General features: G+C 39.9%; 5 protein-coding genes across 6 annotated transcripts; 2 read left to right on the top strand and 3 right to left on the bottom strand.

Moving 5' to 3' along the window:
• Positions 1–22,666: 22,666 nt before the first annotated feature.
• col27a1b (collagen, type XXVII, alpha 1b) lies at positions 22,667–102,125 on the top strand (the record flags this gene model as incomplete). Its single annotated transcript, XM_079252064.1, has 61 exons — positions 22,667–22,719; positions 24,456–24,520; positions 29,254–30,512; positions 34,219–34,272; positions 40,279–40,332; positions 44,607–44,660; positions 44,757–44,810; positions 53,519–53,563; positions 57,435–57,488; positions 59,536–59,580; positions 60,405–60,458; positions 61,159–61,203; positions 62,801–62,854; positions 63,698–63,742; positions 65,129–65,182; positions 65,351–65,395; positions 66,232–66,285; positions 66,676–66,729; positions 68,105–68,158; positions 68,267–68,320; positions 68,395–68,448; positions 68,538–68,582; positions 69,631–69,684; positions 69,893–69,937; positions 70,057–70,110; positions 70,385–70,438; positions 70,615–70,668; positions 70,991–71,044; positions 74,987–75,040; positions 75,430–75,474; positions 76,059–76,103; positions 76,305–76,358; positions 76,925–76,978; positions 77,069–77,122; positions 77,515–77,568; positions 78,233–78,286; positions 83,290–83,397; positions 83,495–83,548; positions 83,807–83,914; positions 83,993–84,046; positions 85,427–85,480; positions 86,481–86,537; positions 86,629–86,682; positions 86,777–86,830; positions 86,920–86,973; positions 87,059–87,112; positions 87,197–87,304; positions 87,392–87,499; positions 89,270–89,377; positions 89,468–89,521; positions 93,130–93,192; positions 93,358–93,411; positions 93,511–93,546; positions 94,047–94,064; positions 94,173–94,208; positions 96,064–96,090; positions 96,169–96,231; positions 96,357–96,525; positions 96,610–96,719; positions 98,434–98,652; positions 100,959–102,125. 61 exons carry the CDS (start codon positions 22,667–22,669, stop codon positions 101,103–101,105), a joined length of 5,049 nt encoding a protein of 1,682 aa, XP_079108190.1. The 3' UTR covers positions 101,106–102,125.
• A 183-nt stretch (positions 102,126–102,308) lies between these two features.
• LOC306764421 (3-oxoacyl-[acyl-carrier-protein] reductase FabG) lies at positions 102,309–107,170 on the bottom strand. The gene is made up of 8 exons (XM_079251591.1): positions 107,085–107,170; positions 106,759–106,929; positions 106,250–106,428; positions 103,934–104,027; positions 103,758–103,827; positions 102,953–102,989; positions 102,712–102,775; positions 102,309–102,571 (listed from the first exon to the last, which is right to left on the bottom strand). Exons 1-8 carry the CDS (start codon positions 107,106–107,108, stop codon positions 102,413–102,415), a joined length of 798 nt encoding a protein of 265 aa, XP_079107717.1. The 5' UTR covers positions 107,109–107,170; the 3' UTR covers positions 102,309–102,412.
• A 587-nt stretch (positions 107,171–107,757) lies between these two features.
• Positions 107,758–109,427, bottom strand: ppil3 (peptidylprolyl isomerase (cyclophilin)-like 3). The gene is made up of 6 exons (XM_079250902.1): positions 109,410–109,427; positions 109,078–109,152; positions 108,870–108,963; positions 108,722–108,789; positions 108,524–108,642; positions 107,758–108,344 (listed from the first exon to the last, which is right to left on the bottom strand). Exons 1-6 carry the CDS (start codon positions 109,410–109,412, stop codon positions 108,218–108,220), a joined length of 486 nt encoding a protein of 161 aa, XP_079107028.1. The 5' UTR covers positions 109,413–109,427; the 3' UTR covers positions 107,758–108,217.
• Positions 109,428–113,938: 4,511 nt separating this feature from the next.
• Positions 113,939–116,447, bottom strand: lrrc8ab (leucine rich repeat containing 8 VRAC subunit Ab; the record flags this gene model as incomplete). Its single annotated transcript, XM_079251347.1, has 2 exons — positions 113,939–114,214; positions 114,336–116,447. The coding sequence occupies 2 exons, from the start codon at positions 116,445–116,447 to the stop codon at positions 113,939–113,941; spliced, it is 2,388 nt and encodes a 795-aa protein (XP_079107473.1).
• Positions 116,448–120,207: 3,760 nt separating this feature from the next.
• On the top strand, positions 120,208–130,569 carry hscb (HscB mitochondrial iron-sulfur cluster cochaperone). 2 transcript variants are annotated; one of them, XM_079252114.1, is made up of 7 exons: positions 120,208–120,373; positions 120,626–120,666; positions 120,770–120,866; positions 124,816–124,905; positions 125,054–125,198; positions 130,117–130,164; positions 130,327–130,569. In XM_079252114.1, the coding sequence occupies exons 1-7, from the start codon at positions 120,311–120,313 to the stop codon at positions 130,419–130,421; spliced, it is 579 nt and encodes a 192-aa protein (XP_079108240.1). In that variant the 5' UTR covers positions 120,208–120,310; the 3' UTR covers positions 130,422–130,569. The 2 variants fall into 2 exon arrangements, with proteins under 2 accessions (XP_079108240.1, XP_079108239.1); XM_079252113.1 differs by having other exon boundaries at positions 120,208–120,666.
• The last annotated feature ends 13,610 nt before the right edge of the window (positions 130,570–144,179 follow it).

Below are 144,179 nucleotides of genomic sequence, written 5' to 3'. Positions count from 1 at the left end.
AAGTCATTTGTTTCTCTTTCATCACTGTTTTCTAAGTTCATTTAGTTGCACTGTTATCTATATATAATTATATTCTTTTCTTTTCTTTTCTTTTCATTTATTCTGCTTATGTTATGTGAAGTGTTTTTCCAACTAGTATATTTTTAATGATGATTTTGCTATATGAAGCTTTTGCAAGAAAAATAAAAACAAAAATAAAAATAGACAAGTCACCAAACAAGTAAGAGAGCCTCTGATTGGATATTTGCTACATGGATGATGATCTTCTAGCTGGCAACAAGTCATTTAAGTCGAGCAGAAGGGTGAAATTACTGGCATTAATCAGAAAAACATCTAAGGATATTGCAGAAAACACTAAAATCTGGTCCAGAAGTGTAAAAAACAGGAAGCTTTGATAGTGGGGAACCATCATCTTCCAGGAATAAATATTGGCGGAAAAAAAATCCTGAATGTTTGTGATCGATGAGTGCTTAAATGTTTGATGAAATCAGACTGAAGAAAAACAACAGTAGAACTCAGGGCCATGTTTAATAGTGAAGGTAAAAGGATTTCTACACACACACAGTTTTCCACAATGTGGTGAGGCTGTAAGAAATCCACCTCTCAGTGACGCTAGCCGGAGATAAAGGAGCATAGCAATGTTAGGGTGCATAAAGACTCGACTCTGGAGTAATGAAAGAGTCCAGATTCACACAGTTCAGGGTCGGAGAAAAGGCAGATGAGGTGATGCAGCCATCATGCCTGCTGTACAAGCCTGTGTGGGAAGTCTATGATCTGGGGTTGCTGCTTTTGGTTCAGGTCTAGGTTCACCAACATTATGTGTCCTAAGAATGTGGTCAGCTGATACCCAAATACACAGAACAAGCAGGTTATGGATTGTTTTCTTTCCTGATGGCACAGCATTATTCCAAGAAGACTGGAGACTCAGGGATTCATTGGGCTCAATGTGTAAAAGATGTTTAGGGAGCATCAGACATTATTTTTACACCTGGATTGACCACTGCAGAGTCCAGACCTGGACTCTATTGCAAACTTTTAAGGATGTGCTGGAGAAGACTCTGCATCCTGGCCAGACTCTCCCATCATACATACAAGATCTTCACACTATTAAACTCATCTTCAATTAATTTTCCATCTGTGTTTTCTACCTTTAAGGAGGATTTGTCTGCAGGTCTCCTTACTCTTCGCTTCTTGCATCCCTGCAGCACCTGGCGTTTTAAGTCTTTTTCAGCCATCTGACTGCAACAATTCTTCTTCTGTCATGTATATAATGTAATTTAGATAATTTTCCTGCCAAATAAGCCTTTTGGCCTTTTGACATTTTGAACCAGCAACCAACTGAACTTTTTTATTTATTTATTTTTATGATGAATTTTTATTTGTTCATTTCATGTTCAGTATAACTTTACATTGTTATACATGAACAAATAGGCACAGATAGAAGATTAAATCTTATATAATATGCCCCATAAAGCACCTTTCAAATAATAATAAGTTGAGTTGACTTAACTAAATTAAATTAACCCCCACCCTAACCATGTCACCACACACGACTTCGGCAAAAAATAAGAGAAAAAAACATTTGTCTTGTGTATCTGTAGATAGATTCAATAAACCTACAATTGTGTATACAGTCTCATAATTCTATCCTTGTAAGTTTTTTGAATACGAAAACACTTGCGCAACATTGTAGGTCTTTGTTTAAGGAGTTCCATAACTTAGCTCCATAAACAGACACACACCTCTGCCTCTGTGTCGTTCGAGCAAACAAAGTCTGAAAATCATCTCTCCGTCCGTGAGAAAATTTCTGTGAACTGAAAGTGAAAAGTTTTTGAACAGCATCAGGTAAAATTCTCTGTTTATGTTTCCACATGACAAGTGCACATTTTAAATCAACCAGCTCCTTAAATTGAAGTTGTCTGGTTGTCAGAAACAAATCATTTGTGTGCTCTTTATACCCCTTTTTGTTGATTATCCTCATGGCTCTTTTTTGCAACGAAACCAAGGGTTTAGTGGTAGTACAGTATGTGTTACCCAAGCGGCAACCTCCGGCAGTTAAAAGTGAAGCCTATGCTGAAGTGCATAAAACTGCAGTCCCCCCTTCATCCACTAGGGGCTGCAAAACAGAGCAAATCCCCATAGACTCCCATGTTAAAAAGACCAACTTCACAGCAGAAATAAACATGTTTACAGCCTGGTTTAAAAATCAATTTTCGGTTTATAGGTCAGGTTTACCTTCATGACAACTGTGGGGGGAGTGAATTTTTTTCAAACTCGCCCGTTTTAAAGTAATTTAATCTCGAAGTTCCCCATATTTAGGGGCGTGTCCTTTTGATTGACAGGTACCGATCTCCGGCTTCAAGTCAGAAGAACGTAGAACAACTACGGTTTTTAGCTGGTTAACAACGTGACTTAGCTTTAGCCCGCTTACTTCCGTTAGCTGGTTAGCTCCTGTTATCTCCCGTTATCTCGGGGTTAGTTTGGTTAGCTTTCAGCTACAGAAAGCTTGGAGTTCGGTTGATGTCAATCATCCGCCATGACGCTCACGGCTCCCCTCGCAGCTCCACCTCTTTGCCCATATTTGTATTTTCCGGGCGAGACGACGTGCATGACACTGCCAACACGGTGACGGTAAGAACCGCCCACCGAGCTTCAATTCAGCTCTTCAGAAACCTATGGGTGACGTCACAGAGGCTCCGTCCATCTCTTTACATACAGTCTATGGTATTACCCCACACCTCCGGAACTTACTCGTTTGTGAAAAAAAGATGAAGTTGCTTGTATGTTAGAAAACCATAAGCTGTAAATCACAGCAAGAAAAACTAAACTTTATCACATGAAACTTTATAATATCTGCCTCCTTTTTCCCTCCAGAGCAGTTCCAGTTTGTGTCTCAGAGACACAGAGGTTACCCCTTCAGTGCTACTTTCTATGTTAACGGCATCATGGCAACCAGGCTCAGTTCCTGCTGCGAGTACCGCTACGTTCCCGGTTTTCAGCAGGGGAAGAAGAGTTTCTTCCGCATGACTTGGCTGGCTGGAGGGATGCCTTGTTACAGGTCAGATTCAATCTTCCTGATGACAGACAGCCTCAGAGAATTGGAAATTAGTACAGGTTACAACAGAGTGGCGAAATGACACAAAAGAACAGGATGCAGGATGAGGGAATGATGCTGCTGGTGTTGGTACAGGAGGGGAAACATGACTCATCATAAAAGCACATTTTTCAATTTTTTCAGATGCACGAGCCTCCGAAACCAATACGGCTCCTGCCAGCAGTTGAACAACGGCACACAGGAGAACTTAATTCCCCCTCTCGAGCAGAGCACTGGCAATGGTACAAAGCCTGGAAATGAGTGTCTCAATTTTCCATTACTTCCTAAAGCTTATTCAACAACATTTTCTGACATCGAGCCCAGTGTTTGGTTTCCACTGGTTTGAAGACACAATGTCCCACACAGCAATTTTTTTTTGTCCTTTTATTTTGTCTGTAATGGTTTCAATACAGGCACCCCCGAGTCATGTCCATCATCTCCTCTTTTCATCCCTGCCAAACCGTTGAAGAAATTGGTAAGAGGGACGAGAAGACAAACAAAGGAAGGTGGTGGAGGATCCACCGACAGCGACGTCGTTGCTGCGGCTAAAGAAACCTCCAAGAAGAAAAGGCGCAAGGGTCAAACTAATCAGAAAGAGACCAAAGGCAAGACAGCTGGAAATAAGAGAGAGCAAAAGAGGCGAGATGGCATGGGCACAGAGAGGCCAGCAGAGACAGAAAAATCTGAAGACCAGACAAGGCACGAGCAAAAACAGCTGAAAACAAGCGACAATACAGAACAGCCACTGTTGAACAAGACCCAGAAAGCTTTCGGTGAGTGCTGTTTGATTCATTTCTGTTGGTTTCATTCCTGTAAGAGATGATGGAAAAATGGAGGAACAGATGATCCTCAAGCCTTCAGCATGTGGTGTTTCCATTTAAATAGCTTTTGTGGGGGAAGAAAAAAAAATGGGAAAGAACAAGAGTGTTTCTTGTTTAAGATTCATTGCAGGATGAGAAAGCACTGACTAAGCTGAACAGAGAGAAGCAGACAGACCTGGGATCAGATGGGAAAAACAGAGGTGGGGAACGACCAAAGGACTTCTATGAAGAATGTGTGGAAATGAGCGCTGCGTTGAACCAGGGCCCAAACAAACACTGGTTCAAGGCAAACAGTGAGTAAAAAAAGAACGAGCCGTCCCACTGGTGTGCTGTGACTGATTTACAGACTTTAGCAGAAAACACTGAATTTGCAAAGAAAGCTTATTGAAACACGCACACAAGAAGATGAATGACGAGTGGGAGAGATATGTAGATCATGTTGACACAGATACACAAATTCCTGTACACACACACGGCTCTGACAAATGCACAAACTCAGCTGTACACTCTCAACGTTTACACAAGGTATCACCAGCAGACAGTTTTATTGCAACCTGAGTTGTTTAATTTTCTCGATATATTTCAAGTCCTGGAGAGGTGCAGACTCCAGAAGAGGCTGTCATCCTGCCCCAAAGCTCAGGTCTCAGATGTGGAGCTCAGTGCAGAAAGCGACACCAGTCTGCAGCCTGATGGAGAGCCTGAGGACAAGGAGGACGCGACCTGCCAGAGTCCTGGCAAAGAGGAGCCTGTTAAAGAGCAAGACCTGCAGGCGCAGGTGTGTGTCCAACACAAATTTACCGTGGTGAATCTGTGTTTCTGCTAGAAGCACTTTAGGCATTAAATCACTGACTAAGGCTCTTGCAACAGCCACATCCCTGGATTATGTAGGTGTGTATTACTGTGTGTTACGGATAGAAATGCAAGTGCCAAATGATCTAATAAGGTAACAACCCTGAAGTAATTTCCACTTTAAAGTAGCCTAAGACACCACATGAAGAAGTCATTCCGCTTCATTTTACTCCAAAGTTTGGCACGTATCTCTCACTGCTTGACAGGATCACCTTATTCCATGTCATCAAATCCAAGCAGTGTTTACACAGAGGAAAACTCAAACACATGCTTCATTTAGATGCCAGTTGTTTCCTCTCCTCTAATAACTTTTTCATATTTTTCCTCTGAAACAGGAACCGATTCAGGAGCACACAATCTGCCACTTTGGCGCTAGAAACATTTCAGTTTTTGTACGTCAGCGTAAATTTAATCTAGTGTTTCATTTTACACAAATTCTCAAAGCTGATAAAGAGAGTTCAACTGAACAAATCAGACAAAAGCACATAGATTTTGTTTAAACAAAGCATTATTCTGATAATTCTTCTCATAATTTCTTAGCTAATCATTTCATAATTTCTTATTTCACAATTTCTTATTTCTTATTCTTTCGAATAATTTCTTCTAATGATTTTGGTTATTTACAAAATAACCCGCGTGATCTATAAATGTGTGGCAGGTGAATTACTAAACAGATGCTGTTGTGTTTCCAAATTCCCACTTGAACTTTTTTCACATCTTTTCATTCAGGTGAAAGGCAGACGGTTTCTATGGATATTTATTATTCTTTAACAGCTTTTGCCATGTATTTTTCTGTAAAATTTGCTGGTATAATTCCAGAACTGATTCATCTTTAATGGCAATCGATCTTGGCTGAGATGCAGACAAACAGGCTCAGACCATAATAGTCCCACATACCAGCCTGTTCCAAGGCCAAGACTTGGATGTTGGGTTGGAATTCAGTATTTTCCTTTCTCCATACACAAATTATCTTATCTAAGCCAAGACTCCACCAAAAAGAATTTTTTTTTTTACGCTGCACTCCCCTTTCTCATCATGCTCTCTGCTGTTTTCTCCTGTTGAGATTGTGTCCAGTTTACTTTTTCAGCTTTGTCTTCTGAGTGATGATGAGACAAATCCAAACCCTTTCCAATTGTCTTTGCACCACAAACTTGATTTCTGTGGTCTTAAAGTTCTCCTTTGTTTGAACCTTAATTCACTCCCACAAACTCAAGCTGTGAAGCCCAAACCTGATTGATTTCTTACCAACTAAACACATCTGCTCTAATTTTACATTCAAAGTGACTTCTCATTTTAAATCCCCAAATAATTTTAGCTCATATTCTAAATAATATTTATTCTAATATTCTATAATATTGTAAATAAATCAAAAAATGTTAATCAATTATGCATTTAAGTGATGCAATAGGACTTATGGACTGGCGACCTGTCCACGGTGTACCCTGCATTTCTAGCAGTGATTGCAGGGATAGGCTCCAGCTTCCCCCTCATTGCTCTTATAGTTATGGGTAGTCTAGCCATCCATTACTTATGTAGCAATGAGGATGTTACCTGATGCACTGAGAAGTACCTAGCTCTATTACGCTAATATATTAATGTATAAATATATGCCAGTATTGCTGTCTCTAACTTATTTCTCCTTTTTTCCGCAGGTCTTCCTGAATAAGTGCAGTTGTACATGTTGATCTGTCTTTCCTGTCCTCTTCACCCCAACCAGTCGAGGCAGATGGCTGCCCTCCCTGAGCCGGGTTCTGCCGGAGATTTTCTTCTTGTTAAAGGGGAGTTTTTTCCTTCCCACTGTCGCCGCGTGCATGCTCAGGATGGGGGATTGGATCGAAGTTATGACTCGATGCAATCAGTTGGTTTCTATTATAGGATATGTATGAATTGGCTTGAAATGATGTGTATGTTGATTTGTATATGTAAAGTGCCCTGTGACAACACTGTTGTGAAGTGGCGCTATACAAATAAAGTTGAATTGAATTGAATTGAATTGAATTGAATTGGACTCAGCAGTATAGCAAATGCATGGATGGCTTAATTCTGCAGACCACAGACAAATCCCAAAGGCTTCACTATAACTCGAAAGGGTTTAAAACTTGTTTATGTGAGTTTGAAAGATGCAGATCAGTTGATTTATCTCCCGTTTTAATACGGATGTCACAATATAAAGTTCCCTCAGAGGCATGTTAGAGACGATGATCTGAATATAAAAAGAAAAATTGCTGAAAGATACAAATATTAAACGTCCTTCTAGTTAGAATTTATTTTAGTTTACACTGGATAAATGTGTATGTCATTATAACTTTAATAAATTTGATTTTTGTACACCTTTGATCATTTATATAACTCAGAAAAGAGTGTTGATATTTCTAAAGTATTTGCCATTTTCTTGAGTGATTAAAACTTCAACAGTTCTTCACAGATTTATTGTTATTTCAGCATTTGGAAGTTTAATATGCAAACAATGGTTACAAATGACTGCTGCGTTTTATCTGAGCCAGGCAGGCATGTGGCTCGGCCGCACCGATCATCATGAAAAAGCTTCCAATAGTGCCTGAAAAATTCCTCAAGATCTCGCAAAGCGGCACAGGAGACGTGGCCGACAGCCAGAACGTACGACTCTCTCTCTGGACTCTCATCTCGTCTCTGACTGTCAGCACCTGTTTCACTCAAATCTCTCTTTCCAAACCATCGATACAGTTTTGGAGCCGTGCTGCTCCCGGGCAAAGTAAATACTTAATGTTCGCAATGTGTTTCTGTATAGAAGTAGAGAGAATTTGTATGTGTCGCAGAAGGTGATTTCATGAAAGTTTTGCTGTCTGCTGATCGAAGCTCTTTCTCTTACTGTCATTTCTTTGCAGTTTTGCACCATTGTGCTGTTTACTCTTTCCCAAAAGTCATTCATAGGTAAATACACTGCATGGCCTGGACATCCAGCGAGGATTTTTCTCCGTTACACAACCTCTGGCTTTTTGAAAATCTACAGACCTCAATTCAATTCAACTTTATTTATATAGCGCCACTTCACAACAGTGTTGTCACAGGGCACTTTACATACACAAATCAACATACACATCATTTCGAGCCAATTCATACATATCCTATAATGGAAACCAACTGATTGCATCAAGTCATGACTTTGATCCAATCCCCCATCCTGAGCTGCACGCAGCGACAGTGGGAAGGAAAAAACTCCCCTTTAACAGGAAGAAAACCTCTGGCAGAACCCGGCTCAGGGAGGGCAGCCATCTGCCTCGACTGGTTGGGGTGGAGACGACAGGAAAGACAGATCAACATTTACAACTGCACTTATTCAGGAAGACCTGCGAGGAAAAAAAAAATCAAGTGGATAAATGGTTGACATCTTGGTGATTGATTTTTTTCAGCTTTTGGAACTGAAACTGTGACATCTTACACAAAAACAAAACACATAAAAATAAATAAAACGACTTTCTTTTGGTTTGTGAATGCAGCTCGATGCCATGATGACGGTGCTGAGCACATCGGATGAAGTGGAGCAGCTGGTTCTGAGGAACACTGATCTGACGGACGATCTTCTGCTGAGCCTGGCGGGGGTCCTGAAGAGCAGCCCTTCTGAAGTCACGATGCTAAATCTCAATCTCAATCTCATCGGCCCCTATGGTGCCCACATCCTGCTCGACGTTCTGAGAGTGAAACCAAAGGTCAGAAGTTTGCAGTAAGTCCCAGCCATCGAGTCAACACCATGAGGAAGAATAAGGAAAGGATGCCAGAAATGCACATGTCACACAGACTCAGGAGCAGCAGCTATTTAAAAGCATTCAATTCAATATGACTCTAGAAATGAAAATAATGGAACTAAAAGGACAGTAAAGTGCCAAGGACAAACTACACCGTATAAAACCTGAGTCTTCTGCTCTTGAATTACACAATCCATCTCTTTTATGTGAACAAAGGAATGCCTCCAGTGCTTCACCTCTCTGAGTTATTTCCTTGTTCTCCACAAAACACTGTCATTGTGTAAGAGCTCGCCGCCGTGCCTTTGTGTGGCTCTGCTCTGACAGATTTAGAAAGTTAAAGTATGTGTTCCCACTTGAAATCAAACATATAGACAGAATTGTGTCTGAAAACATTTATTTCAGGAGAAATGAGCGTTTTGTTCTGTCTACGAATCTGACACCACTCACATGGCTGCAAGCTTCATATAAAGCAACAGCCTACAGATGTGTAGTTTAACGGCTCTGAACAGATGCCAAGGAAAGCAGAGGAGACCCAAGGAAGCTACCAGCCGTGGCCTATAACCAGCCTTTAAAATGGTGCATTATTGTTTTTACGCTTTAGTTTTATAAGGATTAAACACATTTCATGGTAACTATCGAGCTCGCGGACTGATTTTTATTCAAGACAAAGCCAGATCAGCTGTTTCTGTGTTTGCTAAGCTAACCAGCTGCTGTTTTTATTTTATTTTTTTTAATATTCAGTTAAAATTAGGAGTGGAATTGCTTTTCTTCTATATATCTCTGATAAATTCCTTAGATTTGCTAAATGTACTTTCAAGACGTTCAGAGGGTAAGACTGGACATGTGTCTGCATAAATTTTCAGCTATACTTTTACAGGCATCAGTTGAAAAACCTGCAGAAAATCCATATAAATATAAGAATAACCTGTTTAGGGGTTAAATCCATGTGGTTACCACTTTTTTTTTTTTTTTTGTCTCCTTCCTCACAGCTTATTTGGAAACAAACTGCGTGACCATGGAGTGTTAACCCTACTGACGGGAATAGCTGAGCTGCAGGAGCAAACGGCGAGAGCTGCAGCCGCCATCCACCAGGCGCTGCTTTTTCCAGAGCAGAACGTACAGCTGCCGCTCCCTGACGGTTGGAGCACTTTCAGCGTTTTCACCCTTTTGGAGCTGGATATTGGCGGGAACGGTTTAAGCAGCAACGGGGTAAAGGTGCTAGCATCGTACATTAGATCCCACTCGTATCTACAATACTTGGGGCTGGCACAAACCAGCAGTGCAGACCTGGCGGCGTGGAAGGAACTTTTCGAAAGCCTAAAAGGAAACAACTCGTTGACTCAGATCAACTTAGATGAGAACAACTTGGGCGACCCCGGGGTTAGGCTTCTGGCCGACATGTTGAAAGAGAACACGAGTCTGCGGCAGGTGGATCTGGACAGAAATGGCATCAGTGATGTGGGAGGCAATGACATCATGGGGGCTCTGCTGTGCAGGATCCAGATTCCTCTGAGGCATCTGAGCCTTCAGGAGAACAACATCAGCGCCGGATTGATGAGCAGAATACAGGAGGAAGTCAAACACAAAAAAATGAATCCTGCGTGAGGGAAGAAAACACCCGCAAACCACGAGAGGCGATGTTACTTTAAAAAAAAGCACCAACATGAACAAACATGAGATTTCTTTGTGTTCATTCCAGGGTCAGAGAGGAAAAGCTTGACTCATTTTGGTTTGTTTGACCATCAAACACACACACACACAAAGGTTTCCTCCATCCTGCAAGTGGGTGGCCCCTGCTACCAAATGCTGCATCTTAGTTTAGTCCAGGCAGGTAGTGTAGGAGGCATGTTTGCTTTCAGGCTGCTCTGAGGTCTGCAGGCATTTTCAAAGACGTATCAATGAACTGAACCTTTCTTCTGTGCGGCGAGGTTGCATCTTCACCCTCTTCTACCCACCAGCTTCACACCTCATGACTCCACACCTACTTTGCTAAAATTGACTCCGGCACATGGCTCACTGATCCACTCTGATATTTTGTTGAATTTTATTTATTTATTTTTTTTACCTCCTGACAAAAAAAAAACCTAGTGATTCATTCCACCTACAGTATTTCCGAGTGGATGACTTACCCATGGCTCCCTTCCCCCCCTCGCCTCCCGCACCTCCTCATCATCAACAGCTTACCTTTCTCCACTTCTACAAATCAAAAGAGTGTCGTGGATGGCCGAGCCGTGCCGTGTCAACTCCCCTCATTTTCTTGTTCTAGTCTCTTCGTGTGCCAGACAGTGCTTCTATTCACAGCCCAAGTATGAAGGGAGGGGAGCAAATCTGCAGCAAATTCATCAGAATTTCAAGGCCGTCATCTCATTGTTCTATCAACACTGACATTCTGAGAATAACTGTACCTGTGATCAAAGCTTGTCAAAGTGGTAATTACCTCCTCCTTTCAGGGAATACCGGTAGTTATTCTGCTGAAACCAGGCCGTCCATATTTCATCAGCAGTATTTGGAAATTCCTTTCTGTTGAACCCTGATAAAGATGCTCCCCGACCTCCCCCCCCCCCCCCCCCCCCCCGCCTCCATGAGGATGACGGATAAGTGAGACTGGCGTTTCTGAAGATTACATCTGCAGAAGTCATCCAGCTTCTCCGTATCAGGCTGAATAAGTGTCTGTTTGCGGTGCTGCACATTTAAAATACCTGATAAGAAAAATAAAGACATACGTTTTGCACATAAGACAGGTTTTTATTTATTTACGCTGCAAAGAGTCCAAGTTTCCCGGCATTTTGACTGTTGATATTTGTCAATCATCCAATGCAACACCTTTCAAACACTAAACAGTGCACCACCATGCCTGACTGAGCACAAAACAGCAAACAGGAGCCACACTGTAATACACAGACTCCTGCATAAAGGACCTGGTGGGTCTCTGTTACAGGTGAAACCCACATCACTGACCCCATTGTCTGTCCGCTAACATATTTGGCAAGAAGCAAATCCTGCAGTGCAGCAAGCTTCTTTCAGCTGCTTTTCAAAGAACAAGGCCTTCAACCACAGAGACTCAATCTGTTAGGAATTTACAGGTTTGCTTGAGAAATAGTTTCCCCTCTCATGTCTTAGATTACTATAGTAATACAAGGCTTCTGTACTTTAGTAATGCCCACTTGTCCTGGACTGCTCAAGTTAAGCTCATCATTCATCATCATTTACCCGATAAGAGAATGCCTTAATCTATGAAAACCCTTAAAGTGCTCTTACATGCAGCGAAAAGAGTCGTTAAAGCGGATCCGCTAGTACAGGACTTCACTTTCAGGTACCTGATACTGTGCACAGAGCAAACTGGACAATGGAAAGTCTTGGGAATTGAGTTTCTTGGCTCTGACCAAAGGCATAAACAAAACAAATAAAGTGAACAATGGTTCAGTGTTCAGACTTCCTTAAAGCTCCCTGGGCAAAGTGATGCGATTTACTCCCACTGACACCAGATAAAGGGTTTGTGTCTGTGTGCTGAGCCACCAAATTTTGATGTCTTTGTAATTTCACCCTCAGGATAAAGCACATGCACATCTCTAAGCATGCTTGCTGTAGTGTTGGAAACCAGGTCTTTATTTTCTTTTAGATAATCTCTGTAAATATAAAATGGACCGGCACAAAATATTGGTTCAGACATTCATAGTGTAGCCAGGGCCAGATTAAAGGTGCACAGGGCCCTGGGCCCAGAGTGTTCCAGAGGCCCCCTTCCCCACCGCAACATTGTGAAAATTGTGAATGATACACTGGGAAATGACATTTCTAACATCTCTCAGCCAATGGTACCACTAGCAACACACTGGACACTTTGGTGTAACTATCTGGCTTTTATATACATTTTGTTTCATGTCCAAACTGCTGGTGTTTTCTCTATGTAGGCCCCAAGTGGGCATGGGCCCCTGGGCCTGTGCCCATATGGCCCATTGGATAATCCGGCCTTGAGTATAGCTTACCTGGAGCACTGTAGCCTAAGGAAACAACTATTTGTAATTCCTTAATTAAAAGTTACAGTGCTCTGACCACTGGCTTCTGCAGGTAATAGCCGTGCAGAATGGCTGCATGCAAAGCTGAGTTGCCGTACAGCTACAATCTGACCATCTGGACCATTATACTTGTCCCAGTATATATGCATGGGAGAGGAACTGAGTTACAGGCCAAATTAAGTCTGAAACTGTAATGCTGTGGAATGAATACGAAGATGCATATTCTGCTTCCTTCTGTGAGCTCATTGTGTACATATAACTCAACTCACTGCACAAAAGCCTTTAGGCTATTTGAAGCTGATTTTATCATTTAATACTGCAATAATAAAATTAAGATTTCATTTCTGCAAAGCATGCATATATTTTCTATCATTTTTTACATTTCGGGACACAGGCCTTGGCAAATATTGTTGTTTGTCAACTGATTTATGAACCTCTACTGCAAAACTAATGAGATATGTGTCAGGCTAAAGTGACCTTATGTGTAAGACAGCTAAATGTCAGCATGCTAACAATCATGCTAGCCCGGATACGAGCATGTTCTCTCTCTAACAAAAGCTTGTGAAAAATAGGCATAAGTTGAGTCACAGATGCTTGACTTCAGACACTATGGTATACAGCAAACAAATATAGAAAGACATTACAGCAAAGCCCACTTACTGACATCTACAAGTGGCTTGCTGTTCACCCGGATCTTTTCATATCACTCCTCTTCTACTGTACACGCATTTGCTGTGTTGGCTTGTTTTCTTTGTAGCCTTTAAAGTTGAATACATTTCTGCTTTAATTTTGTTTCTAAGCAGAAAGCCTCTTCAGTGCAGCTCTCACACTGCATGAGTTTCAACACTGCCAAATTGAGGAGCAACACATGCTGAGGCAGACTGGATCCACTGTGTCATGATAATTTAAATCACAATATGACTTGAAGGAAAGGATGGGCAGGGGTGTGTGTTTTTATATACAGTGGACGTGTTTTCAGACCCTATTTAGAAAGCCAGGTGGTGCTTCTTTGTTTATGGAGGAAGCCCGGAGGTGGTAGACCTGTCAGAACACCAAACTCTCTGTTCCAATTAATCGGATCTGTACCAGCCACAGACACACACTAGTTTATCTACTCATTCCAAACATGTTAATTCAGAATTTTCTTTCTTTCCCTTTTTTTTTCCCTCCCAATTTGCTCTGGAGAGATGAAGCCAGCCCAGAAGCATTGCCGGGCTTTGTAGCACGCTAATTAGGCAGGCTCTGTTTGTCGATTCATGACAATGCAGAGTCCAAGTTCCAGAGCTCAGAGAAAGCTGTCCTCCAAACTTTTGCAGTAAACAGTGAGTGCAGAGCAGGAAGTTGATGTTGGCTCTTACTGGATGCATGCAGGGAAGTTGAAGATGAATGCAGAGGCCTGGACTAGGATGAGAGTAAATGACTTTTTGGTATATTGTGTGATTTCTTTGTGCGTTTAACAGTATGAGAAGACAGAAGAGCATGTTATGCACTATTGTCAAAAAGTGGCCTGAGGTGGAAAGTGTGTTTTTATTTATATTACAGGCTACATTATGGTGTAAAGAGAAAAGATGATGAAAGTCATATGATTTATGAATTTGCTTAATTACATGACAAGTAGTAGTTCTTCAGTCCTTACCCTCCTCATTCAGTGCACTCTGAATTGGCACATTCTCTGTGTTGTGTGACGAAGAATTATGATGATGGTGAATGAAAAGTTTTACAGTCTGCTCCTTGAACAATGGCTCCTGTCGCTGTTTGACATTTGGCAGAAAGAGCAGCTTTTCAATATGGATTATTCATCGGCGGTTTGATCCCCCCTCTCAAATGTCACCACAACAATACCTCCGACTTGGCAGCAGCGCCTGACTCTCCGCAGCTCCATGGGGGGAAGAATTGGCAATAATTACCACATCTAAGCGGCCTTTCAGACAGATTAAGACGTTTTGTTCGAGCACATTGTTTTTCTGGGTTTTTCTGTTTTACTGAGACGTAAAATCTTGGTTTACCATGTCCCCTTCATCTTTGTGTTCAATAATGACATCTTCTAAACAAGTTGAAAAGATCTTAATGCAGGAAGTGTGCAGACAAAGTTCTGATATAAGTCCATACACGGCCCCTCGAAAAACGTCAGCTGCTATAACTTAGCATGCAGCTTCAACCTAAAACATGTTGGCAACGGAAAGGTCCACTGATCTGTCTTTCATTTAAAAGTCATGCAACCTTGCTCTCAGTAAAACAGAATTACCCCTTCATGTTTCTGCTGAAAATCTGTCTGTCTTTGAGTCATAAAGAGAAACTCTGAGACCTTTTCTGTTTCCTCTTTTAAACCAATATTGTTCATTTTTTTGGTTACTAAGGGTTGCATGAAGAACTATGACGATAAAGGCAAGTTCAAAATGCCCCACATGTCGGCCAAAACTGCCTCTTTACACATTTAGCAAACATGCTATTTAGGGCAACAGCATGTTTTGCACCCCACTTGAAATATGAGGCTGACGCTGACTCTCATTTTGGTTGTTTTCGATTGCAAAATGTTCCCCTGTTTCAATAAGTGGGTCTTAGTTTAATAAGTCTGCAACATGTTGGGCTTATCTGAGCTTTGCACAGTAATCTGCCAACTGCTGTGGCAACAATCAAGGTGAAAGGAGGGAAGTTACACTAGAACTAAGAAGATGTAATCCAAAAAGCAAGTAGAGAGCTAAAGATGTTAAACTTGTGTGTGTGTGTGTGTGTGTGTGTGTGTGTGTGTGTGTGTGTGTGTGTGTGTGTGTGTGTGTGTGTGTAGCTAGATTTGGCTGACTAGTAGTCGTATCTGGCCATCTCGTTTCTCTCTTTTACAACAAAACATTTAAAAGCCACTCTTTCCCATGTTATAATATGGTTATTTTCAGTTTTATATACCAAACCCTGGCAACATATTCTCCTTTCTCACATGCACTTAGACTGTAGAAAAAGAAAAAATCAATCACAAATTCAATACAGGATTCTCCTACAAGTCTGTTCACGCTCTTGCCCCTCAGTCCATCCACTGACCTTCTTCACCTCTCCACATCTTCCTGAAATTCTCTCCTCCTCTCCCACTGGGCAGCTGTCCATTCCTTCCTCCAGGTTTCACCCTGGGGGACAGAGCGCTCTGTGTCCAGACTCCTATGCTGCAAACCTCTCACCCTTTATGACATCTGCAACCCTGATAACCTGCAGGACAAGTCATTACTCATAGCTCACCTTATCACACCGCCAGCTGATCTAAACTCATACCTGGGCTTGTTGTTCTCATTTGTTTAGAGACTTTGTGTATTTTGAAAGACACTTTTGGAAATTAAAATGACCATTTTACAAGTAATTGTTTATTTGGACTGTAAACATCAAGCAAACCAACAGTCTAGATATAAAAAATGTATAAACAAATAACTGATAACAACCTAAGATGGAGCTTATTAGCTTTGCAGTTTTATCCCAAGTGGGGAACACAATAAAAAGAAACAAAGAGTTTTTTTTTTCTTTTTAAATCACTTAACTTCTCTATAAATTTCCTGTTGTAATGTATGGAATGGGTAAACATAGCAGCAGAGCATGATCTTATTGGATCCAGCTGTGCTGCATTCAGCATGGCCTCAGTTCCCTGAGACATGAGATTGAGATCAGACAAGAGTTTCCATCTCTAAAGCATAACATGAAATTATATGCGTACAGTCTGATTAGCTCACTTTTTATAGTTTTTATCAAATCACAGCAGACTCATTCAAAGTGCTAATGACCCAATTAGCACTTGATTTTTTTTTTCTTGAACTATGGAAAATACTCATCATTCCTTTTTTGGCCTTTGCACAACCAAACGTTCCTTGTATATCTAATATATTAAGTAAAATGGATTCATATGGATATGGTATAGAGATGATGATTACATTAACACTGTCTGTCTGCAGGAAAATCCACCAATTTCCTGCAGACACTGAACTTTTAACAATGTCAGATTATACAGCTGACTTTTATTACCCACCCTTGGTCTGGCGTAAAAACAGTCGCAGCACTTTTCCACACCTGACAGTGGTTATAGTCGAGATCCAGGATGGCAGTCACATGTGAAGAACGGAAAAATATCATAAAAAACCATAAAATTGTTATAGAAAACCTCTGAATCTCTTTATTTAAAAAGAAAGATAAAGGGAAAAGAAATCATAGTTTTTCTTTTCTTTTTTGTTAAACATTAGTTTGATCCCTGTTTCCATGAAACAAGCCAGAAATGGAGGGAAGTCTTTGCTTGGATTGGTATGATACTCTTGTTGAACTGCTGTCAGGTAGGAAATTAGTGATCGGATTGCAGCATTCTTGCTCTCAGGCGCAATGTCTCAAAGGTAAACACTCAAATGGCTCGAAGACTTTTTCATGTAACGGACCACCAGCATGTGTCAGACCACAAACCACTCTCTCCCAAGGAGACATATCTGTAAAAACATAACAATTACATAACTTTTCATGGCTTCTGACTAACTTTTAAAGGGATAAAACAGATTATATTTTCAGTTCAGCTTTATTTCTGACAGCCATTTCAAGGCACTTTTATTCACAGTCCATTTCATTGTAGCTCATTTATGATCCACTAAAAAAGTCCAATTTATAACGGTGTTATTGTAAGCTGAGTCATGAAACAATTAAGGAAACCAATGCACTTCATCATTTCTTCTATTTGATCTAATCTCTGTTGTGAGCGTGTATGAGTAAAAAAGCAAAAGCTCCCTTTTAAACAGGAGATAAAACCCTATAGCTAAACCAGCCTCAGAAAGTGCATCCATCTATTTTGACCAGTTGGGAGTAGAGAGGAAAAAAAGAGGCATCAACGAAGCACTGTAACACCAAACCAGTGATATTTGGTGAGAAAGGAAAAGAGAAACACACATAAACAAAAATAATAATGTCATAAATTTATACATGGAGTAAAAAAAGGTTAAGTGAGAGAAAAGGAGGGAAGTGTCCAGTGTATCATGGGACATCTATCCCGCAGCAGTCTCAGCCTAACTATTAGGAAAAATATTGGCTTAATCTTAAGGGTAAGGACACTGCTTCCAGATGCTAAATTGGGAGCAGTTTATTCGTTTAAAGGCCAAAATCAAGACTTAAATCATATTACCAATTACTGTAGGTTTGCTTCTGCACCTGAAGTTTGACAAGGGTATCACATTCCCTTCACCCTGCTGCAGCGAGCTGTAAGTTTCATATGACTAGGTACACCCTTTTAGTACAAATTACTATCAATTCATTGCAACATGTGGTTTAAATCTTTTTTAATTTATGTTGTCTAAACTCTAGAGTGTCCATCTGCTTCAGGAAATTGTTCAACAATAAAAACTTAAGTATTTAATGGAAACATTCAGTGATTCAGCATTGATAGGACAGGGTTTTAGATGTCAATAAAGTTTTAACTCTGGAAAGCATCCAGATGTTCCTAATTCTAACTTTTCCCCATTTCCACTGCATTTACCAGTTAATGAACACAATATCAGAATACTTTATCATTCGGAAGCAACCTGGTAATACTCAGTGCTTTCAGGGACACATTTTCAGCCCACATGGATTGTCAGTCAGACTCATTTGTCTAAGCTTTGTGGGAAGCTTAAACCTCTGTGCAAATATGTGAAAATCTGTCTGAAACAAATCTCTTAAGTTCCCTGAGAGGAAAAAAGTCTCTTTAATGAAAAGTACTGCTAGTTTTGAACTAAATGTTCTGGCAGTAACTCAAATTATGTTTTCACTATTTTCTTTTTGGTGAATAAATTTGATAGCAGTATTTATTTATTTATTTATTTCAAGCTATGACATCTCAAAATTAAGATGAGCGGACTGTCTTTGGTAATGTGAAGCAATTGCAAGCTGTAAACTTTGTTAGCTTAGCCAAGCAAACATGCGTATGAGGTGAGACTGTTTGGGAATGTGAAGCTATGATTAGCATTTAGCTTAGTTAGCTTAGCCAAGCAAACACACGTATGAGGAGAGATTGTTTGGGAATGTGAAGCTATGATTAGCATTTAGCTTAGTTAGCTTAGCCAAGCAAACACACGTATGAGGAGAGATTGTTTGGGAATGTGAAGCTATGATTAGCATTTAGCTTAGTTAGCTTAGCCAAGCAAACACAAGTATGAGGAGAGACTGTTTGGGAATGTGAAGCTATGATTAGCATTTAGCTTAGTTAGCTCAGCCAAGCAAACACACGTATGAGGAGAGACTGTTTGGGAATGCGAAGCTATGATTAGCATTTAGCTTAGTTAGCTTAGCCAAGCAAACACAAGTATGAAGAGAGACTGTTTGGGAATGTGAAGCTATAATTAGCATTTAGCTTAGTTAGCTTAGCCAAGCTAACAAAGACTAGTGGACAGGCTGTTGTAAAACTATCACTGGCAATTAGTTTAGTAAGCTGAGCCAGGCATGAGAAAACTTAACTGGCTCTGTGTGAAGATTACAAAAGGAAGCTCAGAAGCTTAATAACATGCTTCCCCTTGTTAATTTAATAAAATTGAATTGGAAAAAGAAGTGAGTATACTTAGATGCCATGTTGTACTTTCCGGCTCTTTCTTTCATCCTCACAAACCTTGAATTTAAACTTGAGGATTGCGTTTAATCCATCAAACTGTAGTATCAGCCTACAAACCATGTCTCAGTCAATTACACTGGCTTGTTAGTTAGCAGATGTTTTACTCAGTGTTGTGGTTCAGTGAGGAAGATCCATCTTTCTCCATCTTTTCTCTTCTCCATTAGATTTTACTCTTTTCAGCCATCTAAAGCTATCTAACCAGGCATCAGTGGTCTTAGATAGAGGTAATTGGAGCACATTCCTTACTAGATGGCCCCCAGCACAGTGTGACATTTCTTCACATTCTCCATTAAAAATAAACATGCAAATTGTCATGTTTACCCTTGTTACCTGCTAAGCTAATCAACAAACAGGCCTTAACTTCTTCACATCTAACTTTCAAAACAGTATTTCCCCTGATACGCCACTTCAGTCCCCTGGGCTTGAGAACCACTTCCACAAGCCGCTCCAATAATTATGTAGAGTGAAACTTTACTCTACAGATTGGAGATCTTCATCTGGGACTCTGCTGCAGGCTGTGAGGACATTGCCCTTCTTGTCTGTGAACATAAACTTGTGGTAACAAAAGCCTCACATCCGATGCTGCTCAGGTACATGGGAAGTGATCTTTCAAGGTGGTGAGCTCCCTTCCTTCCTGGCCATGAGAGGATGGACTGTGAGCGGGCTCTGTGTGAGAAGGACGGATCCAGTTGCAGGCAGCTGAATCAGTGCTCTGTTGGGTCTCCCCTGGACACTGTCATAGCGTGTTTGTTGAAGGCAGGTCAATGAGGACTTTCTTTGGCAGAGGAATTTCACAGCACACGACAGCGAGCACACCCACACACACCCATACACGCACACACGCTCACACTAAAGCCAGAGCAGCCCTGCAACCCAGATCCCTGCAACTCCGGAGAGAACGGATGTGAATGTTGGTCAAGCAGGAGGTGAAGAAAGGCTGTCATAAAGAAGGTCTAATGGTTTAAATTTCACTTGATTAAATTAATTGGTCATTTTTTTGTTGCCAAAATATGGTTTCCTAATTTGCTGCAGTGAAGGACCTGACACAGACAGCGTGGTTGTGAAGAACAAGCAGTAGGGGTGTTTACACTTCAGATTTTCAACTGTCAAACAGATTATTCTGTAAAAGCTCAGCCAGCCCTCTCACTAGCGATGAAAAGCAAAGGTCACATCCTGCTTTTGCATGCAGAGGCTCTAAAAGTTACAGATTTTACATAAAAAAATGAAGGTTTTATTTGAGTCTGAACAATGACATTATGTGACCTTAGTTATAGATTCAGGCTCACATGTTTGCATAGAAATAATAAGAAATCATCCGGGTATATTTTGACAGGATTTCGTAGTTATCATCTCACTGGACTCAAGGTTAAGTTACTTGAACATAAATAAAATTAAGTGTTTATTCTGTGATCATGCCAAGACAGGAAACTTGCTGTTAAAAATTAAGCAAATGCAGAATTGACTAGATGTACAATAATCACTAAAGCAAGTCTCATACCACAAGATTTTTAGCTTTATTGCCATTTTGCAGACAAATACAGGTGGCTGCAGATAAATGACCAGGATCTTTGACAAACCAATGGATCTATTCATAGTTATGTGTGAACCTATCATAGCAACATTACATAAGTTTCTGACTTTAAAACTATGTGCTTCTGATTAATTTTGACGGCACACTGACATTCATTCTGCAAAATACTGGGGTGGTCGTTGGCCTCCAGCATCCTGGGACTGACAACCTGCACTTCCAACCTGGAGCATCATGCCAGCAACTTGATAACAACACACCAGCCTGTTGTAGCTCACCATGGCTGATTCAGCTAAAGAAAAATTGACCCCAAAGGGGACACTGTTGGAGGAAACAAGACAAAAAGCAACAAATGGAGGTGTATTTGTATGAAAATCTACAATACTTGCACACATGATCCAGATTCCTATCAAACACCTTGTATTGTAGATATTTTGATAAAGTTGGCAGGAGCGGAGTTGCGGAGTGACACCATTAGTCAGGTGTTGCCGCCAATGAGACTGCAAGTGACAATAATTACACAACAAATAAATATGCAATAACTATGTTGGCGAGCTTAATGAAGAATGAATCTTCTGGTTGAACTCAGAACAGAGTTGACTTTTGATGAACCCTCATAAGAATATTTGATAATTCTAGTGAAAATGTAACAGACTTAAAAGAGAAGGCATAGAGAGAAAGTGCAATGGTTCCTTTTTCAGTAAATAAATAAATAAGTAAATAAATAAATAAAATAATCTTGTAGTGTATGACCTCCTTTCCTCTAATATGTATATGGATGAACTTAATAGAGATCCTGAAAGGAAATGCTCCGTGTGTGATGCAGATTGTACAACAAACCAATATCATTGAAAGTCGTGTATAGCTTGAATCTTTAGTCTAGCTTGGAGAAACCAGCACTGGCTTTAAGAAACTCCCAGTAAAATGGCAAATAAAAACAGGATAAAACAAAAGGCATAATCAAATTATTTTGCAAACAGAAGAAGTGGAACTTCAAAAAGGTCATAAATGATCTGAGAACTTTTCTTTATAGATTATTTTAGGAAAATTATTGTAGAAATGAGGAACAACCAGTAAACATGATAAAAATGTACCTCTGTGTTCATAGTTTGAACTGGAAAAATCACTGAGTGTATGTTTTTAAAAACAGTATAACATGTAAAATGATCCCTAAAAAAACAGCAATAAAAAAAAATCTTTAAACAGACTTTTGTACTTTGTTTCATGCTGTTTTCTAAAGTCTGTGCAGTTGCAGTGCACATACTCCAGATATAACGACATGCCATAATGGCATAAAAGCTGCAGCATTTCAACACTAACAGAACAAAACACACACGTGCAATCTGAGAGAGAAGGAGGGGAGTGGGGGGGGGGTCTGCTTTCTGAAAAGACACACCTTCCTTCAGCTGAGGGAGTGCAGCAGCACCACTACAGCTCCAAGCGTGTTTCCCTGGATGTCAGCTGAGGGCGACAGGGAGAGGGAGGAGGGAGGTCTCCCCCTCATCCTCCCCTTCCTCCCCCAACCTTCCCGGTTCTCAAGATTTCCCTCAGTCCACAATAAACTTTCATTTTGGGAAGTCGTCACACACATACACTCTCTTTCTTTCTCTCTCTCTCTCTCTCTCTTACACACACACACACACCCGCGGTCGTCATTTCGTCCTGCCACGGTTTTATCCCTCCAAAAGGACAGCTGATAAACTTTGTGTTTGTTGTTGTTTACAAAGCGCGTGCAGTGGAAACAGTAGAAAGCGCACAGGTGGACCATCTATCTTTTATCTTTTTATTTATTTTTAATTCGGAGGTGGAGGAAGGCAATGCAGGGCAGAGAAGAGACAAGACAATGACAACAAAGTAATCTTTCCACTCCTGGATCTTCCCTTATTTTACTTTTCTTTATCCCCCCCCCCCCCCCCCCCCCCTTTTTTTTTTTTTTTTTTGGTGTTTTGCACGTTCCCTCGTCGCGCGACCCTCCAGAAACACCTGGGATGGAAAAAGTTAGCCTCCGCTGGATTGTAATAAAACACTCCCAAGAAAGCATGAAGTAACCGCTATGGAGCCGGACAATGCCCCGCACTCCAGACTCAAAACCACTGGAGTCGGGGGGTGAGTTGACAAACAGCACAACACACTTTTTTTTTTTCCCTCTCTTACTTCTTTTGTTTATTTATTATTATTATTATTATTATTATTATTGAAAGCTGAATCTTCCGTTTGCACGTGAACGTATCATGCGTCCTAATTAACGGGCCATGTCCATGTTAGTGAAAAAGTAGCTGAAAACGTTTCTAAATCAGAGCAATGTGAAAAGCACGTCAGAGAAGTCGCTGAGTTAACCAGAGAACTGGATTCTCAGCTGATTTGGGTTGATAAATTATGCAGCTACAGGGGGGAAACAGGTGGGATACTTTAGTAAGATTAGGGGTGCTAAGCGTGTGGAAACTATTTTCTCTGCTCTTCACTCAAACTTTGGGATATCTGCTGTGTACAGTTTTTCCAAGTTGTGTCTTTGCAGCTTGTTTCAGAATGAGCTGCCAAACTATCTGGTACTGATTTGAGGAGATGTATGAGAGGAGGAGACAATCCTCTACTCCCTCTCTCCCTCCTCCTCCCCTCTGCGCATCTCACTCAGCTGGTTGGCCGGCTGTCCCATTTGGGAGGAGATTAAAAAAAAAAAAAAAAGTCAAAAAGTTGCCTCATATAACCATGCTGGACATATGACATGCCTGGTCACGAACTTTTAACACCCTGTAACTTTCTTTCTGCTGCTAATTTGAGTTTAGTTTGACATGAAAATTAGATGCAGAACAAACTTCTTTATTTTTTTTCTTTTCTTTTTCTACTGAGGCATCAGCCAAGCGTGCAAGTGGTTGACCACTCCCCCCCGCCCCCCGTGGCTGTCTCCAAAACCACAAATGTAAAATACTTCCTGTGAAAGTTTTCATTAGAGCTGTTGCCACTGAGAGCTGACCCCTAAAGGATCACTCGCTCAACATGCATGCACTTCATCCTGCTGTATTTAAGCAGCTCATTAGCTGTGGGCGTGCCAAAAAAAATGAGCTGATTGTTTGGATTTACACTCATCTGAGACAGTGCAACGCTTTTACATTGATGTCGCCTCTGTGTGTGAGCGATCAGCGCTAGTTTTATATAGACGTCACAGAGACATTACTAGTGGAAAATTTCCTAATTTGGGTTAATATAATTGGCATTGCTGTCATGGTGGAAACAGGCTTATAAAGGATTACAAGGTCATTTGCAGTTTTGGAATATTTTGCACCTTTTTAGATGCAGAGGACCCCCATTTAAAAGCCATGGCTAAAACAGTGCACATCAGGGTGTAATACAAGTTGATATCCTGCAGATAAAAGTCTGCACTGATAGGTAAAACATGCTGTTTTTTTTAGACTTTTATCTGTGCTACATGGACTTAGGGTTTTAATGTGTTTTTTTTTCTCCTTCAGCATCAACCCACCAGTTCCACTGAGTGGTATCTTATCTGGTCAGGTAGCAAGATAAGACAAAGCTGGCTGTCTTGAAACAGATGTTACGAGTCTTTGAACAAAGCAGGGCTGCTGCTGATGCTGCAGCAGGCCAGACTACACCAAAAAGAACATATGCTAGTGCATTAAAATGTACTTAACATTCAGACTGGTTTGATATCCTGAGTATATGGTCTATAACAGAGATGTTTATTTTCCTCTGACAGTAAGAGATGAAAAAAAAAATCTCTGAGTCATTAGCATTGAGAGTCTCAATGAAAAGATGCATGAAACATTAAAGATTACATGAATTTTAACTCTGACATATTTTCTCTCCACTTTCTCTGTCTTGCTTTGTAGGAGAGCTCTGATCTTTTGGACTTTGCTCTGTTGCACCTGCTCTCTAACGCTAACTCAAGCTCAAGGTAAGCCACTTGTTACACCAGCAGAGATGGCTATCTGGCATAATGGGTGTTTTCCCAGTCGGCCGACATGTTATCTTGACCAACATATTTACTGGTTTTATTTCTCCAACACTCTGCACATCAGTGGCTTAGCTAACACTGCGGCAGCCCTCTCAAAATTTTTAGCACCACCGCCTTTTGCTGTGGACTCTGTGACTGAACAGTTCAATTATCCAAATAGTCATCACAGAACTTTTTTTTAATGGTAATCTTCATTGTTTCCTGTCCATGAAACACGTTAACCTGCAGCCCATTGGTTCTTCTTTTAGCTGACACTGGGCTGAACCAATCAGATGCTTGAAACCCCTTTCGGTTCTGTGTCAGAGGATGCAGCATCATCATCAGCTGATGATGATGATGATGGTAGAAGCTGTGGTAAGCTGCACTGCTTTCACATCACTGGGGTTCTGTCCTGAGTAAAGAGACCCAATAAACCCAGTAAAGCTGATCCATCCAAGCCAGTTAGCGCTGAAGGCGTTTACAAAGTTATGATGAAGTGATGATAATACATCAGTTTTTTTTTTTAACCACGTTAGTTTGATTCATGACATTATTAAATTAATTGATGACTTCAGAGTTTCCAGCAGGACACCAGCTGGTTAACTGGTTGTGTTTACTGGTTTAAACAGCATGTTATAAAATCACTTCTTTCATATCTTTCCTGAGCTAAATAATCTTATTAAAAGTAATTTTCTAAAAATAATATTTCAGTTTTTTTTCTAGTCCCAGTCCGTCTCTGGTCACCAGTGTGCGCGACAAGCTGTGTGAACACAACAAAATGGAAAATGAGGTGCAGTTATTTCTCACCACAGAATCCAGAAGGAGGGAAGAGAGTGCGAATCCAACGACAGAGATTTATGATGCGCATGAATTATCCCAAGATGACCATTGCAGTTAGCGTCCAACTTTACTTGCTCTTTTCTCTCTTTTGCTGTTTAATTAACATTTGAAATAGATTAAAAGAAAACCGTGCAAAATTTTAGTCTCTCTCATGGCACTGGTTTGAATCAGTTAAGTAAATGAAGTGAAAACACGTGGTCGCGCTCATCTTTCAGCATGTCCGGTCCGAACAAACACCAGATTGAAGCACTTTTGGCCAAAATTGTTGCTCTGTTTCCTAAATGTATCAAGGAAATCTGATTTTTATATTCACCAAACTAAACCTGCAAACCTCTCTGTCTGCAGCAGCTCACTTCCCACATCTCAAAACCCCTAACAAGCCTCAGTCCCTCCTTGGTGGCTTAATAAAGGGATTGCATGACCTGTCAGCTTTACAAGCTCTTCCTGCTCACTTGAATGTGGACTTAAATCCAGACTCCCACTGAGTCCTGCTTTTCTCTCACACCGTGAAGAGACTTTGATGAGGAAACTGTCTGTTTGTGCAGCCCCATGATGTCAGTGTCTGCCAGTGATGGGTGATACTCAGACCATGACCAAAATATAAATCTGAGCCATCCTTTGTTGTCTTACATGTAACGACTGTCTTATATAAGATTACCTGCTAGTAGGTCTTAAAGAAAAAAATAAGACGACTAAAACCAGACCGGACAGTGTTTTTTTGTTTGTGTATTAATGGTGTCATAGTAATAAGTTGCAAATAAAAAGCTGCATGATGGTGTGCAAGAAGCTGTCTGGTTGAAACTTCCATATGGTCCTTTCTATATGGAGCTTGCATGTTCCTTTTCCCTTTGTAAAAGACCTGCATAGTACTTATTTTTATTCTGAAATTACCCAGAGACTGAGTCTGAGTGTCCTTTTTTGTCCCGTTTGCCTCTTTGTTACCTTTCTGTGATGGATTGACAACATGTCCAGGATGTACCCTGCCTTTTGCCTGACAGCAGCTGGAATTGGCTCCAGTTTTTTTTTTTTTAAGGAGCTGAGTCATGCTGGAGTTGTGGATTATGCCACAAATGGAGGAAAATGTACCCTCTCCCCACACACTGTGGCTTGCATATCGTGTTTTGAGTTGGACATTTAGACATGTGATGCTACAGTGAAACTGGAGAACGAACCCAACATGCGGTGAAAAAGGGAAAGAACATCACAAATCCTCCTCCAGGAGCAGAAAGACATGCCGCGGAGAGAGCAAAAGTATTTTTTCTTTCATCTTTAGAAGTCTTATTTAATGACCTGGAGTTAGTACAAACAAAGACATGGTTGTAAAAAGTCACACATTAACTTTCACCGAAGTCCATTTTGTTACTACCAGTAGTCATATTCCAACATTTCTCCTGAAGTGAATAATTTTGATGAAAGTCCTGAATTAAAAACAAAACAAAAACAAAGAAAATTTTCCTTTAAGTTGATCAAATTCAGTGGAAGTCGCAGAGTCCAAGTTTGCTGCTCTACAGAAACTAGTTTTGACCACATTTGCTTTTCCTCAGAAGGATTTCTGACTGAGGTCACCCACAGTATGGTGGCGTTGGAGTGAATTTGGGGGCTCAGAGTGCCACTTTAGATGTAACACAACACACCTTTCTGGAGACGGTTTAGCTGTCAGTGTTGGAACTTCATCCAGTCCCTCCTGGGGTTACGATTTGAACCCATACGTCTACTTCTGCTTTGAAGTCAGTCAGCCTGGAAGGAAAGCATTTGAGTAACAATACTGCCACTAAATTTTCCCTGCATTAGAAGGGAGTCGTACATGCTGGGCATTCTGGGAAACTTTCTGTTAATATAATGGTCCCAGTTGGACCATTTCATTGTGGCACAGAGAAAGTTTCAGACAACTTTTGGCTGAGTTTCAGACCTTCTGCAATGCTGAGTAATGCTGACTGTTGTTGTTGTTGTTGTTTTATTTGCTACTTAATCCTCACATGTCTATAAAGTACCATCTTCAGAATTTTATATGAAAAACAGCTGCAGGAAATGACAAGACTGCCTTGTCTTGTGCATGCTAATTGTAAAAATGCATTTTTTTCTGTGCATTTCTGCAGAATCTTCTCATGTGATGCGGTTGTTCTTTAGCCAAACTGGTCTGCAGCATGCAAGCATGCATTGCCATCAATTCTTAGATTTAAAGGTGGAGTATGTAAGATTTTCAATATTTAAAAAAAAAGAACAAAATTAAAAAATAACTACAATCATAATTAGATTTTTTTAAAAACATGTAGGTTCCAGTCTGTCCATATTTGATGTGTTATTAAATGACAAGTTTAATTAATGACAAAGACCCTTCTTAAATGTTTGCCTACCAGTAAAAATATGTTATTTTTGTCATTTGTCATTAATTAAACTTGTCATTTAATAACGCATCAAATATGAACAGACTGGAACCTACATGTTCAAAAGACTTTCTAACTATGATTGTAATTATTTTATTAGTTAATTTATTTTGAACATATTGAAAATCTTACATACTCTACCTTTAAGACATTAAGGAGCGAAAACCATGAGAACAAATTACACAGTCAAAGAACAATTTTTGCTTTTTCATAGCAGATTAAAAATTTAAATCAGCGCTGCATCAGAAAACCAGCAGTAGACGGTTTTGTTTGATGTTTCCTCTCCGTGCTGGAGCGCTTCAGTCAGGCTGACCTCCTGCTGCCTGCACACACTGAGATGGGCTTTCCTCCTCCTAACAGTCTGAACTTCTCTAGTTTTAACAAATATTAATCTAAAACCAGGATTTTACGTGACATTTTAGTAAAGATTTAGGGTTTGCTGGTTGAATTTTTTTAAAAATTTATTTTCCATCCTTGCCAAATTGAACTAAAAAAAAAAAAAAAAAAAAAAGCTATTGTTTTTCAGCAGTGTTGACTTCCTAACGGAAAGTAATGCAGTAATAATTATGGGATGCTGGACTCTCTTTTGGAGGGGGTTTATAAGTTTTCTTCTGCTGTTGCTCTTTGTTTCTTCCTTTCATAGATGATTTAGGTTTCAGGGTAGAATTTTGCTTTTTTTGCTTCGTTAAAAAACCCAAATGTTTTTTGATATTACACTTTTTCCATACATCACTGATTATTGTTGTCACCATTACAAGAGCTTAAAAAAAAAAAATCACATCATGAATGAAGCCTGTTTCTTTGTATCCTGAAATGTGGATTTCATTAAACCCTTTCAGAAAGGTGTGGATCCAATTAGGAGCAATATACAGTGCACACAGCACTGTAATGTGTGAACATTACTCACATTTTCCTCCCATGAGATGCAAGTAGCAATTAAACCTGCAGAAAGCACTGCAGTGTGTTTTCATGAGCTGGGGCTGCTGTCAGAGGGATCATCTTTAATCAGCGGACATTACCAGATGAAGTGCGATAACATTCCTGACTGTGCACTCACAAAACCTCGTACATCTCCACAACTGTCCTCTCCTGGGACTCATTCAGCCTCTCGTTTCTGGAGGTTGTCCTAATTAAGACTGATGTAACTCTTGCATAATGTGCAGCAATCCCCAGAAGTAAATGCTGATGTGGGACCCTATAGGGGGGCTTTTATGCAGCCTTTTAAATCTGCTTTTGCTGCAAGTTTTACATTAGACTGGCTTTAAACTTGAGAACTCCCCTTATAGCATCAAAACATGTTAAACATCTTTTATTTTCTGCTTTTTTACGTCTTTAAATGTGTGCTTTGGTTCAGATCAGTACACTTAAACGGAAGGTTGACATAAATTAATACCAAATTTCCTTTTAATGTTTCATGTTGAGTTAAACGTACGTTTTACTGACTTCTCTCTGTTGTGTGTTTTTTGGAAGATGTGGATATCTTGCAGCAGCTTGGGCTTTCTGGGCGAAGGGCAGACGGACGCTCTGTCCCAAACGGCGTCATCCTCTACAAGTCCGGCGTCATCCTCACTCCGAAGGCTCGCATCCAGGCGCCTCTGCGTGCCGTCATCCCTGCTACCTACAACACCAGTAGCCTCTCCCTGATCCTCAGCCTGTCTGTTCATCGCTTCAACAGCGCCTTTCTCTTCTCCGTCTTGTCTAAGAGAAGGAAAGTGCAGCTCGGGGTGCAGTTCACGCCGGGGAGAGTGCTCGTGCAGCTGGGGCACAAGACGTCTGTGAGTTTTAACTACGACGTCTACGATGGTCGGTGGCACAATGTTGCTTTGGATATTAAAGACCATCGAGTGTTTTTGCACACATCTTGCGGTAAAAAAAGCCTACATGCAGATTTGTACTCTAAAAAAGAGGAGGCCCTGGATCCGGAGGGATCTTTCCTGCTGGGCAAATTGAACCACAACTCAGTGCCGTTCGAAGGCGCCATCTGTCAGTTCGACATTTATCCCTCGGCTGAGGCAGCTCATAACTATTGTGATTATATTAAGAAACATTGCAGAGAAGCAGACACGTATCGGCCAGTGTTCCCACCCCTGCTACCTCTCTTTTCAGACCCAAATATTACTGTCACTCATAAAACTTCACCGTCACTGAGGGAGAGGTCCAAAAAGGCCCCTGCTTCGGCCTCGACTCGGGAAGAAACCAGGACATTTGTTCCTCTAAGTGGCCACTCGCTGATGCTCAACAAAACGTCTTTGTATCCCTCTGTGAGCTCTCCAAAACCTAATTCAGTGTCTGTTTCTCCGCCAGTTCATCCAGGGTTGGAAAGCCCTTCAACATTTCCAACCCAAACTGTTACTACATCCCTTTGGATTAGCAAGACTCCACCACATCCAAAACAGAATTTGCCTGCCAGGAAGCCAAAGCCTTCTGGGAAAAGTATACATTTACCTGTTTCCACCAGAACATCAGAGATGAAGCCAAACTTTCGGATCACGGCTGCTCCCACACCGGGGTCTTCTTCAGACGCCGACTTTCCCCATAAAAAGCAGCTAACCACAGTAGCTCCAGAGAAACCCGAGCCAAAAGTGACCATTGTGCAGGATTTCAAACCCACCTCGCTCATTCCAGTCACTCCAGCTGCAACAGATGGCTTCCAAACGTTTGACCTGGAGCCGACCCAGTTCTCGCTGCTCGCTGGACCACCTGGACTAAAGGGAGAGCCGGGACCGCCGGTGAGTCGGGCACCTCTGAACAAACACAATGCAAACCTGTAACCGGTGATCTGTGAATGAGTGTTTGCATATTTGCTTGTTGTCTGATTAGTTTACAGCTTAGCTGCGGGTTGTTTGTTGAATAAACAGGAGAAAATTGCAGCACATGCCGGTTTTAGCTGCGATTTGGCTCATTTGGCCCTGTTGTCACTGGATCACGGCGATGCACCAACGTGATAGTGTGTTGTTTGACTGCTTGTTCGCCCTTGGATGTCTGGAACTGCGGCGGGCATCGATATGATGCATATCATGACGATGTAGTTTTGTGCACTTGGTGCAGCTGCTGAGATTTTTCCAAATAACTTTGATCCCTTTGTATTTCCATAAAAACGTGCCGTACATGCGATAATAAGGTTATTTAATGCACATCTCGGTGCTTCCGATTAATTTGATTTCTTGCTCTCTCTTTGTTTTTCTTTGCCTGTCAGCGGGGATGGAATTACTCAGGCTCATAGCTGCCCTTTGCCCTTTTAGTCAGTGGAGGGGCTTGCAGTGAGCCGTTAGATTCCTCTGGCAGGGGGCGTGACCGCTCAGAGAATAGATACTTTTAAAGCAGGGCCAAAGGTTAAAGGCATAAAGCACATGTACACAACCAAGCAGTTATAGTAAATATTTAAAGGCCACATTGGAAATGAGCGCAGTGCTTTATGTGGCATCCACAGATTGTCCTGGCAGAAATGTTCGTACAGCACGTTAAAATGTTGAGCTTTAAATAGCTTAGCTTTGTGCAAGCAGCAAATATGTTTGGATCTATGAAAAAAAACTTGTTAGGGGAATGTTGCGTGCATCTTCAGAAACCCATGCGTAGGAATATTTTGGGACAAGAGAGCCTTCCAGATATTTATTTTCTAAATAAGTAGTCATTTTCTTCAAGATCCGCTTAATGGGAAACATCCAAACCAGCCGTGTTGTTTGTGCTGGTGAGCTTCAGCTCTTCTGTAAGCAAATGGAAATGACTTTCTAATCAAATTCTGCTCCATATCTCATTTGTTCTAAAGACTCTTGTAGCTACAAACACTTGTGGTCAAGCATGATGATGATAATGAAGCAGAATGTGGCAGATGGCAGGATAATAGAGAGTCTGATTTTCCTTTTCGCTGATATTACACATCAATGCTCTGAATCCTTTTTTGGCTCAGCCCCCTTAATGATGCTAAATGATGAAACTGTCATCATCAGCCGCCAAAATCAAACGCGGTGTCAAATGGTAATATTAAATATATATAAATTATAGTAAATATAAAAAAAAAAATCTGCAGATTTGTAACGATATTCAATATTTCCAGTGTAGAGTTGCAGTGCGGGGGGACAGTTTGTGCGTCAGGATGAGGGATTTTTTTTATTTTTTATTTTATTATTTTTTATTTTAGTCCCCCCCCCTCTCTTTATCTCTTTCACTTTCCCTATGAGGTGTTTTTTCTTCTTTCTCTTTCTGTCTTTCTTCTGTCCTCTCCGGTCCTGTCCAGCAGTACAAACTCTACAATGCAAACAATATACAAACAATATGCAAACAAAATAAATGTATATAAAATAAAATTTCAGAAAGTCAAGGGGATATCGTTATATATAGCTTCCCTTGGCAAAGTAAATTTGTTCTGCAGAACACAGGTTCCAGATGATCATTCTGCTTGCCTAAATGCTGCACAAGACACATAAAACAAAAAAAAAAGGATGAGGGAAATGCAAGAGCCACAATACACAATTCCCTGAACAAGCCAAGTTCATAAAACTTAAGTTAAGTTTACCTGAAAAGATTAAGGTAAAACCCCATGACTGTTCTGATCATTTTCTCAAGACATAACACAATCAGTGTGATTGCTGTGAATGTAAATATTGCCGTGTCACCTGTGCAGAATGCTGCATAATACATAATGATGGATGTGCTGATGCTGCATTCAGGGACACTGTAAGCAGCTTGATTTCTGCTTGCACTCTCATTCTTAGTCATCTTCTGGTTTGTTTTTCATTATTCACTGTGAAGAGCCTCAAATCAGCATTTATAAGGTGCACTGAGTTGATTATTGATGGATGAATGAGGGTGATTTGGGAGCAAAGGGTTCTGCCATCATCCACACTGACACATTTCCAAGTATGGATTCTGCTTTGGACATATTGAGTTGCATTATATTAGTCAAATGTCGGGATTTAGATGGTAGTTTGCTGCTAATCATGCATGCCACCATTAATTTTTGGTGCATAAACAAATCTTTGATTAATTATTTAAACAGTGGATAGAAAGTCTGTATTTCACACTGACATGTGAAATACAGTGTTGGCTGTAGACTGTGCACGGGATCCTTTCCTCATTTCGGAACAAGTTCCCACACTTTCTCCGTTGTTTGGACATTTGCCTCGTATTAGATCATATTTGACAACAAATCTGTGTTTTTAAGTGAAGCCTTCCTGCTTTGACAAAGAGGGGAAATCAGAGCGGTTTGCCTTTTTTTTGACAAGGCAGCTGAAGCCACTTTTATGACAAAGAAGTTGCCAGCAACTCTCGTGTGGCTTTTCTTTGTAACCACGCTATGATTTTATCATATATAATCTACTATATAATTCATGTTTTTCTTTTTTGTTTTGATGAAAATAGCTTTATTTAGCTCCCCTGCTTCTCCCTGGAGAGACTTGTTTCTCAGGACTTTACCTCAGCTCCTCTCTTTAGTGAAGATAAACAAGGTTCCAAAGATAAAAATGGACTAAATTAGTGAGAAAGCAATCTAGAGATCAAACAATTACTCCAACCTGTATTGTTTTAAGGTGTATAAATTGGATAGGATCTGGCAGGACGTTATCCCTTTCCAGGTTTTGTCCCGAACCAAGGCAGCACATCTGACTTACCGTGTGTGGACAGACGGATGGTTGCAATCTAAAGAATCTAAAAGTTGCTGAAAGTCTTTTCGGCCTGTCGGATTAAATGCTGTCTGAAAGATTATAATCGCAGCTCAGGGGTTCTGTCCGAGCCGCACAAAAACCCGCTCCATACATCTGACATTATTACAGATGCCCAATTTCAAGCAGGCCGCCTCGAGCTGTTTTCAGGCCCATTTCTCCTTTTTCTTTTTAAACTTCTTGAGCGATGAGAAAATAAGTTCCAATCCCAAGATCTAAAACAAACCCAGGTTCTCCAGATTGACCCCCCTCATTATATATGACCTTTCGGAGCTCTGCTAATCCATGTATGAAATTGTTTTAAAGCTAGCTGATGCTTATAATTAATGTGATTGGCTATGGCTGGAACCAGTGCTGACCTCCCTGCCAGTACGATGACTCACATTTACTATGTTGTGGGTTTTTTGGGCTGAAATAATGTTGGCTGAAGAAGAGGGGGGGGGGGGGGGGGGGGGGCTGTATCAGCTCCTAATGAGACACCCGCACGCCTGCCAGTGTCTCATCGATTGCTTCATAGCGCTCAGCGGACGTCTCCAAATGTGTTTTTCAGGAGTGAAAAGCAGACGGCCCACAATTTATTTTCTGACTGAATCTTGAGCTAGAGTGACTTTTTAATCGGATTTTTTCTGATTTGAACACCAGAAACGTGTTGATTGTTTTTCTGGAATGACACAATGAAAGGCAGCCGTTGCTTGTGATTCTCTCTGTTGTTGTTTTTTTTTTTTTTTTTTAGCCTTGCTTCTCTCTGCTTGTGACATCTTTTATCTTTTATTTTTAGGGTCCTCCAGGATTTCCAGGGCTGCCAGGCAAACCAGGCAAGAGGGGCCCGAGGGTAAGCATATCCCATTCACAATGACAGGTGTTTCATTTAACTCCCCCCCCACCTCCTTCATTCCCAGCTCAGATTGTGTTTTCCACATGTAATACACTTCAGTCTCTGGGATGCCTTTGTTTTAAGAAGATGACTCTGAGATGAAGACGTGTGGTATTTTAATCAAACACTCAGAGCGTATCTTTGCAATGCAGAGAATCATTCAGCCCATTTGCTTTGGCTCTGGGTTTCATCAAGCTGTGCTTCGTCCCTGCCAAGGGTCCATTTGTAAATCTGTACCGCAAACAACCATAATCTACAAATCTGTGGGTTTGCTAATATGGAATTATTCAAAGCCACACAGCAGGTATCAAACGAAGAAAAAGCAAAGCAACTTTTTGCCAGTTCTTACTCTGCATGTATTTCCCAAACAGTTTCTTTTCTATACATCCCAAATGTAAAGGTTGAAGGTGCTTGAATCAGACACGGACCCAGTGTTAACATCAGTGAATACTTCTAATGCGAGGGACTGTAAGCGGTGCCGCTGCTTCTCATTCGGGAGCTCAGTTTAGATTTCTAGCAGATGGAATCACACAGAAAAGGTGCAGATGTTGTTTTAAGCAAACGTTTGCAGAAAAAAAGTGGAAGAGGAGAGAAAACACTGGCACAACATTTGTCCAAAGGGAATAGCTTATTTATTCTGATTGTTGCTAGGTAGCCCGGTAAGCTACCTCAACCCCTCCCTTAGATGAAAATGAATGAAGCAGAAGTCGAGCCTGGTATTTCAGTGGTGATACATCAGCCTTGATTGCTCTTTTGCAGAGCTCCTGAAGAGATCTTGCGCTGCTGTGCAGTGTGTGTGTGTGTGTGTGTGTGTGTGTGTGTGTGAGCTACCTGTTGCAGCCCTGCAGTTGGGCCTCAGGGGTGGGTTGTGGGAACCCAATCTCTTTAAACATGGAAGAAAGAGGGCTTTGTCCCCGTCTTATTAAAGGCATTTAAGACCCTGTCTGGAGCTCAGTGGCTCTATCCTGTGGTACACCAACCTCTATAGGGTTCATTCATCATCAAGCTCCTGAGACCCAACTGCAGGCCACACGGACTCAGTGTGAGGGTGCAGTTTGGGTTTTTTACCATTTTCTTGAAACATCAAAATTTCCCTGGATAGTTGACATGATTAGAGGGAAATGCTTCTCAGCTACACGTGACCTGCAGAAACCCACAAGTGGACTTTGGCCCCGTAAAACCTGTGCAGACATTTGGATTACAAGCAAAATTCACTTGATGCCAACTATGTACTTTTTTTTTTTTGTCCCGGTTTGACTTATCAGGACTTACCAGGACTCTGCACGATAGTGAATAAAACTTGGTGTATTTTTTTTAAACATTTTAATCCATATTGTGATGCAAACAGGAATGACTTGAAAAGCACATGAAGTCATGCTGAACTCCTACCATCTTGTTGACAAGTACCTTGCACTGATCCTACCTCTTTTTATGAATGCTATGGGTATGGTTTTTGTCTGTATTTGAGAATTATTCTCATTATCTTTTATAGCTTTTATTGTGGTAGGTCCTGAGTAAATGTTTCATTCTACTGCGCATCGTTTACGACTGCCCCTGTTGGAGCAGTCATAGATGAAACTGGACAGGCTACGCATCCACGTCTGCAGATGGACAGATGGACAAATACACATATAGAGTTAATTTGACTATTGCACACACATAAATTGTGATGACGATGCTGAAATGATATATTGTGCAGCTCTTATTTAGAATAATATTAATTGAACAATTGATGGAGTTGAAGTGGAAGGAAAGCCAGCTGGGAGGTCGGATGCATGGATCTAAGGATCAAACTGTTGCGCTATCTGACCTTTAAAAAAAAAAGCATTTTTTACTCACTGTGATGGGACAGTGAGTTCCTCGAGCGAAGATGAAAAACTTCATAACTTGACGCTGCATCACAATACAGCTGAGTTTTTACTTTACATACTCATCACACACGAGCAACTGGATATCCACACGCTGTGGCAGATTCAACGGATAATCACAAGATATGAGTTATTAGAGGAAGAAAGGACAAGAGAGAGGGAAGGGGACAGAAAAAAGAAGAAGAGTAAGCATCATTTGAGAGAGTTCAGAGAACACGTAGAATGCAAGATGGATGCAGAATTAGTTGTCATTAGAGGAAAGACAAGATGTTTGAATCTTTGAAGATGAATGATGAAGTTCATGAGACTTAGGTTACAAATATTTTCCATATTTGTCAGAATCAGTCAATTATGTTGTGTTGGAACTTAAAGTGGAACTATTATGTGCATTTCAGGCTAATTTATTTTTATTTCTGAGACCAGAAGGGCTGGGATTGATGGAGGTATTTTCACAAATCGCTTTATTTACTTCAGACCGACCCTCTCTGTAGGCTGTCAGATCAGCTGGTGGGCGAAACGAGTGGATTGAGACTCTTCCGCATTAAGCCCCGCCTCCCGCTACTGCACTACAGCGTGAGCGCGCACCGCACCTGCTTTCGCCGTCATTGTAACATCTCAAAACAGAAGGATTAGGCTAATATGAACTCAATAAATAAAACAAAATACAATGTCAACACATAGCATACAGCCCTACATGTTGGAACCTGAATCAGACCCTGAAAATGAAGTAGAAAACAGCAACCCACAGCAACGAATGCAGCAGGATGTCTCTCTCTTTGGTAAACTCACCAGCCATCGTTGGAAATAACTTTATCCCACGTTTTCCACCCGCCTGATGTCTTTGTACATGCCCTTGTTAACCAGTAGAAGGTAACCAATCACCGAACATTATCCCCCGGGACGTCTCAAGGATTTCCAAGTAGAAAAAAATCTCTCTAAAACGACACGTTTTTCGTCGCCATGGAAACCGAACGGCGAGCGTGCTGGAACTCAAACTCAAACTCGAACATGCGTTTAGGTGATAAAAAACAGTGCCGTTCACATGTCTGATGAGGATTCAACACTGTAACACTGTAGAAAGCCCAGAAAACTTGAAATACCATAATAGGACCCCTTTAAATTAGGGCAAAATGAAAAGATTTATTGGAAAATTTGAAATATATTAGATTAGAAATTGTGTGAAAGAAAACCAAAATGACTGGATTTATTTTTAAATCATAGCTGGACAGTTCATGAGATCCCTGCCAGAAGTTTCAGAAGAATGACGAAATGCATGACAAATTTATTTTCCTCAAAATTTTCTGATGTTCACATCTGTCTCGGACCGCATTTCACCTCCTCCTTTCACGTTGAAAAGTTTGCCATGACGTGCATCAAACATTCACCTCCTACCGCTGCAGCAAATGCATGACAGAAGCGGTGCAAGCTCCTCTGAAAGGTGCAGGCGTTCCCACTCATCAGGGAAAATCTTAGCAGCGGTGGGACCCACAGAGCATCGCCAGGGCTTTACCTCTCTGACAGCGAGGTGTCATGTCTGACTGAGCAGACGGTCTCGCTGCTGCTTCCACCGAGCAGCAGCTCTGACACGTGAGCATCCACGTTCCCCGCCGTAGCCATAAGCCCTGCAGAGTGCTGAAGTTCACCCAGCCCTGGAGGGGAGGCTTGAGAGCGGATCAAAGAAGGCTTTGTGCAGAGTAATAGACCTGCGAGCATGCAGACAGTACGTGACATCGGGCTTCTGTGAAGTTGAAGACATTTGCATAATTGCCTAAAACATAACTGAGACTGCATGACTTGGACTAAGACTTGGAGTTCTATTTGCTGCTATTTGATTGATGCGGAAATCTGAACAGATTTATATTAATCGTAATATAATGATCCTTTCTGAAAGGAACCATGTGGTTCAAATGTCCTCTGTCATGACTGATTAGACTTTTCCCGCTGTTGCTTGTACTGAAGCTAATAGGAGCCATGTTTAGCGTTGAAGTTAATTGGCAGGGGGTTAGGGTACAAAACATGCCAGCAAACAGTGTGAACAAAGCTTGTGGAAATTATTCTAATCTAATCGATATTCCAAAAATGACTCAAATGCGCTGCAACTGATACCCAGTTAATGAAAATGTTTCCATTTTACTGCTGTCAGCATGCGGCGCTTCTGCCAATCCAGACATCACTGCTGGTCCAGAGGAGGTGATGCATTTCACACTCCCAGCTGCAGCAGCAGATGTCTGCTTCCAGTAAATGCATCAAACGGGAGCGGGGATGTCATTCATCACGAAGGCACTCAAGGAAGCATCAGTTAAATCAGCCCACATTTAAGTCATTTATTTACCAAAGCTTTTATTATTTTGCCTTTTAAAGCTTTCTTAATAAGTAAAAACACTTTTTTATTTTCTTTCTATTCATGACATTGTGGTAGCTTAACGACCATTTTGCCTGAAGAGAAAAGTAGAAAATCAGAGTAATTGTTATGAAAAACAATGTCTCACTCGCGACTGGCTCGTCGAATCAGCAGAAGCAGCTAACATCTCAGGGAAGTAATTGGCACTTAATTTGCACCAAAGTGCTGAGTGCTTCATAGAAATAAATACTAATTAAAATCCTTTGATAAAAAATTGCGTTGCAAGATGCGGTGTTTCCATTCAGAGGTGTTAGCAGGTCTGTTTCGGGTGATTGGCTCGTAGCAGCAGTTGCACCTCCTGCGCCACTCCTGTAAAAGTCGCTGGCTCTCATCGTAAAACTGGTCACATAGGTGCCCTTCATCTGCAGGCCTCAGGTGTAATGTGTGTGTTTCTGTGTCTGCTTTGCAGTTGAGCTGCTGTGTAATTACTGGTGGTCTCTTATAGTCACTTGTCAGGAGCGCTTTTCACTTATTAAACCAAAAAAATAAGGTCTTTATTTTGTCTTCTCACCCACATGAAGACAGATGGAGCAAGTGACTTATTCACCCCATTATTTTTGTCCCAGTAGGAATACATCCCCCCCACCCAGCTTTCTAACACAGCTCTGTGCCTCCTTATCTTATGTCCTGCAAGAATGCAATTTGTTATACTCTATGCAGACACCCCCCCTTTTTCTACGTCTCCGCCTCCTTTTTTCCTCCTATCTGGAGATAATGACTTCCATACGTTTTAATATTGAGCGAGTAAAAGGGAGAGCCGTCTGAATAGAGGAGGAGGAGGAGGAGGAAATCTGTAGATGAGCTTCTGTTAAGTGTCTCCATATGTCGTGCAAGAGAAGAGTTCTGGCCCGTTTGAGGGGAGGGGACCTGCCTTAGCTGATTTACTCTTTTCCTTAATGTGATAAAAACACAAATAGATAAGAGTGTCTGGATCACCCAAATGCACACACACACACACATCTCTTAGCCCTTGTCTTTCTCTGTTTTAATACAGAATACTCTGACTCCTCGCTGTTGGGGATAAAAGTCCCTCCTTGCAGCCCACGGAAACTCTGAATAACACAGAGGACGCACTGAAGATACAATAGCTTCCTGTTTAGACCATCTGAACATGTTGCAGCGGTTTCAGATTTTCCATGCTCAGCATTTCAGCGCTGCTGTCCACGAGCAGCTGAACTGAAGTTTCCTGCATGGAAGCTGCAGCTCTAGTTTTCCAAACATTCTCTCTTTGCACACTGTTTGGATTTACGATCCCTTCGACTCTCCTCTCTTTGCTCCTGTGCATGCACCCACCTGGCTCGGCTTGCAGAAAGCGGCTAAGTTTCCAGCAGCTATTTGGCACAGGTGGCCTAATGAATTGAACTGAACTGAAGACACTCATCTGTCACTTCAGACACAAAGTGTGAACATGAAGTGATGGATGAGCGGTGATCGTTTTGAGGGACACCAGAAACCAGCGTGAGGCTGAAGGAAATGGCATCGTATGTCATAACGTGGACATGCAGGCGGACACATGAGGCAGGCAGGAGATGCTCACAGAGCGCCTTCACACAAATACAGAAGGACCTCGGGGCGTTGGTGACCGTTCCTTTAGTACACACAAACAAACACATACACACACACACACATTTGGTGGAACAGGAATATAGTTGTTTCTCTTTGTGTCTCTTAATCGTGTGGGGCGTATGTTTCCAGGGTCTTCCAGGCTCTCATGGAAATCCTGGTCGTCCTGGACCACCTGGAATGAAGGTAAGGTGATAATGTCACTGCAAGTTTTATTGTTTGAATAATTATACATGCACTGTTTTCCAAATGCAGAAAAGATTGAATTATTTTCTTTAAAATAAGACAAATAAATGCTGTTTGGTTTCTAATAATACTGGAACTTTGATCAAATTTAAAGAGTAACTACTAATGTCAGATACTTTCTGTACTCTGTGCATAAATTATAAAAAAAATATATAATAATCCCAGGTGGGATTTTAGATTTTTCCTCTCTTGTCCTATCAGTAAAAAGCAAAAAGACCAGGACCAGTCATAAATTCAATTTGGCAGTAAGTGGTCCCTTTGTAGGATAAAATTCTGTTTGTGCCAGAAACCTCAATTGTTTTCCAAAAGCCAGTAAAAGCTGTGTCTCTGAGCCGCACTGAGTCTCGTGCTGATTCATCACAATCAGCATCAGAGTAGCAGTTTATTTTAGGTCATTCCAAGCTACCGCTTCTATTTACTGTAATCATCCACTTGTGAATTCATGATCTGCAGCCACAAAATGCATTATGTGTCATTTACTTCTGACTCAGGATGCTTGTTAAGCTGTTCAGTTGGACACGTAGTTGTTTTAAAAGGCTACCTGGCCAATGAAATAAAAGTAAAATATGAATATGTGACATTCAGTTACACAAATAAGAAAGAAAGTATATTTATTTTTGTAGTTTTACACATCAGGACAAAGCAGTCTGGTCCTATCCAGATCCTAAAATGAAGTAAATAAAACCTGAGAGAAATAATACATATCCTTTAAATAATGACTCTTGTTGTGTCATCATTTTTTTTTTAACATACCCTTAATGTTAGGAATAAGAATTAAAGAGGTTAAATATTTGATTAATGTCTGTGTTATTTAAAAAGGTTTAATATTTGATAGTTTTTAAGCACAAGCACATCTATAAAAGCAGAATTTTTTGCAGTTTTGTGGTCTGGAGCCTTCAGGTTTGTGTGAACACAACGTCGAAGACATCAGCAATGATAGAGAACAACGGCTGCAGTCAACCAATCCAGTTTCATTCACTTATATAGCACATTTAAAACAAACATAATTTCGCCAAAGAGGCTGTTCAACACTAAATTCTAGACCAAAGGACAAAAGATTAAATTAATTTTTTTAAAAAACCAAAAAAACCAACACATATGATAATAAAATCTAGGATAAGAAATAAGCCTGATCCCCCTCCCAGTTTAAGCCTGGTCAGCGGGAGGGTCAGCTGAGGTGAGGTTTTGTACTCACCCTCTACAGACCTTAGGGATTGAGGATGGACATAAAGCTGAAGCAACCCTGATACTTAAGGTGGAGTGACGACATTTTAATATTTGTACGCAAAAAGAAGAAATTTAATCTCAGTTCGGCAACACAAGGACATTTCTACACAGACGCTTGGAGTTTATTACGGTACCCTGAGGATTATCATTAACAAGTGGAAAACATTCAATAAAACTGACAATTTTAACAACAGTGGAAGTCCCCACAAGTTTACCTCAAGGTGAGACTTTGCAATACCCAGACAAGCCGTAAAAAACCAAGCGCTACATATCAGACTCTACAGCACAGGTGTCAAACTCCAGTCCTCGAGGGCCGATATCCTGCAGGTTTTTGTTGTCACCCTGCTCCCAACACACCTGATCAAAATTCATAAATAGGTTGACAAGAAGCTGCTGGATCCATTTGATTTGAATCAGCTGTGTTGGTAGAGGGAAACAACAAATACCTGATGGATACTGGCCCTTGAGGACTGGAGTTTGACACCCCTGCTCTACAGGCCTCGGTTTGTGATGGTAACAGTGGAAAAAATATCCAGCCAAGTGTGGGTTGTTTGGAAGAGTTGTCAGGAATAATCTGCTCAGTCTATAACAAATACTGTTTAAGTTGAATTAGTAGCATCTATTGGCGGAAATGAGGTTCTGCTGCCGCTGAATCCTCTTCTATAGAAGTTCTGTAGCTGGTCGGATGGTGCAGCATGCTGGTGAGAGAGGAGATGGATCTGCTGGGATTGTACTACAATGAAAACATAGCTATGGCTGTTATATCCTGCCAACAGCTTGCTCTGAATGCAACACACTGGGACTTTAATGAAACAGTGTAACTAACTAATTATGGCTGAAATTAATTAAGTTCTAATAAAGTGTCCCATTTTATATTTGCCTGTGTTGGACAGCCGTTTTTTTTTTTTTTTTCTTTTACAGAGCTATGAGGCATTGTTATAATATTTTTTGCATGCATCTCTTATTTGAAGTAAAGCTGTGCATGTCATGGAGGTGAGGAGCCAAATGTAGAGCAGCAGGCATGTGGGATGCAGAGAACAACACGTTTGATTAAAACTTAGCTGAACTTGTTTTTCTTGACTTGAAACGGGAAAACAAGACTAGCAGAATACATGCACAAGTAAAAATGACTAGAAGAACAGCAAACTGGCAAGATGAACATAAACCGGGTGGTATATACACACAGAAAACACAACAAGACACCGGTGGAATGGATAAGCTGAGTGAAACCAGGTGATCTAACAAACAGGAAACAAAGCTAGACAGAAAACACAAAGAAAAAAACTACAAAATAAAACAGGAAACCAGAACTAAAGACTACACCAAAACTACAGACTATGACACTCAAGGGTTCAGGTAGTTGTATGCAGGAAATGCATGATGAGAATGAAATACATGGTACCAAAAAAACATGATTTATATACATACAAAGTGCAAGATTTGGACACATTTTCTCATTAGATCTAATGGTGAAGTGTGTGTCATCATTTTCCTTTATATGTAAGAGTCCTCAATCTCAGTTCAAAGTGTAATTTCTATCCTCCAATCCTGAACAAGATAAAGTTTTGTAAATATTTGTGATTTCGCTTGGTGTGTGTCTGAGGTCTGATCCTTTTGCCTCCTTCCACCCTCTTAAAAATCCATTTGTTTCTCTTCAGGAGTTGAATGGTTTTTTTTCTCTCGGTAAGTTGTGTGTATTTGAGTCAGACTACATTTTCCAGCTGAATTCTTTTGTCAACAAAGTGGTTTCTTAACTCCGTAGCATGTCTGTGTGCTATCACAAAGTGGGCTTCTGTGGTAGGCTTTGGTGAAATCAAAGGAAATATTCCTCATATTTTTAAGTCTGTACCTAATCCATTTGAATACACTAAGTTTAAGCGTCATCAAACGTTAGAAAAAAAAAACATAATTGATACCACACTTTGTTCTGCTTATAACAGAGAGAAGCCAGAAGTCTTATTTTATGCAAATGTGTCTCCTGGAGCCAAATTGAAAACCAGGGATGGCTGAGTTTGACTTGTTTGCACAAAAACCTCCAACTCCAGACTATCTGGGCTGACAGTTCTCTGAAAAATGAACCATCTTGATGTAAACATCTTGCAATTTTGCAGCATTTTGCACTGACTTTTTGACTTTAAATCCGTATAATAATGACATGTTGAGACAAGATCAGGCCCAATTACCAACTGCTGCAAGTAGCAGTAGTTTTAAAACTGAACTGTGTGACACATATCACTCAAGCTTTTCACACTGTTTGCAACGATTCATCAATTTGTTTTTAATGCAAATATGCAGCGGCACATAAGAACGCAAGTTTAGGTTGGGTGATATCCAACAGATGGAGGGCTTTTGGATCACTTTTACCACCCTGCCATTACTAACAGCAGAAAGTTTAGAGAGAAAACAACCTTTTAAAATCAGACTGCAAGCTGCAGGATTGTTGGAAGTGCGTCACAGCACAGGATGATTTATTTCTACGCTCGCACCTCAATTTGTCAAACGAAATGTGTCAGAACATTTGCAGTCGGCCGCTGCTTGATTTCAGTCCAGCTGACTCAATTTAATAAGATTTTTATTCATTTGTTTCCATTTGCGATGGGAAATGATCTATTTCTCCTTGATGCTCTCACATTGTAATTGCACAGACAGATTACTGGGCTGCTTTTTCACCTCCAATGCTGACCCAGACTGCGCTGACAGGATTCCCACTGCCTGAAAAGGGAAAAGAATGTACGTGATCTTGTCCCATCCATCCTTGCTGGGTTGCTGTAAACCCAGTCACAGACAGGAATAAACGGACTGCACGTTTGAGTAAATACAACCAGCAGACTCAACTCATAAAGACAGGGAGCTCATTAGGCTTTCATCCTGTAAATGCAACGTGAACTTCAGCTTTCTCTGCTTCCTGTGGAAGGGAATGCTTTGGAAAGTATTGAAGAAACATTGATGCGTCTTTAAAAGTATGTTTTGTGATTTTTATGTTCCAGGGACAGAAAGGAGATCCTGGATTGTCCCATGGTCAAGCCCTGAAAGGACAAAAAGTATGCATGCGATCATCTTTCCTTACCTGAGTGTTATTAGACACAATCATGTCAATATGTTGGTTGAATGATTGTGGCTTATTTTGTTTTTTCCAGGGAGAGCCTGGTATGGCGGGTCCCCCTGGGCCGTCTGGCCAAGATGGACGAAAGGTACATAAAAAAAGCAGTTTTATGTGTGTGTTTATATTCTTTTTTTTTTTTTAAATTACAGCTTTCCTGGAAGTAACAAATAGTTTTCACAGTGCACTGGCTCAGATCCATTGAATGGACCAGTGGAGTCTGGTATACTGAGGATTAGTAAATCAATGCGCTCTGAGTTATCTTTTTAAAAAGCAATATATCCCAAAATGTCATGTTCAGAGTGTCTAGCCAAACATGGATGTTTGAGCTCTGGCTTGGAAAGGAGCCGAACACAACGCAGGCATCCAGAAGCGCACCTGGCTCCCATGAGGGTCGGATTATTAAAGGTTTGGATATCAGGGCTGTTGCATCATCAGTGTCGCAGGTTTCTCATATGATGGAGGCATCTGAAGATCACCGGGTGAAAAGTTTCACTTGCTTCATCTAAATGTTATGTCACACACTCTGGAGAGCAGCTCCTCTGAAAAGTAGGACGAGTTAGGAATGCGAGTTAGCTCTGTGATCTGGTCCCGCTCATGATCTATGCTGTTTGACTTTCTCAGCAGTATCCCCCCCCCTTTTGCTGGGTTGCCCTGGCAGAGAATGGTGCTCTGCAGCTGAGTGTTTTCTCTGTGGCCTTGTGCAGTTCATCCTTGGCCTTTTTCCAAGCCGCTCACAGTAATTACACGTGTGAAATGGGTCGGCATCTGTTGGGATTTCTTACTCTGCATAGTGTTAAACTGTTTCTTCTTCTTCTTATTATTTGTTTAGCTTTAACAAAATACTTGTTAATCAGTAGATTTCTCACGTATTCACATGCAGCAATGAATATACTAAAAAGCATGTCTGTTTTTCGTAGTTTGCTGTAAGTTTCTCCAACTTGCATTACTTCTCACTAAAGACACAAAAATTCTGTGATAGTGCTCTGCAAACGTCTTCACCTCTCATTTCTTCCCCTTCTGCTTACAAGGAGCCTGATTATGTTGCCATCTCGTATCTCTTGTCTTGAGCTTTAATTGTCCAGACTTTCCAAAGTTTTTTTAAAAAGTTTCATTTTGGACGCTGGCTGCTTTTTTGTCTCTTTCAGTCCTGTCTTTGTAACTGACCTTTTTTGAGGAATGTGTTTGGTTTGTGAAGCGTTTGTGAAGCCCCCGTGCATGCTCAGAATAAGGGGAGTGAACTGAAGACCAGATTTGTCTGTTGGCTTATTTTTAGATGGAAAGATTGGAAAGTTGGAGAACTTAGCCCAGTTTTTTGCAACAAACATTATGGTACTAATTCTTTGTATTATAACATGGGTGATATCATGGGGTGGGAACAAGCGGCAACCTCCGGTGATTAAAAGTGAAGCCTATGCGGAAGTGCATAAAACTGCAGTTCCCCCCTCTTCCACTAGGGGCTGACTGCAAAACAGAGCAAATCTCCATAGACTCCCATGTTAAAAAGACCAACTTCACAGCAGAAATAAACATGTTTACAGCCTGGTTCAAAAATCTATTTTAGGTTTCACAGGTCAGGTTTACCTTCATGACAACTGTGGGGGGAGTGAATTTTTTTCTAACTCGCCCGTTTTAAAGTAATTTAATCTCCAAGTTCGGCATATTTAGGGGCGTGTCCTTTTGATTGACAGGTACCGATCTCTGGCTTCAAGTCAGAAGAACGTAGAACAACCGCAGTTTTTAGCCGGTTAATAACGTGACTAGGCTTAAGCCTGCTTACCTCCGTTAGCTGGTTAGCTCCCGTTATCTCCAGGTTAGCTCTGTTAGCTCTTAGCTACAGAAAGCTCGGAGTTTGCGCGATGTCAATCATCCGCCACGACGCTCACGGCCCCCCCTCTCAGCTCCACCTCTTTGCCCATATTTGTGTTTTCCGGGCAAGACGACACGCATGACACTGCCAACATGGCGATGGTAGGAACCGCCCACCGAGCTTCAATTCAGCTCGGTGGGCGGTTCAATTCAGCTACAATTCAGGCTACATCTATCTCTTTATGTACAGTCTATGGGTGGGAAGGGAGTAAACAACAAAAACAAAAACAAAAAGCAAGCCTGTAGCACTTTATAGAAGGACCTGCGTCAAACTGGACAGTCCAGTAGCACCTTCCTACAATGTCCTCTACTGTTTGATTTCGTGCTTGTGTTGTTCTCACTCACTCACTGTAAGTCGCTTTGGATAAAAGCATCTGCTAAATGACTGTAGAATAGAATAGAATAGAATAGAATAGAATAGAATAGAATAGAAAAGATAGCCTGTTATTGTGAGTGAGTCCTGAAAACATTTGCAGAAACCTGTGGAGAATAAAGAATGAATGCTCTACTTAAATATCAGCTACAGATTAGATAGAGGAGAGATGCATGTGACCCTTCAGTTGATGCGTCCACTGCCCACTGAAGGCTCATCAGAAAAGGTCTAAATTACAGGTTCCTGAGTTCAGTCCTCAAGATCTACCATCCTGCAACTTTTAGATGCAACCCTTCTCCAGCACACATGAAGCTAGATTCCTCTTCTGCATGTCATCCTGCACTGCAGAGGCCTGGTGAGGAGCCATCTGTTTGATTCAGGTGTTTTGGAGAAGGTTTGCACCTAAAAATGACAGGATGGTGGATCTTGAGGGCCCTGCTGGTCTAAATGAAAACATAGTGGCTAAGAGGAAGATAAAATGCTCAGACATGTCTAATGACACAAGATCTGGAATGAAAATCAGTGTCAGCAGGTTGTATGGGGTGATGAATCCTCCCCAGAGCCTGGAACTCAATGTTTTTGAAGCAGTGGGATCAACTTGACAAAGACCAGAACAAAAAGGAGCCAGTATCCAAAGAGGAGGTTTGAACTGTCAGAAGTCGGGAAAACTATTCCTGTAAACTGCTTTCTGTTTATGTTTGTAAATATTTTCATGGTTAAACTGCACAAAGAAACGTGCAACAGCTTAAGACTTCTGTCAATATTCTGTATAATATGGGAGAGCGCTTTGCTTTGTGTTGCTGTCTCACAATCCTTTTATCTGTCCTCACCTTGTTCCTGGAGAATTGGAGACTGTGCGCTTCAGTTTGCAGCATTTCCCTCCGTTTCCCTACCAGCAGATATTAAACAAGTAGAGAAGTGAATTGATAAGATGCAGTGTGGTGGATAAAACGACACGAAGGAAATAAAACTGCAGGATGGTTCGCTGATCTGTTGCGTGTGTTTAGGAGTTGGGGTTCAGAAAGAAAGCAAAAAGTCTCATGGGTGACGGCATTCCCTTTAAATTACACTTGACAGTTTATACCAAACTTTTTTGTGAGAGTTTCTTCTCTTTGGTAAAGAAACAGTAAAATCTGTACATCAGTACGACAGCAGAAGGTTACAGTGAGGTCAGGATGCAGATGCCTGATGAAAGCCAATAAGAAGTGACTACATCTCTCTAAGCGGCTTCATTACTCCCAGAGATGCATGCACACACGCCCCATCACCACTTTATGAAACAATAGCATGAATGGAATAATGCCTTGGAGGGAGCTCCAGCCGTGTGTTATGTAATCAGACAGAGCTGACTGTGAAAACCCATCTGCTGCGCTCGAGGTTCCTCCATTCATTGTATCATTGTGGGGGTGCAAACTTAACTTTAAAAAAGAAGAAAAAGCAAACCTCATTTTGTCTTGTGAGCCATGAAACAGGGAGTCATGGGGAACAAGCTGAAGTTCTCCCTGCTGATTTATGGCTATTGTGGACATTTGCTGGGCGAGGATGAGCATTTTCATGTTCTTCTGATCAGTTCAGGTGGGATTTGGATTCTTCTGTTGCAAATCTCTGTTAACCTTTCAAACTTGTGTGTGCAAGTAACAGCTGACATCCATTTAAAGCTTTAAAGTGCAGTTTAATGGAAAAAAAAAAGAAAAGACAATCAGTCTGGCTTTGCTGAAGGCCACCAGACACCTCATTGCTTGCAGCTGTTCTTGAGACTTTACATAAATATCATTTCATGGCACAGAAAGCCAAAACTCCATATGACACAGAGTTTCGATCATTTTCCACAAGCAACCGCAGCTAAAGCTCAAGGTTTTCCTTCTCGCCGTCTAACCAGCCAGTAAAACTTTGACCTGCTGCGGCCTGATAGACTCTTTTTGCTGAGTTTTCTTTGCTCAGTGGCTGGCTGGCTGCCAGAAAAAGCCCTCCTCACTGTGGGAAATGTGTAAAGATGTAATGGGAAGATTGCCCGGGAGTCAGTCAGTGGTCTGCTCTGTGAAGTAAGAGGGGACTCGTGTACATGTGCGTCAAACCCAAAACACTGTGGAGCGTATTACCAGTTCTGGATCAGCGTGATTTTTTGTTTTTTTTCACACAGCCAGCTCACATTTTTTTACTATTTTGGCACAGCGCTCAGTTTTTATGAGGTGTACAACCAGCGATTTTTTTCTTCTTCTTCCCACTTTTCAGCTTTTACAACAATATTCTCGTTTGCTGCATCTGCTGACTGATTTATAATAGTTTCTTTTTTGTAATAATAAAAGAAAAACTGGATGAATTATGGTGTAATTCTTTTGTCTGCCAGGTGCAATCTGTTCTTACTCTGTAAGCGTCGGATACACTGATGTGGCCCCAGTTTGCAGCTTGCTGGCTGCTGTGTTTATCTGGTTTGAGCCACACTAATTAAAACTGTTTGCTCTTCATAAGAAGGGAGAACTAATGGGGAATGTTCACTTTCGCCATCTTTGTGTCTTACAATTGATTTACAGAACCGTGAAAGTTGTTCATACATACACACAAATCAGGGGCAGCCTCTTTTTTTTTTTTTTTTTTTTCACAGAACTCGGCTGAATTGGCATTGCTGAAAGGCACAAAGGCACAAACACTTTTTTTTCCCTTTTGTGCATCAGTTTTGCTCCTGCAGGGGACTCATTTTCTCCCAAACGTACCATCAAATATTTCCAACTCTCTGCTTGTCTGTAGATAAATAGACAAATAATGAGGAGAACCAGATTACAACAGTGTCTGAGAGAATTATTGTGTCCAGCGGGCCAGCATCTGGCTCCAATCTGTATGCAAAAGCTTGTTGGCTGGAGACTGGATTTTATTCATTTAATTATTTATTTTTAAAACCCCAAACTTGTGTGTCGGTTTCTTTGTGAGTGTATCTGATTCAGAAAGATTTACGAGCTGTAATATGTTTTGTGAAATGGTACAACTGTAAATTATTAATAGAAATTTTCAGTCAAGATTACACATTGGACTAAAAATGTCTCCCTTTTTTTAAAAAAAATTAAATGAATAACTTATGTTGTCAGCAAGATTTCCCCACCATTTTCTGGCCTGTCAGGTTTACTTTGCCTCGCTACCGTCTGCGCTGTCAGTGTGTCCGTCTATATTAACTCCCATAGTGAAACCAAAGCATTGTCAGGCAGAAACTAAACCTCAGTCAGGACTCTTTTATTCTGACAACTTTGTACAGTAATTGATATCTAGCTGTATGACTCTATTTTTGGGTTTGTCTGAGCATTTACTTGAGTGCCTAATGCAAACCGTGCAGCAGCCAAGCAGAGCCGGCATTACACACAACAAACACGATTATTATGTAAGATCCAGTTTGATCTGGAGGTATTTGGCTGGAATGAGTTTTGTGATGTAGGCTGAAAAGGGAAGCAGGCTAAAACCACTTAAATGAGGTGTTCTGTGATTGGTTTGCCAGTTGAATGCATTAAAGAGGATCAGCTGACAGTTCAGGTGATCTAGCCTTGACATTGTCTGACCTGAAGTTGTGTGTCTGAAGTTTCCAAACCCAGTAAATCTGTCAGGTTCCCCAAATGCAAAATGATTTATTTATATGGAGCATGCCATTTTAAAATATGTAGCACAAGAATATATTGCAGCATACTGAAACACAGTTGGAAATGCCTTTTTAACAAACCTAATGCTGTATTTTTAATCTTAAAGGAAGTTGATTAAGATTTATACCAAAAATTAATAAGTTTGTTTATTTTTTGCCCAGACTCCACCCTGCTAACCAAATTCATGAAATTTGGCGTCATAGATGGTTTTTTTTAATCCTCCAAAAGAACAAGAAATAACTACCAAGCAGAAACTACAAGGGAAACAACAGAGTTTAGTTAAACAGTTAAACCTACTAGGCCTTCGATGAAATGAAAGTTTGCTTTTTTTTACCTCTGCCAGGACAGAAGGTTGTGTTTTTCCTGGTGTTTATCTTTGTCTGTCTGTCTGTCTGTCTGTGTTATGAGCAAATTTACGCAAAAGTTTTTTTTCAAGTTTTTGAAGGATTCTTTATCATTGGGAGATGTTTTTAGTATATATGCATAGAACGATGGTCAGAAAATCCAGAAGAAGTTTCCAACAGGTTTTACAAGACATCAAACACAGGTCAGGATCCGAGCAGAATTCTGGATACCACCATCCAGAACCGGAAAAAATAGGGCATCTTTGGAAAGTTTAGTCACTGCAAGAGAATAAATTAAGATATAAACATGTAACAAACGGCATGTGATAGCCAAGACACTGTGGATTCATTATGAGTGAATTTAGGAATCTAATAATGTATCCATATGATATGAATGCAGGAGCAGAACATAGGGTGAAAAAGCTGCGGGGGGGGGGGGGGGGTCTGCGCTGGAATAAACTACAGGAGGGAGGTCTGTGCTAGAATAAGCTGCAGGTCTGCAGGAATAAGGAGGTCTGCGCTCCCTATCAGTAATGTAGCTATAAATTATATTATTACTCTTAATAAATTGTAAAAATATTTCTTTAAATTAGTATTAAAGTGAAAAACTATGTGTTTCGCTTTGTTTCAGTGCCTTCAATAAGTCTTAAGAAGACTTACTGAAGGCACTGAAACTTGTGGAAGTAAACCTGCACCGTCTCTCACACTTAGTTGTGTTATATCACAACAGAAGTAAAGAATTGTTTCAGCTTTAAACCATTTAACTTTTGTTTTTACTGTTATCCCAGCTTTTTGTTAAAAACCATTGATTCTTGTTTTTTGCCCCAAGAAAATGAAAACATGCAAATGTTTCCCCACGACGTTGTTCTTACTGTAAGCATTAAAAGTATGAAAAAAAGTCACTTTTTCTGATTTCATAGTCACAAATTTCCACATAGAGGACATAGCTTCTTGTGTCACACACACAAAAGTACAAGGGTACAACCAGGTAACCAGTTACAAACCTGCAACAGTTGCGTTTTACAAAACCGCATTGAGACGTGCACAAACTCAAACAGCCGTCCAGGAAGGACTCTGCCTTACATCAGCACATCCAAATATCTCACAGTCCATTTGTGTAAGTAGGGTTTAATTCTCACACAAACACGCCCTGAATAGAGATTTGAGGGTGCGTTGTCTGGAGAGTTGTTTGTTTACACTGATTCTATTTTTTTCCGCCTTGGTCGCCTGTTGTTGACGCGCTCTGCTGCTGATCGGCCAACACAGCTGGTGGCTAATGATTTTACACATGAGAGGACAGATGTGTTCATTCCTCGGAGTTGGCTTCACACTGCTGCTGCACGTCTTGATCGTGATAAGATGAATACATTTGGCGACCAGCTGGCATGCTCATTTGAGACCGTCGTGCATGAAGATGACCATCAATTACCCTTTTGAGACTTCAGGAGTTGCTGCCTAATTGGTTTACTGGTTTTATTAATGAAAGCCGGCTCTAAATTGTTTTGTCAGAGCGATGAGGTGGCAACAATTAGATCAACACAAAACCAAGTCGCAGTGCTTCTCATATACAGAGCTTGTATAGGTCTTGTGAGGGAATGGTATAGGAGCGTTTTATTTGGCGTTGAGCAGTCAGTGGTGCTGATAAGTGGTCTATTAGTTTCACAGCTATTACGTTTCCTTTCCCATTGAGCCTTTAAAACAAAGCTTTCCAGGTATTTATTTCGTTATTTTATTGAACCTTTATAGAGGCAAACAAATTAAGTTCTCAATTTAAATGTCTTTGGAAATAGTCCCTGCCCCCGCAGTGCAGTGGCTGTGAAGCTCTTGGGCACACACTGGTAAACACTGTAGCAACCAAAAAATGTAACTTAGCTGTTTAATATTTACTACCCAAGAATTGCATTGTCTTCTCTCATGGCCATATTAGGATTATAGCCGGGAGAGTTTATTGTCAGACTAGTGCATCATAAAAGGTTGAGTAAAACAGTAAAAGAAATACAAACTTAGTTTCATTTATCATTTAACACTTCAGTCTCGGAAGATCGTATTTAAAGCTTTCTTCTAAAAGCTCACATGGTCCAGTGTTAATTTGATGTTTCATGCACAACAGAGTGTTTTCAGTCTGGCTTTATTATGTTGTGGGACCCTGAATCTAATCGTTTATATTTATTATTCAGGACATGGTTCACATCAGGAACAAAGCATCTTGCAAACTTCAGGATGTTCCAGTCATGAGCTGAGGTTTCATCTCATCACGTAAAAGCAGGTGTGTCCAGCTCCGGTGCACGAGGGCCACAATCCTGCAGGTTTTTCATGTGTCCCTGCTCCAACACACCTGATTCAAACTAATCAATCATTGTGCAGAACTTCAGGCTGCAGGATCTATTCACTGTAAGCCAGGTGTGTTGGAACAGAGATACATAGGAAAACCTGCAGGATTGTCGCCCTCCAGGACCGACTTTGGACACGCCTCCTTTACAGTCACTGTACTTCTCTGTTCTCTCGTGGTGACAGAGTAGATAAATTGATTTACAGTATTTCAGTTTGATCTGCTTAGACCTTGATTTCTTTTTTTTAATTTTCTTATCAACAGGGACAAAAGGGCCACTCGGGTCCTTCTGGTCTTCCAGGTGAACCTGTGAGTATTTTCTGCTTTCTTCCTTTTAACTCACGACAAAATGGTAATAAAAGTTTTTATTTTTTAATGAAGTCTTTTTGTCCCTGTGACAAAATATATTTTAAAAAACTAATAGTAGGACAGTATGGACATTTATTACCATGTGACACGTTTAAAATCTTATAGTGTAATTTTCAGCTTTCTGGTGTCCATTAAGAGGCAGAAGACAAGAATCAGACTGTGTACAACAGGATTTTGAGCATTTCTTTTCTTTTTTTTTTTTTTTTACTATAAAATGCAAAATGTCTCAAACTGTACGCATCATAAATGACACTTCTAGGTTAAAGGCCTGAAGTTCCTCCAGTTGGGGCACTTTCAACCCAACTTCATCAGGGTTGGCTTTACAGATACAATGTTTACATTATCACAAGGAGGTGAGGACCCAAATTTGGAGATGGGAGCCAGAGATTCCGAGTCTAGATGCTTTATTAAGAAAAACAACTTAACTGAGTGCAAATTACAAGGGGAGACTAACAGAAGTAAACACCATGGACCAGCAACTGAAACACTGCAACAGAGGAGTATAATTACACACAAGAACACAGGTAAATGTTCTTGTACTTATATAATGCTTTTCTAGTCATGCAGACCACTCAAAGCGCTTTACACTTCTTGTCACATTCACCCATTCACACACACACACACTCATTCAACACACTCATACCCCTATAGGCACATTGGGGGGCAGTTTGGGGTTCAGTGTCTTGCCCCAGGACACTTTGGCATTCAGGGAAGCCTGGAATTGATCCCCCAACTTTCCAGTTGAAGCAGGTTTCCAACTGTTCTTCCTCCTGAGCTACAGCCGCCCCTACAGGTGAAATGGATGATAGATTCCAAAAACACAGGATGGATGTCATAATTCTGTGCAAGCACATATAAAATTCATTGGTGATTGACCCATGTAAGAAGATTGGAAGGGGGGGGGGGGGGGGGGGAGGGGGTCTGGGACTTGTTGAATTTAGGATGCATCATCAGTAGTGTTCCTCTGGATCTTAGAGTGTTTCGGCCTTTCACACTATACACCCTCACCAGAGGCGGCTGGCTGCAGGGGGATCAAACCTGAGCCTGCGTCCCATGCCCAATTATAGTTATAGTAATGAGACCAGGTGGAAACTATGAAGGCTACACGGGGAACCAGGCAAGGGGACTGAAAAGGGAAAAACTACAAAATAAAACAGGAAGCTCGAACAAAAGACACGAAACACATCGTGACACACATATTGTGCTGTGATTTGATAAAGCTGTGTCTGCATCATTCCAAAGGGATACAGTAGAGCCTATAGGAGAGCCTGAAGCGTTTTTTATTTGTGTGCTGTGTGCCATTGTCATTTGTTCTTCTAGCATTTGTACATAAATATTTACACGTTTTAATAAATGTCACAAGAGTTCCCTTTAGTATGACTTCAAAAGTATTCAAGTAAATATTATAATTACAGAAATGTACTCATTTAATGATAGTTTTCAAGAAGATCAGCCGCTAACAAAATGCAGAGAGCTGAAAGGGTCACATGTTATCTAGGTTTTATTTTGTAATAATTACAAATAGCAGTGATTTCAGTCATATTTTATCTCCTGTGTTCGTATGTACTCATGTGTTATTGCTTTTTCTCCTATTTCATCATGCTGTTTGACTGTTGTAAAGCACTTTTGTGGTGTTTAGCCTGTGAAAAGTGTAAATAAACTTTACATGCTTCCAATCTGCTCAAACTTACAAACTCGGCTGTAAAGAACTGTGAAACAGGAGTTGACTAACTTATTTGGGCTAATATAGATGAATAGTTCAAGAAAAAAAAAAACTGACCAATGTGCTTATAGGAATCAGTTTTCATCATTTAGAGTAAAATTTCTGCGCATATCTACTAACTAGGAAATATTTTTGAGACAATCTGCATCAGATGTTTTGTACCTGTAACATTTTCTCTGTTTTTAATATCATGTTTTACTGTTTGATTGCTCCAAAATATCCTCGATCTTTTTAGAATAACTCCAAATAACTCCAAATATCACTGTTGTCTCACATGAACAAAAAGTTTTTCCGGATCTCAGCAGTGATTGTTTACATAAATCAGTGATTCTGAACGGAGCCTAGCAGGGATTGTTATCATGCACGCTGTGCTTCACCCTAAAGGCAGCTGGGATAAGCTCCCCCTCTGTGACCCTGAATAGGATAAAGTGGATATAAAAAATGGATAGAAGAATCTATTTTAGCATATGTGTGCTTAAAGTGAGTCTAAAATAGTTTCCCTGGAACGCTCTCTATTATTAGCTACAGCGCAGGAGAAAGAAGACACGGAGAAGACATTAACGTGGACACTTAGCCGTTTTTAGCAGTGGTGTCTCAACGTTGGATATTTGTAAGTCAGGAATATTGGCGGGAAAAGTGTGAGAGAATTTTTGGCAGAAGTATAAGAGAACTGCAGAGGTCACTCCTCCACTACATCCTCCTCCTGATGCGTCTAGTCCAGACCCTGCTTAGTATCTCTTCCAGGAATGTGTCATGTCACAGTAAAACGAGGAGGAAGGAAATTCTCTGTTTTTTCTTCCAGTAATTTTCTGTTGACCATAAATGACCCGGGGTATGTTTGATCAGTTACTGCAGGGTTCACCGTTTATGTCACACAACTTCTTTTGCTTCATGCTGTTATACCCTGTAATGAATTTAATTTATTATAATACAGAAAAAGTACTCTCAAAAACTGTTGTGTCCTTGGTGTTTATCTGGTGGAAATGCTTCATCAACATGCCAAAAAATGTCCCCGTTACAACTCTGTGTGCATCAGCCAGCAGTTCTTGTCCCCATCTTTTCCTGACGATTGAGAAGGTTATTGTCAGGTTCCTACTTCTTCGCATACACAGAAATTAGAGGATTAATTGCACGGTGTATGAAGTGCATGCCTGGAATAACAATGTGACAGTGTTTGCTGTTTGTCAATGTTGCATTTAATTTCAACTAACAGCTCAGAATTTACATTCATAGTGCATTTAAAAAAAAAAAAAAAAAAAAAAAGCTCCATTTACTGTAATTTATTCAGGATGAACAAAAGAATAAATGAAAAGAAAAAGTAAAAATTGAAACGTATCGTAACTATCAGTGTTAAATTAATATTCAGCAGCGACAGCTTGTTGTATTGACCACTGATTCACTAACTGATCCCCATTTTTGTCCATCAGCATCTTAACTTTTAATTTTTCAAAGGATCCTGAGGGAACATGAGCACACAGTAACTGATCCCAGTGTGAAATGAACGCGGTCTGCTTTGACTAAACAACATAAACAGCCTGTAATTTCTCATATGCCTTAACTAATTAACCCTCTTTTCCCATACATGTATGATTAAACTTTCCACTCAGAGGGATGCATTTGGGTTTGGTCTCAGCAGAAGGAAGGGAGTGACTCATGTACAAAACTATGCATTGATGAAAACCAACATATTAATGCAAAGCTGTTCACACAGCGGCCGCAACAGCATCTGGCTCCACCGCATTGTAATCACACTTACTGTCAGATTAATAGAATGGTTCGAGTGCCAATGTCCGTAGTGGCGTCGCTTTCCTTCTGCAACACTGACGAGACTAAACAAAGGGCTTGTATTGAAAAGTGGGGGAGATTTAAAATCCATAATTGGATCGACTTGCTAAAAATTTCTTCATAAATGCAGTGATAGTTTTCAGTTCTGAAGGACAACAGGAACCATGTGTGTGTAAAAGATGCATATTTGTGGAAAAAAAATACTCCCTTCCCTCCATCTTCCAGTCATTTTTCTGCTTCCATTTCCTGCCTGCAGTCTTGTCCTCTTCTCTGCTGATTTCTATACTGTCTTTGTCTCCACAGGGTGAGCGGGGATATGATGGAAGCCCTGGGGCCAAAGGCTATCCTGGCAGGCAGGTGCAGTAAATCTAGTGTTGCGGTGCTGATTGACCAGGGCCACACACACACACAAACACACACACAAGCACACACAAACACACACAGGCAGCAGATGAAACAGTAAATGTGAATATTATATCTATATTGTATTACTAAAGTTGACAAAATGATCTTTTTCACAGGAAAAAAAGGAAAGTGTTGAACCAATTTTTGAATTATATATATATCTATATCTATATATATATAGATATATCTATATATATATAGATATATCTATATATATGTATAGCTATATATATCTATGTATATCTAAATATATATCTATATATCTATATCTATATATATATATATATATATATATATATATATATATATATATATATCTATATACATCGATATAGCTATCTATATCTATATACATCGATATATCTATCTATATCTATATACATCGATATATCTATCTATATCTATATATATCGATATATCTATCTCTCTCTCTCTCTATATATATATATATATATATATCGATATATCTATCTATCTATCTATCTATATATATATATATATATATATATCGATATATCTATCTATATATATATATATATATATATACACACAATATATAGATATAGATAATATTTATCAAACTACGAACTACCATTAACAACATCTAAAGATACTGGACAACGAAAGAATAACATTCTAAGCCTCCAGCATCAACCTCATGAAAGCTAATTTGGTGAATCTGAATAAAAAGTCAGCTACAGTTGAACAAATGGAGAAAAGCCCTGAATGGAGCAGGACATGTGTTGGAATTCAGCAATAGATGTTCCTGGTCTGTAAATAAAATGTCAAAAGGCTTCCACAGTAAGCACTACCCTGAAGAGAGGAAAGGTAATAAAGTGGAACCAATGCCAAAGCTCCTTTAGTGCAAATACGCCTCCTCTTTTCTTCCAAACCGTGAATGTTATTTCTTGCCCCAACTGTTGGAAAAGTGTGAAATGCAATAAATTTAAGCTGGAGCTTCTTTGTGCTAAATTACACTTAAAACCTCTTCCCTTCTGGCTTTAGATGAAATAAACTTTAAAAAACAGACTGTTTCAAGATAAAGGGAAGTTCCTCCTTGCGGCTTTGACACACTTCCTACGTCACAAGTCGACTCCCTTTAGACCCTAAATGATGTGTGATGGATTAGGTTTTAGCACCCCCTACCATTTGTAGGTTGTGAATCAGTGATGCTGCTTGTTTATGTGGAGACGCTGTGGGGAGTTCTTCTGAGCTGAGACATTCAGGGGGAGTTTGTCTGCTCTGGCAGATGGGCTCGCCGCGTCCCTCAGAGATGAATGGGGATGTTGTTGTTTCGAGGGCTTAGCCGTGCAAACATCAACCATGATGCTACTTCCTGCAGTTTAACTTCTGTGTTACCTTGATGAATATATATATATACAGGTGTCCTTATATGTTTTCATCCCCTTTCATTAAAGAAAAAGGCTAAATTTACTACAGTCACTCAGATAACTGGAGACTTAAAAAAGGAACAATAAGTAAAATAAAATATAATTTAGTCATATAAGGCAGTGTTTTTTCATTTAATTGAGTTGGAGAAAGAAAAAACAAACAAACAAACAAATTGGTCCTGAACAAATTGGAGCACTTTTCTGTTGAACAGTGGGACAAAATACCTGTCAACAGGTGCAGAAGTCTGACTGAGAGGAACAGAAAACACCTGACTGGAGCGGAAACATTAAAGGATTGTTCAACAAAATATTAGTTTGTGACTGATTTAATATGTAATAAATTATCTTATTTCTTTGCTTTTTTTTAAGAGAAATATATTTGTATTGAAGCAGAATTAGAAAATAATTTGATGATTTTCATAAAATTATTTATTATTACTTTAGTCAATTTCAGCTTATTTTACAGGCAGCTGTTTTTTCCCTTCTTTAATGAAAGGGTATGAATAAATACCACAACTGTAACAACAAGCAGAGCATAAGTCTGACAAGAAATTAGCTCTGTGGCTGTTTTTAACCACATAAATATGTTTTCTCGTCTTCTACATCAGGGTTTACCAGGGCCTGTAGGAAGAATGGGGCCAAAAGGAGTCAGGGTAAGTCAATATTTGAGAGTTTTAGCTTTTTCTCCATTTATTCCTAATAGTATAGACTGTTGAAGGTATTGTCTTTCAAAGTAATGAAGTCTCATAGCTGCATTTGACCAAAATGCTTTGAATACGATGAATCTCACATAAGTTTTCCTTGTATTTCCGTTTTTATATTCCTGTCATGCACCCTCACTCGACTTCCTGCGGCAGCCACGTTGAAGTAAAAGGCTGTTCATTCTCTGCATAATAACTTTGTTGAACTTTCACCTTCTTAAATGAACTGTGAAATGCCTGCTTAACCAGTGTGGATACATAAAAAAAGACCAGTGTCATAAACAGCATTCATCTGTCCTTGTTAGCGCCCTGACGGCGATGACAGATGGTTTGGTCAGAGTGTAAAATAAAGTTTTCTTGGCCAAATACCGTAAAACTGTGCAACTCTGGTGTGGAGTGTAACCATTATGCTGTCAGCCATTGTTATTTCTGCTTTTCCGCTGGGCAGGTTTTTCACCAAGGTCTCCAGAGATCCCTGATGGGAGGGTATGTGCCCTTGGACTACATCGTGGAAGCCAGCACCATGCAGTCCATGGGCATATACACTTGCTTCAAGGCTTGGTTCTTCAAGACAAGTCCACTGTTACTAAAAGCCTGTCAGATGTGAATAGATCGCCGAGTCTTTAAAGAGAATTTGTTAGTGACGTTGACGTCTATTGGTCCTGAACACCTGCCATCTTTCTTCAGTCTCATTGTGTCCAACTATCCTAGCTCTCTTTCTTTCTGTCTGTTCCTTATCTGCTCCTCTGCTCCGTCTTTTTCATTCATCTACTCAGGGTCACATTGGCATCCCAGGGCTTTTTGGCTTTCCCGGTCCTGATGGAGAGAGAGTGAGTATTAGTGGCCGTGAGCGGGAATGGCTTCAGGCCTGCCTTATGACCGTCCGTGGGCCTAAATGATGGCGTAGGAATACATTTCATCACTGCAGAAATGATACACTTGAGGCAGATTTCACTAAATCAGTATTCAGAGCTTCAAGCAGAAAAAAAGTCTCCTCATACGGAGCTGGATTGAGCCCCATCTACTGTCCTAGATAATGTTAAAGTGCAGAAGATGGATCTAAATTTACTTAACCCCAGCTATAATTTAAGTTCCCATGAAACTCAGAGATCGTGGATTGAAACTTAAGGCGCCCCTGTTTTTCTTTCTTTCTTTTTTTTTTCTTTTTTATTGATTTGATTTAGTTTGACAAAATAATCTCACATTGAGTCCTTTTCACATTTTCATTTTTTCTGACCAGTGTTTTGACCAAATCAAGAAGATGATGATCTGATACTGTGGGGAGAGGTTTTGTTAGCTATCTAAGATAGATAACATTTGAATAAATATTGTTTCCCTCTTCATCTAAAACCAGAAATGTTGTTTATCTTTCTTTATATCTTGCTATAACTTCATTTATGACATTTAAGGAGCAAAAAAAAGTTGATTAATCTTACATACTAATAGATAGTAAGATGGAAACATTTTGAAATGTTGTAGCTCCTTTAACATCTCAGTGTCTCTCCGCTCTGTTTTCTGTCCTGCTTTTAGGGAATTCCTGGTGTTCACGGGGAGAAGGGCAAGATGGGTAGGCCGGTAAAGTTTTCTCTCAACATACTTCTCAGACAACATTGTTAAAAAGAGCCTTACGGCAGATGTGTTGCTTTAAGATCCAACTGCAGAACAACACTGATGGAGGATTTAATGTGAAATTAACCTGAAGTTATTCATGAATAAATAAGCTGTGTCATCATCGGTCGTGTTAAATGTTTCAGACACACGGATAATCATTTTAAAATGAGACGTTTTTATTGCGTTGTATTGAAGTGGGAGTATTTACACTTCGTTATGATTCATATGCTGATTGAGAAACTCGGGACTGTGAGGTCATTTCTGCTCTTGTGATGGATCAGACGGATGTGATAGCGGGGGATGGGGTCAGTTGTGGGTTTTGGCTCTCTGGAGGCTTTACCCACAGACCAGAAAAATCTTTCGTCACCGAAGCACATAAATTTCCCATCCTTCCAGGCTAACATGGAAAACACTGATCCTGCACACAACCACAGGTATGAATGAGATATTTCCCAGGCTGCGCACGCTTTTTAAATGTTACGCAACTGACTTTTTCGGCATGTGATAGCAACGCCATTCATCTTCCTCTGCGGTGAAAAGTTTAGAAGCTTTATTTTCCGTCTCCGTCCTGACTCAGCAGTAAAACCTCGGAACTGACTGAGATAAAAGAGGGAATTGGGATGTTTTAAAAGAAAGAAAAGTACTTTGCAATCTGTGGCATCGAGCTGCTGCACTTCTCCTGCGTCAGCCGTGCAGACACCATTTATCTTGTGAGTGATGCTTTTTGAGGGAAGACTGCAGCTGCACAGATTTCAGGATGAAAAGAGTCTTCCCAAACTTCAGGAATGTAGATGTCAATATAGGAGAACAAACACTCGCACGCTTCTCTGATCAAACTCCGCCGCTTATTGGTGGTTTTTCTTTGCAGAAGAGGAAACTTTTCCATATTTCTAAAGAACACAAACATTCCTGTCTCCTTTATCTCCTGAGGTCTGTCACTGACCCCCTCTTCTGTCTGCAGAACGAGGAAGATCTTTCTGCTATTCTGCCATCTATCATTTTCCCCACCGCAGCACCTGCCTTCTACCTATAGGCAAGTGATGTGTGGCAGGTTGAGTGTTGACCTTGGCACACTGACAAGCACACGGTGCTGCTTCACGCCTCTTGTTCTGCCGCTGTAATGGAATTACGAGCACCAAGCGAAAATAAATAAATAAATAAAAGTAGGCTCAGTCAGCAGTTCCTGGGCCAAGCGGCTTTATTCAGCCGTTTAGGAAAGTCCTGGGGGTTTGGTTCGCAGGCCACTGAGCACTTCCTTGGCAGAGCACACACACACACACACACACACACTCCACGCTTGGAAATGCTCAGCCGTGGAATTTCCTGCCCGTCTCCCGGGAATGAAAGCCCTGGGAGCGTATTTGATGGGATTTGCTTGGCCCTACTCTGCAGACTTCTGTTTTTGGGAAACACTTTGTTGATCTCCCGTGTGTTTGGTGTTGTAACTTCACAGACAAACACATCCAGCATCCACATGGACATTTAGACGTGGTAAACATGTCAACGTCCTTCAGTCCTCCCATTCTGTTTCCATGACCATCGTGTGTGTCTGTGTGCTCAGGGTTTTCCTGGCGACTTTGGAGAGAGGGGACCTCCTGGCCCTGATGGAAACCCAGTAAGTGGATCATTGCAGCACTCAAAGCAACACTCAGCTGTTTCCCAGACAGTTGGAATAAATGTGATTCATGTAAATAAGTCTAAACTTCATGATGTTTTCTGATGAGGTTTAAGGAAAAGAGCGAAGGAACTGAGATGTAATCAGATTTCAACACATTATAATCACGCCATGTAGCTTTATGAGCACTTTTCATCCAGAAATGCAGCTTAAAGTGCACCAACAGAGTTTAAAGAACCAGAAGCAACTAAAACGGCTGCTGTGATGTCATCATTAAATGATCGCACCGCTTCTAGAAAAACGCAGAACAGCATCGTTAAAATTTGTTTGCAGATTTCTTCACAGAAAATCCATTTTATGTACCTGACTGTGAAGCAGATTGTTGCAGTGGTTCAGTCAGTCAGTCTCCCATCCTAATCCACTCTGATATGAGGGCAGCAGCCGCAGTTTCACTCAGCGCTCCTCTTTCTTTAGTTTGACCCTCACTGCTTGTGACTGACAAGGTCAGAGGAAGATTGGCTGACCTCCGAGAGTCTCCTCCAGGCTTCATTTCCTCTCCCTCCAGAGGAAGAAGGGAATGTTCCATTTGGCTAAATCCATCTCCTTTCATTCAGGAGAGATGGAGGAGGCGACAGGAAGGCCACACTGTGCTGCTCTGTGTCCGTCGTCCCTCCGCTGTGCGCTGCAGAGGATGCTGGCACAGTAGTCCTTCACTGACTGCTTATCTCAGGGAAAAATAGAAGACTAATCATCAGAAAAAATATGGAAAAGAACTGTGTACTTTCAGAAATGTGCAGCTCTACACTCAGTTATGACTGTTATATTTATCCTCTTCCTCCTCAGGGGGAACTGGGAGCTCCTGGACCAAGTGGAGTCCTCGGTCTCATTGTGAGTGTCGTTCTCTTCAGATTGAATTTAAGAAATTTCTTTTACCTTTCAGATCTTCTAGGAAGCAGATCTGAAAGATCTGTTTTTGGATTTCTCTTCTACATTTTTCACGTGACAAAACATCTGTTTAGCGGAGACATGCAGCCATGTAGACCACGCATGTCAAGCTCTGGTCCTTTAGGGCTGCAGTCCTGTAGGTTTGAAATCATTCCCTGCTTCAGCGCACCTGCCTGACGTGAAAGGATTGTTGTGGATCCATTTGATTTGAACCAGGTGTGGAGCAGGGAAACAACAACAACCTGAAGCATGTCGGCCCTCCAGAACCGGAGTTTAACACCCTTCATGCACCCATCCTGATGTTTATTATTCTGCCATGTTGTAGAAGAAACAACCCTTCTGTGCATCTGAAACCATGTGAACAGAAATGATTAGAATTATTGTACCTGTGACATCCTGGGAGGTGAAAACAGAAAGAAATTAAAAGATTTTTTTTAAATATATCATTTTCGATATAAAATTATATTGGATTGAAAGTGTGTTTTAACTCTGTGTTTGGATTAGGAAATTTGATTTGCTTGGATTTGAAAACGAATTTGTTTGTTTACACGTCAGACGTGGGAAGCTGAAAGAATAGATATGTAAATAAGATACTGGATAAAGTTTTATGCTATAATAGATGTAGCTCTGAAATGGTTCTGAGCCTCGTACAGGGGACTGCGTGAGATGTGTGTGTGTGCTGTCGCCTGGTGTGTGCTCACGATGGGGAATTGGATTGAAGTCAAGATTTGATGCAGTCTGTTGGTTTTCCTTAACTAGGCTATTGATTACCAACTGGATTGAATATATGTGTCTGTAATGTGCCCTGAGATGATATTGTGAAATGTGATGTGGTGCTATACAAATAAAATTTAATTGAACTGAAGTTGAATGTGTGCAGTACAGATGTGTGCACACTAAGAAGCACCAATCTTTACATGCAACATAGCCAAATATTTGGGAGAAACTTGGCTTAAAGTCTGTTCCAGCTGGAAAATAGATGCTTCTTTCTCTTTGTGTTAGCTTGAAATGAATCATGAATTCTGGGTGTTTACTGTTTAGATAAAAACAAGCTTCTTTAGCATCACGTGTGCCGTCTTCCTACAGTACGCTACCTTTGGGTCTGCTTTCATCTGAATTATTGTCGTTTCTCTGAATCCCCCAGAAATGTGGTACTATCCCTGGTGAGACACTGATCATCTTTGCTTTTTGCTACAGTGATTGGATTTCACTCAAAACTGTACAAAGAATAATTACAGTCATTTGAAATCGCTTTGATTGGTGAATGTTGTATTTTTTTGTTTAATAGGAGTTCTATTTTAAATCATTTCTATATGGTGGTGTTTGCAGGGAGACATGGGCCCTGTTGGCTCGATGGGCTTTCCAGGACTCCCAGGACTCAAGGTAAATATTGTAGAAGTTCTCTAGCGAAGGTTAACCTCATCTTGACCTGTCACAGTCACTGTGAAGTTAAATTATTCTTGAATTATTATAATAAAAACTGTGTCTGGATCACTAGATGTTCCCAGGAACCTTGTTTTCATCATTTGTTCGTTTTAATTTGCTTCAAAGGGAGTAGCTGGAAACCCGGGGGAAGCAGGACTGAAAGGTGATAAGGTGATCTGCATATGTCTTTCTCAAATTACTGACCTCCGTTATACTGTACAAGAATGTAAAATATAAAGGACACCAGAGAAAACGGAGGCGAAACACACTGCTGAAGAGGGGTTTCTGTGTTATCGTGAAGGTGTGTGTTCAGCCAGGGTGCAGAAAACGATTCTTGTTCTGGTTTGCAGAGCAAAGCTTCAAAAATGCTGAGATGGTAAACTAAACAAAACAAGATACATGAAAAATTGGTAGAATTTCTCCTGAGACTGAAAAACAGAAGTTTAATTATGCAGAAACTATTATTATCTGTATCAGTTTTCTTTATATGAATCATACCATACATTCAGTCACTTGCAAATTTATAAATATTCATTAATAAGTATTATGTCAGGAGTGAGTAATTTCTGTTAAGATTTGGTAGAGTTATTGATGTAATCATTGCTAGCCACATAAACAATGTAATTAGCTCCATGCTAAGCTAGCTGTCACCCAAATCTCACACAGTATCCCTACAGCGGGTGTAAGTTCATTAAAAAATATCATCAGCTTTCATTTTTTTTTACAAGTCTATACTTTAAGTTTTAAGATATGGAATTTATAACACAGTTGTTTTATAATTGAATAAATTATTTTCAAACTGAAAAATATATAATTACTAAAATAAAAAGTTATGACAGTCTTATGTTTGCAAACTGCTATTTTGCTCCCTGGATGTGCACACATTCGGTAATGTTTGCGTGAAGAAAAGCCACCTCCTTGGTACTTATAACACAGAAGCTGTTAATTGAATGTTTCTACTGTAAACAAAATGCTTATTTTTAACATGTTTCTGTGTTTTTTTACAGGGTGAAGTTGGCTTACCAGGAGAGCAGGGGGAGTGTGGATTCCCGGGGGACAAGGTAAGTGCAGATTATCCATAAGCAGGTTGGCCGATGCCCTATTTCTTGTATCTACATCCACTGTCTGCTATTAGATCAGCACGTGATTGGCATCATGTATGACAGCATCCGTGTGCAGTTGAGCTTAGGCTGATGAGATCTGTCCAGAAGCGCCTTGTTTTGCTCTCTGAAGTGTTATTGATGCACAGACCATTTGCGATTTTCCTGTACCAACTTTTAGACACTAAAAGCAATTTGAAGGTACTTTAATATTTTTTTCCCTGATGGAGACTACAAAATGGATCAGAATCTAAAGTGTGAAAAGCTTTAGCAGAATACTGAGTGTGATTTTTGCTTTTCTTGTCCTTTTTGTCTTGTTGACTTGTTTACCATCTGGCTTATGTGTTTTAGGGCAGCCAGGGCTCACATGGGTTGCCAGGTCCTGCTGGAAAACCTGGACCTCAGGTATTTTGTTTCCTTCATTCAAACATTTAAAGTGATTTTGATGGGTTTGAGAATTTAAAACAAAAAGCTTTTTTTTTCCCTCAGAAATCTAAAAATCAGATGAGTTGTTCATGCTTGTGGTTAAATAAAAATGGAAATTTTCAAACATGCACTATGAAGGAAACTTCATCTCATGTTCAAAAATTATTTTCATTTTTTCCCATTTCATTTCATCTTTATTTATTTCATTCAAAACAACATAAAAATAAATACAAAATAAGACTGCCAATTAATTATGGCTTGAATGAAAAGGAGCAGAAAGAAGAGCAATCTTATGATATCTGCCCCTTTATTTCATGATCATCCATTTAACAATATTCACATACAACATCCAGTTGTTCCAAAATTTGCATTAAATACCCATTAAATTCCTTTCTTTTAATAGCTTTGAAAGCATTTGCAGATTTTCAAAATATAGCACCTTCGTAATTACTCAAGGTAATTCACATTATGCCTCTAACTCTTCATAAGTCTTTAATATTGTTCTTTTTATGCTTTTCTTAAACACATTGATTGTTCCTGATTCTTTAACTTCTTTTTGAAGCTCATTCCATGAATTTATTTCCTTTCACGGTAACAGTTCGTTCCATTATTTTTGTTCTGGACCTGGGTTTTTTAAATATGTCAGTACCTTTCAAATCTTTCTTCTATGTTTACTATCAACATGTTCCTCTTTGCTTTATACAATACCTGAAGAATACTACAATTTACAATATCATAGAATTTTATTAGATTACATTTTATAAACAGTGGTTTTGATGGATCTCTAAATCTACTATTGTTGATAGTTCTCAAAGCCCTTTTTTGTAGGATGAACAGAGGCTGTGTAAATGTTTTACAGGTTGTCCCCCAAATTTCTACGCAATAAGTTAGATATGGTATAATCAGTGTATTATATAAAGAGAGTAATGCTGAATGACTCAGAAATGGTTTAACTTTATGTAACACTGCAATGCATTTAGCTATTTTTATGGTTTAAACAGGCACAAATACATCTTAAAAACTCAGAGCGCAGGTCATTTTTTCAGTGTGATTGGCTGATGAGCTTTAAAAAAAAAAAGAAAATCCATTCGTGATGAAAAGAGGCTGAAACATCCTCAGAGCATCTCCACCTTATTTGGGATTTATGTGTTTGGGGAAACTCCATCTCCTGCTCTGGCAACAGTGACAGTAGCCATGAGGATCCAGATGGAGAAGCTGTGGAAGTTTATGAAAATAAAATATCATTTTTAATTTAACTTTGGACTTTTTTGTTCATGTTAAAATAATAGAACTTATGAAAATATTGAATGAATCAGTGATGTGATTGACAGACCCTTTCATTGACCCTTTTTAGGGCAAACCAGGTGAGAGAGGTCCTGATGGTATCCCAGGTCCTCCTGGCCCAGAGGTAAGACTGCCTTTGTAATAAATCCCACCACTGTGCAGCCATTTGCGGCACAAACCTGTGTGCACATCTGGCAATGTAGCTGTGATTCATCTCCTGTCATGTTCACAGGGTTTTCCAGGTGACATCGGCCCACCAGGACAAAACGGCCCACAGGGTCCCAAGGTTAGCAGAGCAACATAAACTCATTTCACCCTAAAAATAAAGAATTTGTTTCATATTCAGTGTGACATCTACAGGGAAAGCAAGGGACAAGAGGGTTTCCAGGTCCGGCAGGAACACCTGGACTTCAGGTGGGATCGCATGTTATAAATGTTTTATATGCATGTTATGGCAGCAAGCTGAAGATAAAAAAAAACTTGTGTGTTTTTATTTTTGTCAGGGTGACGAGGGACCAGTTGGGCCAGCTGGACCCGCTGGAGCCGAGGTGAGTTCAGATTGGAGGACAATTGAAGATCAACACCAGTTTGAAAATACAGTAACACAGCACAGATCCTCACACACTACCAAAAACCAGCTTCACACACACACACGCTCGTGTGTGCGTCCACCCTAAATTTAGGTTTGGATGAACCGCTGTGAGCAGTAATGACTGGTAGCGGTTCTTTGGCTGACTGAACTTTCTATTGTTCTGAAGCTGTTTTGAAAAGCTTCCTTTTTGGATGCTGCGTGCTCATCCTACCAGACTGGTCAGCAAATGTATAAAACATTCAGTCACAAACAAAAGTAAAAATAACGTCTGTTGATAGAAGGATATTAAAATGAATGCACAAGAAAAGGGCCCTGTGATGGACTGGCGAGCTGCTGGGATAGGCTCCAGCTTCCCCGCGACCCTTCATCGGATTAAACGGTTAGGATAATGAATGAATGAATGCACAAGAAAAGGAACATTTTCATCCCTAAAATGAAGTAATATTCCAACTCAATATAATGATTTTTCCTTAAGAGATCAAATGATAAAAACGGTGAATAACTAACCAATAGAGTAGATTTCTCCCTTATTTGTTATTTTTTATGATTTTATGTGTAGATTTGTACTCTAGTGTGTTTTAGAGGGAAGTCAAGCTGAACTTTAAACTTTAAAAGAGACAAATGAGGTAATTTGAGATTGTAAATTATAGTCTTCAGTAGAAAAAGAGCCATCCCAAGGAAACCAGTAGAGAAGACTTTACCAGTGTGGCTGTCTCATTGTGGAGGTTAGCTTCAGCGTGTCGTCTCCCAAAAGCCACAAGTAATTACTGAAAACGAACAGGATTGACCCAGAGAGCTCTGTGAGTAATAAGAGGTTTTGATAGCTCTTTGTTTTCTGCATCGTAAAGTTTCTTAAAAGGGATGTTTGTGTTTTGACATCAGCTGTTGGTTTGTTTTATTTTAGACTCACACACTTCACCTTTTATATGAGAAATGGAGTTTAATGCTGGTTGTCTGGAGCTGCTGCACACTTCTCTGTCTGTCATTTTGTGCTTTCTGTTCAGGGCAGGCCGGGGAGGCAGGGATTCCCTGGACTGACGGGCCCAGATGGACCCAAGGTCAGGCTCCGTCGTCACATATCCACCGCTGTCATCCTTAGCTTTCTCTCTCTTTTGTAATCACATATCAACTGTATGTGCGCAGATGAAGTGCTAATTTCCTGCAACCACAGGGGGACTGGCCTTTAAGTCCATTTCAGCTGAGCTAAACTAAGAACTCAAAGCATGGATAAGTTTGTGAAATGCTAATTTGGCCGCTTTGCTGTAGGGCGAGACGGGGATAACTGGCGAGGTCGGGAAGCTCGGCGAGAGGGTAAAGGCTTTTCTGCTGATTTCTATTTGATGCTCCGTGAATGCCTGTTTTGTTGGAGCTCCGGAGTAGAGCAGCCTATAATGAGAAATAAAAGTTTTAGTGTGTTTTCTGTCCCTTAGGGTCTGCCTGGGTTTATCGGGCCGGTTGGAGAGATGGGAATCACCGGAGAAAAGGTGAGTGCAGTCACTATGTGGCAGCTCTTCCTGGTCTCACATCAGTTTTTCCATGAAATGGTTATTATTATTAGAAAAGTGTGGACTTATTTTGACTGTCAGGGAAAACATGTAAATAATTTCTTCAGATGAAATGTGAAATGTTTGCTTGTAAAAGCCTCTAAACTGTGACCATTCGCTGCTTTTCTTGATGTTTTTCTTTATAAATGCAGCACTTTTGCAGGCACTCAAGGGAATATTGAGGTCTCATGAATTACTGTTTGTGGTTCCTCAGGGGGATCGGGGGAAAATGGGTGTCCCCGGGCCGTCAGGTGAAACGGGGCCGATGGTAAGGAGTAAGTTTGGACCCCATCTCTCGTACTGGGGAAATGTTCTGCTATACATTTGTAAGGGACGGGAGTGTGATTTCATGTTATATAAAAGTCTTTTAGAAGTCTGATGTTGATTTAAGATAAATCATTCTTAATAAACAAGATATAATTGGCATCATTTTGCACCCATTAGGGCCACACTGGAATCCCTGGAGAGAAAGGACCACCTGGACTGCAAGGAATTCCAGTAAGTTTATTATTATCACAGCTTCATGGTCTGTTGGATCATCTATAGAAAGGAGGCCAGAGAGCATGATGGCAGAAGCTACAACTTTGTTGCACTTCAGACCAAAACCCGATGATATGATGTGTTTTTATCTAAACATTGAAAGGAAGCATTAAATAGTAGACTTTTAAAGAAGCAGTTGCTATGTAGTCATAGAAAGGGGCTACGGTACAGATGTTTTATATGTTTTTATTCCAGTTTTGGTTTCCTTGATCCCCTTTCATTTTAGTTTCTGTAAATTATGTTGGTCAAACTCAAATACTATTTACTCTCTCACATGCAGGGGCCTCCTGGTTCACGGGGATCCGTCGGCATTAGAGGGCCCAAAGGCAGAAGGGTAGGGAACTAAAATCAATGCTGAAATGTTAGAGTTGATGCTTTGGGAGAGCTTCTTGTAATATGAAGTGACAACTCAGTTTACTTCCAGTACAGTCAGATTTTGTTGTTGCATTTTTTCTTAATAATTCACAAATTCCAGCTGAAACCTCTCAGGACAAAATGCCTTTGGAAAGCAGAAGCAGAAAACCAAACCTTTTGTGCACTGGTCTAAAGTTTGGCCAGTACACACCAAACATCCGACAGGTGCCTGAAAACAGCCTAAATGTTGTGATGTGTTGTCCAGTTTTGTTGAACTTTAAGTTCAGATCTACATTAGGAGTATTATATTAAAAGAGAAGAAAGCAACTGGTTTATTCTTAATGATCAACATCTTGTCTAAAAGAAAACCACTCTGAATTATAGCAAGGCTTTCCAAGACCACATTCAGGTACTTTTTGATTTCTAATTTCCATCCATCCATTTTCTTAACCACTTAGTCGAATTCAGGGTTGCAGGGAAGCTGGAGCCGATCCCAGCAATCATTGGGCGAGAGGCGGAGTACACCCTGGATAGGTCGCCACTCCATCACAGGACCTATATCTAATTTGGTACAGAAAAATACGTATAATACACAAATATTTTTCAGACATAACTCTTCTATTTAAAGAAACTGCTCCCCACAGTGGGCACCCACACATGCAGGTAAAAAACATAATGTGTGATCTGAAAGATTTCTACCTGTCCAGGGTGCGTCTGCATATGGCTGATTCTCAAGCTGTGAAAATCGTGTTGAGTTGTTGAAGTAAACTTAAAAACTTCTACTTCTGCACTTTGGATTCAGTGTACAGATCCAGATACTATTTTTTAAAACCGGCTTAAATAAGTTGTGATGTGTTTCCCTGCTTTATATGATGTTTGTATTCTGCCTTTTGGTTGTCTTTCATATTTGTCTTCATCATCTAACTCACAACACAACAACTTAAACACAACCTTACTTCCTACCAACAAATAGACCCATCTGTTATTCTGTATTTTCTCCTGTATTTTCCACCTATAAGTTATTTCATTACTACGACAGAAAACAAAATACCATTTTATGTAGAAGTCTGGCATAAATTAAGCTATAAAGTTTCAGTCCCTGGAGGACTACAAGCCAGTATGTATGTATGTATGTTCCAGTATGTGCTGGAAATACTCCTCTATTGTTTGTTTGCCCATTTATTCTACTTTAGAGCATCTCCACCTTATTTGGGATTTATGTGTTTGGGGAAACTCCATCTCCTGCTCTGGCAACAGTGACAGTAGCCATGAGGATCCAGATGGAGAAGCTGTGGAAGTTTATGAAAATAAAATATCATTTTTAATTTAACTTTGGACTTTTTTGTTCATGTTAAAATAATAGAACTTATGAAAATATTGAATGAATCAGTGATGTGATTGACAGACCCTTTCATTGACCCTTTTTAGGGCAAACCAGGTGAGAGAGGTCCTGATGCTTAAAAAATTAAAAGAGACATTTTTAATCAGTGTAGCATCAAATCAGGTAAACTTCTCAGATATGGATTTGTTCGTTTTAGTAGCAGAAGTGGTTGTGAATCGGTTTCAGCTGCTTTGGTGTTGATGAAATAAAGAACAGGGGAACTAGAGGGGGGAACAATGAGATGAGCCCTGAAAAGGGAATGGTTTTACACATGGAGGCCACAGATAATTTTTCCTGTATTCTTCCTTTTCCACTGGTTTTGGTTATGTTTGCATTTTGCCAGTGTCCGAGCCACCTCATGCTACCTCACAGAGGTAACATGAGGTGGAATTCATCCAGGATGGTACATCAGTCCACACTCCGACAAGAAGGTTTGCATTGTTTCCCAGCACAGTTTGGAGCCCATGGAGGAGATGCCAGGACTCAGGCCAGCATACCAGAAGACCTGGAGGGGGGTGTAGGAGGATAACAACCCAACAGCAGGACCACTATCTACTCCTTGTGTAAGAAGGAACAGGAGGATCACTGTTCCTCCTGCTCAAACCGTCAGAAACAGACTCCATGCGGGTGGTACGAGGGCTCGACATCCACATGTGGTCAGTCTGATTGGCGCGCGCCAGAGAACATCAGGATTTGCAGATTGGCCAGTGGCACCCTGTACTTTTCACAGATGAGAGCAGGTTTACATTCAGCACATGCAACAGAAATAAAAGAGTCAGCTGCCTGCCACATCTTCCATTATGACCAGTTTGGCAGTGGGTCAGTGATGGTCTGTGGAGGCATATCCATGTAGAGCTGCATAGATCTGACCTGACTTGCATGAGGCACCGGACCCATGCCAAACCCTACGCTGCTGCAGTGGGACCTGCGTTCCTCCTCATGTGGCTGGAGTGTTTCAGCAGTTCCTGTATGATGGAAGACATTGATGCTATGGACTGGCCTGAATCCTCTGGGACAACTCCAATCCAGGTCTGGCAGAAAAACCCTCAGGAGAACTTCCATCATCTCATTAGGATCATACCCATTTGTATGGGGTACATACAGACATGGGGAGGCCAAACACTCTTCTGAACCTCATGTGGACTTGTCTGCAGGAATTCCCAGAGACGTTGGGTCGGCCTGTGATCTGATCTTTCCCTTTTTAGTTTGAGCAGGATTCTGAAACCAGACCTCCATGGGTTAATTATATTTTGATTTCTATTGATGTTATTTTGTTCTCAACACATGTCATTATGTGATGAAGATTTTCAACTGGAATATTTCATTGATGGAGATCTAAGACGTGTTGTTTAAGTGTTTCCTTTATTGCTTTGAGAAGTGTACTTCAGTCACACATCAGCATCCCGTCAGCGATGAATCGGATTTCCATCTTTTCTTCTGTCATCCAATTTGTGTCTTGTAAAATTTAAGGATGCTTCATCTTGACGTGAGGCATTTCTGTTATTTCCACTCCAGTTTTTATCTTTAGAGACATTGGGAGCTTTTTTCCATTATATTTTATGAGTTTCTGGTTCTTGCACCTGTAATTAATTCATGTCTATGCAAAAGTATATTTAAACCATCCAAAACAAAAAAAGAAAAACCCTAAAAAGATTTATGTAGTTTACATGAAGTCATTCAATTTTAAGAAATTGAATTTCCCTTTGAGGATTAATAAAGTATTTTTCATCCATTCATTCATTCATTTGCTGTTGACATTTTTCTTTTTTTTTTTTTAATTTCACATGCAATACAATCAAGAGGGTTAAATTTATATTAATAATGAACTGAATCCCAGTAGAAGGAAGCAAGAACGATGTGATGGACAAAAAGCTCCTTTAGTAAATGGGAAACACTTTCTTATTCTCAGCTAACATGTGAAATGATGACTTTAAAGCTGGCGTCTTGTGATTTATCCATGTTATTATTCAAAATACTTTCTTTTCAGATAAAAATCTAATTCGACTGAATTTGTAATTTCACTCAGTCGTGATGGAGAGATCGTTTCTCTGAGCAACAATCATGAACGTATTTGTCTGCTATTACCAATCAGCTCAGGACTTGTGTAAGTAGGAGCTATATTCCACTCTGGCTCTGATTACATCTTACATAAGATGTTGACATGAAGGTCCATCCAAAATGGCATAATCAGTCCTTCATATCTTTCTTTAAAATGACGGGTGAATCAGCGGTGCAGGTGGCGCCGCCATGGTGAATGAAACGTGGTGACAGAGTCCGCATGGTGGGGATTGGCCACAGCTGAAATGAACTGCTAAGAATTAGCTAAATTTGCGAAAGTTTGATGCCCTCTCTCTCCAGTGTGGGACAAACCAAAGTACACAATAAAACCCCAAAGCTCAGCTCGCAGCATCCAGGTTCTGCTTAACGCAGATGATGGAAGTGGAGGTTAAAGGTCAAAGCTCTCATCTGTTTAGAGAGCATGTTTGCCAAATGTGTTAAAGGGCACATATTCATCAATAACAACTGTTACTGCTCTTACAGGGTCCAAGGGGTCCCGATGGCCCAGTGGGAGAGAAAGGATCTGCAGGAGTTAAGGTGAGCACATGCTCAAAGAGCCAAAAGTGGCAACTTTTAACCAGTACAAGATGCGGTTAATTGTTGATCATGTTGTTTTACAGCTGCTTGGAGAAATGTTTGGCCTTAAGTTTTCTAATAGCCCACATTATTAATGTCTTGTGGAAAACAAATAGAAACAGCTCGAACATCTGTTGGATAAATGAACACAATAACAAAGGGCGACAATTTTAACTTCTGAAGAATATTTAGAGGACGTTCTGACGAACAACAAATGTGAAGGCGAAAACTGCAATCAAAGAGCTTTAAAGAATTAATGGTGATGTTGGCGCTTGGCAGTCGGACACGTTTTCACCCGAGGGGGATTTTTAGAAAACTCATTTCACTGCTGTTGTTTTCTTTCTGTGCAGGGCCCTGATGGTCCACCAGGAAAACTGGGCCTCACTGGAGAGATGGTAAAGAAAATTTCCACAAGTTCCACTCCTGGTTAAATTTGTTCACTTGCCAAAGTTAATGAAGTTTCAGAAGTATAATTTAGGTTAAATATATTTTAATGTAGTAACAGATCATGTATTTTTAGACAATGTGACAATTAACCGGCAGTCTTTAGGTGAGAAGGGATTTGACGCAACTAAATTGATTTAAAATGAATGTATGATCCGTATGTATTTGACAGATATGACAATGTAGTGATATCCGCAATAGTTAGACGTTGTCTTGCAGAAATTCTAAAACAAGTGTTGAGATGTGGAGAACTGCTTGGATTAAAAAGAATAACTGTTTAACAATATCATGCTACTTTATGGATAATAACAATACTGACTCACAGCTTTGTAATGACCTATCCCTAATTAATATATCATGGAAATATTGACTTTTTTTTTAAAATGTAAAACTAGAATCTTTCAGAAGAAACTTAAGACCAAGTGATCTGCACCTGACTTAACTCGGCTGATGCTCCAAACCAACTCAACCTTCCGATTAAAATCTTATTTTTTATTTATTAAGTGATTTTTCCCTTTGTATGATTTTACTGCAGGGAAAGCTTGGTGAGCCGGGTGACGGTGGGCCAAAGGGATTTCCGGTAAGTGGTCCACACTAACAGGGTTCTCCTTTTACACCAGTGCTGAACTGGTGCAGACACATTTTAGTGGGGGGGAGGGCAGGCAGGTGTAGATAGGACAGGCTTGTGTGGCGCACTGGTTCTCTTGTGGGTGTCGTAGCATTTCCACATGCGTATGAATACCAGTGCTGTGTGTTTCACAGATGACTGCATTATTTTCAGGGTGTTCAGGGACCCTCAGGACCTCCAGGAGCCAAAGGAATTGCAGGAGAACCTGTGAGTTTGTCTTTCATGTAAATGGATTTCAAGCATCAGAGAATGGACCTCGGCCACTGTAACATTTTCCTCTCTTCATTCTGGGTGGGATAATCGTGTAAAGTTGTGCACTTGTAATGACTGTGCTCTCACTTTTACATGAATCCTCTTTTTTTGGCATCTTTTATTCAGTTCTTCCTAGAAATCCACATCCTGTTTGAAAAAGGCCAGAATGGCCTAATCCTCTTTCTCTGCTACTGTCCAAGACTCAAATACATGAGCGGCAAAGTAGTGAGGCTGAGGCAATTTGATTTACTCCATCTGCTTCCTGTAGAGGCAGCTTTATTGTAGTTTGAATGCATCTGTATAACAGCAGATCAGTTTTCAGCACTTTTAGAAGCTTTGGGCCATTATTTGGTTGGTTCCTAGCCATCCAGATTAACTTATCTCCACAAATTCACACTTTTCTGCCAAGTACTTATCTCCCTTCACGTTTTTCTCCTTTTACTGTCACTTTCAGAGGTGTCGGTTCCAAGGTAGAAAATGCTCTTAACCTTTTTATTGATGCCGCTGCTTTGTTGCTGCAGGGACCAGCAGGGCCACCTGGAAGGATTGGACCGCTGGGGGAGATGGGGTTGATGGTGAGTGAGTTGATCACACAATCAGTGTAAGAACTCCCACTGAGGTTTATGTTGGCGCAGAATAATAAAGGCTGTCACTGTTTCTGACAGGGGCCGCCAGGGAAAGCAGGGGAGAGAGGACCGCCCGGCGAACCAGGGGAAAAGGTAGCCGTAATGATTCATTAAGATTACAATTTATGGAATTACGACTCCATTACAACCTTTCTTCTGGCCATGGGGCCTGCACGACCTCCACTTATGAAATAATAAAGCGTTTGCGCATTAATCCTGAGATCTGGATGCAATTACTTTTTTTTAAAAAACACATTTTTTTTTTACATTTCATTCTCCATGACTGTCATCACTCAAACCTTTCAGTTTGAGCCCAAATAAAAATCTGCGCTTAATTAAAAAAATGTATTTGAACTTTTAGCAAGTTCACTAAATATTCCTTCATTCGCACTCCTCACTATTGTTGGAAGCTTTATAAAAACCACTAGTTGTGCATGTAAAGACATGCAAGACATAAAGAAAAGACAATCTTCTGTGCTTAACAGGGTCCTGCTGGTCCACCTGGGAGTTTCGGGGAGCAGGGTCTGATCGGGCAGAGAGTGAGTGTCCAAATCTTTCTGTCAAGTCTTAATTTCATTATGTGCAATAATCAACATATAATCCCCACATAAATAAGAATAAAAGGCTCCACTGACTTGATTTGAACAAGGTGTCAAGTTGAAGAGGGGCCAGTTTCTTTAAGCTGGGCTGGGTGAAGTACTGCAGTGAGTGTCTTACCTGCAGCAGCGAGCAGCTGGAGCTCTCTTAGTTTGAGGAATCAGGGAGGATTTGTGATGGATGAGCAAAGCTAACAGCTGCTGAGAAGAGGAGAACAGTGATTTTTTTCCCTACTAGCACAGCTCAAACTTAAAAAAAAAATTGAGTGGTAGTTTGAATGAGCATCACAATATCTCCTTTTTAAGCCAAGTTGACGTTGGTCTGCACACAAAAGGGAGCAGGTTGAAAACAAGCTCTTCAGCCAATGTTTTGTTTCTTACTTGTTTTCAGAAAGATGCATTCATGCTTTTTTTATTATTATTTCTTTGTAGGTATATGGTTAGACAGTGAAAGCTTGAGACTTTTTGCTGCGAGCATTTAATGATGAATTTTCAAAATTGAAAGGAAACACCATTTACCGCAGTATTTCTTTAACGTGTTTAGATACACCTGCTAGTGTTTGGCTGCTTTTCTTGCGATAAATATCTTCATGGATATTTCTGTCAGGGTGAGGCAGGCATCAATGGAGAGGCTGGACCACGGGGACCTGATGGAGACCAGGCAAGTATGAAAATAACGAGCCTACACCTCACAAGCTGCTAATCTGTGAACCTGTTGAACTCTCCTGTTTCCTGCTGAATCTTAATAACGCTTCAGCAAGGTGTTGTCTGTGAGAAATTTCACTGTGGTGTGTTTGGAGCGGTTGTGTTGTTGCGTAGTGTAAAGATGAGGTGAAAAAAAGGGTATTTTAAAAGCTCTACTGTCTGGCAAGCATCATGGCAGGGAGGAGAAAAGCCTGCATATTTAGTAGAGCCAAACTGCTGGAAGTACTGTACGGCTGACAGACCGAGAAATAGCCGCTGGCTTGGGGAAGGCGGTAAAGTGTGAGCAACAGAGAGGAAGAAAGTCAGCCTCTGAGTGTGATCGACTTCATGCTGAACAGGACGTTTTCTGTTACTGAGGAGTATAAACTGGTTTAGGAGTCTCTTGGCCTCCCCACTGGAAGTCCTGCAACTGATTTGCAGATTTTGCTCTGAATGTTTGGTTGATTAAAGTCGGCGCTTTGTTGTGACTCACTGCTGAATTGACATGGGAAACATTAACATTGAAATGTGACAAATAATCATGTGACTCAGTTGTTATAAACAAAGTCACAACATGTCATTAAGTGGTGACTTTAGTGACATGCCTCAAACCGATACTTGGTCAAATTTACCCGTCGTGACCCTAAATGCTGTAATCAGTTCATGCTGCTGCAACGGATTTAGCTTTTAAAAGTTTTTTTTCCTTCCTGATATGTGTTTCCATGTATGTCTTCTCTGAACACGTTCCACTCTGTCTGTTCTGCATGTGACACAGTCACTGAGTCGTCCTGCAGGTTTATTTACTAAAAGCAGCTCATTTTCTATGTTTCTGATTTAGCTTGTTAATTTCTGGTTCTCCTGACAGTTCATGGTTTCGTCCTCTTGCAGGAGGAACGTGACTCCAATGTGTATATGTGTATAGGTGTATGTATTTGTGTATATATAGTAAGGGCGGGAAATTGAATAAAAAGATTGAAAATCCAAGATTTTTTGCTTAATCCACTATAAATTTTTTGTCATTTTTATTGTTTTTATTGATCTTTTTACTTGTCTTCTTGAGCATTATAGCAGCAGAATGATGGTCTGACTACTGTGTTGTTTTTTCCTAATTGAAATCAAGAAAATGATGAGCAAAAAAAGTTTTATTCATTTATTCATTTTTTAATATTTTTTTTTTTATGTACAAAAATCATCAGTATTGAAGAATTGTGAGAATCGCAATTTAAATCAAATTGGCACCCAAAAAAATCTGAATCGAATTGGGACAAAAGCATGTCGTCACAGCCCTACTATTTAGGCAGGTGTGTATGTGTACATTTGTATATGAATATGTATGTAGGTTGTTCTCTCTCTCTCATTCTTTCTTTCTCTCTCATTTTTTCTCTATGGGGTGTTTTTTTTTCCTTTTCTTCTCTGTTCTCTTTCTGTCCCTCTTCTGTCCTCTCCGGTCCGGTCCAGCAATACAAACTTTTTAATACAAACAATTGTGCAAAATAAATAGAAAAATAAAATAAGAATCCAGAATATCAAGAGGAGCATTATATATGTATATTATATCTATAATGCTCCCCTTGGCAAAGTAAATGTTCTTAGCAGAATACAGCATCCAGATAATCATTCTGCTTGCTTAAATGCTGCACAAGACACAAAAAAAAAAGTTCTAAGTGATGCCATTTTGACTTGAGTCATTATTTAGACACGAGACTTCAGATGAGCTGTGTGGCGTGTTCGCTGCATGTGCACAACATCATGATAACAGACTAAAGCATTCCCACCAGCTATGTTGTATACCTGTCTGCATCCCAGGGCGCCAGATTCATACACACAGCAGGACATCTGAATGATTTCATTACAATAATGATACATTTTTCACTTTAGTTTGAGTCTGAACACAAGATGTCGAACATTAAAAGTCAGCTGTACTGGGTTTAGTGTCTTGTAGATATATCGTGCTTCATCCAAAAGAGCTTTTTCAGGTCTGATGGAGGTTCTGTGAGATTTTCCACTGATGTTTATAGAGTCTACAACCATTGTTGAGACTTACTTGACATCTTGTCAGATTCATTGTTCATTTTTACTTGAGGCTAAAATGTGTGAATAGGTGTCAGTCTCCTTGAAATATAACTGAAATGCTACTGTAAGCAGAGGAGAGGTAAAGTCTGTTATTCTACCTTTATACTTTCTTAAACCACTTTAAAGTGTGTCTTTAATTATGAAGTTGCAGGAAAACAGTCCTGACCCGATGAGTTGGTTCGCTTGTATTGTAGCCTCCATCTGTGGAGTGGTTGTTTGGCTGCAGAGCTCAGCGGAGCCCTCACCACACTGAACTACACACACTAGACTGCTTGTTTTTTAGAGTATGGACCGAATTGCTTCATCAAAAATTTACTAAAAGATAAGACAAGATAAGCTACAAACAAGAAAACTCCTTCATCTATTGGCTAATGCAAGGGAACTCATTTTTACACCGCATATGAGGAAAACGTGGAGCTGCAAGAAATCCCAGTGGCCGCAAGATGACCTTATTCCCATCAGAACTTTTACAGCATTCATTAGTGTGACTGGGAAACAGTTCTCCCAGATAGAGAAGCCTATCATCCTACATGTGCATTGTGTAGGTTGTGTTTAGCCACAGAGCCCCACGTTGAACCCACAACGCCCTTTGCTTTGTAGTCCACTTCCTGTATTTCGTTCATTTGTAGCACACTGAAACCTACGTTTGTAGGTGGACCACGATTAGCTTCTCTGATCCACATCAGGTAATGTGTGAAGTCACTCTTCCCAAAACCTACCGGACTTTCAGAAGGGCTGGCGTGAAGTCGCCTTTGGAGAACAGTGAAAGCACCACACTGAAAATGAGCTGAAAGGCGCAACAGAATGTTTTCATACATTCTGGCTTCATTTAATCTTTAGCCTACGAAAGAAAGGACAGAAAAAAGAAATAAAAATCCCAAACTCAACTTTGGGCAGCCTTGAGTTGAATCATTAGGATGATAAACTTCTGTCTGATGGTGTGGCTGGGTTTGAAAAACACCAGTATTTGGTGTTTGTTAAAAATCCCCTCCGAGTTTCTCAGATGTTCCAGCCGCACAAGGCATGTCACCGCCTTCCTTTTTCTTTTTCTTGTCATTCTTCCTCACTGTGCTGGCGGTGTTCATGTTTTTTGTTGCAGTTTTAACAAAGATCCAGTCTGCGTAGCCACAATCATTAACAGCTGCCTTCAGGCATTCCTTTTCTTACAATTTACCTCTTTTAATGATGATTTTCTTTCTTTTATTGTGACTGGTTGTGACTTATCTCAAGTTAGAACCATTGATCAGACAAAGTTCTCTGTGTTTATGGCTATCATCAAAGGTATAACCATATGAAAAGGTTTAGCTGCAACAGAAATGTTGGCAGCGCGGCATGAACACACACATAGAGCTGTGATGCAGCATCTTACCAACCTGAACATAACTAACAAGCCACGTGCTAAAACAGAGCTGTGGTAAGGAAGTAAGACTGGAACACAATGTAAAACACTAAGTTAATGAGGCTATGAAAAGGGTTTTCTTTAGATTTATGCTTTTACATGGGGTTCAAACAGATGTTTTTGTTATTTCAGTCAGATGTGATGGGAAAGTGTGGAGAAATAAACCCAAAATTAGCTAAAGGTGTAATGGGCCTCTGCTATGAGCCTTCAAACTATCAGGAAACATCAGCGAATGCATGTCAGGAGATGTTTTATTAGATACGGACAGAAAAATGTAACTGGAAAAGCTCAGATATATGATTTCAGGACCTATGAAGGACGTTTAAGACACCTTTGGGACTGACTGTATATGAATTTTGGTGTGTGTGGATATGTCAAACAGTAATATTTGGATATTTTGGACCCAAACTTTATCTTACAGGATGCTTTTTGTCCCAGACATGATAAGCTCCATCAGACTCACTTAGTTCTTAAATGATAGTTTAATGTGTGCTGTCTTTAATGTGTTTGCTTGATATTTCTGAGTTGTCTCTCAGGGTGCAGTTCTTGGTTGAGTCCCTCGTTTTATTCACACACTTTCTTGCTCATTAGTTGCTGACCGTATTTGCCAGGAGTTTAAACAAACAAACCATTTCTTGTAATTACTGCAAGGTTGCGTGACAAGTCGGCTTTCTTCATGGAACGCTAGTATACTTTAAAGACTTGGACAGACTGACAATTTCTTTCAGTAAAATTGCATCACAGCTGAAATCTTCACACTTTGGCCTACTTTCTCATGACATGAGATGCTCTGGGAGCAAAAACACCTTGAACAACATGTCAGGTCGCATTCTTATGTTTCATCTTCGAAATATCTCCAATTCTCAGCTCGCCGCGTCAAACTGATAAATAAGTCATGCTTTTATGTCATGCGGGCCTCAACTTCTGTAAGTCTTTGTTTACACGCCGGAGCCGTCAACTTGGAAACTTCAACCATAACTCAGGAGTTCTGTAGACAGAATTTAATGCGGGCCGTTTTTAAGCTTACATCGACTCTGTCTGGGTTTTTTTTAAGGCTGTAAATAATGGATGAAATGCAAGGTTTTATTTGTAACCTGCAGAATGTAACCCCTCACACCACAGCTGATAAACCCATTCATAAGGATAGTTGAGGCCTTCTTATTTGTTCCTTTGAGGAAATTCAAGAAAACGAGCGGCCAAGGTTTTGCTGCTCATCGCATGTGGTGAAGTATTGTAAGTGGCGTGCAGAAACCTATTCTATTCTATTCTATTTAAAGACACCTGTTTAATCTCACAAGTTGATTATCTTCTTCATTCATATGTAAATTTTGTTTTCTTGATGACATTTACAGACCAACTATAAATTTGTTGCATAATCTTCTCTTGTATGGTGATTAAAGTCAACATGACAGAATCCTGGCTAAGCTGCCTTCTCATTATTCTTTGGATGCGACAGTTTAACTCAGAAGAGTCACCCCTTTTCATTAGATTTGTACGACTTTTCCCAGGGCGAAAAGGGGGATGCTGGTCCTGAGGGTGCCAAAGGAGACAGAGGTGAAATTGGGCTGAAAGGAAAGGAAGGAGCACCTGGTCCTGCTGGACTTATGGGGGTGAGGGTGAGTATCTGAGCGGCCGCCTCCAAATTTCCTTCACCTCCAACAAAGACGGCTCTTTTTGTCCACTTAAAACCCCTCTTTGATTTTCTTTTACCAGGGTCAGGAGGGTAAACCTGGCAAAATTGGAGAGAGAGGCAAGCCGGGAGAAAAGGTTTGTCAGTTCATCTGCTTGGAGCTAAGCACACCTTTCATTTTCCAGCGTCCGTCAAATTTACTTCCTTCTACAGGGAGTTGAATATTTCTCTGCTGGAGTTGTAAACAAACCAGGAGGTCAGTAACCTCCACAAGAGCAGCATCTAAGATGCTTGTTAAATGGAGGTTTAGCATTAAATGCTTGATTTTTTTAGATTCCACCCACTTCTGGTCAGGCATGTTTGTACACACCTGCTCACTGGTAGCCTTTCTCCAGGGCAGCAAAGGTCCGCAGGGCCATGTGGGGGAAACTGGGCCTATTGGTGAGCGTGGAGAGCTGGGATTTGTTGGACAGAAAGGAGCAAGAGGAACCATTGGGACAGTGGTATGTTCTCAACATGGGGAGATTTAATCCTGTTAAATCAGTCGGTGTGTGGGGGTCATTATGTTATCTTCAATACAGGGTGCTCCAGGGAGGATGGGCCAACAAGGCGATCAAGGCATAGCAGGCTACGTGGTAAGCATTTGGTAGCTTCATAATCAATATTTTGAGACATTTTTAATGCTTTTTGAACATCTAGTCATGTACAGATCAGTAAATGGTACAGTGCATAAGAATTACTGATAAACATGGGCGTGGTAAGGGCTTTAAATCCCAAGCACAGTAGTGAATGGATGGTGGCCATCAGTGGCCAGAATTCTTCCAGCCATAAACATTTTTCATCTGTGACTGGATCCAGTGGTAACTACATCGAAACGGTGGATGCTGTGGTCTTCCATGCCTCTGTTAAGGAGTAACTTATCCCAAACGGTGCTCCAGCACCTGTAAACAAAGCCTGTACTGCAGTTTTAAAGCTCAGAGGGTTATTACTTCTAACACACAAAGCTGTTTGTCCATTCAGACACATGGTAATATGAAAAAGGTGGGAAAAGTATGGCAGCTTCAGTGTATATGGACCAACAGCAGTGATCTCCAGTTCTGGCCCTTGATGGCCGGTGTCCTGCAGGTGTTTAATGTGTTCCTGCAGCAACACACCTGATTTGAATAATTGGCTTATTAACAGATTTCTGCAGGGCAAACGATTGGAGATCGGTTTTATTTGAATCAGGTGTGTTGCAGCAGGGAAACATTCAATACCTGCAGGACACCGGCCATCAAGGACCGGATTTGGAGATCCTTGACCTCCAGAAAGTAGATAAAGAACTTTGTCTAAACTGTTGTTGCACGTTGACAGATGTATTTTGGTCAACAGCTCGATTCCCACTCCCTGTACATTGGAACAGAGACAGGGACAGTGGTCCAATTAAAGGGCCAGGTTGAAGTAGAACTGGAGCTCCACTCGGCTGTTACCATATGTGAAACTTTTCCTTTGCAATGAAACATTCATTCCTTAAAATAACATTTTTTTTAGACACATCAGTTAACTTCAATACAGACCACAAAAGGTCTTCATGGTCCTGACAGAATCTCACGTTAAAAGATTTACACACATCTCTTTGTAAGCAAGACTTTTGAAACCACAATGGGTTTTAGACAATGACAGTCTTAAGTGAGGTGCTTCAGTCATATCTTTTATGTTCCTGCATTTTGGCCCATCAGACTGCAGCAGCAGCATAAATACAATAAGAGGAATGACAAATATATTGTAATAATTAACTGTAGGATTGCAGTACTGTTGTCCTTGAAGGAAGTTTATTGTCTGAAAAAAGAAATTATGATTGCATCTAGCAGCTTTCATGTTTTTAGACTTGAGAAGTTGTCTTCGTAACAAAGGAAGGTGAAGAGATGATCAGTGGTGCCGCTGCGTTCTCAGTTTACTGACGTATCTAAATCCATTCCTGCTGGAAGGCTGCAGTTCTGCAATGACATTCTGTCATGGTCATTTCCTTGTTACAGGGCCACACGGGACCACCGGGCCCTCTCGGACCTCCTGGACCAAAAGGTGAAAAGGTACAACGCTTTCCATTCTTTTTTTTTGTCTCTTATAACAGCTGTCTGCAATTTGATTATGTCTAATGAGCTCTTGGGGCCTGTCATGCACCACATTTCCCGGTCAGTTTATTCTTTCTTTTTTTTAAGCGGTGGGACTTGAGTTCTGTCCCTAATTAGTGTTATCTTTGTCTGCTGCAGTGTCCTTGCAATATTCCCAAAGTTATCCCTAATTTGATCAATGATATGAACTCAGACACACCCAATTAACTTAGCACCACCGAATTTATATAATTAGTCCAGCACCTGGACTCCTGCTCATAATTTTGTAGATATTAGCCACGTAATTTGTGTTTATTTGACAGGAACCCTGTGTCATGTAACATGCTGCACCAGAGTTTAGTCATGCACTAATTTGCTTCTTTTTTTTTTTTTACTCCCCTGGCAGAAGCCATCTGGATGTGGATATTTGTTGTTCTTTCATTGCCAGTGTTCTCAGTGTAATTGGCTGTATTTGTGCACTAATTAAATCAATATCATACTATCACACAGGTCATTGCAAAATCTATTATTGACAGCTTATTATTGGGAAATTGAGGCACTGAAACTGTTACATGATACAAATACAAATCAGTTATGCATAAATGGCTCATGTTTAGGAGGATTATCTGTCATCCATGCAGCTGTCGCTTTTCTTTGGCCGCTGTGCATATCTAATTATCCTTTTTTTCTTTTAAATGCAATGTTGGACTCTGTCTTTATTCATTTCATTTGACATGTGCTGAACGTTATTTTTAAATTATGCATGCAGTCGTGACTATTGTTTAATGATTCTCATAAAAAACCCTGGAGCAAATTCTGGCTCTATTTATATGAAATGGGATTGTTGTGGGTAATAACTTGCATAATGACTTACATTTATATAAAGAGAGGAGGCCAAGTGTTTACAACAAACATGCCAAATGTGCGCTGGATGTAGGGCATGTACAGTACTTTTGACTGGCCGTTTCTGCATACTTAGGGAGAACAAGGAGATGACAGCAAGAAGCAAGGTCTTCCAGGTCCTCAAGGTGACAGAGTGAGTTTCTTACATGTGCCACATTGTGTGTGTGAGATTTTTTTTATTGGTGCTCTTGATTTCTGAACTGTTTGTCTCCATGTTGACTCAGGGTCCTCCTGGAGACAGAGGAGAGCGAGGAGAGCCAGGTGACCCTGGACACATCGTAAGTTCAGCTGATGTTCTTGTTTTTATATTGGGAATAGTTAAAAAAAAATAGTTTGGATGTTGAAATGTATAAAAACAAAATGCATTTTCAGGGTCAAATAGGCATAGATGGACTCAGAGGTGAAGCTGGTGACCCAGGGCTTCCTGTAAGTATCCACTTTCTCTCTCCTACATTTAAAACTTCATCTTTTTATGAAATTTTTCACACCAAAATCCATGTTTTTCACATCTTCAGGGACATCCTGGACCAAAGGGACTACTGGGGTTGAAAGGATCCAAAGGTGATCAAGTAAGGCCTTTGAGAACTGAAGTTTTATAGGCAATGATAATGGCCCTTAGAAAGAAATTTGGGACATGAAGTCTTTCTGTTTCAGGGTCTGAAAGGAAAATCAGGGGCAACTGGTGCATCTGGGACCAAAGGACCACCAGTGAGTTGGATACGCTTCTTCTCTATTGCTTAAAACTGAAGGAAGCTTTAAGTTAAAGATTTCTCTTTGTCTCTTTGTCCCAAGGGTCCAGAGGGCCCTCATGGCCCACGTGGAGTAACGGGCAGGGAGGGACTTGAGGGTCCAGCTGGAATGGATGGTCTACATGGTAGAGATGGAAGTAAAGGAGTCAAGGTGAACAGCCTGAGAGCGGTGCTTGTTGCTGTCAGGGAAAAGTCAAACCCCTGTGTTTGCTGTTCAGCAACTATTATCTGTGTTTAGGGAGAGCAAGGAGAAGATGGAAAAGTGGGATTACCTGGAAAACCTGGGCGTCAGGGGGAGAAAGGTGTGACCGGGCTTCCAGGGAGTCAAGGAAGCTTTGGTCCGAAGGTGAGAAGGATGGGTTAACATATCACACAGCACGGCCATTTTTACATCTCACAATACAAACAGGTTTGTTTGTAACAGAATTTACATACATTTATAAATCATACCTCCAGAAAAATGCAGCAAAAACTTTAGTCTTTCATATTATCGCATAAAAGTACAAAGGAAAGCGTTTTAAGTGTGTAGATACTCTTTGTATTTAGAAATTCACATATATCTAAGAGTTTATGCCGTACAGCGCATTCAAAAACGTTTTAGACCAGTGTTGCTCAATTCCAATCTTCAGGCCCCCCCTGCCCTGCATGTTTTAGACATGATCCTCCTCCAAAGCACCTGAGTCAGATTTTTATTTAACTTTGCAGCCTGTTAACAAAACCTTTATTTCATTCAGGTGTGTTAAGGAAGGGTTGCCAATAAAACATGCAGGGCAGGGGGGGCTGAGGACTGATATTTAGAAAAGACTGAGGCAGTTTATCATTTCCTTCATTTTTATTATGTTCATTATCTGAGAAGTGAAAATACTAATTGATGCATTTTTAGGAGGAATCAGTGTCCAGATATCATTCCAGTCTGCTGTAACTGATTCTCCTCATGATGCTCCATACATTCCCAGTAAGAGACTAATCTGATCTGCAGGCAGGCCACTTAAACACACACTTGGTTTATGAAGTCACATGATTGCCAGTGATTTAAAAACAAAGTTTAGTCTGGTTTTTCTCTCCCGAAACAATAACTCCCCACTTGGATAGGAAACGGCCAAATGGTGACATATGTCTCTTTAAAACTGCGACACACACCTCTGCATCAGTGGCACCTTTATACATGTCATGGACACTGATCCACCCCTAATATCATCTTGAATGTTGGTTTTCGCTCCTTTTGGAGCCTGAACAGTCTTTCTCATCTCGGCATGTAGAGCATAACATCTGTTCACCCTCCCACCCACCCCCATACGAAGCAGCTGGAACATCCATCTGACCACAAAACATGTGTCCAATGTTTGTGTCCATCTGTGATGAGCTTGTGACCTGAAAACTCAGCTGCATTGCTGTGCAGTGCTGATATATGCTTTTCTCCTTCTGAGCCTCTGTGGCCATGTCTATCATGGAGGGATGACAATTTCTTTTACTTCATACTTGAAGGCTTGCAGATTGATGCAAATACAGCATGGGTTACTCTTCAGTTCCTTAATTCAGAATTTAATCCTTTTTTTTTATTTTTTTTTTTTTAGTTCAGCTCAAACAACAACTTTATTAGTGAAAACGAATCTTTTATATCCATTCCTGACACCCTGACTTCCTCTGTTCAGTCTGCTGATTGTAAAATCTCCTGTGACACAGTCAGTTGTGTCTAAACCTTTCTGCCTTTGTTGATGTTATTATTATTTTTTAATTATGCTGCACTGAAGTCTTGATTTATTTACATATTTTAATAAATTTGGCAAGTGAAGACTGAACATCAGTTTTATGTCCTCCAGTCTTACAGATTACAGTTTTTGTTGCATCTTAGAAAACTTCCTGACTTTCTGGGATTTGGACATGAAAATAGATTTAAGGGAGGACAAAGTACCATCCGAGCGCAGGAATGCTTCCTCCTTTTTCAGGGGTCACCAAAATGAAGTTAGCAGTGACGACTGGTGGGAAGCCTGTGATGGGTCATCGGCTAGCAGATAGCTTCCATAACCGGCTTCAATTGGCTTCTCAAGGTCTCAGTGCAGATGTTTGAGGTGGATGTGTGGAGGATATTGATGTGTGTGTGTGTCTTTCTCTCCAGGGTGAGAGAGGTCTACCAGGTCAGAGTGGTCCGGCAGGGAAGAGAGGCATCGTTGGCGGGATGGGACCACCAGGAAAACAAGGAGACCTGGGAACTAAAGGACAGCCTGTAGGCAGAGATGGTTTTTTTTTTTTTTAAAAGAGCACATTCTTAGGATGTGCAGCAATCACAGTACTTTCTCCTGTCCCATTTTATCAGGGGGGTGGTGGCGAACAAGGATTTCCAGGGGTGTTTGGCCTATTTGGACCAAAGGTGAGTGCTTCAACATGTCAACTCCATTTACAACCAGTTTTACTTTTTCAGTTTTCAACCCTTATATTCGACTTTTATGTGACTGCAGCAAAAAATTCCCTTGAAAATGAATGTATGGGTTTAAAGTACCTTTTTTTTTTAGTAATTGCCTGAAATTATCAGATACATAAGTATATACTGTCTTAGCAAACATTATGTGTGTAATCTGCAAGGTATTACTGTAATATGCCCCAAGATGACATCTACTCTGCTGTTTGTCGGTTTTACTCGCAGTGCTGTTGCGCTGTAGATCATAACCAGCTGCAGAAACACAGCAGGCTTTATTAGTCTAAGTCCTAAACTTAAATCCCTCAGAGTGCTGTTGGAGAGTTTCCTGCTGCAGGAGTTTAAAGTGCATGTTAGTGTTCGGTAGTTGGTCTGACTCAGAAGCAGTTTGGAGGGATAAATAAAGTTATTTTACTGAAGATTAAAGTGCAGAGATAAAAATTATATTGATAAATCAATTTAATTATCTTGTAGGGGCAATGTTCTTATTTGCTAAGTGTGTGTGTGTGTGTGTGTGTGTGTGTTGGTGGTGGTGGGGGGTGCTGGCCTGGAGTTACTTAAGAACAATAGTCTTATCACTCAGGTACTGATTGAAAGGGGCTAAATAGTTTTCTGCAGTGAAGGTTTATTTTGCTCAGAAACAGAATGAGAAACAGATGTCAGAAAAAAAAAATCACTTTTATGATCTAAATACGAAAGAAGAATCTACTGATCTTAAATTTACTCCCTAATAAAAACAGTTAGCAAGTTAGTCAGTAGCCAAACAGGGACTTAATTCACCTACAAATCTTAAAGGATGCTGTTGATTTGTGCTCATAAGAGACATTTTAAAAAGTTGCACAACCTTGTTGCTGATCCACTTTAATCTGAATGTCATGAGTAAATGAGTTTATATTTACAACACTGTAAATGTTTTTGCAATGTTTACAACAATGAGTCATTGTACAGTCAAAATACCATTCTGTGTGGTTTTACCAGCTGGATAAATGTTTAATATCTGTAAAAAATCACAAGTGGAGACTTTGTTAACAGGATTTTAATGTATTGTTTAGTTACACGACAGTCTTCCATGGAAGTATGTGATTACTAATGTGTGACTTAGAGCTTATAAGTTAAAGAAAACACACTGAGCCAAAATTCATTAAATGTGTTTGAGAATCTGAACACAGATAAAGGAAGAAACCAGTTAGAGTTCAGGGCAGATCTGAAGGGTTTTTGTTTCCTTTTCTTATCACCTACTCACACATTTCAACGTTTAATGTAAAAACATTGTGGTTTAATGGGGACTGGACTGTGTTTCAGCTTCCAGTGAGCTTTAGCTCCTTCTGTGTTTCTCTCATGTCAAGTCTGACGTGATAAGGCTGCACAAATCAGCTGAGACGCTTCTTTCCTGTTGCTTACTGGTTGTTGCTGTTATGCAAGACCACTAACCATCATGTTTATGGTAGACTGTTCCTCTTGGACTCTGACTCCATCAGTGCATAGACACTCTCTCCTTGTTGAAGCAGGAAAACAACTAAAACCTGCAGAACAGTGGCCTTTAGTTTAGTTTATTAAGGATCCCCATTAGCTGTAGCATGCTACAGCTATTCTTTCTGGGGTCCGGCATAATTATAATATCAAAACAAAAATTTGTAAAAAGTTACACAGCACATAAATATTTCAGTTCAATCCTGGAATACAAGGTATTCACATCTTCCAAATCATCTCTTTACATCCATTTTTACACGAGTAAATGCATGCATGTAATGTCCATTCATATTACATCCTATCATGTAAACTATTCATCCATCCATCCATCCATTTTCTAAACCGCTTAATCCAATTCAGGGTCGCGGGGAAGCTGGAGCCTATCCCAGCTGGCATTGGGCGACAGGCAGGGTACACCCTGGACAGCTCGCCAGTCCATCGCAGGGCCACACAGAGAGACGAACAACCACTCATGCTCACACTCATTCCTAGGGGCAATTTAGAGTAACCAATTAGCCTAACATGCAAGTCTTTGGATGGTGGGAGGAAGCCGGAGTACCTGGAGAGAACCCACGCATACACGGGGAGAACATGCAAACTCCACACAGAAAGGCCACTGGCCAAACCAGCCAAGGATCGAACCAGTGACCTTCTAGCTGTGAGGCCACGTAAACTATTCATTTACAAAAAATACGCTTACTTATAATTGGATATCAACCTATATATTTATTTATCTATATTAAAAAATCTTCAAGTACACCTAATTTGTTTATTCTACATTAATTTCTATTTATTATACTTATCACCAAACCCTTATAATTATGATTTATATGTTATGCTATGTTATATGTTATGATTTATAATTATGATTTATATAGATACCTGTACTTTTGAAAAATAGTCTTTTAATAATATTTTAAAGTTTTTAAGGTCAGTGGTTAATTTAATGTTCTTCGTTAGAGAATTCCATATTTTCATGCCTCTATACATAACTGTTCTTTTTATGGCATCTGATTTTTCTTTAGGCAAGCTAAAAATTTCCTCCTTTTGCATGTCTTGTGGTATATTTGTGATTTCCAGCACTAAAAGTAAGGTTATTAAATAGAATAACAGGTAGTTTTAATACAGATATATTTCTAATTCTAATCCAGCCTTCCAGAGCTGGAGTTGAAGAACCCTGTTCTAGATCATGTCCAGACGCCTACATGCATTGAATTCCTACCATGTAATTAACTGGTTAGCTATTAAACAGGTGTGCCTAACAAAATGGCTGAGTGTAAATGTTAATAGGTGGATGAGAAACGCATCATGTAAAACTTAGCTAAGGTGTAAAGGCACTGTATAACTAGAAAGCCTGATAACATTTAGATCAGGGGTGGGGAACCCTGGTCCTCGAGGGCCTGAATCCTTCAGGTTTTCCATGTATCCCTGATCCAACACACCTGATTCAAATCAAGTGGATCCAACAGCTTATCAAGACGTGCACAGAGATTCCTTTATTTGTGTTGCCATGTTGGAACAGGGAGACATGGAAAACGTTCAGGACGAAGGCCAAGGTTTCCCGCCCCTGATTTAGAAAGCTGTATCCAGAGGCGTTTTGGACTACATCCACTGATAACACCCCCTTTGGGAATTGGTAACAAAGTTATGTGCATTTCTGTGGTGAAGCTGTGCTAGCAGAGTCCTTGAAGAAACCCTCTCTGTACAGTCTGAAGTTATGCCATTCTGCATTTTGAGTTTGAGTAGGATGAGGAGGGATGATGAGGGATGTCCATACTGGTAAAGTGACATAAAAAGGCACAAGTCATTTTTGAGGGTGATGCTGGCTACACACTTGTTGGGGAGAGAAGCAAATTCCTGATAGGAGAGGTTACAGCTGCAGTCAGTTGAAATAAGCGCTTGCCTTTGTTTCCCACCAAATGATTCCATCACAACACATGTATGTAACATTGAACATGATTAACATGAAAAGGTCTGTTCAGCATTTAAAAAACTAAAAACAACCCATAAAGCCCCTCTTTCCACAACAGGCTGACATGGATTTCTGCTTATTTCACACTGGTTAAACCTTGTATTTGTTAACGTATTCCTAGGGACCTCCAGGGGACATCGGCTCTACAGGAATACAGGGACCAAAAGGACCGCGAGGTTTGATGGTAAAATGAAGATTAATGGCAGTTTGGCAACTCGGTGCAATATTTCAGCCAACGCTGGTGAACTGAATTCTCACAAACTGCACACTTGGTGTGAAAAATAAGTGCGACCTCATCAGACGCTCCATCACATGTGTCCTTAGCCGCTAACATGCCTCTGCTTGCCAGGGTGCGGAGGGAGCTGCGGGCCCCGTCGGCATCATCGGGCCCAGCGGTCATCCAGTATGTACCTCATCTCTCATCTGATCTGCCACTTTATGTGACTCCTCTCTGTTTTTTGGCAGTGATGGAGTGATCGTCTGTCTTCTCTTTCTCCATCAGGGACCCCAGGGTGACAAAGGAAGTCGCGGGGAGACGGTGCGTGGCGGCGTTTTGATGAATCCTTGTCTGTCTGTACTGTGAGCACAGAATAGGATACTTAGTATGGAGACGGCGCACCACTCAGCCTCCTTTGCCCCACAGCACTTTTCATTTCCTATTGTGTTCCGCTGTTTGTTGTTACGCTCGCACTGACACTTATCTGCTGTGGAAATCCTGTCAGTGTGATAAATGTTGGCTGCTTGCTCATCTCAAGCTTTTTAAGAGGTTTGTTGAGCGCTGGTACACAGGCATAATTCACAGCCCTGCTCTTAAAATGCCAACATTTCTGTACAGGATTGCTGTGTGCAAGCAGGATTCCCGGTGTGGAAACAAAAATCTCTATGTGAAGGCTTACAAAATTCACTAACAGAATGGTTTATATTAAGATGTGAACTAGAAACAAAATCCTTTATGCTTTAGATAATAAATAATATATCTGCTCTGCTCTTATTCTCATTTTTTAATTGATTGCATTTTCTTTTGTTTTTCTCCTTTAGGGGTTGCAAGGAGCGAGAGTGAGTAATTACTCTTGTCTGTATCGTTATTCTTTGGAAAACATGAGAAGAAATGAATTAATTATATAGTCTTCTATAAAACACTGATGCAGTGCTGGAATTTTTCAGGGATCTCCTGGTCCTGGAGGACCACCAGGACCACCAGTGAGTTCTTCTTTTTGTACTTTTTTTCCAGATGAAAAAGACTTTCCTCAGGCATCCTGTAATATTTAGACAGCATTATTTAAGACACGGTTAAATAAGGAATATGGAGTGAAAGTAAAGATGGACAGCTTTCGGTTTGAGGGAATTCTCATTGCAAAGCTCAGTTTTAAATAGTTTGGAAAGAATCCTTTGCAAAAAATGACCGTCTAAAATAAGAAAATGCATGGACATCCCCCTGACTAAGCTTTGCAATACTTTTAAAGGCTTTCCCTGGTGTTTTTATTTTTTTGTGGCTCGACATCATCAAGTCAAAAGCACTTCAGCCACATTCAGCTCAGATGAGGGACTTAGTGATGCTATTTTACAATCAGGAGCTGCTCTTCTTTCCATTCTGTTTCTTCGTGTCACTCTGGTTCAGGTTTATCTTAGTTCTTTCTCTGTGCTAGAGCCGCTCAATTTTTATTAATTTATTCATTTTCAGCACAGTCTAAATTGACCTTTCTGTTGTTGACAAACCCATTTGCTCATATCAAGTCCTCACCTCCTGGTAGACTTGGATAATTACATGTAAAGCTCATTACAAGTGTTTTCCCCTTGATTGGATGTTGATTTGGCCACTCTGTGATGGATTTTTCATTTTGAAGCTTGAGGATGGTCTTTTTCACTTGCATTACAAAGCTCCTTTGAGTCCATGTTGTAGGTTAACAGCAGCAACTTCCAAACGCAATTACCTCACTCGCAATCAGCTCCTTATTGTCACTTGTTTTACTGATGGAAAATAAATACTCACAGATGGCCAAACAACTTTTTATTTTTTATATTAGCATTTTGATTCCTAATCTACTTTCAGTTTGTGGTGTGAATATCCATAAAGCAGCACTACTGAACTTAGGCAGACTTGCTTGGTGAGGTATTCAGCATCAGTTTTGCTTCCTACCTGTTCTCTGAGCTATCGCCAACCAGTAAAAGTCAGACTGATGTTGCAGTTAGTCTTATGCCTTTGCCATCCCTTTTTTAAATTTTCTTTGCTTCCACCAATAATGACCTTAGTTATGTGCTGCTTCTAATTTCTTTGCTGAGTCAGCCATGCAATGGAAAGCGTCCCAACGCTGGGCCATCAAAACAAATCAGAAACATAGCTTTAAGGTCAGAAACTGACATATAGTTACTATGAATTAAAACCAAGTGTGTTTTTAAAGCCTATGTTCATGTTTATATAACTGTAACAGGTAAAGCAGGAGAAGTCCGTTGAACGAGGTTGAGTCTCCTCACAGGTGTTTCAACATAAAGATGCAGTTATTCCTGCAACAGCGTTCTACATGTCTCCAGATCAAGTTTTCACATTCGAAAAAGTTTCCTTTAATCATTGCTCGGCAAGAGTTTTGTTGACCACAGTTGCTACACTAAGCTGATCTGCACACAGTTAGGGTTTAATATTGCAGTCTTGCTCCTTCTACGGCTATGAGGACAAGATGCTTCTCCAAGTCTGGCAGAAAATCATTTGAGAAATAAAAATCCACTCCAGCTGAACCCTAATCGCGTTGTCATTTAAGGGGATAATCTTTCTTGTTAGACCAACCTTTTTCCTCACTCTAATCTAATACAATAGATGATCGTTAACAGCTCTTCTCTGCATTTGACATGATTAATTTCTTGTGCGTCTATGCCTCATTTCCTCTGCATTGCTGATTGTTTCTTTGCTTATCTGCATATTGAGTGAGAATTGAGTGTCTCCACCATCAGAGTAGTTTAGGTTTTACAGAAAAGTTCACGAATACGAAGACATTGTATGATTGCTAACAGATATACAACCCAAAAAAGTGATTTGTTTTTTTTTTCTCGAATTGTTTTTAAGGGCCTTCCCAGTCCTGCATTTTTTCTTGTAAGTATGTGATTCATTATAGCATAATGTGGGCTTTCTGGATAACAGAGAACAAATGAAAGTATCTTCTGCTGGCAGAGAAATGAAGCTCTCAGTACCGCGTTTGAGACCCTCGATTTCCATGCTGCACTAAAGCTACAGGTTAGTTTTCAGCCGCAGTGTCTTAATATATTTTGATATATGCTCAATTAAACTTGTGCAATTATTATAACAGCATGGTAATGAAGTTACAAAGATATTGACCAAACATCTTATGTTCAAACAAGAATTATCAAAGCCTGGACCTGCCCATGTTAGACCAGGGAACAGAGATTTTGAAGACCCTGCAGCATCTCAGCTTACTGATCCAGAGTCTGAGAAACCCGCTGGGAACACGTGACAATCCAGCCCGGATCTGCCGAGATCTCTTCAACTGTGAGCAGCAGATGTACGATGGTGAGAAGGTGTTTTCACAGCTCTTTTCGCCTCCGCTTGATGTTTTATCTGGTTTCATTCCATCGTATCCCATCTCCTCGGCAGGCACTTACTGGATCGATCCAAACCTCGGCTGCAGGGTCGACAGCATTGAGGTGACATGCAACTTCACTGGTGGAGGACAGACTTGCCTGAAACCTGTCACAGTCTCTAAGGTTTGGCTCTCTGTGTATATGCTTGTAAAACAGCAAGATGATTTTCTAGAAATTTTAAATACAGATCACTTAGAGCATAAATACTGGATGGGAAATGTTCCTACGTCGTCTAAAGGATTTCTCAAGTTGCAGAGGTGAACTTGGTTTAAAGGTACAGTGTGTGAGAAATACTGACATCTAGTGGTAAAGATGGGCATAGAAATAACCTAAAATGCCAAGCATGGTCCAATAACCTCTGGCTGCAGCCTGGAGAATGGGGCGGGGCTGGATATTGGGCGGAGTTGGATGTCAAATGGGCGTAGTTAGATGGGCAATGGGTGTTAGGGGTTAGGGTTAGCAATGGCCACCAATCAAACTGTTGAGGGGGCAGGACTAAACATCCAGTCCCATCCAATGTCCAGTCCCGCCTCATTCTCCAGTCTGCAGCCACTCAGCATGGTTGTGAATGGACGGTGGCCATCAGTGACCAAAATTCCTCCAGACATCAACGTGTGTTTATGTGAGTAGATTCGGTGGGTTTAATTCAGGGGTGAGCAACTCCTGCCCTCAAGGGCTAAAGTCCTGCAACTGTTATAAGTTTCCCTGCTGCATTACATCTTAATCAGACTAAATAAGCAGACTTGTGCAGAAGTTGACAGCAATCTGCATGAAATTACCCGTTGATTTGAGTCAGGTGTGTTGCAGTTGGGAAACTCCTAACACTTGCAGGACTATGGCCCTCAAGGACCAGGAGTTGACCACCCCTTCTTGATTTGCAGCAACAACAGCGATGGTACTACTTCACGTGTGTACAAGTGTACCATTTTCTTTGAGTATTTCAAGACATTATTCTGGAACCATTCAGACAAAGCCGGTGCTGTTTTTAAAACTCAGCAGGTTTTCACCTCACACACAGAGTTATTTGTCCATTCAGAGACACCGTAGTGAAACTGGCACAAATAAGGCAATTGAAAGAAAAATGGCTCATTTAAGAAGAAAAAAAAGAAACAGCAAAAGTTATTGTAGTAAAGTGAGTTGATGCCAATAGAAACACCAGAAATACTACTTTTTTAATAATATAATTTTAATCATTGATTTTGTTTTATGTGGATACTTTAAGACAGGCCGTGTGACAGCATTATGTGTAGTTGGATTAATAAAACCATATCTGCCCATTTTCTGACTTTATTTGGATGGATCACTCTGGTTAGGAATCTGAAGATGTTCCATTTGGTTTTCAGACTTGGGCCCCCATCAAAACTATGCTTATTTGGCAAATAAATCTCTGAACTCTTAATATAACCTTCATCTTTTAGGATAATAATTTATCCTTAAGATATTTCAGCAAAACAAATCACACACAAAGACACATTTGGATTGACGGATTTCCTTCCTAATCTGCAAATTTAATAACAGACAGTTCATGAAATCTGTTATCCAGATGCAACTTGATTGATTTCAGAGCAGCTGGAGAATATAGAGAATATTTATGAAGAAACTCATAAAAATACACTTAAACCATGACAGAAAAATTCATCTTAAAATTCTAATAAATGTATTTTATTTAAAACCGTCTGTATCATAAATTGTGGACTTTAAAATGAAGCCTTCTTTTAGATCTGACTAGAATGCAGATGGGTTTCGTCTCATTACCATTACTGCCACTTCTTTCATATTCAAATTCTACACAGCTTAATTAATCATATTAATATGCATAAATCTGCTTGCTCTTCAGTTGGAGGTGGGAGTGGGTCGCATCCAGATGAACTTCATCCACCTTTTGAGCACAGAGGCCGTGCAGCACATCATCATTCACTGCCTCAACACACCTGTGTGGGCAGAAGGGCCATCTCAGCAACCTTCGCCCACCGCGGTTAGCTTCAAGGCCTGGTCAGGGGAGAAGATCCACGCTGGAGACCTCTTGGAGCCGCTCATTCCCAGGGATGACTGCTGGGTATGCTCTTTTACTATCGTAATATGCAGGTCAGTGCAGTTGTCAGTGCTTTGCTCCAAAGTGTAGACGTCTTGAAAAAGAACAGTTTGGGGAAATGCACTTCTGCTCTCTTGCTGAGAACTTGAGAGGCTGATATCACTCAAGTCAGTTAAAGTTTGGAGCTGGAGCCAATTATTTCATTTCATTAATGCAAAGGCTGTCAACGGGGGACAGGGTCAGACTGAGGCAGGTTCTACACGTACACGGGAATTATCTTTTTAAATCATTTTTCTTCTTTACACACACTACCACTCAAGTTTTAGAACACCCCAATTTTTTTTTTTTTTTTTTTTTACTAAATTTGAAGCAGTTCAAAGTCTTATTGAGCTGTGTAATATAAACATAAAAGAACCGAAGTTAACAAAGAAATTATGACATCAATTTATAAGCCAGATATTTTCCAAAGTTTTGACTCATTGAGGTAGCCACCTTTAAGTAGAACACGTGGCATGCAAACAAAAATGGTCCGGTGAGTTCCCCGTAAGGCAAGCTGTCGACTCGCAGAAACCCTGACCTTCAGCTTGGTTTCGGCCACAACCCATTTTTTGGGTTTAATTTTGATGGCAAAATTCATAACTTTTCCTTGATGGACCTACACCTTTAAGAGTTATAATGCTCTTCTGTGGTTAACTTTATTATTCTTATCTCTTTCATAGCAACACACTACTTTCTGCAGTACTGATAAATAATGTTTCCAGGATCTGTTGGGAAGTAGACGAGTGGGGACAACTATAGGAAGCGATGGCTCTAACTTTAAAGTGTTTATCAGCCTCCAATGCTCCAAAAGACCCTCAATATGTTAGTCCTTCCTTCTTCCCTGAAGGTTGAATTCTTTCTATAACGCTGAAGTGCACATTATTTTTCAGTTTTGGGTAATCTTACCTTTAAGGTTTTTGTTTTTTTTTAAACCTGTGGCAGCTTATCACTGGGCTTTGTAACAATGCAAACCATTATTGGACTTGAACTAACTGATCTTTAAAGGTGGAGTATGTAAGATTTTCAATATTTTCTAAATAAATTAACTAAAAAAATAACTACAATCATAATTAGATAGTTTTTTTTAAACATGTAGGTTCCAGTCTGTCCATATTTGATGCGTTATTAAACTACAAGTTTAATTAATGACAAAAAGCACTTTTTTTTTTTTTTTACTGGTAGGCAAACATTTAAGAAGGATCTTTGCCATTAATTAAACTTGTAATTTAATAACGCATCAAATATGGACAGACTGGAACCTACATGTTTAGAAAAAACTATCTAATTGTGATTGTAGTTATTTTTTTTAGTTAATTTAATTTGAAAATCTTAAATACCCCACCTTTAATTACAACCCCCTCCCCCCCCCCCCAAAAACAGAAAAGTTTGATGGGGGGGGGGTGAATACAATTTTTGACTGTGAGTGTATGTTGTGCTTTTGCCAACCTTCAAACAGATTTACATAGAAATACTCTGTTTGCAGTGCCTGGTCATTATATGAACAATTTGTGGCTTTTTTCCAACATACTATTTAGTTTTTTGGGGTGACTCTTCCAATGCCGCTGGCAGTAGGACAAGAATGCACTATAATTGTTTTGCAATTAAAGATGAAACCCAAATAAGAAATAAAAGGAAGGTAGCAGGAAGATACTCAACAAGATTCGATAGTGAAGATTGAAACTATTTACATACAAACGCTGTCAAATGGCCCCTTGAGTTTAACACGTTTCTTAGCAAATTCTAGTTTATTTTAGTTTTAAACAACCCCTAGTTATTATTTGTACTTAATATAATGTATTCATAACAGATTCAGGTTAACCAGTGTTCCTGTTTTTTTTCTTTTTGGGATTTACACATAGTAAATATGTTCATCCACTTCTCATCCTAAATGTTCCCACTCATCTTCAGCTCATAGATCTCAAACATTTTTTCTCCCAACATAGCAGCGACAGTGGGAGTTCAGTGTTTACAGCGTTTAAGAAAAGAAACAATCATTCTTTAGCCCATTTCTCAGGATAATCCACAGGCTTCACTGTCAACAGTTTCTCTGGAAGAGATTAGTTCCAGTGAAAACTGTTCCCAGTCAGATCTGTGGATCATCCAGAATGATTGGTGCTCCTCTGTAAGCAGAGGTAAGCTGCTTTTTTTCCTTTAGTTTGTCTCCTCTGTACATGTGAAAGCAGAAACATCAAGGATTATGTGAAAACTTTCACCCCAAACCAAACTACCTACACATGTAGACTCCACACGAAGAGCCAGAAATGACTGGTGTTATTTTGTTTGACTCTCAGATCAAAGATGGACGCTGGCATCAGACTCATTTCATCTTCCAGAGCCAGGATCCAACCTTACTCCCCATTGTGGATGTGTACAACTTGCTGACCGTAGAGCCCAGCGCAAGATTCCACCTGGAGGTCGGACCGGTGTGCTTCCTGTAGGCCGTAACGCTGGGAGCCCAGAATAATCCTTAACGCAAAAAACGCTGCAGGAGGTCTTGAATAGTGGTGCTTTTGGGGTTTCGCAGCACAACGAACCCCCTCTGTTTTATTTTTGGAAATACGCCTGGACTGCAGAAACATTGGACTCATTGGAGACTTGTCAGCCCATGGTAAACCATAACAAGCTCCCCTTTTAAAGACTTGCCTGTGTGGTACGGGACCAGGCTGGACGTCTCGCTCCTGTCAGACCATGTTGTACGTTTTCTTCACGGAACAATCCTCAGTTTTGCAAAAAAAAAAAGTCACCCTTTGAGATCTGTACAAAAATATGAAACAGGTACATCTGCAACTTCAGTAACATCAAATTTGAAAGTATTATTTATGGATGCATTTGTGCTGTATATTGTGATATAAAGTGCAACTTCTGAGGATTTACAGTCAAAACTCATATTGCTCATTCAGGTACGTGCAAACATAACGACTCCAGGTATTTTCTATTTTTTGAGCCTCTACTGGCTGATCGGTGATGAGCATTTTATGCAGATTTCTTCGCACAAACAACTGCTGTGTGGTGGTACCGTCGGCGTAAAAGGTGGAGCCGAGATTTCCACAGGGTGTCGAGATGCTACCTCGTTCTGCGCCTCTCGTCTCACTGCAAACTGCAGCCGTTCCCTGATCTGAGGTGGGATGACAGAGGTGACACCTGGTGCTGCGACAGCTGACACTCAAGACGATAAACTCTTTGCAAGCTCTCATCAAAGCTGTGTCTGCTTTAAAAAGGGAAGAATGTAAAGTACACACACACACACACGTGGCAAATTTCTTAAATTATCTTGTCAAGCTATTATTTTAACTTCTAATATAGTTAAGTTTGTCTTGAAGTGTAAATGTATAATTATGCAGCATTTTATTATCAGTGGGTTCTATTTAAGTATTATTTAAATTTAGACAAGTTTTTCCATTGCATCAAAAATCTGTCTTTGGTCATTTAAAGACGATTAAACACAAAAAATGTGGTTGGTCGCACCAATCTGGAAAACTCAGAGGACAATGCCATTGGTACATAAGCTCAGTGTTTGGTCTGTACAGACATTATGTGCTGAACGTTCAACAGGTAATTCAATAAATGTCTGAAACCTTCCTTCGTAAGCAGCTTTCAACTTCATTAAAAGAAAAACGTTACAAAAATAAAAGACAAATGCGTTTATATTCCCATTAAAGAGAAAATTTAATGGTTTTTGTGGAGTAGTAGTTCTTTCGCTGCCCTTGCAGCAATATTTAATGGAAAAACTCAGGCAGACGTGAGGTTATCTCGGGCACATGGCATGGCGACCCCCATCGATAGGCAGGTTGACCCCAGTGATGAAGCTTGCAGCGTCGGACGCCAGGAAGGCGATGCCGTGCGCCACCTCCTCCACCTCGCCTGGGCGACCGAGTGCGTGGGTCTGCTTACACTTTGCAAGAAACTGGGGAATAAATGACACCAGGATGAAAACGGCATCTGCACAGACACTTTTCTGTTTTTAGATTCACGTGCTTCAGTCGAGAAGAAATAAAAACGGTCACATTACTCGACTGCACATAATCAAATGATGAAAGATCTCACCTGAGCATACTGCTCATCATCCAGCCCTGCTCTCTTGTGGACTTCTGTGACGATTACACCAGGACTGAAAAAAAAAACAAACAGAAAAACATATTAAAGCTCATGAGAAATGCTGTCCCCTTGCAGAGTTCACCGGTTTCCACAATGAAAACACGTTTTCAGACACGGAAATGACAAAAACCATAACAATACAGAGGAACATGAATATTGGAGTCAACAGTGAAACCTTTATCTCACATACCAGACAGAGTTCACTCTGACTTGCTTTGATGCCAGCTCTGAAACAAAAACCAGTTTCATGATGACTTGTCCTCACTGTGACTTTATTTTTACAAGGGTTTACCATAGACTGTATATAAAAAGATGGACGTAGCCTCCGTGACGTCACCCATAGATGTCTGTAGAGCTGAACTGAAGCTCGGTGGGCGGATCCTACCATCGCCATCTTGGCAGAGGCATGCGTATCGTCTCGCCCGGAAAATACAAATATGGGCAAAGAGGTGGAGCTGTGAGTTGGGCTGTGAGAGTCATGGTGGATGATTGACATCGAGCGAACGCCGAGCTTTCTGTATCTAAAAGCTAACCCAGAGATAACAGGAGCTAACGGAGGTAAGTGGGATGAAGCTCAGTCACGTTAACTGGCTAAAAGCTGCAGTTGTTCTACGTTCTTCTGACTTGAAGTGGGAGATCGGGAACCTGTCAATCAAAAGGACACGCCCATAAATATGCCAAACTTCCAGATTAAATTACTTTTAAACGGGCGAGTTAGAAAAAAATTCCCTCCCTCCACATGAAGGTAAACCTGACCTATTAAACCTAAAATGTATTTTTGAACCAGGCTGTAAACATGTTTATTTCCGCTGTGAAGTTGGTCTTTTTAACATGGGAGTCAATGGGGATTTGCTCTGTTTTTCAGCCCCTAGTGGATGTAGGGGGAACTGCAGTTTTATGCACTTCCACATAGGCTTCACTTTTTACCGCCGAAGGCTCCATCCATCTTTCATATACGGTCTACGGGGTTTACATATAAAAATGGCTCAACCCACCAAGTGCGACGCAGCGTGTAAACTGGTCGATGGCAGACTTGGACATGCAGTAAGCCAAGACACTAGGAAACTAAGGGAAGGATGAAAAAGAAAAATCCTTCTCAATCAATTAAAAATATAAAGAGCAGTAAAGGCTGTAGAAGTATTGAGGGCTCATCCAGATGCTTTCTACCCACCGATCTCTGTCCGTTCACACTGGAAACATTGACAATGGAGCCTTTGGTCTTGATCAGGTGTGGTACACAGAGCTGTGTCAGGTGGTAAACAGATCTGTGACAGGAAATAAAAGTTTTGGGAGATACTAATTAACACTTCTGTAGCAGCATACATATCACTCAGACAAAAAATATCCAGCATCTATGCACAGTGTGAAGAACAGCGTCACACCTGCACCCACACATTCACACATTTTGATCAGGAGACGAGCACAACGTGATGAATGTTCCTGTGGATTTGATGCAGTCTGGACCAATGTGGGTGAATGAGCAAGTTAAAACATTTCAGATCACTTTTTCCCTCCTTATAAAGTGCAATTTTGTCACAATGATCACCTTCATTTACAGCACAAATTGTCTTAATGTAGGGATAAATGTGCCAGCCGTTGTGACCTAGAAGGATCTCTTGTCGATGTCAAAAGGAGTGTGTGTTCTTTATATCAACAGTGTGTGTGTACTACTTTGATTTTCAGTCACATCTGTCTTCATTGACACATGATGTAGGTATGAACAAACCTGAACACCTACAGGAGGCTGTTTAGAAACATAAAATACAAAATGCAATGATCTGAGAACTGCAACTAGATTTCCCTGAAGATGCTGCCGTTACGCTGAGAGTTAGAAGGTGGAGTGTTTCACTACAAGACTGAAAAAAGACTGAAAACAAATACTAATGGAGACAGCTCCGCATTAAACATACATATTCCTGCGTGGCGTTAATAGTAAGGCTGTAACAATAGGCTTTTGTTTTGATTCAATTCCAGTTTTTGGGTGCCGATTCAACTTAACTTGCAATTCTCACAATTCTTCAATATTGCTGATTTGTTGATTAAAACAAAAAAAATGAAAAAAACTTTGTTTTTGCTCATCATTTTTCTTGATTTCAATGAGGAAAAAAAACAACACAGTAGCCAGACCATCATTCTGCTGCTATAATTCCCAAGAAGACAAGGAAAGAGATCAATAAAAACAATAAAAATGACTAATTTTATAATGGATTATTTTATTTATTTGAAAAATAAAAAGATTTTTTCACAAAAAAAAAAAAAAAAAAAATCGATTTTAAAATTGTGAAGCAAAAGATTCAGATTTTCCATTTTTCAATTTGATTTTTCCTACCCCTAGTGAATAGTGACACAAGTTTATGATGACTTTTGATAACCATTGTTGGTGAAGTGGGTTAGTTCAAATTCTATGATGCAATGAAAAGATCGATCTGTGACAATCCCAGGCCTGAGATAAGATAAAAAAAACTGTCCTGTGGTTTGACCAATCAAAATTTTGGATATAAACGTAGATATAAACAGACATTAAGCCCTCATGACAGGAGCAAAACATCAAGCTTCAAAATCAGTTTGAGCCGACAAGTGCCCTACGACTTGTGCAAGTAGTTTATGCTTCAGCGTTAAGTTCAGATCCTGACAATCGTTGCAGATGTTGGAATTTCTGTGCACGTTTATTCAAGAGTGGCTAAAAAGAAAACAAAAAAAAACTTAATGTAACTCCAGTTGGATAAAAATGTAAAGCTGCTAATACATGTTGAAGATTTCATGCATTTGTGTGAGAGGAGATGAAATTCTGTCTTGTTAAATTATATGCAAACCTGATTCCATTACAAGCCAGAACATTTTTACAATGATGTTCCACAGATATCTGAGACATATCTGAGCAAAGCGCCGTGCCGTTTAAAAACGAACCCAACACACTTGTTAAATTCTGCATCTGTGCAATGTGTATTTACATGCCAGAGCAAGTATGCATCCGGATACTGGGAAGTTGTTGCAAACTGTGAACAGGAATGGAAATCACTTTGGCATAAAGACGAGAACGATGGTACTGTGTCCATGTGATATAGGGGTGAGTTAGTGTATGTGACTGGGTAAATGGCACAAATATGGCATTAGTGCTGGGTGATTTATTATGGTTTTGGAACAAAGTGCTTCCAACCAGGCTGCCTCTTTTTCTGGGGAAAGCCTAGCTTATTCCAGCAAACCAGCACATTCAAAAAGCCACTAATTAAACAACATAAATCATCTCTAATATAAATGTACTTTTAAAAGGAGACGAACTAACAGAATAGTGCCAGTTATCTGTTCTGAAAACAAATACATGCATAATCTTTTTCTCTTGCAAAGCTTCCATCCAATAATTTCTTTTACACACCCCACAGTGTGACGCTGTATTAGCCATCATCACCAGACACGTTCCAGCTACTGTCCACTCAGCACAATTAACATTCCCATCATCCATCATAATGGCAGGTCTTATAGATCCTACCTGACATTGATGTTCATGACCTTGTCATACTGAGCCAGATCTGTGGTCTCAATGCTCCCCATGGCCAGGATGCCGGCACTGTTGACCAGGACATCTAGCCGGCCAAAATGAGCAATAGTTTGTTCCACCGTCTTCCTCACAGTCTCCTCATCAGTCAGGTCTCCAGGAACAAGCAGGGGCTGCACACAAAAATCAACATTAGGGCTTTGAAGGGACTGATTTAAGAGGAGTTTAAAGTTAATTCTTTACTAGTTGCATACAAACACATTGTGATGATTACAGATATAAAATAAATATAAAAACAAACCGCATTCATGCACCCAGTTATGGTTATTATACGTCCCTATAAATGATCCACTTGGAGGGTTTATATCTGTCAAGCAGTCACACTAAACTCCATTTATCTCCAGCTGTCTTTCAAAAATATTCTCAGCTGTATAATATGATTAGTAATGATTTAACCCTATCCTGGTCACGTGGTGTGAAACTGATGACCCAGCTATACTGACCTCAGCAGCTCCACATTCGGTGCACTGTTTGGCTATTTTGCTGAGGTTTTCTTCATCCCGGCCATTCAGAGCCAACAGAGCTCCAAGTTTAGCAAACAGGACGCTTGTACCTGCCCCAATACCCGAGCTGGCCCCCGTTATCAGGGTCACTTTTCCCTTCAGCGAAGAAACCTACAAAACAAGCACACATACAACAAACATGCAAACTATGACTTTCACAGAGAAAATAGCTCTGTATGTCATTATAAGCCAAGTCGTGAACACAAATTTGTAAAAACGAAAACATTTCCTTGTTTATACACAAAAGAAAAGAAACGTCAGCCTACTTTAAATGGTTCCTCTGAGGACATTTTTACGAGGTTTGCTTGTTCCTAAAAATCCAGCATGACTTGCTCCGTCTACTGAAGATGACGTCATTTGACGCGACAACAGCCTCATTTGTAGTTTCTAGATTATTGTGGCAGGACTTTCTCAACTTTCCAACTACATGCTGTTTAAAGATTAATTTACATGTGGAGACGTTTATCAACATTGTGACATAAAATTATACATTTACGACAGAACAGTAGGGCTGTGACGATTTGCTTTTCTCCTGATTGGATTCCGATTTTTTGGGGTGCCAATTCAATTTAAGTTGCGATTCTCATAATTCTTCAATATTGCTGAGTTTTGCAGATTAAAAACAAAATAAATGTATAAACTTTTTTATTTGTGGCTCGTCATTTTTCTTGGTTCAAAAAGGAAAAAAAACAACACAGCAACCAGACCATTATTCTGCTGCTATAATGCCCAAGAAGACAAGTAAAGAGGTCAATAAAAATAAAAATGACAAAAACATTATAATGGATTATTTTTATTTATCTGAAATTTTTTTTAAAAAAAAATTAAATTGTGAAGAAAAAAAAATCCAGATTTTCGATTTTTTGATTAGATTTTTCCACCCCTACAGAACAGTGGTTGTTTTATTTATGCATATTTTATTACACAAAAGCAGTTTTATTACAATAGGCAGATCTCAAACATTTTTTAGACTGTTTGGTTAATACATGGTGATAGAAAGATTAATAACCTGCTAAATTTATTTTAAAAGTTTCTGTCGCTTCAAAATGTATGCAAACCATAAAGCTTAAGCTAAAAAAAATGCATCCCCACTGGATTCTTGAATTGTGTGGCAAAATCTGACTGGCATAACAGAAACTGGAAAAACAAATACAAAGATAAAATAAAAAGCAATTTAAGATTGAGAAAAATAAAACAATGCATAAACAATGCATAAAACAAAGTTAAAACTGTATGACAAAAAAAGAGGAAAAAGCATCACTTTGCGGTTTTATGTTTTTTATCATTTCTAGCCTCTGACAAATGTACAGTTTTAACCATAACAAGACATCATGTTGAGTATCCATCAGTTTACTGGAAATAACAGGCACCATGTACAAATATGTGAATTAACACTCCGCTATCCAGCAAAAGGGTTCGCATGAATTGTCACATCCTTTATTCGGGTTTCAGTAAGGGGTCTGAATGTCTTTTCATTCACAGGCAGCTTCTCCAGTTCATCCAGAGTTTCCAAGCCATCAATAATCCTGCATGTTAAAAGGAGAAACAGAAGAAAATGAACCAATTGCCTATTGGCAGGTTACTTTGTGTATTTTTTCAAAATCTATCTTTTGGTTTCCATCGTTTAGAAATATTAAAAGTGTATGTTATGCTATGATCAGTGGAATGCATTTCTAATCTTAAAATAATGTATAAACTTGCATACTTTCCAAAAGCGGTGTACTTCATGTCCAGATGGGGTTGTTTTGCATATGTGAAGAAAAACTGGGAGCCATTCGTGTTGGGGCCATTGTTTGCCATCGAGACAACTCCCCTTACATTATGCTGAAATAAATAAATAAATATAGAGATTGGTTATATTTTCAATAGTGAACTAAGTCGACTCATGCAGAGATTTACTAACCTTTAAGTGTTCACTGAACTCATCTTCAAATTTGCGGCCCCATATACTTGTTCCTCCTTTACCTGTACCTGTGGTAGACGTATTAAAGACAGTCAGCATGCTATTTTACTCATTTTAATGTCAATCTGATGACAAAAAGTCAACATGCCAGTTGGGTCTCCAGTCTGAACCATGAAGCCTTTTATATTTCGGTGGAAGTTGCAACCATTGTAGAACCCACTGGCACACAATGCAAGAAAGTTCTGTAAACAGTACCACAGTCAACAAGACAAGAATTACACATAGCAACGCAAAGTCTATAACTCTAGACCCAATATTACTTAGTTTTAAGCTTCCGCTTGTTCATGCAAACTTACCTCACATGTTTTGGGCGTGCGCTCACAAAACAACTCGATTTTAACGTCCCCTACATCGGTGTGAAGGGTAACCGCCTGGGAAAATGAAAAATGAAAACAACCTAATCATTAGGAAGTAATTTTTTTTTTTTTTTTAGTTTATTAGCGGTAATTGTTGCTTCTCAGCATAATTTTACGCAGAAACACGCAAATTAAAACGCATTTACACGTGTAGTTAGCTAAACATCTTTTGACTCGATCAACCCCCTCAAAACACAAATAACTTAATTCATTTAGATATTTTATTATCGAGAATTTGACCAAAAACTACAAATAATATTAATGACAAGTACCATTTCAAATGCTGCGTCTGTTATCGAACGTGTCTGAGAAATGCGGTCGGGTGGAGTCAGTCACCGACGTTCATTGGTTCCGCTGCGAACTGAAAATTATTTTTGCATTTGTTGCGATTAGGCTTGATATATCTGCGTTATAAAACCAGTATAAATAGTAGACTATTTAAAGTTTTGACGTTTCAGTGTTAACACAGTGACTAATATTTATAATATAATATATATTATAATAATATAATATTAGCAACACACACATGGGTTTTGTTCATTTTTTGGTTACTGAAAAAGAATGAAGAAATAAAAAAAGTCACTCCTGATCACTCCTCCCTTGGCGCCCTCCCTTCATTTTACATTCAAGTAAAGTCTTTTTTTTTTCCCGTGGGGGTCAAGTTTTGGTCATCTTAAACCCTTCAAAATCCCAGCCATCCTCTAGTAAAAAGTAGAACTCCATTCCAAAATGTTAAAAAAAGCTATAATAAATCAGAATAAATTTTTCCAACTACAAGTTAACATTTCTGTGCTGATGATTTACATCTGTGTCAGAAATACAAGAGAAAACAGGACAATTTTTTTTATCAACCAGGTTTATTTTATTTTTCCCTTCAGAATGGTGCACAAAAGAGGATGAGACAAGTTCAAATAGAAGACTCACACACTGCTGCATCGTTTGTTAGTTTCCTTGCATTCATGATTTTCGTCTTCATGTAACTTTTGGCAAAAGAAAAGGAAACAAAACCAAACATGTCTATGCATTGTGATTGTATATGGCTCTGTGAACACCGATTATGATTTTGTACCCACAAAGATCAAACATGGAAGAGGGAGGGTGAAAATGGTCCTTCATGCAAACACACATACAGTACAGATGCTCACACTTGACCTGTGTGACCCACAGTGAAGACACAATTATGATACAGCTCACTTAGTACATGATTACTGATTAAACACACAGATTTGACATTAAACCAAGTGGCCTGACTTTAAAAACACAAACATATTTTGTTTTAAACCAGCAGTCAATGTTAAACCCACTAAACTAGAAAAAGAAGTGTAGAAATGTTTATAAAATGTTATTATGACTGTTTAAATTAATACAAATATCAGATGTAAAAAATCTCAAACAATAGGTGAGTACTAGCTGGTTTCCTGAGAAATTTACTTGTACTATAATACTAACAGCTGTCGCCATGAATACAAAGTTTAACAAAAAGGAAGGAAAATACAGTAAACACAAAGTTTAACGATCAATGTGAGACTAAACATAATCTATATACTGATAACACTGTACTAGCAAACAGCAATATTATTCACCGATAGCAAAACTGGACTTTTGAAATTAGGTTTTTCAAATTTCCCTTTTAATTATTTTACTAAAATAGATGATTGTCTTCAAAAGAGGCTTGGTGCTGACAAGATCTGTTGAAATGGTCACAGTTTTATTTAAAAACAAAGAAAAAAAAAAAAAGTATTGCCACTTCAACCTGACAGCGGGCAGTAGCAATACCAGCATACAAAACAACAAACAAAATTCCTGTATGTTAGGTTTTCTCCTATTTGCTTTCAGTTAAACTTGTGTAAGTTGGGGGGAAGGTGCTGTAGTGCAAAAGCATTTCCGATCATCTATTCAATTAAAGTTCTTGCAATGCCAGCAGTAGAAAGGAATGCCAATGTGCTTTACAATACTTTAACACTACAAACTTTTATGAAGTGTCAAGAAAGGCAGTATTGCACAACGCAGCATAGTTAAACATGTTACTGAAAAACTTGCTCATAGTTTTCAGTTTTTCTTTGATTTTCAGTCAGTTAAGTTACAATATTTTACAGCGCTACTGTCTAGGCTTTGTCTTTTGGGTTCATTAAAATACACAGACGGTTTTCTTCCTAGAATGAACACAAGAACCCCTGTTAGCGTGTTGTGCTGCCTCACAGCTGGGAATTGATTTACATGTCTACATTATTAGCATCATTTTGCTCACTGTGGCAAAAAAAAAAAAAAAAAAAAAAAAGTTCATAGAAGTCCCCATCAAACAAAATCTAAATATTTCCTTACAGAAAAACACTGCTGAAATAAAAAAATAAGACAAATAATGTCAATGAAAAGGATGTTACACACACAAAACTTTCAAATAAAAGCTTTTGCTGCCTTGTGTCAGTGAACTCGGGACCCGTTTCAATGTGGCAGCGACCTAAAGTGGCGACTGTCTTACAGACAGCTTTGTGAGGAAATATTTAAAGATAACACTGTTATTTTCATGTAAGACTAAAACAATAAAATTGTAACACTGACCCTTATTTTTTATGTGCTCCCCCCAGCAGGAACAGTTCTCTGCAAGAGGTATCCAGGTACTGACACACACACACACACACACACACACACACACACACACACACACACACACACACACACACACACACACACACACACACACACACACACACACACGCACATGCACGGACGATCATTAAAAAAAAAAAAAAAAAAAGAAAAGAAAAAGTAATCGTTCATGCTCTAAATTAATTTTGTTTCTTCAGCGAATAAACTCTCCACCCAGTTCTTTTCTTTATGTCAGCAGCATGTGGCAATAAGAGTCAAACGTAGCCAGTAGCTTATCTAACGTTACAATTAGCACAGTCAGCTTTATAAGAAAAAATATAATAAAGGTCAGTTTGATCCCTTTGAGACATTAAATGTCTTCCATGTGTGAAATAGTGACTAGTGTCAAGAGTGGTTGTTTGTGAAATATCCACAGGAAATGATGAACGAAGCGTCAGTGCCAAACAGATTTGTCCCAGTTCTCCAAACACCACTGGCTCTATGTGGGCAAGTCAATTGACGGAGAAGTAACCGGATCAATAAATAGTAAAAAAAAAAGTTAAAGAACTTTCATTCCTTCAGAGGCTACAATAACTAAAACAAAAAAAAGAAAATCCATGACGACAGGAAAATATAGGCGTTAAGGCAACATCTCTTCAAACCCACCTTAAGTTTCCCATCTGCTACGTACAAATAATTTTCATTTAAATTAATCTTTTTTTCCATTACAGGGAATGTAGTTTGTTTTAATCAATGTTCAAATTTCAGAAGTCACCATTATAGAGCAACCGAGGTACAACTTACTGCATATTTGTAATGAAGTTCAGCAAGATCAAAGTAATGGATGATACCGGTATGGTATAAATGAAAATAAAATAGTCTAAAACACAGCAAGCCAACAGGTTATTTGTCAACCCTCTGCTCACCTAGCATACAAATTTTTCCTAAAACTGATCATCATATCCCCCTGATGTATTCATTTTGTTTTGTGCAAGTGATTGCAAAGAAAGAAGAAATGCAGCGCTGGCCATGAAACAGATCTGGCTCGGTTCGAACTATAAAGCAGAAAACAGTAAGGGTTGGGTATCCTCATAAGATGCATGGCTAACAAACTTGGACTGCTGGTCCAAAACAGCATGCAGTAAAATAATTGCTTTTCATTAAACACTAAGTCCGAACATAAATCTTTTTCCAGAATGAGGTCATCAAGTCACAGCCTCTGCCAAACTCCGCCTCCATGTAAGGACCTCACACTCTAATTTCACAAGCTGCCACGCTGCCAACACTGACCTCAAGACAACTCCTCCATCTTTACATGGAGGATTCATTTCATAATCCCCCTCAGGGATTATTAAAGTTTCCCCCCCCCCCCCCCATTTCATTTTCATTTAAAGCACTTGCTTTTGTGACCTAAGAAACCTTCTTTTTCCAATTTGCTCAAAACTATGTGCCAGCAAAAAGACCTACAACCTCCCACAGTACCACCAGCCTGTCTCTCACAGATTTTATGCTAAATTTGACAGATTTTGCAGTCTAAACCACCGCATTTGAATGTATTTGAGGCTATGATTACCACTCTACAGCAGAAAAAAAAATCTCTCACCAGAGATGCAGTAACTGACATCAGATGAGTCATGGAACAAGTTATCTTTGTATTTTATGATGCAGCTGAGAGTTAGTTTGATTTTATGAGTCTCAGGGTATATTTAGCTGATATTCCGCGAGACCACATTTTAGTTATATTTAATATAACAAATTAATGTAATAATCTTGACTGAACAGTGATTTTGTATTTTTCTTTTTAAGCAGTTGGCCAACAGTTTTTCTTTTAAGACATATTCACATCTACGCCATATAAAAGGAACTTACATTGTAAACGAAAGGATCCTGATCAAAATGGCACTGCTACATTATTGCTAAAAAAAAAAAAAAAAAGCATCATTACTGGGTTAAAATGTAAAGGCCTGAGAAGTTGTTCATAAAGGAATGTAAAACAAAAAAGAGGGAAAAAAAATAAAGACTTGGTGAAAAACGAGAACCTGCCAGAATAATCAGTATTTTTGGTTCTGTCAAACTGGCACTGATTGTTGATACCCAACCTTACCCTGCAGCGAGACCGCCACCTGCTTCAGCATCCCTTTGGGACATCACTGTGGCCGTTCTTCCCGTCTCCAGACCAACTTGATCGCTGTCTTGTTTTTACTCACAAACCTCTTCAGGCTTGTTCTTTGTCAGCTTTCCACAACTGTTCCTTAACCTCAGAGGACAGCGTGTTGAACAGATCCTCTTCCACCACAAGACCAGTTCTCCGCAGCTGTCTGCACTCCCCCAGTTCTACAGGCAGACACTCCAGACGGTTTCCTCTCAGCTCCAGCTGAGTCAGTGCGGTCAGCTCTCCAAAACGTGACGGCAAAGACTGCAGGCAATTGTTCCCCAAGTTCAAGGTGCGAAGCTTCTTGCACTGGAACAGCTCGTTTGGCAGGCTTTCGATCTTTATTTTAATGGGAAAAATGGAAAATGTATCACATGTCGGCATTAATCAGAGAGCAAAGGCTAACCAGATGAAATCCAATATACTATAAAAAGAGTCGGAAAGGCATGAAAACACTCACCCTGTTGGCTGTTACTGCCAGGTACTGAAGATTCTGGAGGAAGCCGATGTCTGTCGGGATGTAGGTTAGGTTGTTATGGCTCAAGTCCAAAAAGCGCAGCTTGCGGCAATAAAACAACTGGCTGGGGATCTTCTCAATCTTGTTTCTGTTTAGGTACAGCTTTTCCAGGTTGGTCAGGGTGCCGATCTGAATAGGAATGTAGGCGATCTGGTTGTACCACAGCTTCAGGCAGACTAGCCGATGAAGGTGCTGGAAGCTGATGATCTCCTCGATGGTCTTCAGGTTGTTGTCCTTCAGATCAATCTCCTGCAGGTTGTGCAAACTGAAGATTGAGTGTGGAATGCGTTCCAGATCGCAGCGGATAAGCTCTAGCTCGGTCAGGTTCACCATCTTCTTCAGGCTATTGAGCACCATGAGCTTGGTGCCTTCGTTATTGATGGAAAGCTTCTGCAGGTGCAGGCCCACGTCAGTGACTACTTGAGGTAGCTTGGTGAGATTGCTTTTCAGACGAAGAACTTTGAGCCTCTTGAGTTCTCGAAGCCCATCGATGACGATGTAACGGTTGTTCTCCGCACTAAGATTCCCCGTCAGATGAAGCTCGCTGAGGTTCTTCAAACTGTAGATCCACAAAGGAATCTCTTTAATGTCCGTGAACTTGATGTGCAGAGACTTCAGGTTCTCGCGCAAAAAGGCCAAGGCCGGAGCTTCGATTTTGGCTGGAGTATGATAAAGCCACATCTCTCGGAGGTTGACCAGCTGGGCGATTATCGGGGGAATGGTAACATCTGGGATGAGCTCTAGCTTGAGAACTTCTAACTCCATTAGGTCGAATACTGTATCTGGAATGCCACTGAGCATGAAAAGGTGCAACTCCAACTTCTCCTGAGAGTTCTTGGTTATCCTCTGCCTGAGCTTATCAAGGGTCCACTCATTGTTGAGGTTCAGCTGCCTCAGCTTATTTTCGCTAACTTCTGAGAGGAACACGGCGAAGCGTTTCGAGTACAGAGGATCATACTGATCGATCATGTGCAGCATGAATGCAAAGTCATTCTTTACATCTGGTATGTCGCTGTAGCTGCTCTCTTCACGGATTGATTCGAAGGAGTACTTCTTCAGAGAGCGGCGCAGCATCCAGCAAAGCGTGTACATGCAGATCAACCCGTACACCACCACTAAACTAATGTAGAAACAGGCTAAGATCTTAAAAAGGGTAGCCAGCGGGTGAGCACAACGGTACACGCTGTAACCAGTCAGGCTCTCTATATTCACCGAACAGTCCACGCTGAATTTAATATCATGCACGTAATACCCTGTGTAGCAGATGATCAAAATAAACTTGATCACTTTGATAATGGTCTGACGAATGTACAGTCTATAGACGATGTCCCCCTCCTCCACATGAATACGAAATTTTTTCACTTTTTCAAACAGAGCTTTTGCCTGCTCTCCCTCCTTCTTGTCCAAAACTCCTGTTTCTGTTCGATCCACAATGCCCTGCTCAAAACGTGTCTTTGTCCTTTGGAGCATTGGAACGCTCGCTTCGACATCCTCGCTAATAACAGACTCTTTGTGGTCCATCGAGCCGTTCATTTTCATCGGTTTCGGATCGCTTTCTTCGACCACCGTCTCCGACAGTGCCCTGGTTGTCCACGGAGAGTCAAAGCATTTCAGCAAGATGGATACAAAGTGTTCCAGTTTGGAGCTAGTCCGAGGAAACTTAAACCAAAAGTTACTGCAAGCTAGAAAAATCAGGGTGTGGAGTAACACTAGGTAGGGGAAATACTTGGCAAACCAGTGCAATCTATTTTCGTAGCACACGGCATCAACATAGTTGTACTGGTGGCGATCCAGGTCATACTGGATCCCTTTGGGCTCGAAAAACAATGTTTTAGAGAGGTTGGAACTGAAATTCTTCTTGCAGGTCTCGTTGACGACCCATTTGCAGGGCAAGCAAATCATCTTGTCCTGAGTGATCTGCAGCGTCCCCCCAAACACGGAAATCATCAGCATAACAATGGAGATGTAGTCGGTGAACACATCCCACCATGGTTTCAGGATGCGGTATGCTGGCTGTGTATCCACAAAGTACCGCAGATCGGTGATTGGGATCATGGCTTATCTGTTTGGAAGGGAAATAAGAACAAACACAGAAACAATAAAATTAGGACATAATCACAACTGTAAAACGTATGAGGAAAAAAAAAAATTCTCCTTCAATCTCTAAAAACCCATTATCAGGCAGTCAAATCAATACTACAAACAAAAAGGTCATATAATAGATAATTCCAAGTGGTTCATTTGAAAGCTGCCAAGAATAATCACATTCAACCACAACAAAACATTTCTCTGAATAAAGCAGAGAGGTACTATTTTAATGACCTAAATGTTGTTCAACAGACAGGATTTATGTTGCTCTCAAAGAGAGGTCATAAGAAACGCAACATGTAACATGTTCTAGCTGAATAACAAACCAGCGATCAATAAAACAGTGCCCTGGTTGTCCACGGAGAGTCAAAGCATTTCAGCAAGATGGATACAAAGTGTTCCAGTTTGGAGCAACATGTAACATGTTCTAGCTGAATAACAAACCAGCGATCAATAAAACAGTGCCCTGGTTGTCCACGGAGAGTCAAAGCATTTCAGCAAGATGGATACAAAGTGTTCCAGTTTGGAGCTAGTCCGAGGAAACTTAAACCAAAAGTTACTGCAAGCTAGAAAAATCAGGGTGTGGAGTAAAACACAAAAGTCAGTTTGTCTGCATTTCAGTCATCCAAGAAGGTTAAGTGAAGATTCAATGTGCAGCAACTGTGAGGAAAGAAGAGACATAAAGAACAGACAAACAGACAAGTGTTTATATCTTATAATAAACAGAGAATTTAGTAATGAAAAACAAAACTTTTGACACATTTTTATCAGCAGTCAGAGAAAATAAGCTAAACAAATCCCAATGTTTGTTTACAGAACCAGTAAACTGGCAGCAGGAATAACTAAAAGCACCTTCCTGCTTTGACTGAAGCAAAGGTTTCAGTTTCCTTCAATACCTTAGAGAAAAAATTATTCAGCACAATTAATTTAGCGCTGAAGGGAAGGAAAATATGAATAAAAATAAAACAAAGCATTTTAGAGAGGAACAATTAAGCCTGCATATTCTTGCTGAGGTTGATGGCAGAGTGGGGCAGATGAACAGCAAAAGACAACAAAATGTTATCAGTTCAAAATGGACATAAATGTTCTAGTACAGTGAATATAAAGACATTAATGATGACAGTAAGTTTTATATCAAATATTAAATAGATTTTTCATTTGGTTTGACACATTAAGTTACGATTTTCTGAGTTGGCATTACCTTTAATGATATAAAACATGTAAAATGGGCTCCTTCGCAACTACAATAAAATGTAAGGTGGGATTTGCACTCTTAATTATGCTATTTTGTGCCTTATCCTTCAACATGGTTGGTTCAATGACACCTGAGTGGTCAGTTACCAGTTGTTTATCTCACGGTGTTCATCTTTTGATAGATTTCCATTAGCTCCTATTGCTATAATGATGTGGTTAAACATGCAAACAATAACACTACAGCACTGCTGTTAGCATAAGTTGGTTTTAAGCAAAATGATTATACAAATAATTTTTTTGTTAAAAAAAAAAAAAGATTTGGGAAATGTTTGCAAAACTACATGTAATTTGGAACAATGTAATCAAATATTCAATCCAGATAAAGAACCTGTTTTTCTCTTAAGATTGTAGTATGAAAAAAATATTAAATTATGATTTTAGTAGGAAATAATCAGTTAAAATGATCATATTACCTATAATGAGGGTGAACATTTGGTGATGTGGTGAAACGAGTTGAACATGAACATGCCAAATGTCAGAAAGTGAGCAAACCTTTACAAAATTTAAGCCAAAGTGTGTAATGTGTCAAATCAATGAGCCAGGCTTCGATGCATCCGGTGCATCGATGCTCTGCTAGCAGTCATTTCTGAACTTAATATTTTTCACTAGTTTTTTTTTCCCTATTGGATTAAACAGGTCATAGCATTATAATAAAAACTAACAATTGTGAAATACAGTAAAAATCTAATAAAAGTTTTGATTCTCTACTAATTACAGATAATGCCTCTAATTGCAAATGTAACCTGCACTTAACATGCTCGCTTAAAAGATGGCTATAGCTCAAACATATACATAAAAATATGATGATGAGTCATGAGAACATAAGGATGAAAAAGAGCCCTGATGGAGAAGAAAAATAGTTTTACTTACAAATCCAAACTGCAAAGCACAACAGCGCCATTCATAACCAGTCAAGAGCAAGCCAACACTATTCCCCTTTTCTGCTGCTATCAGAGCAAGTTACAGCCCTTCAAATCAACCTCTTGGCTTTTACCACTTCACCACACCCAACATGTGAGCTAGAGAAGTCACTTTACTAAAGATGATGTTTTGGCTCGTCTAACCCAAACAACACAAGAACCAGAGGAGCCACCTTGCTCTCTATTCTTAGCCATTTCCGTTAATAATACCCAGAGTATTGTCTGTGGGGGCCTTGAGAAGCACCTCCCCCGACCTTCAAGAGGAGATCCTGTTTACCTTACATGTGCTCCTGTCTCCAACCAGTGTCTCTCTGGAATACTCTGCCGTCACCTTTTGCACTCAGACCACGCCCAAAACACACACACACAACAAGAATCAAGAGCTGGCATTCATCACAGCTTGTACTTTGTTAGGAAACTGTAAAGTTGAGAATTTCAGACGTCTAGTCTGATCCTTGGCCAAGAAAGCAAACATACACTGGCTCCGGTTCTGAGAAATTACCTAACACCATGTCCAATTCAGATGTCTGGATGGAGAGATGATGTAGCAGCACCAGATCCACCCAGTAGAAAAAAAAAAAAAAAAAAAAAAAAAAGGCCAGTTTGAGGGCGTTATCTGTGCTTCAGTCTCTCATGATGTCCCTGGTGGACCAGCCAGTCTCCATGTATCCAACGCTCTTCGTAAACCATCTCCCCCTTCATCGCCATACAGTCTAAAAGGAGATCTGAAAAACAAATAGGAGAAATGGATATTGTGCTTTACTCCCTTATCTAACACGCTTCAGTAAAGCCAATCAAAGAAAGTAATATGCATCCATGTAATTAATCACAATAAACTTTACAATGTAAGATTTTAATTAAAAATATGCAGGACTTATTTAGCCAGAGATGATTGTAGACTCATAAGATACGTTATGTAAAGGGCTGCACACCCCATGCACCAGTCACCACCGCTGGTATCTGGAACAAGATGACTTTGTCATCTGGCTAAGTAGCTATGTGCATGACATGTGGCTAAGTATCTGGCTAACTAGCTGAGCCAGCTACTCAACAGAAAGTTAAGGTTGTTTTTTTTTGTTTTTTTTAAATCCCCATTGACAGCGATACATTCACTTTAAAGAAACACGCAGGTGTCTGATAAAATATCAAACGACAAGTAAGCCAGCGAACTTGTCAGCACCTGACGAGAGCGACTTTGTTAAAAAAAACTGTTAGCATAGTAAGCTATTAGGCTAACACAGCTACATGTTGAGCAGCGGTTCTTTCTGTCATCGGAAGTTTGCATCCTACCAAAACGCCTGACTTCATGCGACGGTTATATATTTCTTACATGCGCCGGCATGGTTTGGGATCTTTCACTTACTTCCTATGGTGGCCTGCAATCAAATCGCACGTTACTTTAATACAAAGAGTTGTCAAGAAATTGAAGTTGCTAACGCTAGCAGCTGAGCTAGCTGGCTAATATGTTTTTTTTTAACCAGACAACTCTTCTTCGCTGTTTACATCACCAGTCCGAGCGGTGGCGCTGCAGCGTTTACAAACGTAGAAGAAGAGTTCTTCCTCTGCTATTTGGGAAGTTGTTTATGTCTTAAACCAAAAGGTTTTTCACAAATGGACTAAATACAGAACTGTAAATAGAATATTTGAATTTCCGGGATGTTTCCAGTAAGCTCTCTACGGATTATACGTTCATCTCGGAGAGTCCTGTACTCATCCACGGTAATGACGAACCGCCTGCCTGTTCCTAAAGCTGTTACATGTTCAGTACACTGTGTGTGTACCAGCTTCTATAAGAAGGACATATGGGACTTCAGAGCTCTGGATAAGGAAATGAGACTATTTAACTACACAAAGAAAGCCATTTCATCCAGAAGTTGCTACTCAAGTCAAGTTAAATTAAACTGTTGGAACTGTAACCACTTTCTTGACAAAACACCTTCATTCTTTTGTAACTCATGTAACATAATCCAGCCCCCTGAAGAGGGAACATCCTTCTTCAAGATAATGGACTGGTGAGTATTATGTCAACTATATCCCAATATTCTCATAAGAATTTCGGGGGGGGGACAAGTCCACATGGTGCCTTTCTTTTTTTTCTTTTTACTTTCTCTGCAGTGATTACAAATTCACTCTGGACACACACAAGCTTCAGACAAGATACTTGCAGCTCCAGCGGTCTCTTCATCCAGACAACTTCAGCCAGAAATCTGTGGTAGGCAGGAGATGATGTGAGGTGAACAGAGATCAGCTAAGTGAAACAATCCATGGGTCAAGGGAAGCTTTCCTGTCGACTTGGGACTGACCCTTTGTGCCTATAAATTCACTTAATTGTACATTTTTTTATTTGTGTGCATGATTCATTAGAATTTGGCTCAAAGAAATAACTCCATGAAAACTAAAACGTTTTTTTAAAATACTTTCAACTTTAAATTTCCATCCATGTAATTATTAGGCTACTAAAGCAAAGAATGCCAAGGTAATCAAGTAGATGGAATATAAAAAAAAGCACGACAACTAAAGAGATTAAAAAGTGCTAAACTTGTACATTTTCTGTTCTACTTTCCTTACTTATATGAAAACTAATGTTAGAGTAGATATGTTGATTTCTTCCTTAAAAAAATGAGGTATGCAAATATTAATTTCATTGTAGATATTCATGTAATTGAAAGAGGCTCTGAAAATACAAGCAGATGCAGTGGGTCATTGGACTTTCTCTGTTTACTAAGTAGCATCCTTTTTTAAGTGTGTTGAAAAAGCAGAACTTAAAAAAAGCAGTCTTAAATAGGTTAATGAGTCCATCCATCTAGACACACAATTATCCTTCTGTGGGCGTTTTTAAAAAAATATATATTTAAACACTTTTTTATGCTATCATTGCTGCCTGTGCTGTCAAGTACATTCTTAACAGCTTCTGAGATATACAATCAGGTCCATATATGTTTGGACACTGACAAGTTATGTTCATTTGTGTTTACCAAAACGTCTTATTGATAAAGTTATCTAACCCTCATGGGCTAATAGGCAAACTCTCTGCTCTGATTTAAAGGTATTCACATCCGAGTTGGAGGAAATGTGTAGGAATTGCAATTATTTTATATGTAGCTGCCTTATTGTCACAAAAACAAAAGTAATCGGACGGTTAACTCGAAAGTTATTTCATAGGTTATTCCCTCAAAAGTTCATCATCAGTCAAGATAAAACGATATGAAGATAAGATCTGAAGTTGATTTGAGGTGTGGCATTTGCATTTGAAAGCTGTTGCTATGAACCCACAACATGAGTCAAAGGAGCTCTCATTAGATGTGAAAAAGACCACCCTTCAACTAAAACCAAATCAATCAGAGAGATAGTACAAGTGCAAATAGTGACCAAAACAACTGTTATGTACAGAGAAAGAGAGTGCACTGGTTTGGTCAGGAACTCAAAACGCCTGGTTGTCCATGAAAGACAACATAGGTGGATGTTGGTAAGATCCTTTACACAGTGATAAAAACCCCTTTACAACATCTGCTCAAGTGAAGAAAACACTCTCCAGGAAGCAGGGGTTCCAGTATTTAGACCTACCATGAAGAGAAGTCTTCATATGTGTGAATACAGAGAGTTCATCACAAGCTACAATCCACTAATCTGCCTCAAGAATAGAAAGTCGTCATTAGATTTGACCAAAAACCATCTGAAGAAGCCAGCTCAGCTCTGGAACAGCTTTCTTTGAACAGATGAAAATAAGATCAACCTGTGCCAGAATTATGTGAAGAAGAAAGGATGGAAAAGATTTGGCCCAGCTTGTGATCCAAAGTACACCCTATCTTCTGTCAAACACGGTGGAGGCAGTTCGATGACATGGCTTTCAATAGCTTTGGGTCTCTGGTGTTTATTGATGATATGACAGCAAACAGAAGAAGCAGGATGAAATCTGAAGTTATAGAAATTGACTTTCTACTCAGATTCAGCAAATTTGACTAGATGTCACATCACAGTGCAGATGAATAATGGCCAAAAAACATACTATTAAAGCAAAACAGTTTTTCAGCAGATAAGTGGAATATTTTGCAGCAGCTCAGTCAGTATTCAGATCTCATCAGATGGTGGCAGTTCCTAAAAGCTTCATGGGGTATTTTTGCTCAACCTATTGAAATAAACTTGCAAGTCTTCTCTTCCCCTGCATCTCAGGTGATTTTTGCAGAGAATTGTGTTTTTGTCAAAATACTTCTGTACTTAACCGCACTTGACTTGCATCAACATCTCACTTCTGTAGATAGTGGCCAAGCTGTGCCCTTAAAGGTGCAGTGTGCAACTAAAAATGTTTGTTGGTATCTAATTACATTTTTATTCGTGTAGACTTTGTATCTACTTGCTGTGGGTTACTATAGAAGCTACTATATTTGTGTAAACCATTTTTACTACGTTGTCTCTGAATGGACAAACAACTCTGTGAAGTGAGAACCCCCGGAGATTCAAACCTGCAGTACCAGCTTTGTTTGATGGGTGCTAGAGCACCATTTGAGATAAATAACACCTTAAGAGGCGCCTGTGGTCCTGTCATGGCTACAGTTGAGACCACTGGATCATCTCACAGATGTAAACATGCCTGGAAGAATTTTAGCCACTTACTGCCACCATCCAGTCACAACTGTGCTTGGCATTTGAAGCCACTGCTTTACCCACGCTTACTACCAGATATTGGTAATTCTTACAAATTGTACCTTTTAGGAAAGACTGGAATTGCATTAACATGTTCAAATGTTTTTGGGGTACTTTTGGTTTTTGCGAGAAATACACGACCCCAGATTAATGTTTGTGATGAGGATTTGATGCTGAAATTAATTCACACACATTCCTACAATTTCACAGATGCAATGCCTGCATTGGCGTACTAAGTTGATGCCAGTTGTGATGTAATTTGTGACATTTTTCTAGACCAGGTAACTAATAGATACTCCCTGGATGTAATAAATTTTTTTTTAATGTACTGACTGACAAAAGGTTGTATTTAAAAAAAACAAAAACAAAAAAAACATCAGTTTTGCAACAAATATGAAAACAAATAAGGACGAAACAGGTAGTGGGAAGGTTTTCTGCTGATAAACACACACTTTTAGTGGGTTGTAAATGATTAAGAGGATTAACTTCAGTCTATGTTGTGTATTTTGTTTTGGATTTTGCAACTGAGCCTGTGTTTTACAAAAAAAACAAACAAACATGTATCTAAATGCATGTTTGCATTTCATGTAGAAAATGCTGACTGTTTTAAATTTAATTCAAATTGGTACATTTTAACACAATCCAGTATCCTTGTAGATCATTAAGAAAAATGCATGGCAGTGTAGAAGTGTAAGAGTTATGAGCCCAAGATTGAGAAGGATATATTGTGTTGCATATCATTTATTTTATACACTCAGGTGGAAAAGCACAGCGCAGGTTGTTGTCATGTTATGACATGAAAGCGAAACGGAAATTCAGCAGGTTAAGGAACAGTGCGATTAAAGAAGAAATTCATCACACACCACCTGTCCAATATGATCTCAATTCATTTTCATTTATCACCGCTTCTTGCCATTTCTTTTATGGGTCCCGGCATCCTTTGGCTTTAGGGATCTCCATCATACATATATATAAAGCACATTTCTTATACGATTCTACAATTCAGGGAGGGTCTGCACAGGTTGTTATTACAGAAATGGCTTCACACGACAGGCTCATGGGCCATGGTGATAAACTATTGATTTTCACCAGAGCTGACAGACTTGATAGCTGCAAAATGTACTCAGATCTGCCAACCGTTTCCAAGATATTTTCCTCCCTGCCTCGTTTCCACACATCTGTCATGTCAAAATCACACTTGCATCTCAGAAAGAGTCCCAAACCACTACACTATAAAAGAGTTGCTGTGTGTCATACACCTAATTGTCAGTATCGCCAAGGATTTGGTGTTTTGACAGTGGTGGAGATTGGGATAGCAAGGTGCAAAATAGCTAAGACGTTATTCCCTTTTGTCAAGTTTTCATGCTTATCTATGATCCTTACGAAAGTTGGTTGATTTCAAAGTGAAAAGTATTTTAGTTGCAAGTCATTACAATGCAGATAGTTATTCCTTTTTTATGAATGATCATGATTATGCTGACCTACATTAAAAGTTTACTTAACAGATTCATCTTTTGCAGAAAGAACAGGAGTTTTCAGAAAGCCAGTCGGCTCTAGTGAACAAGGCATATAAGACTCTGCTGAAGCCTTTGACTCGCGGTTTGTACATGGTAAGTTTAAGTTTACTTACCTTATGTATGGTTTATTTTTGGAACTTAGAGCTGTACCCTCCTGATTCCTTGATCTTCACTATCTGACAGTCAAGAGTGCATAAAAAAGGAGCAGCTGAGCTTGATAGACTCCTATCTCATGTTTTAGCTGGAGCTTGAGGGGATGCGTCTGGAAGAGGGCACCGACTCTGGGGCTGATTCAGACTTTCTAATGGAGCTCATGGAGATCAATGAAGCACTTGATGAGGCACAGACTCCAGAACAAGCCAATAAGATTGGCAAAGACACCAAAGGTAAAAGAGAGAGAGAGAGAAAAAAAAAGATGCATTAATGGTTTTATGCATTAATGTTGATTATTGATAACATAGAAGTAGAACAGAGTAAGTGTGTGTACTCCGTAGACCGTATATGAAAGATGGACGGAGCCTTCGGTGGTTAAAAGTGAAGCCTATGCGGAAGTGCATAAAACTGCAGTTCCCCCTTCATCCACTAGGGTCTCCAAAACAGAGCAAATCCCCATAGACTCCCATGTTAAAAAGGCCAACTTCACAGCAGAAATAAACATGTTTACAGCATGGTACAAAAATCCATTTTCACTTTAATAGGTCCGGTTTGACAACTGTGGGGGAAGTGAATTTTTTTCCAACGCGCCCGTTTAAAAGTAATTTAATCTCGAAGTTCGGCATATTTAGGGGCGTGTCTTTTTGATTGACACATACCCGATGTCCCGCTTCAAGTAAGAAGAATGTAGAACAGCCGCGGTTTTTAGCAGGTTAACAACGTGACTTAGCTTTAGCCTGCTTACCTCCGTTAGCTGGTTATCTCCTGTTATCTTCGGGTTAGCTCGGTTAGCTTTTAGCTACAGAAAGCTCAGAGTTTGTTAGATGTCAATCATCCACCATGATGCTCACAGCCCCCCTCTCAGCTCCACCTCTTTGCCCATATTTGTATTTTCCGGGCGAGACAACACGCATGACCCTGCCAAGATGGCGACGGTAGGAACCGCCCACCGAGCTTCAATTCAGCTCTTCAGAAACCTATGGGTGACGTCACGGAGGCTACGTCCATCTCTATATACAGTCTATGGTGTACTCTAAGCACTCTCTTGCTGTCCAGTCCTTGAGTTGTCATCATAATTTCCACTTTGGAGATGGTTACCATCATCATGGCCATCCCACATAAGTAAAGGGATGTTCAGATCCCAGAAGACACAATGAGATAAATGACTGACTCATATTGTGATGTGAAGGTGTTGAAAAACACACTGATTATGTCACAGTAACAACATACTGTACAACCTATTTACAAATAATAAAAGGAGGACACTGTCAAGTTGCCTGAGACATAAACACCAACAGGGAAGACACTGACAATGTCAAGAACCTGTCTCCAAAATGATGCGTCATTGCTATTAACTGTTTAATCAGTGTTTCTCTACAAATTACATCACAGGTGTTAAGTAGGGTCTAAGGATCCAATTTTAACATAAAAAATGTAACTACATAGGTATGTGGGCGACTTGATCGAATATAAAGCATCCTTAACCCATCAATAGGCTAAATCTACCATTAAAATTCAGCTGAAGGAGGATTTGCTGCAGATCTTGCTCAGAGTCAAGGCTGTTAGAATGAAACGTAAGAGGGAGAGCAGCACTACCATGTCTGCTGATGCTCTGCTCAGATCCAGCAATGATTTGGAATTATTTGGATTTCATGAGAAGGGAATGTTGGAGAAGGGTTTGTTAAGTATTCATTAAGTACAGAAGTAGCGTGACAGATCTGATCACTTGTCTTTTCAGGTGTCATGTTGAGTCCTTGGGTGCTAACACAGCTAGCCCAGGACACCGATAATGACAACTTTCTGTCACAACTTAGACACCACAGCACAGCATTAAACATTTTTACAACATTCATTCTTTGATTTATTGTTCAAAATTTATAAACTTAAAATGTGGTTGAGTCAGAGTTGGTAATGCGATGCTCCACAGACATCAGAGGGACAGTTAAAGACTCCATCTTTAAAGCTTCTGCACACTGAAAAAAATCCTGTTAACAAGATTTGAGTATCTGGTCAGGATCTTCTGCATCCCTCCCATGAGAGGTGTTTTGGACATGTCCCATGGGGAAGAGGCCCTGGGTCAGACCCAGGACTCACTGGAGAGATTATATCTTGACTGGCTTGGGAATGCAATACTGTGCCCTCTGGAAGAGATCCAACGTAGGTCTGGGAGGGGAAGATGTGGGATCTTTGCCCAGATTATAGCCCCTGACCTCTTCCGTAAGATGCCCTCGTTTATGTTTAAAAATGAATATCATTGTTTACAAACCAACCAACCAAAGTGAACCACATCAAATCAAACCAATTGTTCTTTAAAAAAAGAAAGTTCCTGAATAATTTTTTATCACATGAATTTAGGTGCATGTCAGATTGTTTTGTAAGGGAGAGATGCATATTTTAAACAGTTGACAGCTGTTATGAATGACAATGTCAAGCAGCTCACACACAAAATGAAAAACAATCAGTTTTTTAAATATTTCACTATATACCATACAGTCTGTAAACGTTGCTATTCTTATTTTATTGATTGTGTTTTGCACTTCTTGTATATATTGTGCTAATTTTAAAAATGCATTTATACTTAAATCTGATAAAAAATATTAAAAATAAACCACCAGGTGTCGATGAAATGAATGGGAAAACTCCTGAAGATGGTAGCTGATTTTGTTGCGCCAGTTATCACATACATCATAAACCTAAGCTTAACGACAGGTGTCTGTCCACAAAAATGGAAAAATGCCAAAATGATTCCTTTGCTTAAAAATAAAAAACAACCTTTTTCTGGTAAAAAAATAGTTGACCTATAAGTCTGTTAACAGCTGTTGGAAAGATCATTGAGAATATTGTATATACTCAAGTTAACATTTATTTTAGTAACCATGGACTATTTGTTCCTAATCAACATGCCTATAGAAAAGGGCATTCAACTGCAACAGCATTGACCACCATGACTGATGACTGGCTGACAGGCATTGAGGAAAAGAAACTGGTTGGCAGTATCATGCTAGACTTCTCTGCCGCTTTTGATATAATAGATCACACAATATTAATCAAGAAGCTACAGACCTATGGATTTGATGATTCTGCTCTAACATTCTGCAGAATCATGTTAACATGTTAGAAGCTGCTCTAACATGGTTTAACAGTTATTTAATAGGCAGAACTCAGACTGTTTTCTTCAATGGTTGTTATTCCAACATCAGAAGTTTGACATGCGGAGTCCCGCAAGGCAGCAGTCTTGGTCCTTTATTGTACAATATTTATACTAATGATTTACCACTTGTTCTCTCAAAGGCCAAGATTGTTATGTATGCAGATCAACAATTTATGCATCAGCTGCTACTGTAGAAGAGTTGAACCGTGTCTTACAGATACAGTTGAATGCTGTTGTTGAATGGGTTAATGAAAATAAATTAGTTTTAAATATTTCAAAGACGCACTGTATAGTAATCGGTTCTAACCATAACATTAACCTAAATCCTCGATTGCATCTTAAAATACAAGATAGCTCAATTCAACAAGTCAATGAAACAAAGCTCTTAGGAATAACAGTAGATAATAAATTATCATGGTCAAAACATGTACAGATATTATGTGCCAAAATGGGGAGCGTGATTACTATGATTAGGAGATACACATATTTTCTGACAAGAGAAGCTACAAAAGTAATGGTACAGACTCTAATTTTATCAAACCTTGATTACTGCCCGACTGCATGGTCTAATACTTCAACTGAAAATATAAGAAAATGACAACAAATACAAAATAGAGCAGCACGTCTAGTACTTCATTGTGATTATTACACCAGCACTAAATTTTTACATCAAAAATTAAAGTGGTTATGGGTTCATGATAGGCTTTTATACTCCTTATTGTGTATGTTCAGGAATGTTTCTGTCACTAAAGTACCACAGACTCTCTACCAAAATTTATTGTTTAGTTCCAGCATACATGATTATGCAACTAGACATGCATCTGCAAACAAATTTATTTTACCAAGAGCTCTGACAAATTACAGGAAAAGAACATTTGCATATAGGGGCATGAATGAATGGAATCTACTGCCTAAGCAAATTATTTACATGCAAAATCAACTAAGATTCAAAATTTCTCTTAAAGAGTTTATTCTACTAAACGGATGACTCTTTGGAAAATAGTTCTACAATGTTTACTAATAAATATAAATTTGTAAGGTTACTAAATACCACTTGTAAATTTACACATTAAATATTGAATACAGATTTACTAATTAAACATAGAAATGTGCTCTTCTGTTCCAGATTAAAGTTTGTAATTTGAAATAATCATATATCTATTGAATGTTTTTTGGGTTTTTTTTTAATTGTACTGAAAAATGTACTGTTGAGTGTCTTTTCTAAAGAACTGTTTTATCAGTTGTACAATGGATTTAAAATGGTTCTTGTATGTCATTGTAATATTATTGTATTTTTTTATGAACCCCAGGAAGAATAGCACCTGCATCTGCTGTGACTAATGGGGATCCAAATAAATAAACAAACAAACAAACTTTTCTTATATATTTTCTGTATATTTTAAATATTGTATTTATCCATCCTGACAGAATTGGACCATCTTTTTTTCAGGGGAGTCAATTGGAGCCAGTGGTTTTGCACTTCCAGACACCTCCTAATTTGCTTTAATTCTCAATGCTGGTGGTCATAACCATCTTTTATATACAGTCCATGTATTTCAGCCACAAAAATTACAAATGGAAAGATGATTACTGAATGTCATGAAATTGATAATAACGTGCTAACCATAAACAGCGCCAGTAATAGCATGTAATCCCTTGCAATCTTTTGCATAATTTGCAAAACGTGCAGATTGGTTAGAATTGCCCACAAGTGTTGAAAATGGGAGATGCTTGTCGTTAACTGACCATGAAGTCTGAGATGTTTTCACTTTCGTAAACTTAAACATGTTGTTGTGCTACTGTGTAATAAGCTGTGTGGTTTAAGCCATGTTAACGTTTCTACCTTTGATTTGTTTTGGTATTTTTGCTTCAAATCCAGCAGCAACTCTTGGAAGCTAGTGAGCTGTTGTTGAGTTTCTAGGAATAGATAGCATTGTAGTATCTGTGCTTTGCCTTGTTTACACATGCAGAACTGGAACCTGTCTTTTTCTCCCCTGCAGGGAAACTTGCAGACTTGACAGAGCAGATAGATGCTGCCCTCCGCAAAGGTATTTTATTCAGATGTCTCCCTGAAACATTATCTATTCCTCCCACTTGTTCCTTTTGTTTGTTTCATAATCTATGCCGAGGCTTTCTTTTAAGTCACAGAATGAGTCATTGATTGAACTCTCCATTGCACCCTCTTATGTTATTTATTTTTTTCTTATCAGGAGAGCTTCACACTGCCAAAGCACTTCTTACAAAAATGAAATACCATGCAAACATCGAGGAGAAAGTGAAGGAAAAGCTGTCTGAATTTATGTGAGGTTTTCCTCATTTGGTGTCACTTCATTGAATATTTTATATCCACTTTAAGAAGCAATGTATAGTTTGCACATATTATTCTGTATCAGTCTTGGGATTATGTGATTTTATTGTTGAAGTGGTTAAATAAAATTGATATTTAACCTTTATTAGTCGTATTCATTTCTAAAAATGTGCAATTATTTTTCAGATAAAATCTATATACATATATGGCTGTAATTGAATGCATACATCTCTACAAATCCACTAATTTCATCAAGCCTAATCATATCTACTTGTTACTAATGTGTCATTAAATGAGACAGATATCAATAATTGCCTCTGATTTAAATGGTGCTCAGACTGTTTATGTGATTATCTTGCCTATCAGTTCAGCCTTTCCTCATGAGGGACACACACGGCGCTTTTAGTCAGTTCCTCTGGTTACCTTTAGGTGGAGACACAGCACCTTGACAATCATCCTGCAGAAGAGCATTACAGTTTGTACAAACAGGATATGAGACCAGACCTAAGGGAGGTCCTTAATTGAGGTAGACAAGGTCTTGAATTATTAATGGTGGCTTCATATGTAGCATTAATGCTATGATAATCAGGAGAACCCCACTGAATGAAGATTACCTGATGAGCCAAACATCTGTGATCTCATGTCATTTAAAACTCTGAAAATGAGGTGTTGGATGTGTGTACATTCATGCTTGCAGCACATTTATAGATGCATCCAAATGGAAATTCATCTACCCTCTTGTCTCATTTTATTTGAAACGTTTTTTACCCCAATTTGGGGAAAAAAATGTCATCATTTCTAATTCCATTCAAATCAAAGCTCAAATCACATCATAGGTTTTGATCTGAGAAACAGATACACCCTGAAATATAGGAAGTGTGCCATAATCTGATGAAATATCAGCTCACATATCATGAGAATAGTATCAACCCCTTAGATTATATTGTTGTGCTGGATGGTGTCATATTGATATTGCTGTACTGTGTGTGTGTGTGTGTGTGTGTGTGTGCGTGCGTGCGTGCGTGTGTGTGTGCCAGCCCACTGAAATATCCCATTGCAACTCAACCAGACTGGTTGTTTATTAAGTCTAGAGCAACAATGTCATATGTCTGAGGCTGTTTGAGATGCTTTTTTCCCCCCTCAGTGGAGAAGCTGTTATGCTGATACACTTGGAAAGACAGTGAATTAAATAGGCTGTCTTCCAACACAAGGAGACTACCGGACCTATTTATTATTCATGCCGTAATCGGAAGGCATCTACGGTGGCTTTAAATTAATGAGAAAATGTGATCAGCAAACAGTGAGGCCAATGCTTTCTCCCAGAACTCTTCAAATTGAGTTTGAAAGAGACGAAATGGGGGAAAAACTCGCTACAGCCGAGCTGTGAAATTGACTTGGATCGAAAAGCTTGGCAAATGGAGTAGGTACATGTCATTACCTTGCACTTTCTGAAACGACTGAGGTCAACATGAGCAGGACAACACAAACAAACAGAAGCTGTTGAAGTGTTGAGCAGTTAAAATGCAGCGTGTCAATTCCTTCATGTTATGTCCAGGTACGATGAAACGATGAAATATTCCCAGTTCTAGATTGGATACTTTATGAAGCTAAGAGAATTAGATAAGAAGATAAACCCTGCTCAAGATAAATCTATAATCTGCAGTTCTTTAGCTTGGCTTAGTAGACAGTCTCAAGTTGACTAAAGCAGAACCTGATCTCACAGAAATGTTCAGTAAACTAATATTACATGGCAGTTTTTCTGAAATACACCAAGAACTCAATGATAATAAGAAAAAGTCAATTTAGGAGTTTTCACACTAGATAGGAAAAAACTGTAAAACTCCACAAAAGAAACTTGCTGGTTCTATTTCCAGTCTGTCTTACCACGTCTTGGCACAAAAGAAGAATCAAATTTACATTTGTCATCCAAAATGGATGTATTTCCCCTGGAAACCTGTCTAAACTGGAAAAAACACACTGAAGTTGTCCATGTGACGATAAGATACAAACTTTCATTTCTTTTCTGAGTTTGGTGGAGAGCGCAATCTGCTTTGCAACTTTCTGTTGAGGTAGCAACACTGGAGCCAGACACTCAAAGAAATGGAGCAAACTGACTGAGAACATTGGCTTTTCGGAGCAGTTTGTAGAACATCTGGAGCTGATGTGCAAAAAACAGAAGTTAACAATGATGATGATTAATGATTAAAAGAGGGGATGTTGTCAGTCAGGGGCTTGTTCAGCTGTATTGCGCAAAAAAAAAAAAAAAAAAAAAATTCAGGCAATTTCTGCAAAAAGCATTTAGTCAAACAGTTACTTCTGCAATAATTAATGCTTCTTTACACTTCATATTGTCATTTTCCTTCTTGTGATTAATAAATGACTCTAGTATATAAGAAATAAACAAGGAACACAAAGCACTTAATAGAATTTAATTTGTATTAGGTGACCTTTGGCTCACTTCTACCCATCTCTGACAGTCACAGTGTTGGGAGCAGCAACTCCAGCTGGTTCTTTCCACACTACAGCCAACTGAGAAGCAGCTTGTCATTTTCCATGGTATCTGCATAAAAGTTTCACACATTTCGTGGCTCCACCACACCAAGAAGTGTTAATTAGTAGGACACATTTAGTAAGTTTCTGCTAGACGACGCTGCAAAATTAGCTCACACTAGAATTAAGGAACTAAAACAAAATGGACAAAAATGCAAACGTCACCATATTGGAAAGTTGTAGGGAAAAAAAAAAAAAAACTGAACAAAACAAAAGAATAAAAATAGCCCTATAGCAAGAAATTTCTCCAGCTTGTTCCAGCATTGCTTCTGAAAATGAAAACTACAGCATGATATTCCAGCATGAACACAGACAGAGCTTCAACAGATCTGTCATGTGTCACTGAAGCTTTAAACCAATCAGGGCAAAGCTGTATCATCACAAAAAGGGATTCCCAGTGAATTGCCGCCTGTTAGGGGATCAGCTACAGCACTTGACTCAGAAAGCTGCCATCACCTTGCTCCAGCATGGCATTAATGTCATAAGAAAAGGCTGCTTGAAGTTTGGCTTAAATGCAAATGATCATCATCTGTGGTTCAATGTGCATCGGTACAAACATGATTTATGACTGAATTCATACCATATCACTGATAAAAGTTTGTTTCTTGACCTAGACTTGTAGAAATGTGCCTATATGTTGCAGTTATGCACATGCAATAATCCCTCCTCTATTGTGTTTATGCCATATTTATGAATTGCTTGGCTCAAACAATGACTGGAAAATGCCGAAGGCTGTAATTTTCATTGTTAATTTCTCTTTCTTTTTCATCATGCTGTTCTGTTACAATGATTTCAGTAACAGTGACAATTTACAAACATTTATTGCTCATTGCTGATTGATATGCACAAAGAAACTCAATAAAACTTGTTGCCGACTTGCAGATGCACATTGATCCAGAATGCTACCATGAATCTACTATACAGGATTTAACATGGATGTACAATAATATGGGCCTTATAGCTTCCAGTGTTGTCACTCAGAAGCATGGACATAGAGGTATGGACGTTAGGGGCGTGTCACAGCCAATGTCCAGTAACTCCTGGGTTGTCTCTATCACTGTCCTTCAAACAGAACAGCTGGGCCATCAGTACTCTGTATCTGTCTCCATCAACACCCTGCTGGTTTAAGTCCCACCTTACAAACCATTACAACTGTTCTGATTGGCTCTTCTGTGTCTTCTGGAACATTCCACAGATGCACAGGTAAAGGGATGAGTGTCACGATTGGGTATAAAAAGAAGCATCCTCAAAAGGATCAGTCATTCACAAGCAAGGATGGGGCGAGGTTCACTACTTTATGTTTGAGCAAATAGTCCGACAGTTTAACAATGTTTCTCAGTGTACAGTTGCAAAGGATTTATGCATTTTATCATCTACAGTCCATAACATCAAAAGATTCCGTGAATCTGGGGAAATCTGTGCACATAAGCAGCATACTCATAACCTTTGATCCTTCAGTTTAAATTAAAATCTGACATCATTGTGTAAAGGATATTACTCAATGGGCTCAGGCACACTTAAAAAAATTGTCCGTTAACACAGTTTGTCACTACAGTTACATGTGCAAGTTAAAGCTAACATGCAAAGTGACAACCATTCAATTCAATTCAGTTCAACTTTATTTATATAGCATCAGATCACGGCAATGTCATCTCAAGATGCTTTACAGACAGGAAAAAACATAATGAAAGCCAATTCATAATAGTCTATATAAGGAAACCAACAGATTGAGTTGGAGGATCTACTCAATCCCCCATCCTGAGCAAGCACACTGGCAACAGTGGGAAGGAAAAAACTCCCTTTTAACAGGAAGGAAACCACCGGCAGAACCTGGCTCAAGGACAGGCAGCCATCTGCCTCTGCTGTGTGGGGGGGAAGAGGACAGGAAGGCAACAGACAACAGGAACTGCTACTCCCAGCCACGGAGACCTGCTGAGACAGGAGACATACATGTTAATGATGCAACACTCTTATTGGGGCGGGGGGGGGGGATAAAAGAGAGAGAGAAAGAAGCTCAGTGTATCAGGAAATGTCCCTCAGCAGTCTAAACCTATAGCAGCATAACTAAGGGATGCTAACCATCCCTAGCTATAGGACTTATCAAAAAGATAAGTCTTCAGCCTAGTCTTAAAGGTGGGGAGGGTGTCTGCTTCCCTAACACTAACTGGGAGCTTATTCCATAAGAGAGGGGCCTGATAACCAAAGGCTCTGCCTCCTGCTCGGCTCTTTGAGACTCTAGGAACCACAAGTAAGCCTGCAGTCTGCGAACGAAGTACTCTGCTTGGTATATAAGGAACAATGAGGTCTTTGATATATAGTGGTGCCTGGTTGTGGAGGGCTTTATATGTAAGGAGAAGGATTTTAAATTCTATTCTAGTTTCAACAGACAGCCAATGAAGAGAGGCTAAAACTGGAGAAATATGATCTCTCATGCTGGTTCTGGTCAGGACTCTGGCTGCAGAATTCTGGATCAGCTGAAGGCTTTTCAGGGCATATTTAGGACAGCCCAGTAATAGAGAGTTACAGTAATCTAGGTTGCTATATCTAATCATATGTCAACAATATCTAGAAATGCCATTGGACACAAAGTGGGGAAGTGTGCTGTGGTCTGATGAGTCCACATTTAAAATTGCTTTGGGAAATCATTGATGTCATGTCCTTCAGGCTGAAGAGGAAAAGGACTATTGCAGCCGTTATCAGCACAAAGTGAAGAAGCCAGCATCTGTGATGGTATGACGATGTGTTAATGCCCATGGCATGAGGTAAACTTGCTCATCTGTGAAGGAAACATTAATGCTGAAAGGTACATGCAGGTTTTGGAACAACGGATCCTGCAACGTATCCAAGTCCATTCCTTTTCTTTTTCAGTATGACAATGCCAAGCCACATTCTACAGGCGTTACAACAGCGTAGTTTCGTATCAAAAGAGCACTGATACCAGACTGGTCTGCCTGCAGTCCAGACCTTTCTGCCACTGAAAATGTGTGGCGCATCATGAAGCACAAAATACAACAAATGAGTTGTACATCAAGCTAGAAAAAGCGAAAAATTCCACCTACAAAGCTTCAACAATTAGTGCCCTCAGGTCCCAAATGCTTATTGAAAGGAAAGCTGATGTAACAAAGTGGTAAACATGCCCTTGTCCCAGCCTTTTTGGAATGTGTTGCAGACATCAAATTCAAAATGAGTAAAAAAAAAAAAAAAAAAAAAAAGAGTGAATATATGCAACAGGAAAAATAAATTAATCAGTTTGGACATTAAGTACCATGTAGTGTGTTCAAATAAATATAGGTTCAAAGGATTTGCAAATTATTGTATTCTGTTTTTAACAACATCCCAACCCCATTAGAACTGGTGTTGTAGAAAGCAACACTCATTCTTTCATTCATCATCCTAACCGCTTAGTCTGATTAAGGGTTGCGGGGAAGCTGGAGCCTATCCCAGCAGTCTTTGGGGCGAAAGGTGGGGTACACCCTCGACAGCTCCGCAGTCCATCGCAGGGCCACACAGAGACAAACAACCACTCCCGCTCACACCCACTCCTAGGGGCAATTTAGAGTAACCAATTAACCAGGAGGAAGCCGGAGTACCCAGAGAGAACCCACGCATACAGTTCTCAGTGTAACTGTAGAGAACATGCAAACTCCACACAGAAAGGCCACTGTCCAAACCTCGCCCCAGCTGAGGATCGAACCAGCAACCTTCTTGCTGTGAGGCCACAATGCTAACCACCATGCAGCTCTTGGAAAAAATGATGATACTAAATTTGTTTCTTGCAAAGTACTCACCACTGTGGCCTCACAGCAAGAAGGTCGCTGGTTTGATCCTCGGCTGGGCTGGAGGCTCAATATGGTGGCCTTTCTGTGTGGAGTTTGCATGTTCTCTCCGGGTACTCCAGCTTCCTTAGGTGCATGAATGCACGTTAGGTTACTTGGATTCTCTAGATTGTCCCTAGGAGTGGGTGTTAGCATGAATGGTTGTTTGTCTCTCTGTATTGGCCCTATGATGGACCGGTGACCTGTCCGAGGTGTGTCCAGCCTCTCAATCAGTGATTGCTGGGATCCAGATTCCCCGCAACCCTTAATTGGATTGTATTTACATACTAGCCCTGATGGTAGTCGTTTGTTTGTAAAATCTAATGTTTAGTCTTGATTGACTGCATTTAATCTGACCACAAGTATTTCAACCCTTTTATAAGTCTGTCACTGTAATAGACAAACCTAATTTGTATTTCAGAATTTGCATCTCCAAAACATCTGATTACTCCGTTTATCTGCCCGGTGTTGTAACCAGGACAAGATTTTCACCTCCGTCAGCCTCCACTGTGAGTAACGGTGATTGTGGTTTTAATCATCACCATATGACCTTAACATAAATATCATTACAAGATTAATGTGTTCTTGTGACCCATGTCTTAATCATAACGTTCCCATAATCCCATTAAGACTGGAACACCCAATAGGAGCATGAAATAAAGAAATTAATTTATAAAATCACCCATAGTTCATAATTCAGCAGTGCAAACACCTTCATGCATATTCAGCTGTGGCTTCAAACAATAACCAGTTAAGTATCTAACTAGCAAGGTTAAAATCCAGAGAGGATGACTCACTGGAACAAAGTTCTTTTCTCCTCCCAGCCAAGCAGTAGTCTTCTGATCCTCGCCCCTCTGCTTAGTTTCTGTATGACTCAGCTGCTGAGTGTCAGTCCCAGCTTCCCACAGCCACCACGAACGAGCCCGCTCTGTGTACTTACATCTCACCAGGTTGTAATGCCACTATAATCTACCACTATTAGGCTTTATTCCCGCCCTTAATCCGTGCTTTGATTTTGTTTGCCTCACCTCTTCACCAAGCAACACGTTTGCCTCCATTTAAAGCCTCCAAACTATAACTTTCAAACTGTTTCCTCCACAAATGAACAACTGAGTCCTTTGAGTTTACTTTTCAGCACATCTTCCTCAGCTCTGATCAAGTTAAGTTATAAACACAGCTAATGGTAAGATGGGGAAACTATCATTACTTTTATTTTTCCTCCCCTTTTGTTTCTTTTTTTTTTTAAGACATCCAATCATTCATCCATTTTCTCAAGAACTGCTTCCATTGCTTCATTAAAAGTTTGGATGTGACATCTCAAGCTCTCCAGACTGATGTGCTTCTCCTCGCTGAATGTAATTATAAGTCAAATCAGAACACTCTTTGACAATAACCGCCTTTGTTCTCTGGCTTCATGTTTGTGGGGAGAATTCCCAGGGGTGCGAACCCTGCCACGGCAGACTTTAAGCTTTTGATACAAGCCCTGCTGAGTGGTTTCTGGAGGGGAATCTCTGCTTTCCTCAGCAATATGAAGCAAAAGCCTGTGCATTCACATCATATTGTTGTATGGTGCTTATTTGTGTGTTTGTGCGCATGCGGTTTTATGTGTATCGTCAAATCCCTTTAACTCCTGTCAATAGGTAATCTGCCAGCCAAAAAGCAGCTGTCAAATAATCCCCTTATCAATTGACTTTCCTGGAACTCCTTGCTATGTGCTTTTTTTCTGAATGATATTGGGTTTGATCTGTGACACTGAATCAGTCAAATATATTTCCTGTTGTGTCTTGCCGCCCACATCAGAGTTGACTGCATTTGAGGATTTAGCTATGGCTATGCATACATAGGAAACCCAGAAAAAGAAGGGAGACATGAATGAATCTTCAATGTCAAATAATGCAGTTTAAACAAATATCAAATGTTTGCAATGTTTACAACATACGGCCAGCTTTTAGGGGAATAATCTGCAAGGAAAACGCGAGGTCTGCTTTTAATTAAACATCTTTACATCTGTGCAGTAGCCCGATGTAGGAGAATCTGCATGTAAGGCCATTTCATTTTTTTTCTTTCCTTTGGCACACAGTTGTCCTACTGGAGCACCAGGAGATATTGCTTCAAAAGACTCCTTTGTGGTTCTTGAGTTTGGAAAGCCTTTGAAGGTGAACAACCGGGGGTTTTAAACGATGTGCGAGCGCGTGGAAACACAGCTCAGCCGTTCATTTTCAGCTGAGTGGAAAGCAAACCCACTCGCTTCTGGGGAGATCTCTCTCCTCACCTTATCTCCTTTGCTGTGCTCCAAATGCCCCCCCACCAAAAAAAAAAAAAAAAAAAAAAACCCAACACATCACAGTTATCACATTGTCCTCGATGCAGATTTGTTCCTTTGTCTCAAGCTCTGGTTTTTTTTTCATACAGCTCAAGCTGTACAGAACTTTTACTGAGCCCTGCAAAGCCATGAAGCTACTCCTTGTACTTATCAATATATGCTTTTCCCTTACATGTAAAACACATGTAGCGCAGTGTCGGCACTTAATTTGAGTCATGTCATTCAGATTTAATTCACTAAACAGGACAAGCTAATGCTGACTTCTGTGGGATGTCTGGTAAAACTACTCATTTGATAATTAAGGATTAAACAATCAGGAGCCATGCATTACATGGTTTTAATGCACTTCTAGACTCCACGTCGTTCATTAAAAACCATGTATGCACGGATCAGAGTGATTTACTGTGTGGAACCATACTATAAACAGATTATATATTTTATAGTAAATGTTTATTCCTTTTTTGCAAAACTTGCTAAATATGCTGAAGTATGGGAACTATTTTATGTTGGCCTTAATGTACTTTTTATACAGCACGTTTCACTCATTCTACAGTCAAAAGTCATCTGATTTGGAGAATCTATTATCACATTGCTTTGTTCACACCCATAGCAAAGTGATATAAGAGTGATTTAACTTGCCGAACTACATATGTATAGATTCAAAATTAATGGACCAACCAGTTAGCATTAGAATTATCACTGAGACTGGTATAAATAAACACAATGGATTGTGATGGTTGAAATATTTCGGCTGAGTTGTTTAAATTTGGATTGCTGCGATCGGGTATGGGTTGACTTTTAGAATGGTTAAAATGTGAATTGTTTAAATGTTTATTTTATTTACTTGTTTTTATTAAAAGAATAAAAATTAAATAATAGAAAAAAATGTGTTGTTTAAACTGTCATAAACAAAAAAAAGAAAAAAAAATTTAGGTTACAAACAGGCAAAATAAAAAGTCAGAAATGAGACAGATGCCTACAGTGAGAACATCCCAGATTCAGGACCATGGACATCGCAGAGGAGTCACGGTAGGATAACAAGAATCCTCTGCATCAATGGTTCCCGACTTTTTAGCATTCATCTTATGCTTGCATGTCTTATCAAACCAGTCAATCACTTTTATTTATAGAGCACATTTTTCTTACAAAAAAATACAACACAAAGTGCTTTACATAAAAAAAAGAGCAAAAACGTCATCTTTGCCCATCAAAAACAACCAGACCATAAACCCATCAGTCACACATATACATGAAATATAGATGCCCAAACATAATAACACACCCACACATGTGCATTAAATACATCTCTTAAAGAAATGCCCCCCCAAAGTGGGAATACTAGAATTAAAAAAAAAAAAAAAAAAAAAAAAAATGGAAGCTTAAATAAAAGTTGCTGAGGTAAATAAATTAAAGAGAACCTACAAAACATATAAAAAGAAAATAGAGAAAGTTGAAGAAAAATATACACAAAATATATCTAATTAAAAGTTGTATTAAAAAGGTAAGTGTAAAGCCTTCCTTTAACAATATCTACACTCCCAGCTGTTCTTGGCTTGTCTGGATGCCTGTTCCAAAAGCGAGGACCAGAATAACTAAAAGTCTCTCTCAAGGTTTTATTCCCCACTTTAGGAACAAATGAGAGACCATCCCCCCAAAACCATGACGGTTCAGGAAGGTCAGGGATCAGATAATCCTTTATGTTTTTAGTTCTTTTTTCCCATGTACTGAATTGGAATATATTCTTTCCTTTTGCCAGTCCAGATATAACATCATGTCCTTCAACTGCACAGAGCTTTTTATTTGCATTCTGCGATACCTGTCACTGTCATCACACAGAGTCAGCTTGGAGACACCGGTTGCATGACGTCCAACATGATTCCTTTAACAAGTCCACAGCCACTCCCTGATCATGTTTATTTTCTAAGGAAATCAGTGAAGAGAACGGCTGGTTTTGATGTAGACGCAGTGCCACCTGACTGCTTCATCCACACCAGACATTACTGAGCCTCCACAACTGATGTTTTTTTTTACAAAGTCTTCGCTCACATTTGCACATTGAGGCCATCTTTGCACTACTGTTTGGTTTAAAATGTGTCTGCGAGCTAGTTGTGTTAATTGAAAATGCATCAGCTAGATGTTTGTGCCGTGTTGCAGATTTGCTCATTTGAGAGATCTTTTATTTATTCCAACAGCCCACATACCTCAGCATGCCACAGCAGCCTCATAAAGGCTTTTTGATAATCCAGGAAATGCGCTATGATTGTACATGAGCAAATCTAATTTTCTCATCCTCTGCAGAGCCCCTCTGTGGTCTTTGGCGCCCCATTAGAGACACTAGGACACCATGTTGCTTTAGGTTAACAAGATAATGCATTTCAAGCTACACTAATGGTATGAAATGATATACACTTTCAGTCTCTTTAGTGGGCGCCATTTAAGTGGTGTTAATGTTGTGTGGACAGATAAGTTCTTCACAGCAGAGGTAATGAAAAATCTAAATTCACATACAGTATGTTCTTCTCTTTATTAAATCAAACATTACATTTTTCCTTTGCTAAGAGGTTTGTGTTGTGTAGCAGTAAGACTTCTGCAAGAGTGTTTTAGAGACACACAAAGTTAGTTTATCACAGACTTCTTTTTTTTTTTTTTGGTCTGTGAAATACCAATTAAGCGCAAAACTGTTCAAAAGACATTAAACTTGTGTAAAATAGCCTAATATATTTCTCTGTGGGGTGAAAGAATCAATCAGAATCTGTGTTAATCTTCCCCTCTGGTGGGAGGTAATAGACTCAGAAGTAAATCAAACTGAAGTGAAATTGGAAAGATTTTGAACTTAAGTCAAAAGCAGGCTAATTTTTACTCCGAGACGGGCCTGGAAGAAGTACAAGGCCTGTTAATACAAACCTGAAACCTCTGATGATGGGAACTTTGTGGTCACATGGTAATGAAATGCACAGCCACACTAAACACTGGCGGAAATGCAGGAGATGAAATTCCAGCCTCAGAAGTAATCTCTTCTGGCAAAGAAGGGTGTCAGAAAGTCCTGGACAAATAATTACATTGTTGCTGAATGACCTAGGTTCTCTTGCTGTAGTCATGGACAGTCAAAAGAAAAACCTTAGTTAGAGATGGTAGGATGGTAGACAGTGTATTAAGGCTTGAGGAGTAATTTTAAACCAGGGAATCAGGAAATCTGAGGATAAATCCAGTCATAGTGTCTGACTCTCTGAAGGAGTGGAGATGTATGTTATTTCCAGGGATAAGTAGAAGACTATCCAAAAAGGTGTGCCCAGAATGGAAGAAGCTAACTGAATGTCTTTTCCTTCTGGTAGTGATTGTCTGGAAGATATCGAGGAGACGCTGGTTATCTGTGACGGATGTAGGAATTGTAGGAAGGTTGGCAGGCAGGCATGTAGTTAAGGCATGTAATCCGCAGGAATCTTTTCACAGGAGCAAGCTCACATAAAGGAAACCATAAGGAAGCATAGGTGAGTAAACTTATGCTTGACCAACTGGGAAGCTAAGAAGTATGAAAAGAAAACTCTGGAAAATGTCACAAAGTGACCTGATTACCGCGGGCGGCAAGCGGGTGCACACGCTGGTCTTTAAGAATTGCTCCAGTGATGAGGCTGATGAGTAGCAGGTGCAACAGCAGGAGAGCTGAATCCCAGACTCCACCCGGGAGGATGGATTTAAAACCTGCCGAGTCCATACGGCTCAAAGGAAAGAACACCCAAACACACATAACCAGTGCAGGACTATGACAGTCCTTGTAAACTTGGAGTAACTTGCCCTGACATTGTCTTCCAATGGAATTCCATACAGCAAAGAGGCTAAAAAGTGGACAGCGGGTTCATTATTTTGGTGTGAAATGTCACTTTTCAGACAGAACCCCTGCAGATAACAGACGGTATATATAGAGCTCATGCCAGACACGTGGAGTAGGAGACAAAGCTGACTTACATCAACTACATGGTAACAGAATTAATCAAATTCAGCTTGGTTCATATTTTCATATCATAAACAGTATTCTGTGCTTATTTAAAGAAAAATATCTTATTAATCCTTTATTTGTCAGAAGTTACTGACAACTCCCAAAGCAAAGCAACAGCATAAAATAGAGATAAACCTCAACAAGTCCAAAATTTCCCATCTTTGTGAGAATCAAACGGGAAAATAATGCTCGAGATCTTATTGCTTGTTTGTTTCTCCATGTTGTTTCATGTGGGCTGTATAAATGCAAACGGTATGATAATTATTCCTCCATTACCAACTCGGTTAGTAAGAAAAAGTTAATAACCAGACATTAAAGCAAACAATGTTATTACACGAGGCGAGATTGTTCACACATATCTACATCACTACCAGGTATTACAACTGTTATGTTTACAATGATAAAGTGCTTTGGATGAGGATTATAATATTACAGAAGAACTGTGTAACTTTGTCACATTAAACGTGTTCTGATTTGTTTTAATACCAAAGCAACACTCAATCATTCATTCATTATCCTAACTGCTTAGTCTGATGAAGGGTCGCGGGAAAACTGGAGCTTATCCCAACAGTTTTTGGGTGAAAGGCAGAGTACACCCTGGACAGGCCACCAGTCCATCACAGGGACACAAAGCAACACTCATTATGTGTGTTTCTAGACCGATTATTCCCCAGCTACATCCAGAAACTAAGAAACTGCACCTTACAACTTTTTCTTCTGATGGCGTGTCGCATGTCAGCAACTGGATATCAACACATTAGCTGTTCTGAACGTGCACTGTGGCTTAGTCATCAAATAATTGCATGAGGACATTATCAGAAGAAGAATGGAAAAGAACAAAATGAATGAGATAAGTCATTGTCAACTGTAATATCATTACAGTCCAGGTAGGAATCCAAATTAGACAAGTTAAATAGTACTTATTTAAAGGTACACTGCAAGAACCTCTGACATCTAGCATCTAGTAATAAAGATGGACATAGCAATAATGGTAAATGCAAAGCACTTTGTGAATGGACGGTGGCCATCAGTGGCCAAAATTATGATAACTGCACTACAGGTAACTACTTTTT

This window comes from Telmatherina bonti (genome assembly GCF_933228915.1).
Source record: "Telmatherina bonti genome assembly, chromosome: 13".
Lineage (NCBI taxonomy): Eukaryota > Metazoa > Chordata > Actinopteri > Atheriniformes > Telmatherinidae > Telmatherina > Telmatherina bonti.
The sequence above is the reverse complement of the archived record's forward strand: the minus strand, read 5'-3'. Positions and strand labels throughout refer to the sequence as shown.

Bases quoted from the DNA above. Each gene is read 5' to 3' on its own strand.
- LOC306764421 (XM_079251591.1), bottom strand. From the start codon at position 107,108: ATGTCCTCAGAGGAACCATTTAAA. The intron at 106,930-107,084 runs GTAGGCTGACGT...CTTGTTTTGTAG, and splicing joins CCTCAGAGGAACCATTTAAA to GTTTCTTCGCTGAAGGGAAA. The intron at 104,028-106,249 runs GTAGGATCTATA...TTCCTGTCACAG, and splicing joins GTCATGAACATCAATGTCAG to ATCTGTTTACCACCTGACAC.
- ppil3 (XM_079250902.1), bottom strand. The intron at 108,964-109,077 runs GTAAGTTTGCAT...TACTGTTTACAG, and splicing joins GCACGCCCAAAACATGTGAG to AACTTTCTTGCATTGTGTGC. The intron at 108,345-108,523 runs GTATGCAAGTTT...TTTAACATGCAG, and splicing joins AAGTACACCGCTTTTGGAAA to GATTATTGATGGCTTGGAAA.
- hscb (XM_079252113.1), top strand. From the start codon at position 120,311: ATGTTTCCAGTAAGCTCTCTACGGATTATACGTTCATCTCGGAGAGTC. The intron at 124,906-125,053 runs GTAAGTTTAAGT...CTCATGTTTTAG, and splicing joins TGACTCGCGGTTTGTACATG to CTGGAGCTTGAGGGGATGCG. The intron at 125,199-130,116 runs GTAAAAGAGAGA...TCTCCCCTGCAG, and splicing joins GATTGGCAAAGACACCAAAG to GGAAACTTGCAGACTTGACA.